Source organism: Oncorhynchus clarkii, chromosome 28 (genome assembly GCF_045791955.1).
Source record: "Oncorhynchus clarkii lewisi isolate Uvic-CL-2024 chromosome 28, UVic_Ocla_1.0, whole genome shotgun sequence".
In the NCBI taxonomy this organism is placed as follows: Eukaryota; Metazoa; Chordata; class Actinopteri; order Salmoniformes; family Salmonidae; genus Oncorhynchus; species Oncorhynchus clarkii.
The window spans coordinates 10,986,943-11,131,121 of NC_092174.1; the positions used below are offsets into that span (position 1 = coordinate 10,986,943).

Below are 144,179 nucleotides of genomic sequence, written 5' to 3' on the forward strand. Positions count from 1 at the left end.
CCTATAACTTTTCTTAGACAAGCTGTGTGTGAAAGTTAAATCGCCAGGAGTAAGGTTGGGTTTATGTAGGCTACATTGACGTCTGATTTGCCCAAAGGACATCATTTTAACGTGAAGCTAGGTATACTATCCTTTGTCTATGGTTGATTAGCTCTTTGGAAGTTTAGAAGTAGTTGCCATTAGCTTTATAAATAAGATTCCAACCAGCCATTAGTGCTTAAAAAAGATGCTATTGCTCTCTAAAGCCTTAGTAAACACTGTCGGTGTAAGAAACGCTATTGCACAGACAGAGGGCGCCTAGGAGGCGGCAATAAATAAAGGAGCAGAGACCGCAAAACATAACATTCTCAAACATCCGCTATGTTCCTTCCCACTATTCTGTGAATCTCCATTTCTCCACCCCTCACGGTTCGTTTGTTTTCCTCGCGACGCGGAGGAGAGCGTATTCATACGCGCAAGTAGGTGGAGAAAATAAAAAGTGAACGATATTGACTATAAGCGACAGCCAACACAGTGTGAAAGTGGCACCAGTTGGCATTCCCAAAGACCGTCGTTTGATCTGCTTTTCATACATGTCCCCATAGAGGGCTGTTACTGAGGGAGGTGTCCTCCTAGTTGGTGACGGTTACAGTAGGCGACACGGAGCCTGTACGTTGTCCTGGCCAGGTAAGTGTGTCGTGTCAGTCTACCTTGGAAGTCATAAGGGTTTATCAATAGGCCTATAACATTCACAGTTTTACGCGCTACAAAACGTTCAGAAAGATAACTGTTGCCATTCAAATGTTAGTCTTTATTTGTACTCCTGCGTCACCCATATTGACAACATAAAATATTGACATTGTTGCCAATTATGCGTGCATTCAGACATATTGTGTCACATTTCTAGCGTGCGTAATATGCGCATAAGTTATTGCCGCGAGAATGGCATGCTATGATTTTGGGCGTCGACAGTAATCGCACTTCTGACCAAGGACGAGTTGCAATAGTCTAATTGTGTAATAGACACTGTACATTGTGCGGTTCATCTTTCCAATTCGTCTATCGACAGACCATGCGGGGCGACTTGTTAACGAACCATTGTTAATCATATGCATACAGTAGATCATCAGATCTCTTGTGAAAAGGCAATACATAGCCTACTGTACTAAACCAGTTAGCCGAGCAACCATTACATGGCATTAGTCGACTAAATTCAACTCCAAGAGTTACGATGGAGTTGAGCAGCGGCTAGTCTGGGCGGACTGGAGCTCCGACATCACATACCATTTATTTTGATCGATTACTATGGATTTCAGCACCCAAAGAATAGCATGCAATATTGTCCAATTACAGTCCGCACACACTAGTTGCAGCTCAACAACATCATTAATCGTGGAGTTGAGGTTAGTCGCTAACATGGCACATGACAGCTCTATGACGAATTCCACATTTTTAACCTATTAAAAAAAAGTGTACGATTGCATGCTCTTGGCTTCCTAAGGTAAGTTTGACAGACCTGTGAGCTCAGTTCTGTCCAATGTGTGTCTTATCATCACAACAACAGCACTGACTTTGCAGCCTGGTCCCATAGACTAGGCGGAACATAGTAAAGGTAAATGCGTGCCTCTGAAATTAGTATGATATGTTACATTTTGTATGGTTACATAAGACAGATGGTTATTTATAGCAAAAAGGAAATAGGACAGCTGGTCGGGGTGGATGAGTGGGCGTATAACACAAACATGCAAGTTCAAATCTCATATGGACAACTTTAGCATTTTAGGTAATTAACAACCTTTCAGCTACTTTCTAATTTTTAGCTACTTTGCAACTACTTTCACTGTTAGCTAACCCTTCCCGGAACCTTAACCCTTTTAGCTAACCCTAACCGGTTAACCTAACTCCTAAACTCAACCTTAAGCCTAAACCCTAGCCTAGCTAATGTTAGCCACCTAGCTAGAATTCTTAACATACGTTTTTCAAATTCATAAAATATTATACGTTTGCACATTCTAAACATATAATATGAATTGTAATTTGTAAGATATCATACAAAATGGGTGATAGACATCCACAAATTAATACATACCATATGAAACGTAGCATATCATACTAAATGGAGTGTCTCAGATTTACATAGAGAATAATACGAAATGCTCTGAGACCAGTTTGGACTCTGAGATGGATGATGCAGCTGAAATATGGCCAGCACTGGAGCTCCTCTGCCAAGGCGTTTATACACAGACAATAACCCACTATGTGTTCTCTCGCCCATCAAAGAGTGAACACGGGCACGGCATTGATCAGTGTTTAAGTTGAGGATGTATAGGCCTACATTATATCCTCTCACTCTGTGCCAGAAGACCAATGAGACCAACACATCAGTGTCATCCGTAATCACGCCCGACAGATTATCTCTCTCAAGGACTACATGTGAAGAGTTTAATTCCAAAACGGTATTTATCAATTTTCAGAAATGTTAGTAAATTAGATTTTTTTCTTTCAAGAGTTTATGAAATAAACTGTTTTTTTTTCTTTCTCATCTAATCATGGCATTGGGTTGTTCAATGACAGGCATGTACAGTTGAAGTCGGAAGTTTACATACACCTTAGGCAAATACATTTAAACTCCGTTATTCACAATTCTTGACATTTAATCGGAGTAAAAATTTCCTGTTTTACGTCAGTTAGGATCACCATTTTATTTTAGGAATGTGAAATGTCAGAATAATAGTAGAGAAAATGATTTATTTCAGCTTTTATATCTTTCATCACATTCCCAGTGGGTCAGAAGTTTACATACACTCAATTAGTATTTGGTAGCATTGCCTTTCAATTGTTTAACTTGGGTCAAACGTTTCGGGTAGCCTTCCACAAGCTTCCCACAATATGTTGGGTGAATTTTGGCCCATTCCTCCTGACAGAGCTGGTGTAACTGAGTCAGGTCTGTAGTTCTCCTTGCTCACAAATGCTTTTTCAGTTCTGCCCACAAATTTTCTATAGGATTGAGGTCAGGGCTCTGTGATGGCCACTCCAATACCTTGACTTTGTTGTCCTTAAGCCATTTTGCCACAACTTTGGAAGTATGCTTGGGGTCATTGTCCATTTGGAAGATCCATTTGTGACCAAGCTTTAACTTCCTGACTGATGTCACGAGATGTTGCTTCAATATATCCACATCATTTTAATTCCTCATGGTGCCATCTATTTTTTGAATTGCACCAGTCTCTAGTGCAGAAAAGCACCCCCACAACATGATGCTGCCACCCCCGTGCTTCACGGTTGGGATGGTGTTCTTTTGCTTGCAAGCCTCCCCCTTTGTTCCTCCAAACATAACAATGGTCATTATGGCCAAACAGTTCTATTTTTGTTTCATCAGACCAGAGGACATTTCTCCAAAAAGTACGATCTTTGTCCCCATGTGCAGTTGCAAACCGTAGTCTGGCTTTTTTTATGCCGGTTTTGGAGCAGTGGTTTCTTCCTTGCTGAGCGGCTTTTCAGGTTATGTCGATATAGGACTCGTTTTACTGTGAATATAGATACTTTTGTACCGGTTTCCTCCAGAATCTTCACACGGTCCTCTGCTGTTGTTCTGGGATTGATTTGCACTTTTCACACCAAAGTACGTTAATCTCTAGGAGACAGAACGCGTCTCCTTCCTGAGCGAGATGACGGCTGCGTGGTCCCATGGTGTTTATACTTGCGTACTATTGTTTGTACAGACGAACGTGGTACCTTCAGGCATTTGGAAATTGCTCCCAAGGATGAACCAGACTTTTCTGAGGACTTGGCTGATTTCTTTTGATTTTCCCATGATGTCAAGGATAGAGGCACTGAGTTTGAAGGTAGGCCTTGAAATACATCCACAGGTACACCTCCAATTGACTCAAATTATGTCAATTAGCCTATCAGAAGCTTCTAAAGCCACGACATCGTTTTCTGGAATTTTCCAAGCTGTTTAAAGGCATTGTCAACTTAGTGTATGTAAACGTCTGACCCACTGGAATTGTGATACAGTTCTGCAAACAATTGTTGGAAAAATTACTTGTTTCATGCACAAAGTAGATGTCCTAACCGACTTGCCTAAACTATAGTTTGTTAACAAGACATTTGTGGAGTGGTTGAAAAATGAGTTTTAATGACTCCAACCTAAGTGTATGTACATTTCAGACTTCAACTGTATACATTTTTTATTTAACCTTTATTTAACTAGGCAAGTCAGTTAAGAACAAATTCTTATTTACAATGACGGCCTAGACCTGCCAAACCCGGATGGCGGTTAGTCAATTGTGGGACTCCCAATCATAGCCAGTTGTGATACAACCTGGATTCAAACCAGGGTGTCTGTAGTGACACTTCAAGCACTGAGATGCAGTGCCTTAGACCGCTGTGTCACTCTGGAGCCCTGAGTAAGCCTTGAGGTGGTACCACCCAGCACATCTAGAAGGGAGTGTATTTCATATCGAACCCCACCCTTGAGATGACATAGAGGCACCTGATTTGAACCGCTAGGGGAAAATGGACAGATTTACTAAAAAATACCAAAAAATACAACTTTTTCAACGAACTCTCAAAATGAAGACTAGAAATTCCGTTTCACTATAATATCTGGTTTTCGATAAATCCTTTTTAAAATATTTTTTTATATACAGGATAAGAACATTCCATTCAAGGTAAACAATGGATATATAGCATTTTGCATCAAAACACATTCATATTTTACACAGACATAAAGTAACCATAAATATTAATTTCTTGAAAATTGGTGGATATAGTGTTTTTGAAATAAACTCTTCATGTGCTCATCTGTGGCCAGAAAAAGTCCCACAAGATAAGATTATTTTATCTTGACCCTCAATCGGGAACAGACAGGCTGCCACTGTTGGCACTGCCACTGGCATAATTGTTTTTCTATGAATGAGGGCGCTCTTCAGGGAAGGCTGTCTAGTCAAACCATGGCTTGTCTGGTCATAAGGCTCCCCAGCCTGTTCTTGGAATATCGGTCCAGTTACTGATAAAACAATTATTCTAAGAATGCTCCATTGTCATTCTAAGAATTTCCTGTAACTTCCAATTTGAGGTATTTATGACTACATACAGTGGGGAGAACAAGTATTTGATACACTGCCGATTTTGCAAGTTTTCCTACTTACAAAGCATGTAGAGGTCTGTAATTTTTATCATAGGTACACTTCAACTGTGAGAGGCAGAATCTAAAACAAAAATCCAGAAAATCACATTGTATGATTTTTAAGTAATACATTTTCATTTTATTGCATGACATAAGTATTTGATACATCAGAAAAGCAAAACTTAATATTTGGTACAGAAACCTTTGTTTGCAATTATAGAGATCATACGTTTCCTGTAGTTCTTGACCAGGTTTGCACACACTGCAGCAGGGATTTTGGCCCACTCCTCCATACAGACCTTCTCCAGATCCTTCAGGTTTCGGGGCTGTCGCTGGGTAATACGGACTTTCAGCTCCCTCCAAAGATTTCTATTGGGTTCAGGTCTGGAGACTGGCTAGGCCACTCCAGGACCTTGAGATGCTTCTTACGGAGCCACTCCTTAGTTGCCCTGGCTGTGTTTCGGGTCGTTGTCATGCTGGAAGACCCAGCCACGACCCATCTTCAATGCTCTTACGGAGGGAAGGAGGTTGTTGGCCAAGATCTCGCGATACATGGCCCCATCCATCCTCCCCTCAATACGGTGCAGTCGTCCTGTCCCCTTTGCAGAAAAGCATCCCCAAAGAATGATGTTTCCACCTCCATGCTTCACGGTTGGGATGGTGTTCTTGGGGTTGTACTCATCCTTCTTTTCCTCCAAACACGGCGAGTGGAGTTTAGACCAAAACGCTCTATTTTTGTCTCATCAGACCACATGACCTTCTCCCATTCCTCCTCTGGATCATCCAGATGGTCATTGGCAAACTTCAGACAGGCCTGGGCATGCGCTGGCTTAAGCAGGGGGACCTTGCGTGCGCTGCAGGATTTTAATCCATGACGGCATAGTGTGTTACTAATGGTTTTCTTTGAGACTGTGGTCCCAGCTCTCTTCAGGTCATTGACCAGGGCCTGCCGTGTAGTTCTGGGCTGATCCCTCACCTTCCTAATGATCATTGATGCCCCACGAGGTGAGATCTTGCATGGAGCCCCAGACCAAGGGAGATTGACCGTCATCTTGAATTTCTTCCATTTTCTAATAATTGCGGCAACAGTTGTTGCCTTATCACCAAGCTGCTTGCCTATTGTCCTGTAGCCCATCCCAGTCTTGTGCAGGTCTACAATTTTTTATCCCTGATATCCTTACACAGCTATCTGGTCTTGACCATTGTTGGAGTCTGAGGTTGGAGTCTGTTTGATTGAGTGTGTGAACAGGTGTCTTTTATACAGGTAAAGAGTTCAAACAGGTGCAGTTAATACAGGTTAATGAGTGGAGAACAGGAGGGCTTCTTAAAGAAAAACTAACAGGTCTGTGAGAGCCGGAAGTCTTACTGGTCGGTAGGTGATCAAATACTTATGCCATGCAATAAAATGCAAATTAATTACTTAAAAATCATACAATGTGATTTTCTGGATTTTTGTTTTAGATTCCGTCTCTCACAGTTGAAGTGTACCTATGATAAAAATTACAGACCTCTACATGCTTTGTAAGTAGGAAAACCTGCAAAATCGGCAGTGTATCAAATACTTGTTCTCCCCACTGTACATAAGCTTTCATTGTAGCTTTAATTTTAAAAATACTAGTAGTAATTTAATTTTAAAACTAGTATTAGTAGTTTTATTTTAAAAGTAGTAATTTCATTTTGAAACTAGTGGGAGTCATTTCTTTGAAACTAGTAGTAGTAATTTCCCTTTGAAACTTGTAGTAGTAGTTTCACTTTGAAACTAGTAGTAGTAGTAAATTCTTTGAAACTAGTAGTAGTAATTTCTTTGAAACTAGTAGTAGTAATTTCATTTTGAAACTATTCTGTCTTCCTTCCTTCCCGTTTTGGGCTGAAACTCTCAGGTTTGTGTACGAGGAAGGCCGAGCTTAGAGAATTAAACATTGATTAGGGTTAGGCTATGTTTCTTCATACTGCAATGGATGCCATGCGATATTTGCTTGGTTGTTTGTGTATGTTCTGCTTGCGAGGCCTCAAGTTCTTGTTGATACAGTTTAATACTAACAGTCTTGCCAGTGATCCAAACGTGTGTGAACACACTCTCTCCAACTCACTTCCTCTCTTCCAGTCAGTCCACGTTTATGTGGGTGATTGATTAACCTTCTTTAGTATTTAAATCTCTCTACCACGTATCTAGTATTAGTCAGAGGAAATGACTGCTCACTCCACAGCCTAATGCAATCCGTCAACTGTTGTCCCCAAGACAATATCATAATGCTGTGAAACAGTGGAACATCAATAGCACCTTTTCAGTTGAGTTTAAAGTTTAAGTTTAATAAATCCGACAATAGATTATTCGCCTTTATTAGTGCTTGCAAATCCAGAGTCACATTTCGTCTCACCCAAAACAATAGATTTGCCTAAGGAAATCAGTCAATTCAAATACATTAAGTAGGGCCTTATCTATAGATTTCACATGACTGGGATACAGATATGCATCTGTCGGTCACAGATACAGTATCAATGCCTAAGGAATCAATGCACCAACAGGGTCATATTTTACAGACAAAATTGTGTTATAACAACCTTTGTGCCCTGAGAGTTGTTTCTTTTTAGCCCCCCCTCCCTCAATTTTATAAAGAACTACATATTACTTCACAGGAAATGACATATAATAGATAAACACATCTCCCTCTCTGCAGGATGCAGGAAGTGTGTCTGGACTGATATTTTAATCTGATTTAAATGAAGACCAAACGCGTGCTGCACTAACTGAGGGGTTGTCGTAGCAACTATCTGAGATGGGTAGAAGCCGACTTCATTTTTCCTCCTAATTTGTGTAGTCATCATCTCCGGCGTTTTGTAACATGTTGTGTTTCGTCCTTATAACCCCTGTGTGACACTGTCTAGTCTAATGTATTCTTCTTCCCTTCCTTTCTAACAATTTATTTAGCTATTTCCATCAGCTACATGGGTAATACTCAGTTTTGGTCATGTATTCTACACTGAACAAAAATATAAAAGCAACATGTAAATTGTTGGTTCCATGTTTCATAAAAATATAAAAGCAACATGTAAATTGTTGGTCCCATGTTTCATAAAAATATAAAAGCAACATGTAAATTGTTGGTTCCATGTTTCATGAGCTGAAATAAAATGTCCCAGAAATGTTCCATATGCGCAAAAAGCTTATTTTACTCAATTTTACTCTGTACATCCCTGTTAGTGAGCATTACTAATTTGCCAAGATAATTCACCCACCTGACAGGTGTGGCTTATCAAGCAGCTGATGAAACTGCATGATCATTACACAGGTGCACCTTGTGCTGGGGACAATAAAATGCCACTCTAAAATGTGCAGTTGTGTCACACAACGCAGTCTTGAAGAAGCGTCCACTAGAGCTGTTGCCAGAGAATTTAATGTCTCTACCATAAGCCGCCCAACGTCGTTTTAGAGAATTTGGCAGTACGTCCAACCGGCCTCACAATCGCAGACCACATGTAACCACGCCAGCCCAGGAATTCCACATCAGTCTGAGGGAGTGCTGAGGAGTATTTTTGTCTGTAATAAAGCCATTTTGTGGGGGAAAAACAAATTCTGATTGGCTGGTTCAAGTTCTGGCTGAGTTACAGTTCATATAAGAAAATCAGTTAAGCTTTTTGTGCGTATGTAAAATTCTGTAATCTTTTATTTCAGCTCATGAAACATGGGACCAACACTTCACATGTTGCGTTTCTATTTTTGTTCAGTGTAAAATACCCTTCAAAAGTAATTCTAAGATGTCCGTTAGAAGGGGGATGAGAGGATTGATGAGAAGACAACAAAGAACAGCGGGATATGAAAAGGGGTTATTTTTGGATGCATGCAGCATTGTGCCACGTGCCGTCGCCGTGACCACATGAGTGGTTGCCATGTAGGAGCTGTCCCATGCAGAGACATTTTCAGTGGACGAGCTTTGTCTTCCACCTGGTGCTCTCTCTCCCCCTCTCTTTCACGTACTGTACTTATGGTGAAGGAATGGCTCTCAATGAATTTACACATGCACTGACGCCACACACACACACACACACACACACACACACACACACACACACACACAGCTGTTATGAAACAATGCCATTTTCATTTAATTTAAGGCAGTCTATGGGAAGCTCAGAACAATCCCTGGGCACTCATAGCCTGGCCTTTTGAATGCATCCGAGTGAGGTGAGCAGCTGTGGATACTGAGGGTAACGCCAATGATAACTGATTGCTTGTCCAAACCCAGGGAGGATGTCTTATTAATCATTATTAACTGGGTGGTTTGAGCCATGAATGCTTATTGGCTGAAAGCCGTGGTATATGATCTGATATACCACGGCTTTCAGCCATTCAGCATTCAGGGTATGACAAAACATTTATTTATTTAAAATAAAAAATATATACAGTTGAAGTCGGAAGTTTACATACACTTATGTTGGAGTCATTAAAACTTGTTTTTCAACCACTCCACAAATGTCTTGTTAACAAACTATAGTTTTGACAAGTCGGTTAGGACATCTACTTTGTGCATGACAAGTAATTTTTCCATCAGTTGTTTAGAGACAGATTATTTCACTTATAATTCACTGTATCGCAATCCCAGTGGGTCAGAAGTTTACATACACTAAGTTGACTGTGCCTTTAAACAGCTTGGAAAATTCCAGAAAATGATGTCATGGCTTTAGAAGCCTCATAATTTGAGTCGATTGGAGGTGTACCTGTGGGTGTATTTCAAGGCCTACCTTCAAACTCAGTTCCTCTTTGCATGACATCATGGGAAAATCAAAAGAAATCAGCCAAGACCTCAGAAAAATAATTGTAGAATTGTAGTCTGGTTCATCCTTGGGAGCACTTTCCAAATGCCTGAAAGTACCACGTTCATCTGTACAAACAATGGTACACAAGTATAAACACCACGGGACCACGCAGCCATCATACCACTCAGGAAGGAGACGCGGTCTGTCTCCTAGAGATGAACGTACTTTGGTGTGAAAAGTGCAAATCAATCCCAGAACAACAGCAGAGGACCCTTTGAAGATGCTGGAGGAAACAGGTACAAAAGTTTCTATATCCACAGTAAAACGAGTCCTATATTGACATAACCTGAATGGCCGCTCAGAAAGGAAAAAGCCACTGCTCCAAAACCGCAAAAAATTGGGCACATGGGGACAAAGATCGTACTTTTTGGAGAAATGTCTTCTGGTCTGATGAAACAAAAATAGAACTGTTTGGCCATAATTACCATTGTTATATTTGGAGGATAAAGGGGGAGGCTTACAAGCTGAAGAACACCATCCCAACCGTGAAGCACGGGGGTGTCAGCATCATGTTGTGGGGGCGCTTTGCTGCAGGAGGGACTGGTGCAATTCACAAAATAGATGGCCATCATGAGAAGGAAAATTACGTGGATATATTGAAGCAACGTCTCAAATGGATCTGCCAAATGGACAATGACCCCAAGCATACTTCCAAAGTTGTGGCAAAATGACTTAAGGACAACAAAGTCAAGGTATTGGAGTGGCCATCACAGAGCCCTGACCTCAATACTATAGAAAATGTGTGGGCAGAACTGAAAAAGCATGTGCGAGCAAGGAGGCCTACAAACCTGACTCGGTTACACCAGCTCTGTCAGGAGGAATGGGCCAAAATTCACCCAACTTATTGTGGGAAGCTTGTGGAAGGCTACCTGAAACGTTTGACCCAAGTTAAACAATTGAAAGGCAATGCTACCAAATACTAATTGAGTATGTAAACTTCTGACCCACTGGGAATGTGATGAAAGAAATAAAAGCTGAAATAAATAATTCTCTCTACTATTATTCTGACATTTCATACTCTTAAAATAAAGTGGTGATCGTAACTGACCTAATACAGGGAATTTGTACTAAATTAAATGACAGGAATTGTGAAAAACTGAGTTTAAATGTACTTGGCTAAGGTGTATGTAATCTTCCGACTTCAACTGTACGTTGGTAACCAACTTAAATTAGCAATAAGGCACCTCTGGGGTTTGTGGTATGTGGAAATATATATATATATATATATATATATATATATATATATACCATATGTTGCGTCGTGCTGAAGAACAGCCCTTAGTCATGGTATATTGGCCATATACCATACCCCCTCGGGCCTTATTGCTTAAATATAATACTATACTATTGATCACATAGTTAGCCCATAGGTTGCTGTTATTCAATTCAAAGACACAGGTACAGTAAGCAGTGAAAACTCAGCCAAGATGCTCTATCCACTTAGACATATGGTTTATAAGGACTTATAAACTGGGTGGTTTGAGCCCTAGCTATTTCAGTGGATGTTGCACACATTTCTACCAGCAAATGTGTTCAATTATATCCATGGTATGAAAGGGATAATTAACAAGGGGCTATGCATTCTATGCAAACTTTTCCATAGGATGCATAGCCCCTCCTTGATTATCCCTTCTCTGACACCATTTTGTGGGATTGTGAGAAGACTAGTACTAGCTAAGAGAGTGAAGGGTGGCTGTTTGACATAGCACAATAAGGAAATGGACTGCAGGCTATCTGGCAGTGTTTGTATAGTGATTTAGAACCACTGAGGTTGATACAGTGGATCCAATCCAAACCAAGGATCTCAGGAAGTGTGATATTCATTCCCTAAAGGCAGATATGTTAAACCAGTCTGAGGGGGATACAATATTGCTTCTTAATTTGTGGCTCCTGTCATAACAGTTGAGTCTCTCGTCCGGTGAGCGGCTCAGACCACGTCAAGCTAACGTCAACATCCTTCTGTGGTTGATATGGAGCTCTGGGCTCAGACCACGACAAGTGTCCTCGTCACTGTTCTAATGCTTCTTCTTCATCATGTTGGAAGACTAGGGCCAGGATTCAATATAAGGCACGTTATAGAGCAACGCATTGCTCTCGACTTTGAAAGGTAATTTACGCTTGAGCTGAAATAAATGCGCAGCGTTTACCATGAATGCGATTTCGGAACCTCCTTGCTGTTCCGGCCTAGAAGTAGTGTTACAAGTTGCCAGGATAGGGCAGAGCCAATGTAGACTTTAACTGGGTACAAAGATAAATAAGTATAGCACAGCACATGGTAGATTTCTAGTGAATACACAGCATTCCGGTTAGGTTCAGTGGATACGCAGCAAACTAGCACAGCAAACGTGAGGATGCCACACAAAAGTTCAAGTTAATCGCAATTTATTTAAAGAAATGTATATCTAACTAGGCAAGTCAGTTAAGAATAAATTCTTACTTCCAATGATGGCCTACACCGGCCAAACCCGGACGACGCTGGGCTAATTGTGCACCGCCTTATGGGTCTCCCAATCACGGCCAGTTGGGATACAGACTGGATTCAAACCAGGTTGTCTGTAGTGTCGCCTCGAGCACTGAGATGCAGTGCCTTAAACTGCTGTACCACTCAGGAGCAATAAGTACAACTACAGTTGTGACCAAAAGTTTTGAGAATGACGCAAATATACATTTTCACAAAGTCTGCTGCCTCAGTGTCTTTAGATATTTTTGTTAGATGTTACTATGGAATACTGAAGTATAATTACAAGCATGTCAAGTGTCAAAGGCTTTTATTGACAATTACATGAAGTTGATGCAAAGAGTCAATATTGCAGTGTTGACCCTTCTTTTTCAAGACCTCTGCAATCCTCCCTGGCATGCTGTCAATTAACTCTGGGCCACATCCTGACTGATGGCAGCCCATTTTTGCATAATCAATGCTTGGAGTTAGTCAGAATTTGTGGGTTTTTGTTGGTCCACCCGCCTCTTGAGGATTGACCACAAGTTTTCAATGGGATTAAGGTCTGGGGAGTTTCCTGGCCATGGACCCAAAATATCGATGTTTTGTTTCTCGAGCTACTTAGTTATCACTTTTGCCTTATGGCAAGGTGCTCCATCATGCTGGAAAAGGCATTTTTCGTCATCAAACAGTTCCTGGATAGTTGGGAGAAGTTGCTCTCGGAGGATGTGTTGGTACCATTCTTTATTCATGGCTGTGTTCTTAGGCAAAATTATTAGTGAGCCCACTTCCTTGGCTGAGAAGCAACCCCACACATGAATGGTCTCAGGATGCTTTACTGTTGGCATGACACAGGACTGATGGTAGCGCTCACCTTGTCTTCTCCGGACAAGCTTTTTTCCGGATGCCCCAAACAATCGGAAAGGGGATTCATCAGAGAAAATGGCTTCACTCCAGTCCTCAGCAGTCCAATCCCTGTACCTTTTGCAGAATATTAGTCTGTCCCTAATGTTTTTCTTGGAGAGAAGTGGCTTCTTTGCTGCCCTTCTTGACACCAAGCCATCCTTCAAAAGTTTTCACCTCACTGTGCATGCAGATGCACTCACACCTGCCTGCTGCCATTCCTAAGCAAGCTCTGTACTGGTGGTGCCCCGATCCCGCAGCTGAATCAACTTTAGGAGACGATCCTGGCACTTGCCGGACTTTTTTGGGTGCCCAGAAGCCTTCTTCACAGCAATTGAGCTGCTCTCCTTGAAGTTCTTGATGATCCAATAAATGGTTGATTTAGGTGCAATATTACTGGCTGCAATATCCTTGCCTGTGAAGCCCTTTTTGTGCAAAGCAATGATAACAGCACCTGTTTACTTGCAGGTAACCATGGATGACAGAGGAAGAACAATGATTCCAAGCACCACCCTCCTTTTGAAGCTTCCAGTCTGTTATTCGAACTCAATCAGCATGACAGAGTGATCTCCAGCCTTGTCCTCGTCAACACTCACACCTGTGTTAACGAGAGAATCACTGACATGATGTCAGCTGGTCCTTTTGTGGCAGGGCTGAAATGAAGTGGAAATGTTTTTTGGGGATTCAGTTCATTTGGATGGCAAAGAGGGACTTTGCAATTAATTACAATTAATCTTATCACTCTTCATAACATTCTGGAGTATATGCAAATTCCCATCACACAAACTGAGGCAGCAGACTTTGTGAAAATTAATATTTGTGTCATTCTCAACTTTTGGCCTTGACTGTACTAAATATTATGGCTCTAGGCAAATGTAGAATGTTCACAGCATGAAATGCAATACAAATTCTGCACTTTACCTGGTTGTTCTCCAAGTTGCCAAGAAACAGCCAATATTCTTTCCCTTAATTTCACTTTAACAATGAAGCTCAATAAGAACACTAAAGATCGCCCTTGCGGGAGAGCGGCATGGCAGCTTGGATCCCGACCGCTGGCTTCGTCTCCCTATCTACCTATCAGCCCCCGGAGCACACCATGTGTTCCTCTTTTAAAGGGAGCTCAATTACGGTGCATTCGTAAAGTATTCAGACCCCTTGACTTTTTCCAGATTTTGTTATTTTATAACCTTGTTCTAAAATGTATTAAATAATACATTTCCCTCATAAATCTACACACAAACTCCACAATGACAAAGCGAAAACAGGTATTTAGAAATGTTTGCAAATGTATTACTAATAAAAAACAGAAATACCTTATTTACATAAGTAAAAAAAATGTATTTCACCTTTATTTAACCAGGTAGGATAGTTGAGAACAAGTTCTCATTTACAACTGCGACCTGGCCAAGATAAAGCAAAGCAGTGCGACACAAACAACAACACAGAGTTACACATGGAATAAACAAATGTACAGTCAATAACACAATAGAAAAAAGTATATATACAGTGTGTGCAAATGAGGTAAGATTAGGGAGGTAAGGCAATAAATAGGCCGTAGTGGCGAAGTAATTACAATTTAGCAATACACACTGGGGTGATAGTTGTGCAGAAGATGAATGTGCAAGGAGAGATACTGGGGTGCAAAGGACCAAAAATAAATAAATAAATAACAATATGGGGATGAGGTAGTTGGATTGGCTATTTACAGATGGGCTATGTACAGGTGCATTGATCTGTAAGCTGCTCTGACAGCTGATGCTTAAAGTTAGTGAGGGGGATATGAGTCTCCAGCTTCAGTGATTTTTGCAATTCGTTCCAGTCATTGGCAGCAGAGAACTGGAAGGAAAGGCGGCCAAAGGAGAAATTGGCTTTGGGGGTGACCAGTGAAGTATACCTGCTGGAGCGCGTGCTACGGGTGGGTGCTGCTATGTTGACCAGTGATGGTGGTGACAGTGTTTCCTAGCCTCAGTGCAGGAGGCACCTGGGAGGAGATGCTCTTTTTCTCCATGGACTTAAGTGTCCCAGAACATTTGAGTTTGTGCCACAGGATGCAAATTTCTGTTTGCTTTCCTAACTGCCTGAGTATATTGGTTCCTAACTTCCCTGAAAGGTTGCATATCACGGGGGCTATTCGATGCTAATGCAGTTTGCCACAGGATGTTTTTGTGCTGGTCAAGGGCAGTCAGGTCTGGAGTGAACCAAGGGCTATATCTGTTCCTGGTTCTACATTGTTTGAATGGAGTATGCTTATTTAAGATGGTTAGAAATAAAGAATAACCAGGCATCCTCTACTGGCAGAATGAGGTCAATATCCTTCCAGGATACCCGGGCCAGGTCAATTAGAAAGGCCTGCTCGCTGAAGTGATTTAGGGAGTGTTTGACAGTGATGAGGGGTGTTCATTTGACCGCAGACCCATTACGGACGCAGGCAATGAGGCAGTGATCGCTGACATCCTGGTTGAACACAGCAGAGGTGTATTTAGAGGGCAGGTTAGTCAGGATGATATCTAGGAATGTGCCCGTGTTTACGGATTTGGTGTTGTACCTGGTAGGTTCATTGATCATTTGTGTGAGATTGAGGGCATTTAAGCATGTCCCAGTTTAGGTCACCAAACTGTATGAGCTCTGAAAATAGATGGGGGGAAATCAATTCACATATGGTGTCCAGGACACAGCTGGGGGCAACGGTGATAGACTTGTTTCTGGAAAGTTGAATTTTTAAAAGTAGAAACTTGATTTATTTGGGCACAGACCTGGATAGTATGACAGAACTCTGCAGGCTATCTCTGCAGTAGATTGCAACTCCACCTCCTTTGGCAGTTATATCTTGTCGGAAAATGTTATAGTTAGGGATGGACATTTCAGGATTTTTGGTAGCCTTCCTAAGCCAAAATTCAGACATGGCTAGGACATCCGGGTTGGCAGAGTGTGCTAAAGCAGTGAATAAAGCAAACTTAGGAAGGAGGCTTCTCATGTTAACATGCATGAAACCAAGGCTTTTACGGCTACAGAAGTCAACAAATGAGATCGCCTGGGGAATGGGAGTAGAGCTAGACTCTGCGGAGCCTGGATTGACCTCTACAGGGTAATGCTAAAGGCTATAAGAACTGGTCGTCTGGTGCAATCGAAACCGAGAGTAAAATGAGCAGGTTTCTGGGCGCGGAAGAATAGATTCAAGGCATAATGTACAAACAAGGGTATGGTAGCATGTGAATAGGGTGGAGGTAAACCTAGGCATTGAATGACAATGAGAGAGGTTTTGAGGTGGAACAAAAGGACTAGCTAAGGCATATTAAGCAGGGCTAGAGGCTCTGCAGTGAAATAAGACAATAATCACTGACCAAAACAGCCATGGACAAGGCATATTGACATTAGGGAGAGGCATGCGTAGCCGAGTGATCATAGGGTCCAGAGAGTAGCTAGGTGAGCCGGAGACACGGCGATTCAGACCGCTAGCAGGCCGGGGCTAGTATTCAGACCTTTTGCTATGAGACTCCAAATTTAGCTCAGGTGCATCCAGTTTCCATTGACCATCATTGAGGTGTTTCTTTTTTTTCTTTTTCTTTTTTTTCTTTTTACCCCTTTTTTCTCCCCAATTTCCGTGGTATCCAATTGTTGTAGTAGCTACCATTGAGGTGTTTCTACAACTTGGAGTCCACCTGTGGTAAATTCAATTGATTGGACATGATTTGGAAAGGGCAACTGTCTATATAAGGTCCAACATTTGAAAGTGCATGTCAGAGGAAAAACCAAGCCATGAGGTTGAAGGAATTCCAAGACAGGATTGTGTCGAGGCACAGATCTGTGGAAGGGTACCAAAATATTTGTCTGCAGCATTGAAGGTCCCCAAGAACACAGGGGCCTCCATCATTCTTAACTAGAAGAAGTTTTGAAACCACCAATACTCTTCCTAGAGCTTGCCGCCGGGCCAAACTGAGCAATCGGGGCAGCAGGGCCTTGGTCAGGGAGGTGAACAAGAACTCGATGGTCACTCTGACAGAGCTATAGAGTTTCTATGTGGAGATGGGAGAACCTTAAGGAAGGACAACCATCACCACAGCACTCCACCAATCAGGACTTTATGGTAGAATGGCCAGACGGGAGCCACTCCTGAGTAAAAGGCACTCAGGACGATGATGGCCCCTGACAGAGGGCTGCCTTGCTTCTAGTCCTTAGGAAATTTAGCAGTATTTCGTTTTTTTTATTGTATTATTTCTTACATTGTTAGCACAGAAAATCTTAAGTGTTATTACATACAGCCGGGAAGAACTATTGGATATCAGAGCGACGTCAGCTTATCAGCACTACGACCAGGAATACGACTTTCCTGAAGCGGATCCTTTGTCCGCAGCACCCAGGCCGACCCAAAACTACGCCGCCAGAGAAGAGGAAGATATATTATCTCCCAAGAAAATGATCTTCAGTTATTGTCACAGCCGTGTATATCCCCCTCAAGCTGATACCACGATGGCCCTCAAGGAACTTCACTGGACTTTATGCAAACTGGAAACCATATATCCTGAGGCTGCATTTATTGTAGCTGGGGACTTTAACAAAGCTAATTTGAGAACAAGGCAACCTAAATTCTATCAGCATATTGATTGTAGCACTCGTGAAGGCAATACACTGGATCACTGCTACTCTAACTTTTGCGATGCATACAAGGCCCTCTCCCGCCCTCCTTTCTGCAAATCTGACCATGACTCCATTTTGCTCCTCCTTTCCTATAGGCAGAAACTCAAACAGGAAGTACCCGTGCTAAGGACTATTCAACGCTGGTCTGACTAATTGGAATCCACGCTTCAAGATTGTTTTGATCACGTGGACTGGGATATGTTCCGGGTAGACTCAGAGAATAATGTAGATGTATACGCTGATTCGGTGAGTGAGTTTATAACAAAGTGTATAGGAAATGTTTTACCCACTTTGACTATTAAAACCTACCCTAACCAGAAACCGAGGATAGATGGCGGCATTCGTGCGAAAACTGAAAGCGTGACCCACCACATTTAACCATGGAAAGGCGACTGGGAATATGGCCAAATACAAACAGTGTAGTTATTCCCTCCGTAAGGCAATCAAACAAGCAAAATGTGAGAATAGAGAGACAAAGTGGAGTCGCAATTCAATGGCTCAGACACAAGACATATGTGGCAGGGTCTACAGATTCTCACGGACTACAAAAGGAAAACCAGCCACGCCACGGTGTCTTGCTTCCAGACAAATTAAACACCTTCTTTGCCCGCTTTGAGGATAATACAGTGCCACCGACGCGGCCCGCTACCAAGGACTGTGGGCTCTCCTTTTCTTTTTTTTCTTTTTTTTTTTTTTTTGAATTTTACCCCTTTTTCTCCCCAATTTCGTAGTATCCAATTGTTGTATCTTGTCTCATCGCTACAACTCCCGTACGGGCTCGGGAGAGACGAAGGTTGAAAGTCATGCGTCCTCCGATACACAACCAACCAAGCCGCTGCTTCTTTAACACAGCGCACATCCAACCCGGAAGCCAGCCGCACCAATGCGCCAGAGGAAACACCGTGCACCTGGCCACCTTGGCTAGCGTACACTGCGCCCAGCCCGCCACAGGAGTCGCTGGTGCGCGATGAGACAAGGACACCCCTACCGACCAAGCCCTCCCTAACCCGGGCGACGCTAGGCCAATTGTGCGTCGCCCCACGGACCTCCCGGTCGCGGCCGGTTACGACAGAGCCTGGGCGCGAACCCAGGACTCTGATGGCACAGCTGGCGCTGCAGTACAGCGCCCTTAACCACTGCGCCACCCGGGAGGCCCTGGCTCTCCTTTTCTGTGGCCGACGTGACTAAGACATTTTAAACGTGTTAACCCTCGCAAAGCTGCTGGCCCAGACGGCATCCCTATCCGTGTCCTCAGAGCATGCGCAGGCCAGTCAACTCTCACTATCCCAGTCTGTTGTCCCCACATGCTTCAATATGGTCACCATTGTTCCTATACCCAATAATGCAAAGGTAACTGAACTAAATGACTATCGCCCCGTAGCGCTCACTTCTGTCATCATGAAGTGCTTTGAGAGGCTAGTTAAGGTTCATATCACCTCCACCTTACCTGTCACCTTAGACCCACTTCAATTTGCTTACCGCCCCAATAGGTCCATAGACGATGCAGTCACCATCACACTCCACACTGCCCTATCCCATCTGGACAAGAGGAATACCTATGTAAGAATGTTGTTCATTGACTACAGCTCAGCATTCAACACCATTGTACCCTCCAAGCTCATCATTAAGCTTGAGGCTCTGGGTCTCAACCCCGCCCTGTGCAATTGGGTCCTGGACTTCCTGATGGGCCGCCCCCCAGGTCGTGAAGGTAGGAAACAACATCTCCACTTTGCTGATCCTCAACACTGGGGTGCATGCTCAGCCCCCTCCTGTACTTCCTGTTCACCCATGACTGTGTGGCCCTGCACGCCTCCAACTCGATCATCAAGTTTGCAGACGACACAACAGTAGTAAGCTTGATTACCAACAATGACTAGACAGCCTGCAGGGAGGAGGTGAGGGCTTTCGAAGTGTGGTGTCAGGAAAACAACCTCTCACTCAACGCCAACAAAACAAAGGAGATGATCGTGGACTACAGGAAACAGCAGAGCGAGCACCCCCCTATCCACATCAACGGGACAGCAGTGGAGGTGGAAAGTTTTAAGTTCCCCGGCGTACGCATCACGGACAAACTGAAATGGTCCACCCACATAGACAGTGTGGTGAAGAAGGCCGGGGCGAAGGTTCAACTTCCAACAGGACACCCACTCTAAGCACACAGCCAAGACAACTCAGGAGTTGCTCCGGGAGAAGTCTCCGAGTGTCCTTGAGTGGCCCAGTCACAGCCCAGACTTGAACCCGATTGAACATCTCTAGAGAGACCTGACGGAGCTTGAGAGGATCTGCAGAGAAGAATAGGAGAAACTCCCCAAATACAGGTGTGCCAAGAAGACTTGAGGTTGTAATCGCTGCCAAAGGTGCTTCAACAGAGTACTGAGTAAAGGGTCTGAAATACTTATGTAAACATAATATTTCCCCACAAAAAAAACGAAACTGTTTTTTGCTGCGTCATTATGGAGTATTTTGTTTAGATTGATGAGGGAGAAAAACATTTTAATACATTTCAGAATAAGGCTGTAACATAACAAAATGTAGAAAAAATCAAGGGGTCTGAATACTTTCTGAATGCACTGTACCTTTAAAACCTGTAAGCAGGAAGACCAACATAGTCAATCACAGAGCACATTCAAAACAAATGCTAAACTGTATGTGTATTTTGCAAAATATGTGTGCAATACAATGTGTTAGTCATTGTATTAAATGATGTAATTAATATGTTGGTGGTGGCGTCTATAAATAATTCCTTTCCCTGGTCAAAGGCACTTGTGTAGATCTGAAAAGATAGGATAGGTATAATTAATATGTCAGAAGTTCCACTTGGTGGGCAAAATGGGGGTAAAATGTAGCGTTTACCGTTATTGCTTCAAAGCCATCAACACGATTGTCGGGGCTAGCTAGGGGTTGTTTCTGTCTCTGCTCCTCATGGGAAAAAGTGATCATTTTACTGTGGAACTTTGTTGCTGAAACTTGTTTTATGTTATAGCGTCTCAGATTATGAAAGGATGTTTGGTTGCCATTGTTTTTGTCAGTGACATTTCATCCCTGTATTACAGCCCTCGAAAGGGCCACTTTCTCAAAGTATGACTTCTTTAAAACATTGTCCTAACATTACATGTACTTGAGAGAAACATAGGTAATAATTAAATGAACACTTTGTTTTCTTGAAGGTCCATTGCAGCCATTTATATCTCGATATCAAATCATTTCTGGGTAAAAATGAAGTACTGTGATTGTGTTGAGGGGAAAGTTTGTGACGTCACCAGGCAGGCCAAAACGCCATCCCACCAAAACAGGCAGAGATTTCAGACAGTGTTTTCAAACAGCTTACACTAAAATGGCATTATCATAAATTTCACAATTCCACTATATTATTCCAACCTCAGTGTGGAAATATATATAAAACATACAACTTCATGTTTTTGACTGCACTGGGCCTTTACAATCAGCCGGAATTAGCATGTTTTAGGTTAGTGTTGGCATGGCTCATATGTGGCAATTCCTCTTTATGGCCACTTAATGGCGCAGTAGACCACATTCCCACCCGTCTCACATTATCTGTGCAATCAGGCAGTATAAAACTTTCCTGCTGCAGTGCATTGTACCTTGCTTATAGTGAGATAATATTTGGATAATCCATACATCACTGATGTTGTGCTTATGTGAGGATTTGCTGCCTTAGATAACTGTCTTGTGTGCGTAAATGTGGATTAAAGAATGTAAATACACTAAAGTCACAACCTTAGACTAAATAAATACCAGAGTTAGGACCAGGTCCCTATTATTCGACTCACAAGCAAGTCACAAGATCCGACTATCAATTCGAGTCCCAACTAAAATGGGGTCGAGTCTCAAGTCAAGGACAAGTCGAACTCGACCTAAACAATGGAATTGCCATGGAAATACAAGGAGGAAAGGGCTGTCCAAAGTCTCCTCATTGCCCTTAGCAAAATTAGCCTACATTTAGGCTATTGTTTATATGTGAATTTCACACTGATGTTGAGGTAAAAATCTGAGTATAACGCTTGTATCGATGTCGACCCCGATACATGTTCAAGTCATCATCACCAATCAACTGCATTACAGTTAAAAACAACTTTGACTTCCACCACTGATTTATGTATGCTAGCTATGCTAACCAGTTTATATGAACATGAGTTAGCATTTAGCAGTCACTTCTAGACCTGAAAAGGGACAACTTCTTCATGTTATGCAGCGAAAACAGCCAAATAAACTCAGCAAAAAAATAAACGTCCCTTTCTCAGGACCCTGTCTTTCAAAGATCATTCGTAAAAATCTAAATAACCTCACAGATCTTCATTGTAAAGGGTTCAAACACTGTCTCACATGCTTGTTCAATGTACCATAAACAATTAATGAACATGCACCTGTGGAACGGTCGTTAAGACACTAACAACTTACAGACGGTAGGCAATTAAGGTCACTGTTATGAAAACTTAGGACACTAAAGAGGCCTTTCTACTGACTCTGAAAAACACCAAAAGAAAGATGCCCAGGGTCCCTGCTCATCTGTGTGAACGTGCCTTAGGTATGCTGCAAGGAGGCATGAGGACTGCAGATGTGGCGAGGGCAATAAATTGCAATGTCCGTACTGAGACGCCTAAGACAGCTATACAGGGAGACAGGACGGACAGCAGATCGTCTTCCACGTGTAACAACACCTGCACAGGATCGGTACATCCGAACACCACACCTGCGGGACAGGTACAGGATGGCAACAACAACAGCCCGAGTTACACCAGAAACGCACAATCCCTGCATCAGTGCTCAGACTGTTACAGGGAAGACATCCTCCTCCCTCAGGTGGTACCCTTCCTGCAGGCTTATCCTGACATGACCCTCCAGCATGACAATGCCACCAGCCACACTGCTCGTTCTGTGCGTGATTAGCTGCAAGACAGAAATGTCAGTGTTGTGGCATGGCTAAGAAAAGAGCCTGGATCTCAATCCCATAGAGCACGTCTGGGACCTGTTGGATCGGAGGGTGAGGGCTAGGGCCATTCCACACAGAAATGTCAGAGAACTTGCAGGTGCCTTGGTGGAAGAGTGGGGTAACATCTCACAGCAATAACTGGCAAATCAGGTGCAGTCCATGAGGAGGAGATGCACTGCAGTACTTAATGCAGCTGGTGGCCTCACCAGATACTGACTGTTACTTTTGAAATATTCACTTTGTTACATCAGATTTGTTGAATGTGAGACAATATGGTCAATGGAATGTCTGCTTTCCATTGACTCCTTTACCACATCTATAGGACACATGTCGCTTTCAAATCTCTAATCTCTGATTAAGTGCATTCAAAACAACTGGGAACACGTGACAACATGAGTTATGACTGGGAAAAATTGTTTTGAACGGTCATCCAATGTGGAATTCCAAGTCAGAAACTTGGGTATCTTCCAAAACTAGAGCTTCTACTTCCCGACCTGAAGATCACTGATGTCATCATTTGACCTTGTTTTTTCCCCGAGTTCCCAGTTGTCTTGAAAGCGCTAAAAGACACAAACCAGGATTATTCTCCTTCTTAATTTAACTAGGCAAGTCAGTTAAGAACAAATCCTTATTTACAATGACAGCCAAACCCAGACAACACTGGACCAATTGCGCACCGACCTATGGGACTCCTAAACACAGTCGGATGTGATACAGCCTGGATTTGACCCAGGGACACTTCTTGCACTGAGATTTCATTTACCATTTCATACCCTCAGTAGGCCTTAGACCACTGCGCCAATCTGGAGCAATATGGACAAAAGTTCTACCTCGAGTCTTGAGAATATTTATGTGAACAATAAACATCACGCCCACTGAGGGTAAGAAATGGTAAATTAAATTGTATCATATCAAACATGAAACAGAAATGTCTAAGTATTGCGGTAAATGGTACGGGAATGATGAAACGCTAGCAATTATTGTAGGATTAGATGGAATATAGATTTCCCAAATATGCATTTAAACGTGTGAATGCAACAGCAGGCGTTTCAACAAGAGAACAACGGGGTCTCCACAGGGGAGAGTTTCGAGAGCATAAGTGGAGACGCGTCAAGCTTCATAAGTAAATGATCAATTGCAAGCAATTTTGACATACCAAAAGACCAGTAGGCCAAAGGTAGTAATTATTGGTTGACGCCCCTATGCTGGTGAGTTTGCAAAGTAAACAGTTAATATTCTGGATCACTAACATTTTTTGGAGCTGCATAGTTATTTATTGCAATCCTCTCTCCCTACAATTTGACATTTGCGCTGCACCCAATCAGTTAGCTGTACAGCAAATCAGTAATCCGTTTGCTAACTCACCCGACCTGTGTGGATTGACTGGTCCAATCAGATGGCCGAGTGTGCTTTTCACTAGCCAATCTGGTCGCCGAGTGTGCTTTTCACTAGCCAAGGCGCTGCTGCAGCTACTGTCGCTGGCTGCGTGGAGAGTAATCCAGAGAGAATCTGTGCCACAAAATGAGTAACAAAACCTCGCCAGATCATTTGAAATCGTCAAATACGAGTCTTGAAGCGCCATGTCAAGTCTCTCAAGTTATTTTATTTTCTGTCAAGTCAAATTTGTGACTCAAATCCATGTCATTGTAATTCGAGTCCACAACTCTGCTAAATTTCCTATTCTTGAAACTAGGTTGCTTTGTTTGGTAGAGGACAACGTTATGTTAATGTGCGTTAAGTTCAATGCACTTAGTCAGTAGGGTAATAGGGTCCTCATTTGCAGGTGCATAGTTCCCTGTTAGTTAACGATGCAGTCAGAATGGGAAGTTATGCATTGTGGATTTCGTTAACCCCACGTCACGTGTTACTATGGAAACAGGGAGGAGGGGCTTTACTACATGGTCCAGGTGTCCTGACAATCCTTCTCTCCCTCCCTCCTCCTTCTGCCAATTTGGCATTGCCAGGTGGGCTAACTTCAACCTTTACTGAGTAGACTCATCTACTGCCCTTTCATACTGTTTTCTCTCCTATCCTCTCGCAAACACACACACACGGTAGAGTTGTGTGTTATACAAACGACAGTTGGGTCACTGAGGTAAAGTTTACGCTGTCTGGATATCCGGGCGGCCTGGCGCCATTGAAGTAGCCTCTAGCAGCCCTGTGGAGTGTGTATGTGTCTCTCGTTTATTGATCCCACTATGCTGTCACCAGCTCTGATAACACTGTGGGTTGCTGGTGGATCAAACAGTGTTTCGTTTACTCTAAGAAAACATGTGTACACTGTATAGCAAGCCTATTGCTTGGTGGTTTGCTTGATAAAACACTGGCAGGTGTTATTTTCTATTCTAGAACTCAGACTGCCAATGATAACTTTCTCATGAAATGTGTTAGGCTACTGTCATTTTCCATTTTCTCTTTGTGATTTTAGATGTTTTGCGAGTGTTAAATTTAGCAGACCCAATTGCATTTACCTGCGATTACCACTAGCACATTTCCTGTCAGTTTGCAAATTGCCCTTTTTTTTATCCATATATTTTGATGGTTTATAGGTCTCCTTTGTGTAGGCTGTGTCAGAGTTGCATAAAAGGCTTCCTGTGAGTGTATCTTTGGGCCAAGAGTTATGTAGACTCCTGTCAGGGCGACACAGGAAGACACACCTTTCATAAAGACATCAACTCTCTCTAACATGCACAAATATTAGTATTGACACTGGCCTGTACACTACAGTATTTCTTAACCCGGTTTTCCTTATATGGGCATTTCCCCTAAGGGGCGGAGCCTTTAGTGGGCCACATCAACTTCCTGCCAGAAAGGTAAATGTCATAGAGTAGATATGTCTTCATCTGGGATGGGCCGATAAGGAGGAAGTGGTATAAATAATGCATTTTTATTGATGACATTCAAATACAGGAAGTTCAAGAGTACATAGGGTGGCAGGTAGCCTAGCAGTTAAGAGTGTTTGGTCAGTAACCAAAAGGTTGCTGGTTTGAATCCCTGATCCCACTAGGTGAAAAATCTGTTTTTGTGTCCTTGAGATAGGCATTTAACCCTACTTGCTCTGGATAAGGGGGTCGACTGAAGTGACTCAAATGCACATGACAGGCAGTCAAGTTGATAAAAGCATGGGCAATGAAAGTGATACAATAATGTGCTGAAATTGAAGTGTTTCTTGTGTTGCCAATCTGCAGCGCCATCTTCTGTAAACTATTCTCTTTGTGGAGCTCAGGCTTCAGAATGCTCAGAATTTGTTTGATGAATTATTTAATTTCTTCAGCGTCTTTAAGGAAGTTGACTGACAACCCAAGCACGTGGAAGGATTGTGGGTAATTTGTGGGTCCTTGTTCAGGCCTACTCAGTGGCCTTGTGGGTATGGCACCTGCCCTGAGTTTTATTTTTTTATTTTTATTTTTATTTTTTGAATTTTTACCCCTTTTTCTCCCCAATTTCGTAGTATCCAATTGTTGTAGTAGCTACTATCTTGTCTCATCGCTACAACTCCCGTACGGGCTCGGGAGAGACGAAGGTTGAAAGTCATGCGTCCTCCGATACACAACCAACCAAGCCGCTGCTTCTTTAACACAGCGCACATCCAACCCGGAAGCCAGCCGCACCAATGCGCCGGAGGAAACACCGTGCACCTGGCCACCTTGGCTAGCGTACACTGCGCCCAGCCCGCCACAGGAGTCGCTGGTGCGCGATGAGACAAGGACACCCCTACCGACCAAGCCCTCCCTAACCCGGGCGACGCTAGGCCAATTGTGCGTCGCCCCACGGACCTCCCGGTCGCGGCCGGTTACGACAGAGCCTGGGCGCGAACCCAGGACTCTGATGGCACAGCTGGCGCTGCAGTACAGCGCCCTTAACCACTGCGCCACCCGGGAGGCCCACCTGCCCTGAGTTTGGAAGGTTGTGAGTTCAATCCCTGGCAGAGTCATATTAAAGATGTTAAAAAAAATGGGCCCTGAGGAGTCTTTGCTTGACACTGAGCATTAAGGAGACTCCTCCTCCTTTTTAACATCACAGGCCCTGTGCTAGCATACTGTCCAGAGAGTGTACTTGTACATCAAGCTCCTGGCTTATGAGCTGTTTCAGCTCGTGCAAGGCTGCTTATGTTCAGGCCTGGGATGGTTTTCAGCATTCTGTGTCTAAGGTAAGAACTGAAATGGAGGTTTGTGTGAGAGAAGTGACACTACCCTTTGTGCTCATTGGGCCCCAAAGTTGTCTCTTGTTCTGTGTTTGAGGCACAGAGGTGTCAGAGATGCAGACACTGATGTCCATCTCATCCTACACAAGTCAGGCTCAGCATTGACATTCAGCCACATTCAGAGTGCACAAAACTTTATTTGCAACTCATTAACAGCCTAATAGAGTCCACTCTGCTGCCTTTGAGTGTGCTAGTACACCTTATATTGGCCCAGTGTTAGTAAGTAGACACTCACTTTCTGTGAAGGTGACCATCTTTAAACAAAACTTGCTCCATCTTTTTGGTAGTGTGAAAGGTGCAGCCTTGACCACAGCCTCATGTAGTGGTGCAGAGAACAGACAAGAGCAAAGGGTTAGGGGATGTAAAGGGCATCATTGTGACAGATATCAGGGTGGTCTCTCCAGGAAGTGACCTCAGTTTGACCCCATGTTGTCCACCCCCACTCCCTTGAATCCCTGGCATCACCACAACAGGAGGGGGGGGGGCGTTAGGAGTTTAGGTAAGGCCTTTAGGTTGGATAGGAAGGATGTGGTGGTCTGGAAGGGCGATACAAAAGGGAAACATTAGGTACACATTAAAAAACAACGATGCATGAAATCCTAGTAGTGCCAGGTGAATATGGGCTTAACATGAACTATAAACTGAGGAATACCAACATAATTAGAACAAAGGAGCCATAGCATTTAGCGTTAATAGCAAACTGAGGGCATGGCATGTCGCCAGGTGCACAGTGTTTCCTCCGCCTTGTTAAGAAGCAGTGCGGCTTGGTTGGGTTGTGTTTCGGAGGACGCATGGCTTTCATCTCTCCCGAGCCCGTACGGGAGTTGTAGCGATGAGACAAGATACAAATTTCATTGGATACCATGAAATTGGGGAGAAAAGGGGGTAAAAAAAAACTTGAAACATTGTGTTGCATGACAAAACTGCAGTGGCCTGTCAGTGTCCCCTTTCTCTTTCTTCCCCCTCGCTCATGTCTGAAAAGCAAATCCAAAAGGGTTGTTGAAGCCTTCCTCTGTGTCTCTTGTCCTCCATCTCAATGTCGGAAAAGCAAAATCTAAAGCTTGTTTTCTATAATTCTGTAATATCTGTGTGATTTTGAGCAGGTGATGGATGATACATTGTTGGAAACGTCATGTGAAATCCACTTGAAAATGTCTTGAAGTCTTGACACATTGGTTGGCATTCCTAGGCCTACATTCTTGTTCTGTTACATTCTTCTCCTTTCACTCTCTGTTTTCCCTTAGTCAGATGTTACTGGGTTGAACTCTCATGACCTGGCCCTGCCCATTCCCGCTCTTAGATTCAAACAGTCCCTGACCTTTCCTTGAACCTGTCATAAAATCATAAAATCAGAAACATGCCTTTAGCGTAGTATCATATGAATACAAATGCAATGACGACATGATATTGCAGCAAATGCAATAGGGCTGCTCTTATATTACATTTCTACCTTTTCTTCATTGTGTTGACTTTGTCAGTGTTTCGCCTAGACGTTTGCATAGAGGCAAAGGCCCCTGAAGCAACTTTCATGGCTGCCATGCCAATAACCCAATTGTATATTTTTTTTATTAGGTGGGGGAAACTGTAATGGTAGGGGAAACACTTCTTGGAGTGACACTGTTTTCATGTTACACTAATAACTGGGGATTTACATTGATTAGGTCACAGTACACGCATGTCCAACAGTAACTCTTGAGTTATGACTGACTCTTTCCTTTCATGGGATCCTCCTTGAACAATCCCTTTGCCAGTTAGAGCATGGCGCTACAATGTATATTGTTACGGGCTCCTGACCTATTTAAAAATAATAATAATTTGCGCTGCTCTTCATGATACACTATGCAGAAATCGCGCCGCCATTTCTTGGCTGCTACAATTCTAATAATTTACCTAATTTCAGTTTGTGTGACAACTAGCAAGTATAGTGTAGAGAATCATTGTACCATTTACACCGTTGTGAAATATATTTTCCATAACCATGAAATATTGTATTTTCAACTGTTTGAAGCTGGTGTACAAACCCGAATGTATAAGAAAATAAAACTTAAGAACGGGAAGCATAGAAATAGAGCACATAGAACAGATCTACCGCTTCTTAGACTTAAGTCACATTTCTATGTGAATTTGGTTGTGTTTTGCCCAATAAGTTACATATTGCAGCTTAAACTTTTTTTGTACGTAATGTTGCCGCCATCGTTTCCTGTGACTAAAAAAACAGCGATCACTTACCTTGATTTGGATGAAGATTTCTACCTCATTGAGTCGGAGGCTCAGGACATACTGCTCAACCTGGATAAGGCCCTAATCCCCGAGACTCGAAAAAGAAAAAGGCGGCGTAATAGAGGCCGACGCGCGGGCACCCTGACGAAACTACGTCGGCGATAACATAAGCCGCCTCTACCCTCCGTTCTATTGGCAAAAGTACAATCACCGAAGAACATACTGGACGAGCTCCGTTCAAGACTATCCTCTCGACGGGACCCGAAGAAGTGTAATATCCTATGTTTCTCGGAGTCATCGCTGACCAAGGACATGGATAATAATAATACAGTACATTTAGCTGGTTTTCTATGCACCAGCAGGACAGAATGGCAGTTTCGGGTAAGCTCAAAGGAGGAGGTGTGTGTCTTTTTGTTAACAACAGCTGCTGCATGATCTTTATTATTAAGGAAAGCACGAGGTCCTGCTAACTTGAGTTAGAATACCTCATTATAAACTGAAGACCATACTATTTACCAAGAGAGTTTATCTATATTTTTCGTAGCTGTCTATTTACCACCACAAACCCATGCTGGCACTAAGACCACAAAAATATCCAGAAGCGGCATTCCTAGTGGCCGGTGATTTTAATACAGGAAAAACAAAATTAATTTTACCTAATTTCTACTAGCATGTCACCTGTGCAACTAGAGGCAAAATAAAATCTAGAACACACACACACACATACACACATACATACATACATACATACATACATACACACACAGAAATGCATACAAAACTCTCCCTTGCCCTCTATTTGGGAAATCTGACCATAACTCTATCCTACTGATTCTCGCTTACAAGCAAAAACTCAAACAGGAAGTACCAGTGACGTGCTCAATACGGAAGTGGTCCAATGAAGTGGATGCTAAGCTACAGGACTGTTTTGCTAGAACAGATTGGAATATGTTCCGGGATTCATCCGATTAATCCGCATTAATGAGTTTAATCAGTCACCTGCTTCATTAATAAGTGCATTGACGATGATGTCCCCACAGTGATTGCATGTACATATCCCAACCAGAAGCCATGGATTACAGGTAACATCCGCACTGAGCTAAAGGCAAGAGCTGCCACTTTCAAAGAGCGGGACACTAATCCGGATGCTAATCCGGATTCCGCCACGCTTTTCGACGAACCATCAAACAGACAAAGGGTCAATACAGGACTAAGATCGAATCCTACTGCACCGGCTCTGACGCTCGTCGGGTGTGTTAGAGCCTGCAAACTTTCACAGATTACAAAGGGAAACCCAGCCACGAGCAGCCCAGTGATTGGAATTTACGAGACGAGCTAAATGCCTTCTATGCTCACTTTTCGAGGCAAGCAACACTGAACCATGCATGAGAGCACCAGATTTTCTGGAAGACTGTGTGATCACTCTCTCCGTAGCCAATGTGAGTGAGACCTTAAAAACAGGTTAGCATTCACAAGGCCTCAGGGCCAGACGGATTACCAGGGCGCATACTCAGAGCATGCGCTGACCAGCTGGCAAGCTTCTTCACTGATATTTTCAACCTCTCCCTGACCCAGTCTGTAATACATATGTTTTAAGTAGACCACCATAGTATCTGTGCCCAAGAACGCAAAGATAACCTGTCTAAATGATGATCACCCGGTAGCACTCACATTTGTAGCCATGAAATGCTTTAAAAGGCTGGTTTTGGCTCACTTCAACACCATCCTCCTAGACACCTTGGACCCACTCCAATTCGCTTACCGCCCCAACAGATCCACAGAGGACGCAATCTCTATTGCACAAGAGGAACACCTATGTAAGAATGCTGTTCATTGACTCCAACTCAGCGTTTAACACCATAGTGCCCTCCAAGCTCCTTACTAAACTATGGACCCTGGGACTGAACACCTTCTGCAACTGGATCCTGGACTTCCTGATGGGCCGCCCCCGAGTTGATGAGGGTAGGCAATAACACATCTTCCACGCTGACCCTCAACACCGGGGCCCCTCAGGGGTGCGTGCTTCATCCCCTCCTGTACTCCCTGTTCCCCCATGACTGTGTGGCCGACAAGATTTGGCATGGGCCCTCAGATTCTCAGAAGGTTATACAGCTGCACCGTTGAGAGCATCTTGACTGGCTGCATTCCGCATTCTGGTATGGCAAATGCTTGGCATCCTAAAACAATGCACTACGGAGGGTAATGCGTACGCCCCAGTACATCACTGGGGCCGAGCTCCCTGCCATCCTGGACCTGACACCAGGCGGTGTCAGAGGAAGGCCCTAAAAATTGTCATGGCAAGCGGTACCGATGCACGAAGTATGGAACCAACCGTACCCTGAAAAGCTTCTGCCCCCAAGCCATAAGACTGGTAAATAATAAATAGCTACCCAGACTGTCTGCATTGAATGTTTTTGCACCAACTTTTTTGACACATTACATACACTGTTACTACTTTTGATTATTTGTCACTTTATTCCTAGTCATACAGTGCCTTGCGAAAGTATTCGGCCCCCTTGAACTTTGCGACCTTTTGCCACATTTCAGGCTTCAAACATAAAGATATAAAACTGTATTTTTTTGTGAAGAATCAACAAGTGGGACACAATCATGAAGTGGAACGACATTTATTGGATATTTTGAACTTTTTTAACAAATCAAAAACTGAAAAATTGGGCGTGCAAAATTATTCAGCCCCCTTAAGTTAATACTTTGTAGTGCCACCTTTTGCTGCGATTACAGCTGTAAGTCGCTTGGGGTATGTCTCTATCAGTTTTGCACATCGAGAGACTGACGTTTTTTACCATTCCTCCTTGCATACAGCTCGAGCTCAGTGAGGTTGGATGGAGAGCATTTGTGAACAGCAGTTTTCAGTTCTTTCCACAGATTCTCGATTGGATTCAGGTCTGGACTTTGACTTGGCCATTCTAACACCTGGATATGTTTATTTTTGAACCATTCCATTGTAGATTTTGCTTTATGTTTTGGATCATTGTCTTGTTGGAAGACAAATCTCCGTCCCAGTCTCAGGTCTTTTGCAGACTCCATCAGGTTTTCTTCCAGAATGGTCCTGTATTTGGCTCCATCCATCTTCCCATCAATTTGAACCATCTTCCCTGTCCCTGCTGAAGAAAAGCAGGCCCAAACCATGATGCTGCCACCACCATGTTTGACAGTGGGGATGGTGTGTTCAGTTGTGTTGCTTTTACGCCAAACATAACGTTTTGCATTGTTGCCAAAAAGTTCAATTTTGGTTTCATCTGACCAGAGCACCTTCTTCCACATGTTTGGTGTGTCTCCCAGGTGGCTTGTGACAAACTTTAAACAACACTTTTTATGGATATCTTTAAGAAATGGCTTTCTTCTTGCCACTCTTCCATAAAGGCCAGATTTGTGCAATATACGACTGATTGTTGTCCTATGGACAGAGTCTCCCACCTCAGCTGTAGATCTCTGCAGTTCATCCAGAGTGATCATGGGCCTCTTGGCTGCATCTCTGATCAGTCTTCTCCTTGTATGAGCTGAAAGTTTAGAGGGACGGCCAGGTCTTGGTAGATTTGCAGTGGTCTGATACTCTTTCCATTTCAATATTATCGCTTGCACAGTGCTCCTTGGGATGTTTAAAGCTTGGGAAATCTTTTTGTATCCAAATCCGGCTTTAAACTTCTTCACAACAGTATCTCGGACCTGCCTGGTGTGTTCCTTGTTCTTCATGATGCTCTCTGCGCTTTTAACGGACCTCTGAGACTATCACAGTGCAGGTGCATTTATACGGAGACTTGATTACACACAGGTGGATTGTATTTATCATCATTAGTCATTTAGGTCAACATTGGATCATTCAGAGATCCACACTGAACTTCTGGAGAGAGTTTGCTGCACTGAAAGTAAAGGGGCTGAATAATTTTGCACGCCCAATTTTTCAGTTTTTGATTTGTTAAAAAAGTTTGAAATATCCAATAAATGTCGTTCCAGTTCATGATTGTGTCCCACTGGTTGTTGATTCTTCACAAAAAAATACAGTTTTATATCTTTATGTTTGAAGCCTGAAATGTGGCAAAAGGTCGCAAAGTTCAAGGGGGCCGAATACTTTCGCAAGGCACTGTAACAGTCTAACGTTCTGTTAGTGTCAGTTCGTTGAGTGTCTCTTCTGCTTTGATCCTTGCCACTTCCAGTGGTTTCAGAACATGACAGGTGGCATAAAACAGATATCTAGTCTGCCTACAGAGTTGAACTCTGAGCTGCAGGGGCAAAGGTCAACATACTATTGACACAGATGTAGGATGTGCATGTTCTCAAACGTTCCTTGATTTAACGATGCCATTAACTCGTGGTGGCAGTGCTGTAGTTTGAAGCATGACACACGTGCACTCTCTCACACATGCATAATGCTCACGTGCACACACGTTACTCGTATGAACATGATCATATGCACACACACATACTTACACAGCACACACACATTCTGCAAATTTGTAAATAGGTAAATTCATTTGCTTCTTGCAGAGGAAATGGTGCCAACATGGAAATGTGTGCTTTTTGTTTTTGACCACCATTTGCCCTTTCATAGAGTGATGTTTGTTACTTTATCACTTTTCATTGTGAGTTTAGTGGCCCAGTGGTGTGCTTAGTGCATGTCTATTGATCTTATAATGATTGTTCTTGGCAGAGGCTGCAGCTGATGTTGTCTCATAAAAGGTGATGTGGACAGGCTACACTCTCTCTCTTTCGTGTCCATCTGTAGTGAATGGTTTAATGGTTCCTTTATAAACATGTGCTAAAATGATAATGCTTAAGAGGCTGTGGCATATCATGAATTTGGCAGGGGTTATGTTGTCAGGCAGAATGTTGTCACTAATTGAATGTTCCTGCTTGCTGATTGGCCAGGAGCAAAATATCAAAGACCCATATGGTGTGCTGATGTGCACTGAAGTCCTTTGTTGGCTAGCTCCTACTGTATTCCTGTCTGTCTTCTCCTCCCCTCTCAAACCTGTTCCAACTTTCTACTAAGCCAACTTCCTCTCAACATGGAAAATAAACCCGATTTTTATGACGCTCCCTTTGTTGTCCTCTGCTTGGTATGACGTGCGTATGCCATTATTCCTGTCCCTGCTCTCTCACCCCTAAACCTGCCCCGGATGGAGGGAGGAGGAGGGAGAGGGCGGAATGCAGGGTGCACCGTGGACCTTTAGCCTTGTAAAATGCCACCTACTCTCTTTGGAAACAGTAATGTAGTAATGTACATGAAGCTGGACCAGCTCTGGGAGTGGACAGAAAGAATACTTTGTTTATTGTTCCATACAGTCAGGGCTCTCTTGGGGCGAGCTATGGAGATTGGTGTTGAATTGTGAAGTATCACTCCGCCTGCATCATGAATAGCAGTATTCAGTAGAGGAGAGGCGAGAGCAAGAGGACACAATAGCTTTAAGTTTTATGGTGCTACTGTTGCTGGAGCAGATTTTGGCACAGAGCCTATGGCATCACACATACAGCTGCAGTGTTTGCTTTCCCCATCTGAACTCTATCTCTCTCTCTGCTCACTCTGTTTCAAACTCTCCCTCGCTCTTTCTCTGCTTCTCTCTTTCTGTCTTCACACTTATTCTATTTTTCACAGTCTCTACTTTGTTCTCTCTCACCTCCACCTCACACTTTCCTTTCCCTCCCCTCTTTCTATCACTTCATCTCCTCTTCTCTCAAATTCCTCAGGTGTTATTTCTCCAGTCCTCACAACTTTCCCTGTTTTCAGGCATTGCCTTTGCCACTTGGCCACCGTGGCTCCTGCATGTCACCCTCTTGCGTCTGTGGTGACGTCTTAGGGACATTATCTCCCATAAAGCCTCTGTTTGTTTTGGCTGCCTGGGACCTGATAATGGCCCCATTACTGGAGAATTAGGGCCCCTGTGCACTTCGCTGGAAGACCCACTGTCTGGAATCTGGATCCTACCCAGCTGGCAACTCCTCCTGTTCCCTGCTTACTCCACGGTCGCTAGCCAGTGTTCCACTGGCCAGGCTATTTTTAGCACTGCTGCATGAGGCTATTGGTGCTTATGTTGTCATCTCATTGGCTGGGTTCCCTTTCAGTCAGTCAACTTTGGTACAACATACTGTGGGGAAGTCACACTGTCGCGACTTCGGTTGAAGGATCTACAATCGCGCTCGACAAGACCAATGAAAACTACGCCTCGTTGGTAGCCCCACCTTTCACAGGTGATAAGCGTGAGGCTCGGATTCATTCGTTCAGTTATTTCCGCTCTTCACCTCAGTGTGAACAGGAATGATTCACGCTACTAAAACAAACAATTGGAAAACTCGATGGTCTTATATTGCGCCAATTAAACTATCCCATAGTGGTAGAGCGTGCTCACTCCCTGGATGTTGTGTGCTGAAGTTTGTATTTGCTCCCTTATCAAGAACAATTAGTTATTCTTCAATTTGCTGGAGGAATGAGTAAGCTGGCTAAGAAAACAACCGAGATGACGATGGCTAAGCCGGGTTCAGTGTCGAGAACATGCCCCCAGTTATGCTGTTATACTAGTTCTCTGAAAGATATCCACGATTCGTGTATAGTTTCTCTTACCTTGGAACACGCTTAGGCGGCCCTCACTCTAACCAGACCGTGGACGCATTGCCATGTACTGCGTGCAAACTCCCTGAAAAGACTAGCATTGTTGACGAAGCTTGGAGTTACCAATAGTGACTTTCCTTTTTCCGGATGTCTGTGCCTTGGCTGGGACCGAGGTGCAGGAAGCCACGAGGGACTTGGGGCAATGTTCAGAACAGGTGGAACTAGCATCCCAGCAGGGAGATAGTGACCCGGCTAGTTAAATACAGGGCCCGGGTTCGGGAGACGACTTGGTGTCTCTGGACAGCTCCGGGGGTTTCTCGGGTGATGAAGAGCTTAGTTCTGGGGCAGCCTCATCTTCACGCTACGGGATATGGAGGGGGCAGGGCTGGTGCACACGCCTCCGGTGTATGGCAAGCTATCTGGTTACCTAGCCCTCTACCTAGCCCATGGCAATGCATATTCTATGCTCCCTAACAAGCACTGTCACTTTTCGGCTGCTCAGCTGGATAAGGTGTATCGTGCAGAGGGGGTGGCTGCCCGATCACTGTCATCTGTCACTGTTCTGCAGGTTTACCAGACAGAATTGCTGGAGGAGCTGGGCACGGCTTTGGCCACAGGTAAGCCCCACACAGAGCTCCTGGATGAGATCCATTCTGCACATGTCCTAGTGCACCGCTCTGGCGCTCGGGAAGAGCATGGGCGCTACTGTGGTGGCACAGCATCATCATTTGCTGACACTTTCGGAGGTGCCATAGAGGGACAGACAGATGTAGCACGATTAGCCAATTGCTCCCAGTGGGTTGTTCGGCCCTGGAGGCTATGCAAGTAAAAAATAAGCAGTTAGAGGCGTTGCCCGCTTTTCTCCCTCGGTGGTCCTTTGGATGCCGGGGAGGGGCACCTTCCAGAAGGCCGACAGGCAGAGCTCCGCCGGCCAATCGGGATACATCACTGATGGTCGAAGCCCATGTATCCAGAGTGGATGAGGCTTCAGGCAAACGTTTGCATCTAAATTGTTTCAACCCAATTGTTTTCGAGTTCAACATGTGAGTTCAATAAAACATTACCCCAGACACAAGGTTATAGAGAATGGTGCCGATTTTTAAATAAATATACATTTAAATGATTTCTCACAGTCCACGAGTGGGCATCATGCCCCCTCAGATTTCACTTTATGGGAGACTCACTGCCTGCTCCGACCAATGGTGCGCATGTGTAGTGTCGCCCTGGGTAATGCAAACAATGATGTCGGGTTGGAGGCTACAATTCAGGATGGCTGGTACAGTCTGTATTTCCTGGTTCCCAAAAGGGACGGGGTTTTGCGCCCCATTCTAGATATGCATGCCCTGAACAAGCATCTCAGAGTTTGTAAGTTTAAAATGCGCACAAACCGAAGGCTGTTACGGTCCATGTGTCCCGGCGATTGGTTCACCACCTTCGACCTAAAGGATGCGTACATTCCTGTACCCCAGTCACATAAAGTTCCTGAGGTTCCATTACGAAGTGATAGCTTGTCCCTATCGCCTCGTGTCTTTTCAAAGGTGGTGGAGGAGGCTCTGGCACCTATGAAGGGCCAGGGGCTGAGTGTGTCTGGATGATTGGCTGAGAGCAGCAGAGTCAAGGGAACAAGCAGTGTTACACACATCCAGGCTGGTGTTCCATGTTCAGTCTCTAGGTATTATTGTAAACCAGCTGTCTAACCCCATTGCAGCGCATTCCATTCCTGCGTCTCAAGAAAGACTTATGCGTAAACCACGCTTTTCTATGAACGAACAGTGTGTCCGGTTTCCAGCTCTGCTTGGCCCAATTTTGGTTGGGGCGCACAGTAAGTTTTTGCAGGTTCCTGCCTCTACTGGGGATGATGGCTTTCCCCTGGGACTGTTATTGATGTGGCTGTTCCAGTGTTGGGGTGTTAACAACATGCTTGGATGCATCTCACCACCTAAACCGGTTGATTTCAGGTGTCCCCGACATGTCTTCGGTAATGGCCTAGTGGAGGGATCCCTGGCTACTGTCTCAAGGGGTTCTCATTGGCCAGGTGTTGTCCTGCAAGGTGGTCATGACAGATGTGTCCCCCTAAGGCTGAGGTATGCTGTTCGAGGGTTACTCAATTCGGGGAGTATGGACGTACCATCAACAAGCAGGATGGGACTCGGTCCCTCCCCCTTCTCACCTTGGCTCACTTCCCATTGCTGTTGCTGTGGAGCAGTGTGCATTTCCTCTCAATTCGAGCAATGCATATTCCTGGTTGGCTCTTCTTGGGTATGGATCTGCTATCTGCGGGGGGTTGGTATCTTTCTCAGCAGTGGAGGCTACACCCCTGAGTAGATGCCCAGATATGGAGAAGGTTCGGCAGGGCCGACATAGATCTTTACGCATAGCGAGAAGACATGCAGTGTCATCTATTTTCCTCAATGAAGGACCCGAGTGCCCGGTTGGGAAAGTACACTCTGGTTCACCAGTTGCCTCGGACCCTCTACTCATTTATGCCAATGGTTCTTATTCAGCCCACATTGTAAAGGGTGCACCGGGAGGGCTTGTCATTGATTCTTGCAGCTTCCTGTTCAGAGATCATTTGCATTTTAGATGGGGACCCGTGGCAACTTCAATTGTGCAGGGACCTGTTGCCCCAGGCGCACTGGCAGGTTTGGCACGCAAGGCCAGAGATTTGGTTCCTATGGGCCCCGAGAGCGCCAATCTGATGGCTAGAAGTTTACCTCACAATGTTATGCTACCATTCAGTCTGCAAAGGCACCCTCCAGAAGAGGGCTGTCTCCAAATAAGTGGCACGCGTTTGAACTCTCGTGACAAGATAAAGGATTTGAACCTTGAGTTCAGTGCTCTGAGAGGGGCATCCTATGTTCCTACAGGAGCTTTTCGAGCAGGGTGGGAATTCTCCACACTAAAAGTGTACATGGCCTCTATCTCATCCTTTCATGTGGGAGTTTACAGAGTCTCACCGGGGGCTCACACCCTGGTTGTGTGATTCCTGAAAGGTGTACAACGTTTCAGACCGGTCTTTAAACCTATTGCGCCCACAAGGGACTTGGCACTGGTTTTGGAGGCACTGTGTGCAGGTCCCTTTGAGCCTCTGGAGTTGGTTGCATCTGACGATCCTCCCCTACAAAACCTCCATGCTCATGGCTTTGGCCTCGGCTAAACGTGTTGGGGACATCCACGCGTTGTCCGTACACCCTTCCTGTACTCAGTTCGCCCCGGGCCACTCTAAGGTGATGTTGCGTCCAAATGCGGCCTTTGCACCGAAAGTCATGGCTATGTCCTACACGTCCTTCGTTTTTGAACTATTTCCCTTTTCACCTCCTCCTTTTTCTTCAGAAGAGCAACAAAGGTTACATGCCTTGTGTCCGGTGCGAGCCTTACGCACGTACGTTGAACAGACACAGGATATCCGGTTGTGTGACCAGCCTTTTGTCTGTTTTGCTAATCCAGCTGCTCTCTAAGCAGCATCTCCCCCACTGGATTGTGGCCGCTTGCTGCTATCTCCCTGGCATATAGCAGCAAGCGGCAAGTGTTACCTAGTGGTGTACGCACCCATTCCACCAGGGGTCTGGGACACCGCCAGTGATGCGGAGACTCACTTTTTCACTTTAAAATGTATGCCAAGCAAAAACCATTGAATGCAAAGTTTAACAAATCATACACCTATATGCAGAAGTCTACTTTCAACAATTGCAGTTAAGTACAATGAAATGCCTTCCTTGCAAGCTCAAAACCCAACACTGCAGTAATAATAACAATATAATGTAAAAAATAACAAGGTAGAACAAAAACACAAGAAATAGAAATAAGAAGAACACAAGAAAGTATGTAAGCATACCACAGGGCATTCGAAAGTATTCAGACCCCTTCACTTTTCCAAATGTTACATTACAGCCTTATTCTAAAATGTATTCAATTGTTTTTATTCCTCATCAATCTACACACAATACCCCATAATGACAAAGCAAAAACAGGTTGTTAGAAAGGTTTGCAAAAACTCAAATGGAAATATGACATTTACATAAGTATTCAGACCCTTGAGTCTTCTTGTGTATGACGCTACAAGCTTGGCACACCTGTATTTGTGGAGTTTCTCTCATTGTTCTCTGCAGATTCTCTCAAGCTCTGTCAGGTTGGATGGGGAGCGTCGCTGCACAGCTATTTTCAGATCTCTCCAGAGATGTTCGATCAGGTTCATGTCCGGATTCTGCCTGGGCCACTCAAGGACATTCAGAGACTTGTCCCAAAGCTACTCCTGCGTTGTCTTGGCTGTGGGCTTAGGGTCGTTGTCCTATTGGAAGGTGAACCTTCGCCCCAGTCTGAGGTCCTGATCACTCTGGAGCAGATTTCATCAAGGATCTCTCTCTACTTTGCGACGTTCATCTTATCGATCCTGACTAGTCTGCCAGTCCCTGCAGCTGAAAAATCACCACAGCATGATGCTACCATCACCATGCTTCACCGTAGGGATAGTATTGGCCAGGTGATGAGTGGTGTCAGGTTTCCTCTAGATGTGACGTTTTGCATTCAGGCCAGTTCAATCTTGGTTTCATTAGACCAGATAATCTTGTTTCTCATAGTCTGAGAGTCCTTTAGGTGCCGTTTGGCAAACTCCAAGCGGGCTGTCATGTGCCTTTTACCAAGGAGTGGCTTCCATCTGGCCACTCTACCATAAAGGCCTTATTGGTGTACTGCTACAGAGATGTGAGAGGTGGCCACTTCTAGGAAGTGGTGGTTCCAAACTTCTATTTAAGAATGATGGCAGCCATTGTGTTCTTGGGGACCTTCAATGATGCAGAAATGTTTTGGTACCGTTCCCCAGATCTGTGCCTCAACACAATCCTGTCCCGGAGCTCTATGGACAATTCCTTCGACCTCATGACTTGGCTTTTGGTTTTTGCTCTGACATGTACTGTCAACTATGGGGCCTTATATAGACAGGTATGTGCCTTTTCAAATAATTTCTAACCAATTGAATTTACCACATGTGGACTCCAATCAAGTTGTAGAAACATCTCTTGGATGATTAATGGAAACACAGCCAAGGGTCTGTATACTTATGTAAATAAGGTATTTCAGTTTTTTACATTTGCAAACATTTCTAACAACCTGTTTTCGCTTCGTCATTATGGGGTATTGTGTGTAGATTGATGATTTATTTATTTTTTAAATCAATTTGAGAATAAGGCTGTAATGTAACAAAATGTGGGAAAGGCGAAGGGGTCTGAATACTTTCCAAATGCAGGGTCAGTCAGTTCCAATACCATATTTACAATGTGCAGGGATACTGGAGTAATGGAGGTATAGGGGTAAGGTGAATAGGCATCAGGATATATAATAAACATTCTGTCCTTTCCTCCTTGTGATTATGGTCTTGTGATGTGGGGCAGGTGCCTGCATTCCCCTTCACTGAGGTCATGGAGAAGAAACTGTCAGTTGACACAAGCTATTTATAACTCAATTCCGTGCATGGTTGGGGAAATTCCATTAGGTTTACCATTAGGTTTACCCCCAACACTGAAGCAGAATTCTAGTGCAATGATTCAATGGCCTTAAAGACCCCTTCTCCACACCCTGGGAAAAATGATTCTGCACGTAAATGTAGTTCTTGTGGAAGACCATGACAACAGTGTGTGTATGGTCTCTAGTGCCCTGTTAAAATATTAAACAATGCACTTCCGTTCTTGAAGAAATCACTGGCTGGAATGATGAAAGGTCAGAACTGTTTGCATTTATAAGATGCTTAGGCCTACATCAAGTAAAGGGTGAACAAGGATACATTTTTTACAAGTGGGTAGTGCTGAGCAATTCACCGTGTATGTCAATTATTTGTTGTTTTTTAGACAACTAATTGAATTCAATTTCATTATGGTTTTTTTTCTGTGAGCTCAATGCGCACATGAGCTGCAGTTTATCCTGAGATAAATCAGATCATGCCAGTACTGTGCGATGTAGTAGGGAGATAGTAGTTTCCAACAGGCCAATGTTCTACTGTGTTTCTTTTACGCCCGCTACATAAGAGACAGAAGATTGCTTGATCAAGATGGGATACATCAAGAGCAGTTGCTTCGCGATGTATTAGTATTCAACAGCCATAAAAGTACATTATAAGTTGGCGATTCCACGATTCCAATATTTTTGGTATCTCAGATTGTTCTGGCAATTCTAACATTAGGAACTTCATTGGGTGGAAGGACATTTAAAATGCTGAAATTGGAAAATGTAGCCCCCTTTTAGAACTACAGTTGAAGTTGGAAGTTTACATATACCTTAGCCAAATACATTTAAACTCAGTTTTTCACAATTCCTGACATTTAATCCTAGTAACAATTCCCTGTATTAGGTCAGTTAGGATCACCACTTTATTTTAAGAATGTGAAATGTCAGAATAATAGTAGTGATTTATTTCAGCTTTTATTTCTTTCATCACATTCCCAGTGGGTGAGAAGTTTACATACACTCAATTAGTATTTGGTAGCATTGCCTTTAAATTGTTTAACTTGGGTCAAACGTTTCGGGTAGCCTTCCACAAGCTTCCCATAATAAGTTGGGTGAATTTTGGCCCATTCCTCCTGACAGAGCTGGTGTGACTGAGTCAGGTTTGTAGTTCTCCTTGCTCGCACACGCTTTTTCAGTTCTGCCCACAGATCTTCTATAGGATTGAGGTCAGGAATTTGTGATGGCCACTCCAATACCATTACTTTGTTGTCCTTACGCCATTTTGCCACAACTTTGGAAGTATGCTTGGGGTCATTGTCCATTTGGAAGACCCATTTGCGACAAAGCTTTAACTTCCTGACTGATGTCTTGAGATGTTGCTACAATATATCCACATCATTTTCCATCCTCTTGATGCCATCTATTTTGTGAAGTGCACCAGTCCCTCCTGCAGCAAAGCACCCCCACAACATGATGCTGCCACCCCTGTGCTTGACGTTTGGGATGGTGTTCTTCGGCTTGCAAGCCTCCCCCTTTTTCCTCCAAACATAACGATGGTCATTATGGCCAAACAGTTCTATTTTTGTTTCATCAGACCAGAGGACATTTCTCCAAAAAGTACGATCTTTGTCCCCATGTGCAGTTGCAAACCGTAGTCTGGCTTTTTTTGGCGGTTTTGGAGCAGTGGCTTCCTTGCTGAGCGGCCTTTCAGGTTATGTTGATATAGGACTTGTTTTACTGTGGATATAGATACTTTTGTACCTGTTTTCTCCAGCATCTTCACAAGGTCCTTTGCTGTTGTTCTGGGATTGATTTGCACTTTTCGCACCAAAGTACGTTCATCTCTAGGAGGCAGAACGTGTCTCCTTCCTGAGCGGTATGACGGCTGCGTGGTCCCATGGTGTTCATGTTTGCATACGATTGTTTGTACAGATGAACGTGCTACCGTCAGGCGTTTGGAAATTGCACCCAAGGATGAACCAGACTTGTGGAGGTCTACAATTATTTATTTTTTTGGAGGTATTGGCTGATTTCTTTTGATTTTCCCATGATGTCAAGCAAAGAGGCACTGAGTTTGAAGGTAGGCCTTGAAATACATCCACAGGTACACCTCCAATTCACTCAAATGCTGTCAATTAGCCTATCAGAGGCTTCTAAAACCATGACATTTCCTGGAATTTTCCAAGCAGTTTAAAGGCACAGTATGTAAACTTCTGACCCACTGGAATTGTGATACATTGAATTATAAGTGAAAAATTCTGTCTGTTAACAATTGTTGGAAAAATTGCTTATGTCATGCACAAAGTAGATGCCCTAAAATACTTGCTAAAACTATAGTTTGTTAACAAGAAATTTGTGGAGTGGTTGAAAAATGGGTTTAAATGACTCCAGCCTAAGGGTATGTAAACTTCCGACTTCAACAGTATAATGTGCATGTCTCCTGTAAGACCATGTGATCTGTGAACCGTACATGATGCAGATAACATCTTGGTGTCATTATACTCGTTATAGTTTTCTCTCAATTATGAAGTATGATTCTAGATTCTGGAATAAAAAAACATGTTCATTTATTCAACATGCAAAATATAAATATCTCAAAAGTACTCTTTTTGATTATGCTCATTTTAGACATCTTATTTGTAGAATATACTCTTCTTCAAACACCGCAAATGTCCAGAGTGGGCTCTCAATCATGGGTTGTTGGTATCATTGCATACGAGAACATTATATTTTCTCAAATGCGTATATTTTTTAGGATCATAGTTGTAGATTTTATAAACAGAGTTCACAAGGATCAGAGCTCTGTGGCCATTTGCAAACAGTAAATGTGTTTTTTAAAAGTAGTTGCCTTCCTAAAACATAAATACATTCATCATAATTATGTTTTACAGTCAAAATTGCAAATAGATTTGTCAAAAGAACACGACTGCCTGCCAAACGATTTGTCTGCTTGAGTCCAAGCAGACAAAACAAAAAGTTAAGTCTGGCTTTTAATAATCCCAGTCGATTATACATTTTCTTTGCAGTCAGTAGATCATGCTGATCAAACTTGGAATTACAAACAATTTCATACACATCAAATGAAATATATATTTTTAAAGCACATTGTGTGCAGGATTATTTCCTCAGTATCATAACAGTCCAATGACATGTATTCAATACAAAGGCTGGTTTGCTCATTGTTTTGAAGACTTTCCAATGGTGCACAGAAACACAATCCACAATAGCAATAAGGGAAGGTGAATACAATGGAGAAAAACAACTGATATGAATGTATAGGCTTCAATCTACACCAAAACAAAGCTCTGTAATGGCTAGGTTTCCATCCAATTGGTGACATATTTTCGTGCAAATGTTCTTAAATCCGCGTAAAGAAAATAAATTATGCACATTTTCTCACCAGTGGTGTGTATCCACCAAACGGACTTGTTGAAGATAAAAAATCAGTGCCTGATGACGTAGTGCACACAAAATTTTGTTTTTCGCTTGTTTTCATGTACCGAATAAAGATCTAAAGTCTCAATCATTGGTTGTTGGTATTATTGCATATGGGAACATTAAAGAGTTTCTCAAACACGTATATTTTTTTTGTAACAATGTTTTAGATTTTCTAAACAGAGTTCACAAGATCCCGCCATGTCGAGTTTCCATCACATTTTCAACTCTACTGTTTTGTCACAAAAGCTGTTGTGTTATTAGTAAATGTGCCCACTCTGGTCTTGACACCTGCGCTCTAGCCAACAGCTCACAGATACAGTACAGAAAAGCTGCGCGGGTAGGCTAGTCTACATAATGAGATTATTATGGATAATATGTTTATTTGTCAAATGACAGTCAAGCATCGATCATTATGTCACCAGAATCAGACTCTCAATATTTATTGGAAAGGAGCATCGAGATCAACGTTCACTTTCACCACCCTGTGAAGTTCATCGTCAGTTATTTAATTGTAGCCTAATAAACTGCATGATTTCCTGAGTCGTAGTGGGAGGACCACACACCAGCGTGACATATCAATATTTGCGCTGTTTCTTAACACACTGCTCGCTTAACCTGAAAGCCAGCCTGCACCAATGTGTCGGAGGAAACAAAGTTCGACTAACGACCGAAGTCAGCTTACAGGCGCCCGGCCCGCCACAAGGAGACGCTAGAGCTCCTAGAGCCCCCCCGGCCAAACCCGAACGGAGCTGGGACAATTGTGCTCCGCCCTATGGGTCTCCCAGGCACAGCCGGCTGAGATCGAACCCCAGGCTGTAGTGCCTTCGACCACTGCACCCGTGGGAGGTCACATTATACATTTTACCAACATAAAAAGATCCCACCATGTCGAACAAACAAATTATCTGTCAGCATTTGTAAAATTGTACAGAAGCTTCCTGTTTCCGTCATAGCTGTCCTGAATAATTTTTTTAGTCAGAATGACTTAACTGGCATAAAACTGTGGATGAAAACGTGGTTAGTATCGAGGATGATGTCTTATGAGTTACCTAAAGTTACTTAAAAGTACTGATTGCCGGAAACAGGGAACACAATTGCACACATTTCTCTTCTGAGGGAAACAACGTATTCAATTCTGTGAACAAAACACTTAACAGTGAATTTTGTATTTTGCAAAAGTTGTTATAAGATATGCAAGTCAGGTAATTAGGCAAGAAAATGATCAGAAGTTCTGTAAATGTATTTAAGCATTTGATCATCGCTGTTCTGCTATAGACATGTTTCCACACAGATCGAAAAATTGCTTGTACGCGACTGAGAAACTGTATTCAGCACATGTGAAAAAAGAACATTTGATTTGATTTATTCGCCTACGAGACATTGTCATGCCAAACATTCAACGACAGCGATGTTGAATGCAGAAATAGTCCAGCTAACAGGATAACATTTCTTCCCAGAGGCGGGCATTCTATCTCTAGAGGACACTTTTATGGCTGCTCTGTCAGTAAAGACTCAACATGGGTTGAAGAGTGCATGGGGCAGAAATGAGCCTAAAGCAATTACATGAGAATTTGGGATTTGTCGACTCTTCTAAAATGAGTTCAGTCTAGAGGCAGCTGTCTAGACAGAGCTGTGTTGTGCTGTTGGACCAGAGCTTGCTGAGCATTGGGTGAAACCTCTAAAAGCAACAGGACCGTTTTTTAATAAAGAGCGCCTGTGTGCATGTATGTCTGGAGGTATGTGTGGACAAGGGAATGACTATATGAGTACAGTACTGGACAAGTGTCTTTTGTGTGTGTGTGTGTGTGTGTGTGTGAAACAGAAATATATCAAGTAATCTTCCGTAGTCGGTGGAGGTAGTTCACTGGCATAGCTTTGCATGACGAGCCACCTGGTCTGAGACCTGAATACTTGTGGTGTGTTATGGTGGCTTCAGGCCCTTTACTTAATGATTACTTTTGACTCTCATTTGCCACCAATGCTAATACCAGACTGGGTGGGGTCACCCAAGCTAAGTTATCTCTGGAACCATGCCCTCTTCTTTGGGTGGTGCACTTTTTCCTCATCTTTTACCCCAGAACTGACGTCACCAATGTCTCACCCCTGCAGCTTTTTCTCTGTGAACCTACTAATGGTGCAGCTCAAATAACCACTAGGTTTATGAAGTTACTGAACTCTCACTGCACTACATTCTTCCAAACACTGGAACCTTGTGAGTTGTCTGCATGATCTAATCTTTCTATTTTTAACATCCACCGACTACTGTTCGAGTTGTCCGAGCTATTCGATTGGCCTAGGTGACAAAAGGTATCCAACAGAAAGACTGGACCAGTGCAGTCCCAACCAGTGTGCATGACAACAGTTGCTTGGCAAGCTAAAAGGCTGAACAACTCTGAGCAGTTTTTCTGGTAGGAATGGAATGATGTCATCCTCTCTAGCTCCTCAGTGCCTCGATGTTTCTCACACTTCAACAAACACAAGCTCCTACCATCAGCAGCTTTTCTGTTTCTCTCTCTCATCGACTCGTAAAACTCTCCTACTTTACTCAGCAAAACCAATGGTCTTTTATGGTGTTCGGTAAACTGGGTAACGAAGTGAACACAACGAAGTGTTTACTGTAAACAAGTGATTGCCAGCGGGGCTGCTCTTCTATGAACCACAATGATGGTGTTGTAGGAGAAAACTATTTTGTTTTATTCACAGACTGGAAAATGCTCATACTGGCAAAAGAGCACGGCTCGACTGGTCTGAACAGCTACTTTGAGCTTTTCCCCTGCAGACAAGGGAACTCCTGCAGCAAACATACAGCTGTAGGATCTTAATTTGAGACAAACTTGCTACAGCAGGAAAACAACACTGCAGCAACAGAAAATGTGAATTATTATGTGGATTAGCATTAATTAACCATTTTTTGTAGGGGTTGATACATTTTTAGTAAGGGAAAATCAAGTTTGAAATTTCAAATAGGAAATTATAAACTTCAGAGGCACTTTTAAACCTCAAGTACAGTACCTGTTTTAAATGTCCTGCATTGCAGGAAAATTCTCCTGCAACAGGGGGATCAAATTCAGATCTTACATCTGTGGAGTGAAACTGAAGGTGTTTCTCACCCTTTGCCTTGATGACAGCTTTGCACACTCTTGGCATTCTCTCAAGTGTGCCTTGTTAAAAGTGAATTTGTGGAATTTCTTTCCTCAATGTGTTTGAGCCAATCAGTTGTGTTGTGACAAGGTAGGGGTGGTATACAGAAGATAGCCCTATTTGGTAAAAGACCAAGTCCATACTATGGCAAGAACAGCTCAAATAAGCAAAGAGAAATGACAGTCCATCATTACTTTAAGACATGAAGGTCAGTCAATCTGTAAAATTGTGCAGTCAATCTGTAAAAAGTGCAGTTGGACTTTCAAATGCAGTCGCAAAAACCATCAAGAGCTATGATGACACTGGCTCTCATGAGGACCGCCACAGGAAAGGAAGACCTAGAGTTACCTCTGCTGCAGAGCATAAGTTCATTAGAGTTACCAGCCTCAGAAATCAGTAATTAACTGCACCTCAGATTGCACCTCGCAGAGTTCAAGTATCAGACATCTCAACATCAACTGTTCAGAGGAGACTTTGTGAATCAGGCCTTCATGGTTGAATTGCTGCAAAGAAACCACTACTGAAGGACACCAATAAGAAGAGGAAACTTGCTTGGGCCAAGAAACACGAGCAATGGACATTCGACTGGTGAAAATCTGTCCTTAGGTCTGATGAGTCCAAATTTGCGATTTTTGGTTCCAACTGCCGTGTCTTTGTGAGACGCAGAGTAGGTGAATAGCTGATCTCCGAATGTATGGTTCCCACCATGAAGCTTGGAGGAGGTGGTGTGATGTGTGGGGGTTCTTTGCTGGTGACACTGTATGTGATTTATTTAGAATTCAAGGCACACTTAACCAGCATGGCTACCACAGCATTCTGCAGCGATAAGCCATCCCATCTGGTTTACGCTTAGTGGGTCTATCTATTGTTTTTCAACAGGAAAATAACCCAAAACACACCTCCAGGATGTGTAAGGGCTATTTGACCAAGAACGAGAGTGACGGAGTGCTGCATCATATGACCTGGCCTCCACAATCACCTGACCTCAACCAATTGACATGGTTTGGGATGGGTTCGACCGCGGAGTGAAGGAAAAGCAGCCAACAAGTGCTCAGCATATGTGGGAACTCTTTCAAGACAGCATTCCTCATGAAGCTGGTTGAGAGAATACCAAGAGTGTGCAAAGCTGTCATCAAGGCAAATGGTTGCTACTTTGAAGAATCTAAAAACACTTTTTTGGTGACTACATGACTCAATATGTGTTATATCATAGTTTTGATGTCTTCGCTATTATTCTACAGTATAGGAAATTGTAAAAATAAAGAAAAACCCTTGAATTTATGTGTCTAAACTTTTGACTGGTACCGTATATAATTTTTTATATGCCAAGATGATTAAATCAAGAGTAGTCTGATGGGTGACAATATTAGCCTATCACTTGTGAATGATACCCAGCTTAAGGCAAGAAACAGTACATGCCTTTTTTTAGCGATAAAAAAAAATCATAGTCGCACAACTCATGTAGCCTAGCCCATAGGCCTATTTGTATTTGATAAGGTTTGTATCACAACTAAAGTGGCCAAATAACTTCGCAAAATGAAGCACATTAATCAGCACCGAGTGAGTTCCAAGTTTGGGGAAGATATATATTCACCATATAAACGCACCTTTTATAATAAAAGCATTACATGCATAATCGCATTTGCGGTCACTTTTGAGAAGGGTGTTGTCCTGCTAATGGAACATTCGCGGTTATACCCACAACTGTCCCAGACTATGCTTGGAATATTTATTTTTTGCACAGAATAGAATAGGTCAACCTTTGTACTATGGGGGATAGTAGGTTGACATAGGCTAGTGTTTTTGCTGTTTGTTAGGCCTACTCATCTTGTTGCTTGACGAAAAGTAAATGTGGACAGTTCTTCCAATAGCTTCATGCGCCTTGGAATAGGATAAGGAAGCTTGCAGTTGCATCCCTGATGTGTCTGTCTTCACTTGCAGCCTGTGAGAAAGACCCAATCACATGATGGATAGTCATGTGAGTGAGAGGGGCTTCGTAGCACGCAGCCAGGAGAAGGGAATTCTAATTATTATATTCAGCCCAAGGGCACAACGGCCGCTGGCCGCAAAAGGCATGTATTTATTTAGGGGGCATTACGGCCACACAAAGGGGATGCTGCTGGGAAATGCGATGCATTATCAAGTGCTTTTCAAATTGTGAATGAGATACTGATGAATCGTGTACAGCCTGCGCAAAATAACAAAGCAGAGATCACGCCGTTCATGCAACTTTTTTCAAATCATCATTAGTCGCATCATGCAGCCTTACAATGTATTATTAATTTAAGCATATAGCCCAATGTTTGTATCACAACTAAAGTTACATAAATAACTCTAAATTCAGCATATAGGAGTACCTGTTTCTTTGTTAAATACTCAACACAGAATAGCCACATGTGCACACTCCCTCAAATAATTTGGAGGAAATATAATTTGTATTTTACTCAGCTATGTTCATTTTACTCAGGTACGTTCAATTGTATTCTTCATACTATAAAATAATATGAAATAATGCCAAATAATGCCAAATGCCAAAAATGTCTGCTAAATGAACTAGTGTAGCCCATAGCCATATGGTATAGCCAGATCAGGATCTAACATAAGGACAACTCATAGTATGCTATTCTGTTCTTCTGAAATAGACCACATTTTACTGTCAATTAACAGTTATTTGCTTGACAATCACAGGCTGACAACATTTCATGACCGCCACAGCCCTATCTACTGCCAATGTTTGTCTGTCGATTTGCATGACTGTGTGCTCGACGTTATACACCTGTCAGCAACGGGTGTGGCTGAAATAGCCAAATCCACTAATTTGAAGGGGTGTCCACATACGTTTGCCATGTGTAGATAATCCTCTAAGAAAATGAACCTCATGTCTCTATCATAACCTGTTCAAAAGTTATTGGAGTTTTACCCTTGTATGATGGCCAAAATTTGTGTGACTAAATCAATGGAGGCCAGAGAAAAAAAGTGGTAAAAAAATAAGGAAAATTGCACAGCATCGCATCAGCTAGGCTGGATGCTGTGCGAGAATGAACTTCCTTAACAGGCTCGTATTCCCGTTCAACTCGTCATCCTTCTTCTCAAAGACTTCTCACAAAAACAAGCGTGTCTCTGTGAAATGTCAACGGAGCATTGAGCGTACCGCAAGCTTTTTATCTTCAAAGTTTTTGTAACGGTTCTCTAGTGGTGAAGGAGAGGCGGACCAAAATGCAGCGTGGTTTCTTTGATTCATGTTTAATAACAAAAAGATAAACACGAACACTACAAAACAATGAACGTGGAAAACCAAAAAACAGCCCTATCTGGTGCAAAACGCAGAGACAGGAACAATCACCCACAAACACACAGTGAAACGCAGGCTACCTAAATATGGTTCCCAATCAGAGACAATGACTAACACCTGCCTCTGATTGAGAACCATATCAGGCCAGACATAGAAATAGACAAACAAGGTGCGGACTCCGGCCGCAAAACCTGAACCTATTGGGGAGGGTCTGGGTGGGCATCTGTCTGCGGTGGCGGCTCTGGTGCTGGACGTGGCCCCCACTTCACCGTAGTCTTAGTCTCCCACCTTGTCCGCTTCCGTGGCCTCCTAGCCACGGCGACCCTACTTAATGACACTGGACTGAGGGGCAGCTCGGGACAGAGGGGCAGCTCTGGACAGAGGGGCGGCAGCTCTGGACAGAGGGGCGGCAGCTCGGGACAGAGGGGCGGCAGCTCGGGACAGAGGGGCGGCAGCTCGGGACAGAGGGGCGGCAGCTCGGGACAGAGGGGCGGAAGCTCGGGACAGAGGGGCGGAAGCTCGGGACAGAGGGGCGGAAGCTCGGGACAGAGGGGCAGGGGCTCTTGGCTGAGGGGCTCTGGCGCCTCTGGGCTGAGGGGCTCTGGCGCCTCTGGGCTGAGGGGCTCTGGCGCCTCTGGGCTGAGGGGCTCTGGCGGCCCCTGGCTGACTGGCGGCACTTAATGACACTGGACTGAGGGGCAGCTCGGGACAGAGGGGCAGCTCTGGACAGAGGGGCGGCAGCTCTGGACAGAGGGGCGGCACTGGCGGCCCCTGGCTGACTGGCGGCACTGGCGGCCCCTGGCTGACTGGCGGCACTGGCGGCCCCTGGCTGACTGGCGGCACTGGTGGCCCCTGGCTGACTGGCGGCACTGGCGGCCCCTGGCTGACTGGCGGCACTGGCGGCCCCTGGCTGACTGGCGGCACTGGCGGCCCCTGGCTGACTGGCGGCCCCTGGCTGACTGGCGGCCCCTGGCTGACTGGCGGCCCCTGGCTGACTGGCGGCACTGGCGGCCCCTGGCTGACTGGCGGCACTGGCGGCCCCTGGCTGACTGGCGGCACTGGCGGCCCCTGGCTGACTGGCGGCACTGACGGCCCCTGGCTGACTGGCGGCCCCTGGCTGACTGGCGGCCCCTGGCTGACTGGTGGCACTGGCGGCCCCTGGCGGACTGGCGGCACTGGCGGCCCCTGGCGGACTGGCGGCCCCTGGCTGACTGGCGGCCCCTGGCTGACTGGCGGCACTGGCGGCCCCTGGCTGACTGGCGGCCCCTGGCTGACTGGCGGCCCCTGGCTGACTGGCGGCCCCTGGCTGACTGGCGGCCCCTGGCTGACTGGCGGCACTGGCGGCCCCTGGCTGACTGGCGGCACTGGCGGCCCCTGGCTGACTGGCGGCACTGGCGGCCCCTGGCTGACTGGCGGCACTGGCGGCCCCTGGCTGACTGGCGGCACTGGCGGCCCCTGGCTGACTGGCGGCCCCTGGCAGACTGGCGGCTCCTGGCAGACTAGCGACACTGGCGGCTCCTTGCAAACTGGCGGCACTGGCGGCTCCTTGCAGACTGGCGGCACTGGCGGCGCTGGGCAGACGGGTGGCTCAGGCGGCGCTGGGCAGACGGGTGGCTCAGGCGGCGCTGGGCAGACGGGTGGCTCAGGCGGCGCTGGGCAGACGGGAAGCTCCGGCAACGCTGGAGAGGAAGGCTCTGGCAGCGCCGAACAGGCGGGAAACTCTGGCAGCGCCGGAGAGGCGGGAGACTCCGGCAGCGCCGGAGAGGCGGGAGACTCCGGCAGCGCCGGAGAGGCGGGAGACTCCGGCAGCGCTGGAGAGGCGGAAGGCTCCGGCAGCGCTGGAGAGGAGGAAGGCTCCGGCAGCGCTGGAGAGGCAGGAGCCCCTGTAAGGATGAGCCGGAGAGACAGCCTGGTGCGGGGGGCTTCACAGCATAACACGGTGCCTGCCCGGTCTCTCCAGCCCCCCGGTAAGCACAGGAAGTTGGCGCAGGTCTCCTACCTGGCTTTGCCACACTTCCTGTGTGCCTCCCCCCGAATACATTTTTGGGGCTGACTCTCGGGCTTCCATCCACGCCGCCGTGCTGCCTCCTCATACCAGCGCCTCTCCGCCTTCGCCGCCTCCAGTTCTTCTTTGGGGCGGCGATATTCTCCAGGCTGAGCCCAGGATCCTTTTCCGTCCAATTCGTCCTCCCATGTCCATTCCTCGCGCTGCTCCTGCTGCCGTTTCTCCTGCTGCACCTTGGGGCGGCGACACTCCCCTGGTTTTGCCCAGGGTCCTCTCCCGTCGAGGATTTCTTCCCAAGTCCAGAAGTTTTTATCGCGCTGCTCCTGCTGCTGCCCGTTACCACGCCGCTTGGTCCTGTTGTGGTGGGTGATTCTGTAACGGTTCTCTAGTGGTGAAGGAGAGGCGGACCAAAATGCAGCGTGGTTTCTTTGATTCATGTTTAATAACAAAAAGATAAACACGAACACTACAAAACAATGAACGTGGAAAACCAAAAAACAGCCCTATCTGGTGCAAAACACAGAGACAGAAACAATCACCCACAAACACACAGTGAAACCCAGGCTACCTAAATTTGGTTCCCAATCAGAGACAATGACTAACACCTGCCTCTGATTGAGAACCATATCAAGCCAGACATAGAAATAGACAAACAATAGACAAACAAGACATCCAACATAGAATGCCCACTCAGATCACACCCTGACCAACCAAAACATAGAAACATACAAAGCAAACTATGGTCAGGGTGTGACAGCTTTTTAGATTTAATTCAGCTCGTCATGCAAATGTTGCTTTTTGCGACCTGCAGGAATAACTTTGAAGACTCCCCTTACTTGCTCTGACTTTGCGGATATCTACTTTATTGAGAAAATGTGTACTTACTATGACTGTGATATGTGGTTGTCCCACTTAGCTATCTTCAGATGAATGCACTAGGTCGCTCTGGAGAGCGTCGGCTAAATTACAAAAATGTAATGTAAAAAAAAAAAGTGTTTTATAATGTAAGGAAGTGATATTTCATCACCAATGACAACCTAATATATGTGAATCGTAATAATCAAGCTAGCCAGCTAGTTTAACAGCAAAAAATCACCTAAAACTAATGTTATCAAGCTAGGTGACTAACTGTCAATTCTTCATGGATAGCTTGCTAGCTAGTTAGCCCTACTGACTTGATCTATGCACAAGCCCATAGTAAGAGAATTGTAGGCAGGTAAACATGCCAAAATTAACACAGTATATATTTATTAACGTATCAAATATTGTAGTAAGGCAACATATGAGCTGTGAGAGTTTATTTTATTTAGCTTAAGCAAAGATAATGGGTTTTGACTAGATGGGATACAGCTTTTGTCAGATTTGACTTTTTGAAGCAGTTTAGGAGAATTTACACAGCAGGATAGGTGCTCCGTTTCGGATAGTTTGATTTGGACTCCGACCCTCCTGTGCTCCAAATGTGCGTGTTCGGAGCACGGTAATATGCATATTGAAAAACACCCTGTGTGTGTGAGGGAGAGACCGATTTTGGCTCACAGCCCAGGGCTTTGAACTCCAAAAAAGTTCAAAGAGACAGACTTCTGTCTAGACTCCAAATATCGCGCCATTACACTGTTTCCATGCAAAAGAGGAAACTTTGGCGTCACCACTTGTTTGGCAGACACCCATAGCCTCACACGATGTCTATAGACAACTTAAATGAACACATTTCAATAAGCCATAGCCTTCTATAGATATAATCATGATGACGTTAAATGATTTAAAAAAAACTCCTGCAAAAATGTTTGTTTATAAGTGCTGGCGTCAGGCAAAGCTGTACAGCTGCACACATATTTTCAGAGGTGTCAAGTAATATGCTGAATATAATATAAGTAATTTAGCAGATGCTTTTATCCAAAGGGACTTACAGTCATGCATGCATTTTACATATGGGTGTTCCCGGGAATCAAACCCACTATTGTGGCGTTGCAAGTGACATGCTCTATCAACTGAGTTACAGAGCCTATTCAGAGCAAACTCTATTCCTTCTAGTGACTCACAAGGACTCCCAAGCATTGTGCTTGGAATGTAATGTTAATTAATAGCGTGTGTGTGGGTGAGTGTGTGTGTGTGTGTGTGTGTGTGTGTGTGTGTGTGTAAGGTACAGTAGAATAGTGGGCCTGCTCTATTCCGTGCTGTTGGTGGTCCTGTTGGGGTTTACATATGAGGGCTGGAGGGTGGTGTTGGGGGGACGATGGGGTGGGCTATGTTATGGGGTGGTCCTCTCTCTGATCCTAGGCGGTATAACTACTGTATGATGAAGCCTGTGTGGCCCCATGCCTTGGAGTTACTGCAGGGGGATGGGGGTGCCCTCCCAAAGTCAATTAGGATGGTGGTGGTGTTGGTTGGCGTCAGATTAGAGGCTTGCCAACCTGACTCACTTGGGCAGGTCTGAAAACTCCCTTTCACTACAGGCTGGTTGAACTGGTCTTTTGAAGCCACAGAAGAGTTTCTATGGTTCGGGGGCGACAGTTAATTCAGGTACCATCGCTGTACGAGGCTTCAGTATCCAAGACCAGCTTACCTCTGCTACACAGTCATTTGGTAAGCTGGTCCTGTATACCATATTCTGTTCTTTGTAAGCATGCACTGTGAACTTCTACGAATTTCAGGTTGAATTTAAATATTGCCAAGTGACAGCCAACATCAACTGACTGCAGCTCTATCAGAATCAGCAGAACCCTGTTCGACCTAGGTAATGCAAGCACTGTCTTCCTTTTAGGGACAACAGAACACAATTAGCTAAACTGCTCTGGCCTACATTTCCTTCTTTCCAAGAACAGGAAATAAATATCTGGTCGCTGTTTACTGCTTCCAGGAGGGGTCTTCACTTTCGCCAGTGATACCCTAACAGTGTTCTTTAACTTGTTGACTGTGAACAGGTTGCTCTTTTCATTGTGGCAGTATTTGCCCTGCTCTGAATATTACACAATGAGTCTCTCATCGTGGTTTCTAAGGAGACCAAGGATGCTTGAGTAATTTATTTTTTACAAGGAATAGCTAGTCATTTATTACCAGAATATGTCAAAAAATATGGTATCACGCTTTTGTCCGAGGAGGATGCAACATACTTTTCTCCTCTGGTCATTGACTGTTCAACTCTGTTAGCTTGGGTCATTTATGTCAGTTAAACACCAGGAAATGACCCAGCAAAAAACGATAGGTGGGAAAAGGGAGTTTTTACCCCTCAGAACTCTCGGCCAGAAGAGTCTCCCGGAAGAGTTAATAAGAAACAAAACTGCATAGTTTTTTTTTTTTGGTTTCAGATTGATTTATCTTCACTGGCATGCGGGGTTGGCAGAGATTGAACTTGTGGCACTGACTTTTTTTTTGACATTGGTTGTATTGTACACGGAAAGCTACATCAAGAAAGTAATTGAAAGTATCTGACATATTTATTGCAGCAACAAAGCTTTGAAGCTCTATCCTTATTGTCTCCCGCTTTTTCCAATGAGCTTTTTTTGCTCCGGAGCGTCATGCTTTAATCAGTCAGGCCAGGAAACAAGTGTCCTCCCTCCTTCCTGGACACTAAGAGAGATACAGTGGACTCCTGTTGTAGCATCAAAGCCCTCAGAAGGGACCACATCCTGTTGGGCACAGGGGTCAAACAAAACAACCCAATCACTCTTACCAATGGAGGAACAGGAGAGCTTGACTCCCAGCTCTGGCCCTGTGCACACTTTTGTATTTTGATTGTTACGTTGTGTGTATTTGCATTCAAATCCTTTACTTATTCTATGCATTTCTTTACAAACTCTCCTATGACATTCTGAAGACTGCACTGATTGCAGACGTTTAGTTCTTACATTTCAGTCTGCGGTAATTCCTCGACAGTGTGTTTGGAATAGGAACACACTGTAGGACTGTTTACGTTGGATGCTGATTGGCTTAGTTGAGAATTTGAGTAACACCAACGGTCTCAGCTTATAGAGCACTTGGAATGAGGCAGACCTTTTTTTAATGGAGGTAGTGCTCCATTTATGTGGGCCTCTTTATTGCACATGTGATGTTTCTGTTTATTACACAATATATTCTGCCGAAAGGTTTCCTGTCTCTGGCAGTAAAAGATAAAGTGTGTGTGTGTGTGTGGGAGGGAGGGAGGGAGGGAGGGAGGGAGGGAAAAAGACACTGAAACCAGAGATCCCAGGAAGCCGAGTAAAGGATGTGTCCAGGCATGTTCCCATAGTCCCTGTAAATGATTATCAGGAAGTGGAATTGTAGCTCAGAGAGAATGTCTCCTCCAAACCAACTGTGAACTTCACCCCACTGTTCATGACCACTCAGGACTATACTCTCTACTTTAGATCCGCTGCTCTACTTTGGTGCACTTAAACTACCTTCTCTTATGTAAAGGGTGCCAAACTGAGCAAAAATATATTTTGCTCAGTTTGGCAGTTTCCACCACCTTACTTTGGGGCAGCTGCTCTCGGCTTGTGTGTGTGTGTGTGTGTGTGTGTGTGTGTGTGTGTGTGTGTGTGTGTGTGTGTGTGTGTGTGTGTGTGTGTGTGTGTGTGTGTGTGTGTGTGTGTGTGTGTGTGTGTACTACCGACTCTGGCGTCGTGTGTCTCTGTGCACAATGAGGAAGCCCTTGTGATGTTATTTATGGGAAAAGCCTAAGAAGAGAAAGTGTGTGAGCAGAAGCCGTTAACCCTCATGTTTAGCCTTGTTGCAATCAGCTGCAGTGCCTCTTTAATGTCTCTCCTACCACTGAAACATGGTTATATCATGCAAAGACATAATGGAGAACTGATTGACATCACGCTTTGTTGACACAACAGTAACCCTCCTCCACAAAAGCCACCATCTCACTGTGCTCTTTCGTTCTATTATTTGTTTACTGTTATGGTCCCTTTGCCGACATATGATTGCTTTGTTATGACATGCTCTACCGTACGGTGATTTTTCAAGTGGCTGGCAAAGTGTCATAACTGCTTCTCATGTGTCAAAGATGTGTTGGTCTTTACCGTCCGATTTGTAGGATGTATGTGTAACGGATGTGAAACGGCTAGCTTAGTTAGCGGTGGTGCGCGCTAAATAGCGTTTCAATCGGTGACGTCACTTGCTCGGAGACCTTGAAGTAGTAGTTCCCCTTGCTCTGCAAGGGCCGCGGCTTTTGTGGAGCGATGGGTAACGATGCTTCGAGGGTGACTGTTGTTGATGTGTGCAGAGGGTCCCTGGTTCGCGCCCGGGTATGGGCGAGGGGACGGTATAAAGTTACACTGTTACATATGGAGGGGGGAAATGTTTTGTCCCAATGCTTGCTTTAAAGAGAGTGGTCATGCTTTTAATGCAATTATTGCAGGTTGATTTAGGGCCCTATTCAGTCCATATAGCAGAGGTCCAGCACTAAAGCCCAATTGCCTTTAAATTTCAATGTTCCCTCGTTCAGGGTAAACACTGCATATGTCGGTTCAAGCGGAAATTACCTTTACATTCCTATCACGCTATCTGTCATGCTTCAGCCATACAGATTGAAAAGAGCCCGTAATCAGTTTTCTTTTTTTTTTTTGCAGGTTTTTTTCCCAAGACTCAGTAAGGTTGGATTTCAAGTCTTTGACTAGGTAAGTGTTGTCCAATTTGTCTATATATTTGCTGTACTTGTATTTGTGTTTATTCATTATACGTTCTATTCTACGAGGCACTTTTGTTATACTTAATGCACGTAGTGGTGTGGAGGCCAAGATGTCATCGAAGATGCCAAGCTCTAACAACATAGCCCAAGCCAGGAGGACAGTACAACAGCTGAGGATAGAGGCCAGTATTGAGAGGATAAAGGTATGGTATGCTGAAAGTTAGACTGAGTAGAAAGCAGTGTTGAGTAACAATAAAGTACATTTTCTGGTCCTTACCTGTCTCTCTAAATGGACACCAACTTGCAGCAAAGGATGATCTGTTATCAGTGAGTGTCTACGCGTGCTTGTGGGATGGGTGTGTATGTGTGAGACTCCTGTGTCGGCAGAAACCCTCCCATTCACACTCTCATGTCTCTCTGTCCTGTAGGTATCCAAGGCCTCTGCGGACCTCATGCACTACTGTGGCGAACACGCCAAGTACGACCCTCTGCTCATGGGCATACCTGCCTCAGAGAACCCCTTCAAGGACAAAAAGCCCTGCACTATATTGTAGTGAAGCCTTTTTATTTATCTGTTTGCTTCTTAATGTTGCCTGTATTTTATTTTCCGGGGAGAATTGGGATCTAAAACCACTACTCATCCATCAATCTTGCCTTAAAGCCTGTAACATTTCCCTTTAATGAAAATGCTGTATTTTATCACTCAATTTGAACTTGCCATAGTTACATACATAACATACAGTAAACAGTTAGAATATACACTACCATTCAAAAGTTTGGGGTCACTCAGAAATGGTCCATTAAAATAACATCAAATTGATCTGAAATACAGTGGAGACATTGTTAATGTTGTAAATGACCATTGTAACTGGAAATGGCAGATTTTTTTATGGAATATCTACATTAGCGTACAGAGGCCCACTATCAGCAACCATCAGTCCTGTGTTGCAATGGCACGTTGTGTTAGTTAATCCAAGTTGATCATTTTAAAAGGCTAATTGATCATTAGAAAACCCTTTTGCAATTAGGTTAGCATAGCTGAAAACTGTTGTTTTGATTAAAGAAGCAAATAAACTGGAATTCTTTAGACTAGTTCAGTATCTGGAGCATCAGCATTTGTGGGATTGATTCCAGGCTCAAAATGGCCAGAAACAAAGAACTTTCTTCTGAAACTCGTCAGTCTATTCTTGTTCTGATAAATTAAGGCTATTCCATACGAGAAATTGCAAGGAAACTGAAGATCTCGAACAACGCTGTGTACTACTCCCTTCACAGAACAGAACAAACTAGCTCTAGAAAGAGGAGTGGGAGGCCCCGGTGCACAACATGGTGTTTATACTTGCTTACTATTGTTTGTACAGATGAACGTGGTACCTTCAGGCGATTTGGAAATTGCTCCCAAGAATGAACCAGACTTGTGGAGGTCTACAATTTCTTTTCTGAGGTTTTGGCTGATTTCTTTAGGTTTTCCCATGATGTCAAGCAAAGAGGCACTGGGTTTGAAGGTAGGCCTTGAAATACATCCACAGGTACATCTCCAATTGACTCTAGCCTATCAGAAGCTTCTAAAGCCATGACATAATTTTCTGGAATTTTCCAAGCTGTTTAAAGGCACAGTCAACTTAGTGTATGTAAACCTCTGATCCACTGGAATTGTGATACAGTGAATGATAAGTGAAATAATCTGTCTGTAAACAATTGTTGGAAAAACGACTTGTGTCATGCATAAAGTAGATGTCCTAACCGACTTGGCAAACTATAGTTTGTTAACAAGACATTTGTGGAGTGGTTGAAAAACGAGTTGTAACGACTCCAACCTAAGTGTATGTAAACTTCCAACTTCAACTGTAGATAGTCCTTTAAAAATCAGCCGTATCAGCCACAATAATCATTTACAACATTAACAATGTCTACACTGTATTTCTGATCAATTTGATGTTATTGTAATGGACAGAAAAATGCCTTTTCTTTCAAAAACAAGGCAATTTCTAAGTGACCCCAAACTTTTGAACGGCAGTGTACATTGGGACATTGACTGTCAGTTTCTGTCTGATTTAGCTCAGTGGATTTAGCCATGGTATCCATCCATCACTTTAACAAGTCTGTTATTTGTCTTCAATCGTATCTGCTGTCATGTGTGTTACAATGACCGTATATAATGTATTTTAGGCTTTGGAGTCTGGGTTGGGACATTTGACTGTATTATCTTCTCCCCATTGACTCATGCTGTTTATTAATAACTTCCTGGTTTAGCAGGGAGTCAGTCACCTGGGTTGTCAGTGACCAATGGAGGAAGTAGACATCATCAGAGCCTTCTATTAATGTAAAGAGCAGAAGTGTTTTGTTAGTGCAGAGCATATGTCAACTCAATGCCAATTGTCGGATAGGAAACTGCAATGTGTTGCTGAGGCAGGTCATTCACCTAGACAACCTTAGTATACAGCACTCCTCCCAGCCATTTAAACCAGGTGTTACATAACCTAACACTGTGAGCCAAGTCGCCTTACGTATTATTTAAGATAGAGATCATATAATTAATGTATAGTTTGGTATTTTAAAGAGGTACAAGTATTCCGTTGGAAGAGACCATAGAAGATGCATCCGCTGGGCGTGTGGGTTGGAATTAACAATGTAATAAATGATTTTCACTCCAACCATGTGCACTATATCATGTATTCAAGGCTGACCCCAAAGTCCAGAGATAAGTGTCCTGTTGAACAGTAAAGAATAGAATGTGCTGTATGACCCGTCGTTCAGCTGTTGGGAACATGTCCCCCCGTGACAAATCTAGATGAAACGAACCAGCTGTATCTGTGTGGTTAGCACTTACGGGCTGGAAAGTACAATTATCTTTTGGGAACAATGAATCTTTCTGTGCTGAATTGCAGTGATTTCTAACTGAATCGTGCCATCGTTATGTCTTACGCCTTGTCACTAGTAAAAGAGAAACAAAAACATGTCTGATTGTACTTCCTGGTGCTACTGTTTGTATTGTTGGTGTTAGCCTCCCTCCTCTAAAAGGTACCTCATTAGTCATAAAGGTCTTGAAATCAGAGACAAGGAAACCCAGTAATCCATTACGAATTCTTCAGCGATGACAATTGTATCTCGACTATGTTTCTCTCTTAACAATGGGTTTTAATTGCCACAAACTTAGTACGCTAAATCAGGCTACCGTTCATTTGTCTGCCATCACCAGATAATTCTGATTCAACCAGCATACCAGAAATGGCCTTAAAGTACCCTTTGGGAGACTCTTACGTGACCCTTGTGAATCTGGTGGATTAAAGACATCTCTGTATGTGGCTTTTGTTCTCTCTCTGCCGTAGTACAGTCGCTCCTACTGTTATTAAACATGCTTTTATCATTGCACCTTGTTTTGTCTGCCTCTTTGTTGCTTTCTCGCGTAACATGCTAGCTTCCCTCAGGGAAGTATTTTTTTTCATTACGAGTCTGACGATTTGTTGCTTTCTCGCGTAACATGCTAGCTTCCCTCAGGGAAGTCTTTTTTTCATTACGAGTCTGACGATTTGTACTACCTCATGTGCAAGAGTACATTGTGCCCATTACGTTAAGGTAATCTAACGATGAATCTCAGAAAGCGTCATATTTAAATGTAGCATCCAATGTCACTCAGATCAGAAGGGAATAACATGCAAATGAAAAGGGGATGCAGACCAAGCTCATCCATAGGACATCCATAGGACTCCCACCCACTCAGCAGTTTGGCTCAGCCCCAGTCATGTGGCCTAAAGAGAGCTACTGCAAGTTATCTATGACCTAGCCTTGCTTCCTCCCATTACGTGGGTTCTAGCGGACATGTATTTATACCTTACTATGGAGAGAATAGAATAGGCCTTGGCCCATGGCCATCTGGGACCAGTGAACAGGAGAGAGCTAAACATAGAATGTAACGAAACCCTTGTTTCCGCTTTCCGAGAGAGGAGGAACTATTTTGGGGATTTGTCAGCATAGCCTGAAGCTTGTTGCCCTTGATTTTCTGTCCTTATCTTTGGGCAGCTGGTGGGTAAACATGTTTTTTTCCACTATGAGGAAAATGGTGGATCGTAACCAAAAGAGTCATCTTAACTATGGTTCCCTCTTGCAGCTGGGAAAGCTAGGCACAGTTTTACCATCTCACAGTGGAAGCCTTATGGCACAGTGTTGTGCATAAGCCTGGCTGCACAGTAGCAGTGTATTGATATCAGCTCTAAGCAGACATATCAGCCATGAAGCACACAGTGTAATCCTGGTGAGCACAATATCATTGTGTTCCAGGGCGACCCTGGTGTGCACATTGCTTAGGCCTGGCAGGCCGACTGACCGCGGGCCTCCCTCTGTGAAAGCTTGGCAGTTACAGTGTCAGTGTGTTGGAATGTGCTGATGTGGGGGATGCGGGGAGATGTGGGGCAGTGTCGATCCAATCTCTGCACTGTTGGCAGTCCCCCCCCCCCCCCCCCCCCCCCCCACCTCAGTTAGACCGAGCCACTCACTCCCCTATTGAGCAGTGCAGTGGACCGTGCCAGCCATGGCATCTAATCTACTTGCTACTACCAACCAGTGCACCCTCATGGTATTATAACACTGTTGTTACACAAGTTATTCAACTTTTGTGTTTGGTTAGTTATTTCTCTATAGAGATCTACACTGTTATTATTGTATTAGTAGTGTTCTTTGTTGCGTAAGTGTAACACGTGTCCTGTAGATGTAAAACATTGTCTCAAGACCTCCCCCCCAGATACTTTGAGTGGAAAATATGAGTCTGATTAATATGAAATCTGTCATCACCTGAGTCTTTATTGCCTTATACAACCTTCTAAAATGTGTGTTGATTGTGATAACCTGAACAGGGGTACCCAAGGAGCAGGTTGGGTAGATACTAAAGTCTGGGGATTGTCAAATCCCTTGCTTGAACTCCTCCAGTACATCAACCCTACCCTAATTATATATAATAAAAAAATAACCTTTCCCCTACACCAACACAATACCACATGACATCAGTGTTAGAATTCTCCACCGGTCGGTCACAAATCTAAGTTACATCATGGTAACCTTCAACACAGTGCGGTCGGGAAGGTCTACCCAATCTGGTGTTATTACTATATAATATACAATATTATTAATAAAAATATAATAGAATCCATTTAAAACAACTTCTTTTTAGTTTGTGCTACAAAAATAAAACTATATAAAAAAAAAATACAAAATCATTGAGCTATGGAAATATCTTGAGTTTTTTTATATTTTTTAACAGTATTCCAAAAGGTTCTTAAAGCCAATTACAATGAACACACAACAGCGAAATATCCTTCTCATGTGGAAAGAAACTGGGTTTTGTTCTGCAAAGGTGACAAGCTCTTCTCGTGATCATAATGAAACAGGGGTAAGCCTGCCTTACATGAGCTCTGACATCATCCACACTCGACGCCAGCGTCACATGTGAGCATGTCACTCAATAGCAAGTGGAGGAAGGAGTGGGTGGTTTACACAATCTGCACCCACTGCATTCTCCCTTACAAAGCTTTACAAAGACTTCCAGTCATGTGTCCTCTAACACACCTTCCCTGTGAAAGACAAACCGGCTCAAAAAGCCTTGCTTTTGCATGAGTTTACACTATTACCTACCCCAGCAAGGGTTTTGTAATATGTTGCATTGTATGTAATATGTCACCACTGGCCATACACTATTAGTTGAAGCCGTGAACTTTGTTCCTTTTTCCATTCTACCTTTATTCACCTGAGCACTCACTATTGTCTAATTCAATAGCTAGTTTTGCATGCAAGTGAAAAATCAAAAGCATTTGTACCGAGCAGAAACCCGGATTGTCAAATGTGCTGCAAATGTGCGTGCAGTACTTTTCCTAGTGAGGCGGCAGGCAGACGTAATGCATTCAAAGAGGTATGCAGAAAGGGCACTCAGCTCAATCATGGGCTGAACTCAGGACGGGTGAAAACCGTTCGGATGAATGAGCTCGGCCTTGCTGACCCAAGCAGAACAAAGCGTGGAGTGGAGGGGGGCTATTGTCACCCAGGGATGAGGATGTCACAGAGTCCATAGAGGCCAGTGTGACCTCCATGATCCACACGTGATTCCCTATACAACTGTCAGAGGGGTCAAAGCTCAACTAGCTTAGTTACATTTCCAGAAATGAAGAAAAAAAATGAGGACCATCAAGTTCTGGCTCCAAAAATACTTTTTATTGACAACAATAATATACCTGTGTCTTTACAGACAATTGCAGAGAGATAATGGTATAAAAATTGTAAACATAAATACATTTAAATATCATAAGAAATAACTTAACTGTAAAAAAAGAACTATTCACTTGTGTAAAAAACTGTTGGCAATGGAAACACTGACTGAATGCATAGTATCTTCACTGTTCATTGGATATTTAGCCCTTCCCTTTTTAAATAATTATATAACAATAGTAAAGACAACATCAACATTGTGAATACAAAAATACAACAAGTCCAGTGTTTCTACAAGTGCTCTGTTTCGGCAAAAAGAGAGGCCTTGGTTGTCTTAACAACAGTGGCTACAAAAGAGCTCATCTTTTTGTTTCTCTCAATCTTTTAAGTCCCCACAAGGTGAAGTGCTCTGCCATACATGATTTTATCTTTCTGTACAGTGTGTCCATCTTCCGTTAAAAAGCACAGACGTCGGTTTCGGTCTGGTGACTGAACATAAAAAGTGCCTCGTCATCTCGCCCTGACTGCCATAGCTGATAGTTCAACTCCACCAGACCCGGTGGAAATCCACCCCCTTTTGTATCCCATCTAGATGGATGGATCTGATCTTCTTTTTTTCTTCTCAAAATGCTTTATTTTGTGGTTGTTTGTCTTCTTTTTCCTCCATCAGGAATTTTCCCAGGGTAGTGTGTCCATCAGGGATCACTCTACTCCCGTACAGAGAGAGTCCTTCACAGGTCTTGCTGTTGGGGGGACCCTTCATCGCTCAGGGAGGTTAATGATGGGTACCCACTGGTCCATGCACCGGCTCTCCCTGCAGAAGCGGTTCACTTTGCTCAGGGCTGGGTCTTTCCAGGAGGAGGAGTGTGGGCTCTGCAAAGACAAGAGAAAAAGAGCGAGAGAGTCAATCGTTGCAAAAATATCCTAATGCCTGATTTTATGGCCTGCAATAAAATAGATAGACACCTGGGAGTTTCAAGACGATGAGCAATTCAAGTTATTTCCCTCAATGAAAATTCCACAGGAGTCATTAATAGCAAGACTGAGTTGTTCGGTTACAGGACACAAGGAGTGAGTAATTAGTGGGAGTGGGAATGTTCTGGCATATCCAGAGAGAGTGTCTCATGTGCCCCAGTAAAATAAAATAACTTTTTAACCATTTTTAGCACCTGTTTGTGTTTGAAAGTTATGATTTTTGAGTGAATATAAGGTGAATAAAATGGAAATAGATACTTACAGTGACCAGGACACAGTGCAGATCCATGGGCTCTCCCCCCTGTGTCCCTCCGCCGAGGATCTCTGCCAGACGCCTGGTGTTGTTAACTCGCAGGATGCTGATGTCATTCTCACAGCAGAATGCCTGGATCAGGGTGAAGTGGATCTGAAGGGCCACGTCCTTTACATCCTCGTCATCTGTTGCCAGGATGCACAGAACCACATTATCTGGATCTCTAATGATGAAAGTAACAAATATGTGGTTAGTAACACAGTAACATAACATGAAATGCAGACATTCTAAACAAGCATGCATAGACAAAAACTACATCATTGGAACTTTGAACTCTCACTGGTTTTAAAGTATAGCCTACTTACACATTCAATGATTTTGCTGCTTCATAGACCCCTACTGTAATGCATCCTTGGGGTAATGCCAACGAGAGAACCTCTTCCAATGCTTTTGCCACTGTATCCATCCTAAAACAGAGAAAATAGTGTATTATTAAAACGGACATCAAACTCACATCAACTTTCACATATGCATGGGCAAAGCTCAACTTATTGAAAAGGAGGGTATGCCAGGGCTTGTCTATCTGACCTGGCAGACGAACGTTACTGCCAAGCGCAGGAGCTGGCTATCGTGTACTTACTAGGATTAACGTTAGCTAGCTAGCTAGCGTAGGTAGTTCTGTACCTTGACCTAGCTGCGAGGCCAACTGACTGATTTGCAAGTTCAAACTCTGACACCGCGTTTGTTTTTCGGTGCATGTCACTCCATAATTGACAAAACTCCTATTGTATGATGAGTACATAGATAGTCAATTACACTGAAGTTTTAAGTTCAGGTCAAAAGTGTTTCCCTAAAATTACCTGACACCGGCGTTACAGTGTTAGGCTAACTGCAGATTGGCTGGCCGGAACGCGTCTCGTGAGCTCAACAGAAAAGCTGGCGTTACATATTCGAATACTGCAAATACTTCAACCAAGCCAACTAACCAAGTCATAGCAACGTTGTCAAATGACTTAGACAACATTACAGAAGTTAAATATCTGAATAACAATACACTGACGTTTTCAGCATTATTTTTTAAATGTTAATGCATTGCATTGCTTGCCAAGTTCAAGTGAAAAGAGAGCCATTTGCAAGTTGCACTGGCATTGACGAAAGCGCTTTAAAGTAGTTTACCTTTCTGCAGAATAATCCCCACTTAGTTCCTCAAATGTCATTTTGCACATGAAATCAAAATCGAGACAATAATATTGCTTGCTGATATGTCACTGTTAGTGCTAGTGAAGTTGTGACACAGTAGCTACTCTGTTTATCGCTGTTGGAAATGAGACAACAACCGGTGTCCACAGATAATATCGCAAGAACAATGCAAGTGCATAGGATAATGTCAAATATTTGCATACTTAACATCATTGGCCACATGCTAATTTACCAAGATCCTTTCTGGGTGGGGAATGGCTGTAAATTGAGTGGCAACAGTAATGAGATAATCTGATTGGAAGACGATTTTAGAGAGGCGTGGTTTCTCTCCAGCTGTTGCAGCTACAATATGTGAGGTGCTGTGCCTCGTTAGGAAACCGGTCAAAATGTGTTATTCAAGGTCAATTTAGTTATTCAAGATAAAAAATATATATTTCAAAAGTTTGAAAGAAATGCTTTGACTGTATCGCTATCTGTCAGTGAATTTGTACATTTTGTAACAAGCACACAACACACACACATACACAAACGTATCCAAAGGGTCTTAAAGAACGATGACAAGTAAAGAGAGCGGTATCAAGTGGCAAGTGTTCCAAAGTTGCCCTGAACTACTAGGCTACTCTGTATGCTAAACCATCATAGAATGAGATACCATGTCTGTCAAGAAGTCAACTTCATAAACCAGAAAAAAAATACGTTTATCAATTGTATTGTCGAAAATGGAAATGGTCTACATATGATCACCTGTATTTTGCAAGGGAAATTATGCAACCTCACCTGTTATGAGAAAGAGCCGGGTATGGAGACAGAGCAACGAGACGCTACCAGTTTCTGATTGGACAGTCGGCAGAGCGTGCAAAACCGCTGCTCCTGGAGGGGAAAGTACAAACGCATGGCGCGAGAATGGTGACAAAGACTTTGCGAGGTAAGTAGGCTGGCCTTTGCATGCACGAAGAAAAATATGAGTCAAGGAATATGAGGCCTACATTTCAGAGGCCCATCTTCAAATAGGAAAGGTGAAAAAATTATATTATTAGGCCTATTTTATCTTTAACTAAGAAGAGCTGGGAATTTTGGTTGTCAATATTAATATATCGGTAATCTTTGGTATGATGACAATATAAATACAATTGACCTATAAGGATCAAATGCAGTGCTTCTTCTCATTGACTACTGTCTCCCTATGGGAGTGTTGGCTTACGGCCTCTGACGAGATGTTATGGCCTCTGACAAGAGGTCCATCCTTATGGCAGAGATGACAGTGCACACGTTCCATTACTACATAGTTGCTGGTTCCCTCCTCAATCACTATATAGGTGGCAACAGTCGGATAATGGCCAGTGCTCTCTCAGGCTTTTGTTTCTCAAGACACAGTGGAATAGTATTTCTTCTATGTATGTGGGTGTCCAGTCTAGACATCTGCTTGTAGGTCTGGACTGTTATGTCACAGGTAGTAGAATCCCGCTCTTTCCCTCTTCACAGCATCTTTACACATTTGTATCTACATTTGGCATAACCAGCTTATTTTATGCTTTTAAGACAAATGCATGCCTGGAAAAATTAGTTCCAGTGGTACCAGATGTAATTTCATTGCCCTCTGCTGAGTTTTCAGGGGTATTTCTCTCCTCCAAACTCGGTTCCTCTACCGAGCTGACAAGGTAAAAATCTGTCGTTCTGACCCTGAACAAGGCCCACTGTTCCAAGGCCGTCATTGAAAATAAGAATTTGTTCTTAATTAACTGACTTGCCTAGTTAAATAAAGATCAAATAAAATAAACATGGCGCCAAGGAAGCTCAGAGGGCTGAACAAAACTTGAAGGTGAGTTAAAACGCGATCTTAAAGGGGAATTAAAACGTGATCTTAAAGGGTCAATCTGCAGTTGCTATATACAGTAATTTTGATTTATAAATGAATTACATGTACCCGTTGATTCAATCTGTATCGCTGAATTTACATATTGTACGATATAAATGTAAAGGTATTTCAACGGTTACCGTGAATACAGTCTCCACTAACGTGGGAACGTTGCCTCTACATTTCAACCACGCTAGAACGCTGTATTTCTGCAATATGCATTGAATAGAGTCCTTGCAGAATATAACTTAGAAATGTCTCATGAATTTAGTTCAACTGTCGACTCGTACCGCATCAGAACCCAAAATATAAGCTTGTTTGTAAACAAAATAAATGCAAGCAATTATAGCCTCAAAATATGGTTAAAAATTAAATTTTGATATCATGGATTGATGGTCAGTTTCTCCACCCATCGCTGTCTATGAATTTGAGAGTGGTTACATTTATAGCCCCATCCCTCAGGTTCTTACCGGAACATGGCAGGGATTACGCTGTGTTATTTCTGTGTTATTTTTTAAACTGCTTTCATGGTTTTATGTTGGACTTTAGTATCTTGGTCACTTGGTGTACAAAGCAATATGATGGCAGTTTAGATTTTTTGTTTTAGAATGAAATGTATTTTCTTCTAGATCGACAAATGTATGGTCCTTGAAAGTTGGATCCTTTCATGTAATGTCCCTTTTTATACACCAGGGGGAGATAGAGCTTCATTGATCATAGAGCAGCATGGAGCTCAGTTCTAGAAAACAACTTTGATTTTGGCCTTTTGATGCCATCAGTTTGTCTCAGAGAATATTCAGCACTACTGCTTCAAGCCTATCTATACATTAATATCAGGTTGCATTTGGTTACACATTTACACATTACTGTTTTATCTACTATATCAAGAAGAAAAAAAAATTAAATTAAAAGTATGTTACCAGTAGACTGTGTAGATTAATAATATTATACCTATAATAGTATTTTTAATAAATATGAATTATTATCCTTTTTTTCTAATGCCGTCCCACTAGAAATGATCAAACATTTGATATTTTCCAAAAATTCATACCCTAGAGTCGTGTATACAGTCAGTGTTTATTTTGTGACTGCCATTGTGGGATATTGAGCTGCCCTTATTTTACATGTGAAATGCATACAATCAAAATATGACAGTACATCATATTAATGTAATTACTGAAGGGAGCCCATGCAAGCTATATCAAACTTAAAGCTTTTATGAGTCTAATGAAAAAAATAACCCCAGGGAGTGTTTTGTAATGGGCAAAAGCTCAAAGCTCCTCTCTCTAAGCAGGGAGCAGTAGTAGCTACAGTACCCTTGAGGAGCCAGCGGCCCCATTCTTACTTTATTCTCTCCTCCAGCCCGCAGCCTGGAACAAGGGCAAGGTTAACGCTGTGGCCTGGAGCCTACACCAGTCTACACCGGAGAGAGGGCGCCTAATGTACTTCCATACAGGACCATCAGATGATAAATCACTATTGTACAGCACAACCGCTTCCGCCTCAACTTGTGTTATATTAGTGGTCGGCTTAGACTACTCCTGAAATGGTGTTTTAAGGGCTTCGTAAAATTAGAGACAATCATTTAACGAAATCAAGTTAGGGAAACTTTAAAAACGATTAAATCAACTAATTCAGCCGAGAGAAAAAAAGAAAAGAAAAATACTTTTTTTTAAACTCTAAACAAAACACAAAAAACTATTTCTCCAATTAGAGCTGCTTGTACAAAACAAATGAAAGGTGACATGCTCAAGTGATACTGTATAAGCACATTATTAAATATACATACATCAAGAGAAACAAATAAAGATGGGTTTAGGCCTCAATCAAGAAAAATATAAGAAGAAACATTTATCTGTGAATTATGTGTCTAAAAATGACCTCAACATAATTTGATCAACTATGGCTTTAATACAAATCGAATTCAAACATTGTAACTCCATTCAGCAGTAATAAACGTCCTTTTTGTTGCATTAGTAAGATGGTGCCATACAGAGGAAAATGGAGCGCGGCGCGGAAGTTGTAGGGGATAGGTCTGGGTGACACCCATGATAAATGCATCAGGTGCTGACACCACTATCGAAAAGAAAAAAATATACCTTTGTCTTGTCACAATAATCCTAATCTGTTTGGTGATAGGGGTACATTAAAACGATAAGCGAGAGGAGGGGGGGAAAACACATAAAAGAATGGGACCGCCAGTCGAGGATGATAAATGTGGTCTCGGCGATAGAGAATCCGTGTACGACATTTCCTTCTAATGGCCTGATTGCTCAATTAATTCCATAGCTGGTTCTTTTGCAGCCCTCTTTAATGTGGAAACAGTCATATTTCCTCCCAGATTAGTATAGATACAGGCTGACAGTCTGCACTGCTCAAGGTATTTGGGAGGCATAATTCATTCATAATGCCACAATACGCCCCATCTATCATCTCAGGTTTTTCCTCCGCCACCTCGCTCCCTCTTCTCATTCCCAGCTCCTGGCTCTTTGGTAAGGAGGGGCCCGGCCTGGGCCCCGTGTGTGAGGTTGGAAAGTGGGGTGTGTGAAGTTGGAGTATGTGTGTGTGTGTGTGTGTGTGTGTGTGTGTGTGTGTGTGTGTGAGAGGTGGTGGTGTGTGTGAAGTAAGAGTGTGTGGGCGGTGGTGCGTGTGCGTTTTGTAGGGGGGGGGGGGGGGGGGGGGGGGGGGGGGGGGGGGGGGGGGGGGGGGGTGTAGAGAAGGTTGGGAGGTCGGCAGCTTCTCTCCCACTGATGTATTAGCTGGCATATGCAAGCGATGAATTACCAGGCGAAGGGAGTCAATTATCCACTGTAAAAGAACTAGTGACTGGTCGCCCCGGTGGCCCCAGGGCCCCTTTTCCAATTCAAGGAATGATTTCCCAAAGAGTGGGAGAGGAGAGGAAGGAGCATGTGAGGGGGAGGAAGAGGAGGAAGAAGGAGGGAAAAGAAACAACCCGCGTCCCCTACTCCACTTTCTTCACCCTTCGTTCTCTCCACTCAAATCCAGAACACGGGAAGCTGTGTGAAAATGCTATATGCTATTATCACCCCTTCGGAGTACATAAACCATCACTTATGATGGATGTGTATGGGATTTGGAATGGATTTAGTCAAACAGCAGCCATTACCCCCTCTTACCTATTTCTCTCTTCTTCGTTGTATTGAAATTGGGCCCCTAGTTGATCTGGCCTAGCTATTAAAGTAGAATATTTGAGTAGTCACACACACTGTCCCTCGTCACCTTACCATGTAATTTTTGGTTGGCCACTGATTTCTCTAACCTCTTTTTAGAGGCGAGAGGAATGGAGGGTAGGGAGCGTTATGGGGTACTCCATCCGGACCCTTTTTGGATGTACGCCAATGCAAGCGTCCCTGCCGCTGACTGACACAGGTGACACTTAGGGAAATGAGGTCATTAGCTGGATTTACAGGGGGTTTTGATAGCTGGGTAATGGGTTTTAATGATAGAATTGAACATACAGAGCCACCTGGGACAGACAGCGTGTACAGGCAGACAGGTCGTTTAATAAAGTGAGAGAGGAACCGAGTGTGGAGGAGAGAGAGGGGAGAGAGATCAGGATGGAGAGAAGAGAAAAGGAGAGAGAGAGAGAGAGACTGTTTGTGAGAGTATGCATAAGGAATGTGGAACAATCCTCAGCACTGAGCTCTGTATCAGAAGAAGAGGAATCGTGATCGACTTTCCAAGTCAGATAACCGCCTTCATTTTCAGATCCCCCATCTGTAAAATAAATTGACTTTGTACAGTATGTGTAATGGTCAAATGTGCACACCATCGGCAGTAGGCATATTCAAACACACAACAAACTGTGTGAAGTTTTACAAGTGGCATGAGTGTCTAAATTACAGTACAGAATATGCATTACTTTACCATACCGTTGAGGTACTCTTTACCAAAAATGAAACCACTTGTTGATAAGGATGGGTATGACTTCCTTTATCAATTGTATTATGAACAGTAGGGCATTCAAAGAAACTCAACTCATTCAAGAGAAAAGAACACAAGCCCAGAGTCTGCAAACGCAGCCAAGTCCTAGAGTTTTAAGTCTTAAAGTTAAAACATTTCAAATGGAAACAGATAATAACAAAAGATTCTTAAGTTATAAGAGAGGATGCGGCCATAAGCCTGACCAGAATTGCAAATGAGTTAAACAAACAAGTGGCAGATATAATACTAAAACAAAAGAGACTGGTATCCAGTATTTAAGCTGCATAAAAGCTGCCAGTTGGGGTGGGTATTAGTGCTGTAACACTTTATTTGAACTACATTATGCGTACAAAAGACAGCAGAGTTATATAACACACAACCGTGTAACTATCCATGAAGGTTAAAAACATTTACTTTCAATGCCATGAAGTATGTTTACTATCAAACAGAAAACTTGGGCACAAAGTTGTCCAACATACATTTGCATTAGATTTGGAAAAGAGGTCATGTCATTTTCATTTACATTAGCGTATAAAAGAGACTATTTTATACAGACCGCCGTTGGGATAAAAACAGTAGTGGAAGTGGAGGATCTACGTATACAACCTCTGACCTCTATCCCCTACAGAGGAGAGCCTTCTGATTGGCCAGACTGCCTCTCTCCTCAAAACCCCAGGATTCAAATCAGGGCCGAACAATCCAAATCCCGTCTTGGAGACCGAGAGCCACATTCATGCAGCCCACCGACCGTCGAGCGCCCGCTCTCTCGCCACGAGGCGAGAGGAGAAGGACCCGAGAGGATAGGTGGAGAGAGATGAAGCCAGTTTGCCCTGGGCTGTGGGCTGCTACCAAAAGAGGTTTTCTTTGTAAGAGAGAGAACAAGGACTGACCCTAGTCCACAGTGGATCTTTTCCTAAATTGTATCATACGTATGTGTATCAGCCGTACCACTAATCGCGAGGAAGTAGTCAAAGATTTTTGCAAGTGTTATCTGTTACAAGTCCAATTTAAGCGCTAAGATTCTGTGACAGAATGCTTGTATACCACCTGCTGAATACAATAGGCTATTACCTGGCTTCCCCCTAACTACCGCACCTGTGATATTTCTGTAAAGTAAATACCTGAGCATTACAGATCTGAGCAATCCAGCAACAACAGAAGCAATTCTGGTGGATTATCTGTGCTCAGGTAGTAGGAGGTGCATTGACAATGGGAGTTATGATTATTACTGAGGCTGTGGGAAATAGCTCTGCTACTAAAATAATTATGTTTATCAACATGTGTTCACTATTCACTCAGGGCCACATGGTAAGATGCCCTCTCACAATGCATTTACAGTATGTGTTTTTAAATGGAGCAATTTAGTAACACTTTATGTTGGGTTGATAAAGCAATGTGTTTTTCCCGCCTCTATCTGTACAAGCTTCTATTGGTATGCCGTTGGACTAGCATGCGCACGCGCGCGCGCGCACACACACACACACACACACACACACACACACACACAGTGTTTTCCTACCAGACCAGCGGAGGCAGTAATGGCTTGTTGAGCCGCTATTAGGTCAGGCCCGGGGGCCAACAGGAGCCATATCTCAGAGAGTATTGACCAGCTCGGTGGCCCCTCCCCAGCCCTTCCTCCCCCTGTCCCTGATCCTGTAAAGTAATACTCGTGTCAGGGAGGTAATTATCATTGATCTGCAGCAAAAGGTGACACATTTCACTGTTGCTCCGCTCGGTGATTCATCCTCTGTTGTGGTTCGCTGCCCTGTTGTTACAGTGGATCTAGGGTCTGGGTCTTCTTACTAGTGATTTGTTCAGTCAAAAGAACAAATGTTTCGACTCATTTAGTTCATTTGATTCAGTAATGCCCAGAGCATGCAGACGCAGGACCTCCCTACTTATACTTCAGCGTCCCCCTACCGGCAAACGATGAACTGAAAACTTGAAAGAGTCATGATTCTACGAGCCTCTCGTTCACATGTTGTTCACCATAGGGGGCTTATTGGAGCTGTAATTTGTGACTGAGACTTGTAAACGTGTGCTTTAAACAATGTACATTTGTTGATTGCTAGGCAAACAAATGCGATTATTTCTTAGTACATTTGAAACGAGGCCTAGGTGTGGCCACGGAAGGGACTAGATTGTGAACGACTCTTGGCGGAATGCTTTGCTTGACTGCCGTGAAGGTGATAGGTCCAGTCGTTCCCGAACTGCAGCCCCCCCCCCCCCAAACGATTTGTTCTCGAGTTTGAGTTTGTTGAGCAGAGGCTGTGTCCCTCATAACATTCAATTATTAATTAATTGCGGTCATTCTTGCACCATGCGATCAATTATCAGTTCTAGCCATGTATTTTTCTTCTCTATGCTCATGTTGTATTTTCCTGCGGCCAGCAGTAGCAGGGCAAATGAACGCAAGTCACTCAGAAAAACGAATCATGACTCTCGAGTTGGTAAAAAGAGTTGTTCAAAAAGAACGAATCGTTCGCGAACTGCACATCACTACTTCTCACATCCTGCCAGCTTTAACTTGACCTTTAACCCACGGGAGGAGAGGGAGGATTCTGATGGGCTTTTGGACTAGTTAGTCTACTCATACTAGACGAGTTGGTTGTTTAGCAACAAAACAGAGGCGTTGCGCACATGGGCAAAACGGGCAAAACAGTTGGCTGAGATTGTTGAGACGTGGGAGCTATATTTTGTCTCCAATGTTTACTGAAAACATAAATACTTTTGCACATTGAGCACTTGTTGTCTTTCAAATACATTGTTACAGTTGTTGGTTAGCTAGCTAACACATTTTTGCCATTTTAGCATATACTTGACATCAGTCAAAACACCTCAAAACAAGACATGGTATCAATAACAATATACTACGAGCTGAAAAGAGCCACCTACGATTCCCCACATGGTAGCTTCTTGTCATTGTTGCTAGTTATCTGCCCACCCAGAATCACAACAACACACAGACTTCTGCCCCACTGAAGTGCGTGCATTGTTTTTCTGAAGTTGTCAGCTAATATTCACATCCCTGGATTTATTCTGCTTTTGTTGTGTCACAGCCTGAATTTTAAATGAATTAAATTGAGATTTTGTGTCACTGGCCAACACACACAAATTGTGTTTTTACACATGTTTACAAATTAATAAAAATGAAAAATGGAAATGTCTTGAGTCAATAAGTATTCCACCCCTTTGTTATGGCAGGCATAATTAAGTTCAGGGGTAAAAAATTGCTTAACAAGTCAAAATAAAAAGTTGCATGGACTCACTCTGTGTGCAATAATAGTGTGCAACATGATTTTTGAATGACTACCTCATCTCTGTACCCCGCACATACAATGATCTGTGAGGTCCCTCAGTCGAGCAATGAATTTCAAACACAGATTCAACCAGGGAGGTTTTCCAATGCCTCGCAGAGAATTGGTAGATGGGTAAAAATATCACTTTGAGCATGGCGGAGCTATTCATTACAATTTTGGATGGTGTATTAATACATACACCCAGTCACTACAAAGATACAGGCGTCCTTCCTAAATCAGTTGCCAGAGAGGAAGGAAACCGCTTAGGGATTTCACCATGAGGCCAATGGTGACTTAAAAACAGTTACAGAGTTTAAACAACCCTGGGCCCATTCGGCTCCTGAGTTGCGCAGCAGTCTGAGGCACTGCATCTCAGTGCTTGAGGCATCACTACAGACACCCTGGTTCAATTCCAGGCTGTATCACAACAGGCTGTGATTAATGGCTGTGATAGGAGTAAACTGAGGATGGATCAACAACATTGTAGTTACTCCACAATACTAACCTAAATGACAGAGTGAAAAGACAGAAGCATGGACAGAAAAAAATATTCCAAAACCTGCATCCTATTTGCAATAAAGCACTAAAGTAAAACTGCAAAAATTGTGGCAAATAAATAACCTTTTTGTCCTGAATACAAATGTTTGGGGCAAATCCAATCATTGAGTACGTCTTCATATTTTCGAGCATGGTGGTGGCTGCATCATGTTATGGGTATGCTTGTAATCGGCAAGGACTAGCGTCTTTATTTAGGATAAAAATAAATGGAATAGAGCTAAACATAGGCAAAATCCTAGAGGAAAACCTGGTTCAGTCTGCTTTCCAACCAACACTGGGAGACAAATTCACTTTTCAGCAGGACAATAACCTAAAACACAATGCCAAATATACACTGGACATTGAATGTTCCTAAGTGGCCTAGTTACAGTTTTGACATAAATCGGCTTAAAACAATGGCAAGACTTGAAAATGGCAGTCTAGCAATGATCAACAACCAACTTGACAGAGCTTGAAGAATTTTTAAAATAATAATATACAAATATTGTACACTCCAGGTGTGCAAAGCTCTTAGAGACTTACCCAGAAAGACTCACAGCTGTAATCGCTGCCAAAAAGTGATTCTAACATTTACTGACTCAGGGGTGTGAGTACTTATGTAAATTAGATATTTCTGTATTTCATTTTCAATACATTTGCAAAACTTTCTAAAAACATGTTTTCGATTTGTCATTATGGGGTATTGTGTGTAGATGGGCGACAGAAAACAATCAATGCAATCCATTTTGAATTCAGGCTGTAACACAACAAAATATGGAATAAGTCAAGGGGTATGAATACTTTCTGAATGCATTATATGTCCCTCGGACAAAGGTCTTGGGTTTGCGGTCATGATTATGGCCATATTCAAAGGACAAATGACAGAGAATATTCCCAGTATGCTCCCAATACACGGTCTGTAATTTACATTTAAACCCCAAACTATTGTGGATTTAAAACTGCAATTAAATCCCGTTGAGTATGACGCCTACTAGCCTACTGCAAACCATAAATTGGACACCAGAACTAAACAAATCAAAGCAAGGAAACGTTTTGTCAGCCTCTTGGTCTTTTTGAAGTTCTCATCCCACTCAGCTGCTGGACCCTACTGGCAACAAGTCGACCAAGCCTCCACTGTGTCACATCATAACAAATTAGGCCGACAGTGCAACAGGGTGGGAGATTGCTACATTCATCATGGGAGAAATGGATCATGTCATCAACGTTGTGGAGCCCTCTCTGCTCCTGTGGGTCTATGGATGGAGCAGCTATATGGTAGAAAATCGAATACAGCTACAGGAAACTGCAGCAAGGTAAATTGTGTAGCAATATAGGAAACTAGAGAAAGCTGTTTGGCAAGGGACATTTTGTTGGGTTGTAAAACAAGACATGTTTAATTTTTGATATACCAGAGTTACAGTGACTTCGGAAAGTATTCAGACCCCTTGACTTTTTCCACATTTTTCTACGTTTCAGCCTTATTCTAAAATTGATTAAATAAATAAAAAATGTATCAATCTACATACAATAGCCCATAATGACAAAGCAAAAACAGGTTTTTAGAAATGTTTGTATTAAAAATAAAAAAAACAGATATTTACATAAGTATTCAGACCCTTTGCTATGAGACTCAAAATTGAGCTCAGTTGCATCCTGTTTCCGTTGATCATCCTTGAGATGTTTCTACAACTTGATTGAAGTCCACCTGTGGTAAATTCAATTGTTTGGACAAGATTTGGAAAGGCACATACCTGTCTATATAAGATCCCACAGTTGACAGTGCATGTCAGAGCAAAAACCAGGCCATGAGGTCGAAGGAATTGTCCGTAGAGCTCTGAGACAGGATTGTGTCAAGGCACAGATCTGGGAAAGGATACCAAAAAAATGTCTGCAGCATTGAAGGTCCCCAAGAACACAGGGGCCTCCATCATTCTTAAATGGAAGAAGTTTGGAACCACCAAGACCCTTCCTAGAACTGGCCTGCCTGGCAAAATTGAGCAATCGGGGGAGAAGGGCCTTGGTCAGGGAGGTCACCAATAACCTAAATGATCACTCTGACAGAGGGAAAGATGAATGGAGCAAATTACAGAGAGATCTTTGATGAAAACCTGCTCAAGAGCGCTCAGGACCTGTCACCCAAGCTTCACTTCAATTTGCTTAGGTCCCAATAGGTCCACAGACGATGCAATCGCCATCACACTACACACTGCCCTATCCCATCTGGACAAGAGGAATACCTATGTAAGAATGCTGTTCATTGACTATAGCTCAACATTCAACACCGTAGTACCCTCCAAGCTCATCATTAAGCTTAAAGCCCTGGGTCTCAACCGTGCCCTGTGCAACTGGGTCCTGGACTTCCTGACGGGCCGCCCCTAGGTGGTGAAGGTAGGAAACAACATCTCCACTTCGCTGATCCTCAACACTGGGGCCCCACAAGGGTGCGTGCTCAGCCCCATCCTGTACTCCCTTTTCACACATAACTTTGTGGCCATGCATGCCTCCAACTCAAGTTTTCAGACAACACAACAGTAGTTGGCTTGATTACCAACAACAACGAGACAGCCTACAGGGAGGAGGTGAGCTCTAGGAGTGTGGTGTCAGGAAAATAACCTTTCACTCAACGTCAACAATACAAGGGAGATGATTGTGGACTTCAGGAAACAGCAGAGGAAGCACCCCCTATCCACATCAACAGGACAGCAGTGCAGAAGGTGGAAAGGTTTAAGTTCCTCAACGTACATACAGTGGGGCAAAAAAGTATTTAGTCAGCCACCAATTGTGCAAGTTCTACCACTTAAAAAGATGAGAGAGGGCTGTAATTTTCATCATAGGTACACTTCAACTATGACAGACAAAATGAGAAAAAAAATCCATAAAATCACATTGTAGGATTTTTTATGAATTTATTTGCAAATTATGGTGGAAAATAAGTATTTTAATAAGAACTTGCACAATTGGTGGCTGACTAAATACGCTTTTGCCCCACTGTATCACTGACAAACTGAAATGGTCCAACCACAAAGACAGTGTGGTGAAGAAGACACAACAGCGCCTCTTCAACCTCAGGAAATTTGGCTTGTCACCTAAACCCCTCACAAACTTTTACAGATGCACAATTGAGAGCATCCTGGCGAGCTGTATCACCACCTGGTATGGCAACTGCACCGCCCACAACCGCAGGGCTCTCCAGAGGGTGGTGCGGTCTGCACAACGCATCACTTGGGAGCAAACTACCTGCCCTCCAGGACACCTACAGCACCTGATGTCACAGGAAGGCCCAAAAATATCATAAAGGACAACAATCACCCGAGCCACTGCCTGTTCACCACGTTACCATCCAGAAGGCGAGGTCAGTACAGGTGCATCAAAGCTGGAACCGATAGAAGCTGTTTTCCATCTATCTCAATTTCAGACCTCTACATGCTTTGTAAGTAGGAAAACCTGCAAAATCGGCAGTGTATCAAATACTTGTTCTCCCCACTGTATATTAGTAGTAGTAGTAGTAGTAAATCTGTTCACTTTACCGGAACATGTTGTGAATCTGGTAAAAATAATCTGCGATTGTGATTATTAGGCTATAGCAGTGTTTTATTAGTTAGCAAGGGTTTGAAGTTGGTGTATCTTATTTGTATTTGTTCATTGCCTACATTTATTTCATAAACTATATTGGATACATGCTGTAGGTTCGAATCAACCCAAGATGATGAACCCTGAAGATGGGACAAAGGTGGCCTTGGGGAAGCCAGGTATTTTCAACCCATACATTGCCCCATTCTTCCAAGAGCTGACTGAGTTTGAATGAAGACCTCTAGTGAGGTAAGTACACACACACACATCTCGGTCTCTTAGTCTATTCTTGATTTTTCTATGCTTGTCCTATTTAAGGGTGAGAAGAGCTAGCAAATCAGAACTGAGGAGGAATGTTACGGAGACCCATGAGGAACACCTACAGTAATGCTGCGCTGAGTTCTCTCCCCTGCCCAACCCGGCCCCGTTGTGTTTTTCCCCCTTACCCCGAATAGAGTTGCCCCTGATCATAGATCTAGGATTGTACACAATTTTTACCTCCATCTCCCTCTCTCCCTTTGCCTCTGCCCCCCCCCCCCCCCCCCCATACGCACAATAACGTTAGATTAGTGTTGTAATGAGGCTCTTATTTGGTTACATGTGTGTTAACTGTTGTTACTTCTATTGTCAATGACGTTGTTCATTTGTTGTTAACGTTGCTACCAATTTCAATAACTGTATTTTACATACAGATATATTGTTTTTCTTTTATTTAGATTTCAGGGACAATTGACTGTAAATGTACAGCATTATCCTGGCACCAGAGTTGCCAGTTTAATACTGTAATTTTGCTTTACACATTTTGCTTTACATCATTACATTTTGCTTTAATAGTACTAGTATGTAGTATTTAATGTACTATCTAAACATTACAGCATCCCTGTACATTTACAGCAGGGATGCTGTAATATGTTTTTTTACAGTAAGGAAAATATTACTGTAAAATATATGACAACTTTTAACAGAGGAAAGTTTTACAGTGTATAGCTCTACTCAGTAAGAGAGAGAGGGAGAAAGAAAGAAAGAAAGAAAGAAAGAAAAAGAAAGAAAGAATGAAAGAGAGAGGGAAGAGAGGGTGAAAACGAGAGGGAGAGGGACAGGCAATCATTTCTCTCTTTGCAGGCGGCAGAGCGGGGAGGCGTGCAGATGAAACCCCATTTTCCTCTGATTAAGTCCTCCGAAAATATTCCATTTGTCAGTGCCATCGTCGTGGCGACAGGCCCGGCCCGCGCAGCCAGCCGACTGTGTCTGTTGACTATGTAGCGCCGCGATTTACATCGGTCACTGACAACATCATCTCTCCCGCTAATGTCCTCCTTCACTCCTGTCTGCTAGGCTACCCCCCTCACCTCCCCACCTACTCAAACCTCCGCGCACCCGCCCCACCCCCCACTCCCCCCATTTCATCCCGTCCGTGGCGCTCAGTACCCCCCAACAGCCTATTTTTGTGTGATCTGCCCTCATTGCAAGGTTGACTGCTACCAAAGAGAGGAGCGTAAAGGGACCTGTCTCCGTCATAGTCATTTTCAATGTCATAAATTTCAATTTCCAATCTCTCTCCTTTTTCTCTCTCTCTCCCCCTCTCCAACCTTAGCCACTCTCCCCTGCTCTCTCCCCCTACCCCATCAGGGAATTTGTCGTTTCTCCCTCTCTCTCTCTGTATCTCTCTCTCACTCCCTCTCTTCTAGGCTACACACCTATTGCCCATTATCCAGTCTCGCTTTCCAAGGCTTTCGCCAAATAGAATGCAATTTCCCCCGGCCGCCTTTCTGATGATACCCAAATGAAATATCATTAATATTTTGTTTAAAAAAATTGAATTGCATTTCCTGATTTTTTTCATATTGTTTTTTTCTCCTTTCCTTGCTCGTCGCGAGGTGAAGTGTTCTATCACACCTTCGTGGCGTGCGGCGGTCGCATATATGAGGTCCTTCAATAATGACAAGACCTGCCACCCCGCCCGCACCCCCCTAAACAACCAGATTCTAATACAAACAGGTAACTCTCTCTTCTCATTCAGTCCTTTTAAAAGGTCTTTAAAGTCGAAATGGAGACAGTGGTTGAATGCGTCTCGCTCAATCTGTCTGACTGCAGAAGAGATCGTCATAGACACTGTCTCTCATGGCAAACACTCTACTCTGGTTTAGGTAGGCCAAGGCCATAGATAGGTAAATAGAATGGCTGAGATTCCAACACTTGGTAGCAAAGACTTGTTTTTTGTTACTAGCCCCTTATCATCAAATGAGAGCCTTTGCCCTTATTGGATTAAATGCACAATTTCATTATGCGTGAGGATGTCAGGTGTGCAGACTGTCCATAAGTTCCCATAATGGGATGATTGGAGAAAAAAAAAAAACTTCAAAACTCCAATCTCAAACTTGAATCTAAAACAGACTGTTTCAAAAAAATGCTTGCTATTTTGTTATAGAGGATGATTTCCTCCTGCTGAGGAGGATGAGCTGGCCAATCAGCGGTCTACTCACATGAATATTTTTAATGGCCGGTATTCACCCACACGATTCTGTTGTGGGGGTACGTACACACCATTCCAACACAGAAATGCTGCTTTTTAACATACTTTGTTACCCTTTTCTGGATGGAAAACTATTTCACTCACATTGCAATTAATTATAGGTCATATTTGAAAGAAACCTGAAAACACTGGACAGGTACTTTAAACCTGTTTTCTAGTCTGAGCCAAGGTAAGAGTTAGTTAGGCAGTTCCTCTTATTTCTACTCTGCTCATTAATCCTGTGTCTACAGGAGTCATAAAGACACTAAAGTGCAAGTTAACGAGACACAATAAAACAAAAACAAAGGATGGAAAAGAGAGTGAGAGGACGCGTGTGGAACGGTGAGAAAAGAACAGGAGCGAAGTTGTGAAATGTAATTTGGGAATGAATCAGCATCCATTAGGCTGCGGGGCCTTCTCTCGTCTGTTTCTTTCTCTTTCTCTCTCCATCTTTCTCTTTCTTTCTCTCTGTTGCTAAATGTTCCTTCTCTTAGCATGGCCGCGTGGGTACTCATTGCTCACCCAAGCAGCGCCCGTTCGCCCGCTGTCTCGCCAGCCCGCTCCCTAACCAAACTTTACCCCCTGCCTGCCCCCCTCCCTCCCTCACCCTGCTCATTAGCATTCTATTAGCATGTAATTTGCATGCCTTCAATCTCTGCTCTGATTCTCACATCCTTTTCTGTTCTTTTTCTTAGGAGAACTTCCCTCGTCTGCTTAAATTATGCCCTGGCACTTGAAGGAAAGGAGGGAAGAGGTGCTACAGTCCATATGCGTATGAGTGTGTGTGTGTGTTTGTGTGTGTATGTGCGTGTGTGTTTGTGTTAGATATAACATGAGTATCACCATTTTTTGTGTGGTCATTTCCTCCTCGTTATAGTCCAGACACTAAAAAACGGAAAAAAAAACAAGAGCAAAGTAAGTACAGTAATCTAATCTATAGGATTCTAGACCTCGACAACTAAATTCACAGCAAACCGATTGCCAGTCCTCTACCATAATTCAAAATACTGAAGGAAAGCTCCTGTACAAAGAGAGAATCATAATTTTCTTTTTGGCAGTGTCTGTCCACTCACTATTCATGCCAATAAAGCTCCTGGAATTTGAATGGAAGTGAATTGCGAGCCCTAAAGACAGACTAATTAGCCAGGTGAATGGAGGGGGCGGGGTCACAGCCAGGCAATTAGAACAGTGACAGCCCATCCAGCACAGTGACAGCTAGGCCTGGGAGGCGAGAGAGGAGCAGTCACACTATCGGCTGGGTGACCAACCTCTGGCTGCACAGCATGGGGGAGATACCTAACTGCCCGGTTAATGCAAGTACAACTGGAACATACAGTATCTCTCTTTCTCTTCACCCATTTCGTCATTCTCACTTTCCCTGTCTTTTTCTGTGTGTCCTTGCTCTGACATTAGATTTCAAAAGCATAATTTAATGCTTAGCTTGAGTAAAACAATGGCAAATTACAGTAGTGTAAAGTACTTAAGTGAAAATACTTTGAAGTACTACTTAAGTTGTTTTTGGGAGTATCTGTACTTTACTTTGCTATTTATATTTTTGACAACTTTTACTTCACTACATTCCTAAAGAAAATAATTTACACTTTACTCCATACATTCTCCCTGACACCCAAAAGTACTCGTTACATTTTGAATGCTTAGCAGGACAAGAAAATTGTCCAATTCACACACTTATCAAGAGAACATCCCTGGTCAACCCCACTGCCTCTGATCTGGCTGACTCACTAAACAAGAATGCTTTGTTTGTAAATTATATCTGCCATCTGTAAATTTAACAAACAAGAAAAGATTGTGCCGTCTGGTTTGCTTAATAAAATACATTTAAATGATTTATACTTTTACTTATGATACTTAAGTATATTTTATCAATTACATTTACATTTGAAACTAAAATATATTTAAAACCAAATACTTTTAGACTTTTACTCAAGTTGTATTTTACTAGGTGAATTTCACTTTTACCCGAGTCATTTTCTATTAAGGTATCTTTACTTTTACTCAAGTATGACAATTGGGTACTTTTTCCACCACTGGCAAATTGAATAGAGAGCATGATAGCAAATTGGAATAGTTCCTACTTTTTCCTACTCTACAAATATCTAATTCTTTTAAGTTTAGAAAAAACAGCAATTAAAAAGGTCATTGCTAAACAATGTATGTTTAGTGGTACGGTAAATATGGTTGACTTCTTTCAGTTCAAATCAAATGCTATTTGACACATGCAGCAAATAAAACTGGTGTAGATTGTACTGTGAAATTCTTGCTTGCGAGCCCTTCCGAACAATGCAGTTTAAAAATGACAAATATAATAGTAACACTAGAGGAATCAAATAAAATACACAACAATGGAGCTATATACAGGGAGTACCAGTACCAGATCAATGTGCAGAGGTACGGTGTATCTGAGGTAGATATGTACAAGAATGCAGGACAAAAGTTTCTAGAATATCATTAGTCAAAATCACAACATGTTTCATGCTTGCATGCCAAATCCCTTGTGTGTAAGAGAGAGAAAGAGGGAAGGTGAGAAAAGAGGTGAGTGAGAGAGGGAGCAAGACAGAGAGGCTTCAGAAGAGGGGAAGCAATCCATCTCTCTGACTGAGGGCTGAGCACCATGAGTGATGACATCGCTGTGTTGATATGATATTTGTGTTCTTTTATCAATTCAAATCACCCCCTCATTCCACATACACACACACATCTTCAGCCTCCACACACGCACCCCATAGAGTCATCTGTGTGACAGACAGACGAGCAGGCACGGGTGGGCCCACTCGATGGCTCGCCTCGATCACCTGTGACAGTTTTGATTTGATGTCACTCCTTGGGCGCCTTTGTGCGGCACCTGTCTGAGCGGTTAAGAGGTAATTGTATGACATTAGGAGAGGGGCGCTCTCGCTTTGTCTCGCCGCCGCCACCAATGCGCCAAACTGGGGGGGGGGTTGCAGGACGCAAGCGCCAGGCAGTTATAAATGGCCCCCATTTCCCCAACCTCTCCCTTCCCCATTGTGAAGTGTGTGTCGCCCTGGGGGGGGGGGGGGGGGGCAATGAGGGCCGTTAGTCCCAGAGGAGAGCTAGCTATGTGGTGACATGGAGTGAAGACAAGGAGATGCACCTATAGATAGTCTGGTTATCCGTCCTACTCACCGTCAGGGAACCCTGTCCTCCCCCATGTAATACTGTATGTGGGGGGGAGTTGTCTACGGGGTTAGCGAGTGGTCGTACGACGTCGTTTTCAATGAGCGTGTCACTGTGCTTGTGGAGAACACGGTAGCGTTTATCTTGTACTGAAGTTGACACTTTTTAGTCGAAGAAGTTCAGCGGGCACTTAACAAGTCTGTTTGTGTTTCTGTTCATATACCTCGAAATGTGGGGTTGGAACCCACCATTACCTTTCTTCACCACTTATACAGACCAAGTCCTCCTCTTCATGTTGTGGCCCCTCCATTAGTGTGCATAGCATATCTACATCTCGTCTCCCCACCACCATAGACCCTATTCTAAATATTGATGACTGTCAATAGGCTGATGTCTCCTCTCCCCTGAGGGCAAACTGGCTGGTGATCTAGGCCAGTCATTAAGCAAAACACGGCGTGTGAACAAACATCTCTAATCACAGCCTCTTAAAGACTCCTAATGAGTCTGAGCTAATTAGCCTGCCCAGAGTCAATCTTTTCTCTCCCCAATCTGTTTGCCTGCCTAATTTGGCTGGTATAGATTAGTGGATGAAGGGGGAAGCATGGCAGGAGGTGTTTTTGTGAAGGGGGTGTTTGTGTGTGTGTGCGTCACTGGTCATTTGTCTGCCATTGATCCGAAGGGAAAACAAACAGCGCTTTCCTTATGCCACATGCCTTAAACCTGTGGTCTCTCTTTTTCGATCACATTCCAAAATCCTCACCCACCATCTACTGCATTATCGCTCCAACTTTCTCTGGATAATGTTCAGTGCAAAGCTATGTATGCATCTATCCGCTGCCTCTGTTATCGATAAACGGCATTCCGAGCCACGACGCAATGTGACGAAATATCCCTCTTTCGACCTGTCTAGTTGATTACAGGCCCTACTCAGCCTCTCCTAGCAACCGGCTAAAACCCATTTCAATAATCACTGAATTCCCCCACCGTCTCAAAGTTTACCACTGAGAGAGCTCAGGCTCGGGCTGTAATCCCCAAATCTGTGACTTAAATCTGCTAAGAGTCCCGGCGCTATTGTGAGAAGATTTCCCCCTCGGAAGTCCAGCCATGATCCCACATTTTCCTGAGTCCTTCCACTATATTTCCCGACCGGTGTGGATTGCTGCAATAAACTCCAATCCTCCGTTGTTTTAAAAATTAATTTCAGCCTGCACTTCCTCCCCTGGCTAGCTGGTAGTGCTGCAGCAGTGCGGTGCTGAGGTACTTAGAGGCCAGCAATGAATGCTGCGTGAAAGACGAGTTGATCCATTTGTTTGTTATCTCAATCCGGGATTTGGAGAGATACAAAGCTGATTAGGCAACAAAAGCATATGGGGAAGAGAAAGAACACTTAGGTAATGGGTTTTGACAACCTATTTTGCATGGCAGAAAACGTATCCTCTTTCTCTCCTTTCTCTTCTCCCTGCTCTAAATATGTTTGTTATTCTTTTTCCTCCACCAGACACTTTTTAAGAAGGGAGGGAAGGAAGGGTTAGGACCAGGAGGATGGAAGCATCTTTAGGGAGCGCTGTTCAGAAGTCTATAAAAAAAACTGTCATAAAAAGTGCCACATCTCTGCTTGACGAATGCGTGGTGGTTTTGTGCCTTCGTTCAAACTTCTGCATTCCAGGGTGTGGGTATACTGCAGGCAAACAGATGTGTTTTTTTTGTCTTTGTTTTTTTAACCTGTATACAATTAATGTATACTAGCAGATAGCCTATTTGTAATTAATGTAATGACAATGCAATTGTCACGTCTTACCCAGGGGGCGTAGTAGTCAGGCGGTTGTGCATCAGCAGTTTCTATCTTGTTATGTCAGTCACTGACAGTCACTCACTCAATTAACCATGTCAGCTAACATTTTTTTAGATTGGTAAGTTAGTCTAGCCAGCTATCTAAACTTGTTGTAATCATGGTCGAATTACCGACCGGGGGCCAACATTTATTATGTTAGTCACTATCAGATATCATATTAAAAACTGCAAATTTCCCCCTCCGCCCAACGGCAAAATCTGTACAATTGCATGAAATTAGTGATTCAATTTCTAAATCTTCTCTCAGCCCAAGGCAAAATATGTAGAATTGCAGCAAACTTGATATAAAACTGCAATATTTTCTCTCCGCACCATGGCAAAATGTGTAGAATTGCAGGAAATAAGCTGTAAAACTGCTCAATCTTCCCCTGCCCCCATGGCAAAATGTATAGAATTGCAACAAACTTTATTTAAAACTAGGGGCCTCCCGGGTGGCACAGTGGTCCAAGGCTGTGCCACCAGAGACCCTGGGTTCGAGCCCAGGCTCTGTCGCGGCCGGCCGCAACCGGGAGGTCCATGGGGCGATGCACAATTGTCCTAGTGGGTTAGGGAGGGCTTGGCCAGTAGGGATATCCTTGTCTCATCGTGCAGTAGCAACTCCTGTGGCGGGCCGGGCGCAGTGCACGCTGACCAGGTCGCTAGGTGTACAGTGTTTCCTCCGACACATTGGTGCAGCTGGCTTCCGGGTTGGATGTGCGCTGTGTTAAGAAGCAGTGCGGCTTGGTTGGGTTGTGTTTCGGAGGACGCATGGCTCTCGACCTTCGTCTCTCGGGAGTTGTAGCGATGAGACAAGACAGTAAATACTAACAATTGGATACCACAAAAAGGGGGAATGTGTAGAGTATACACCCCCAGGAATATACAGTGCCTTGCGAAAGTATTCGGCCCCCTTGAACTTTGCGACCTTTTGCCACATTTCAGGCTTCAAACATAAAGATATAAAACTGTATTTTTTTGTGAAGAATCAACAACAAGTGGGACACAATCATGAAGTGGAACGACATTTATTGGATATTTCAAACTTTTTTAACAAATCAAAAACTGAAAAATTGGGCGTGCAAAATTATTCAGCCCCCTTAAGTTAATACTTTGTAGCGCCACCTTTTGCTGCGATTACAGCTGTAAGTCGCTTGGGGTATGTCTCTATCAGTTTTGCACATCGAGAGACTGAATTTTTTTCCCATTCCTCCTTGCAAAACAGCTCGAGCTCAGTGAGTTTGGATGGAGAGCATTTGTGAACAGCAGTTTTCAGTTCTTTCCACAGATTCTCGATTGGATTCAGGTCTGGACTTTGACTTGGCCATTCTAACACCTGGATATGTTTATTTTTGAACCATTCCATTGTAGATTTTGCTTTATGTTTTGGATCATTGTCTTGTTGGAAGACAACTCTCCGTCCCAGTCTCAGGTCTTTTGCAGACTCCATCAGGTTTTCTTCCAGAATGGTCCTGTATTTGGCTCCATCCATCTTCCCATCAATTTTAACCATCTTCCCTGTCCCTGCTGAAGAAAAGCAGGCCCAAACCATGATGCTGCCACCACCATGTTTGACAGTGGGGGTGGTGTGTTCAGCTGTGTTGCTTTTACGCCAAACATAACGTTTTGCATTGTTGCCAAAAAGTTCAATTTTGGTTTCATCTGACCAGAGCACCTTCTTCCACATGTTTGGTGTGTCTCCCAGGTGGCTTGTGACAAACTTTAAACAACACTTTTTATGGATATCTTTAAGAAATGGCTTTCTTCTTGCCACTCTTCCATAAAGGCCAGATTTGTGCAATATACGACTGATTGCTGTCCTATGGACAGAGTCTCCCACCTCAGCTTTAGATCTCTGCAGTTCATCCAGAGTGATCATGGGCCTCTTGGCTGCATCTCTGATCAGTCTTCTCCTTGTATGAGCTGAAAGTTTAGAGGGACGGCCAGGTCTTGGTAGATTTGCAGTGGTCTGATACTCCTTCCATTTCAATATTATCGCTTGCACAGTGCTCCTTGGGATGTTTAAAGCTTGGGAAATCTTTTTGTATCCAAATCCGGCTTTAAACTTCTTCACAACAGTATCTCGGACCTGCCTGGTGTGTTCCTTGTTCTTCATGATGCTCTCTGCGCTTTTAACGGACCTCTGAGACTATCACAGTGCAGGTGCATTTATACGGAGACTTGATTACCCACAGGTGTATTGTATTTATCATCATTAGTCATTTAGGTCAACATTGGATCATTCAGAGATCCTCACTGAACTTCTGGAGAGAGTTTGCTGCACTGAAAGTAAAGGTGCTGAATAATTTTGCACGCCCAATTTTTCAGTTTTAAAATTTTAAAAAAAAGTTTGAAATATCCAATAAATGTCGTTCCACTTCATGATTGTGTCCCACTTGTTGTTGATTCTTCACAAAAAATTGCAGTTTTATATCTTTATGTTTGAAGCCTGAAATGTGGCAAAAGGTTGCAAAGTTCAAGTGGGCCGAATACTTTCGCAAGGCACTGTATATATATTTTTTACATTTTCTGACAAGCAAGCACTTTAGATATGGTAATGTTCTTGTTTTCTTACTGTACTGTGAACGGCGTAGAGTAAGGCATTTCTGAAAATTCTATTGCAATATAGAGTGGGAAAGTGGCCGTGGATTAGTACACACTGCAGTAAATAAAACCTAATAAAAACATCTGTCTTTTCCTGGACCCAATTCTACATGGTATAGCCAATCAGTGCCTCTCAGCTTGTAGTTGGCCGCCACTGATACGGGAATAGCAGACTGTTCGCCCTTCTGCAGGCTGCCTGCCAATGCATGCTTGTTGCAACCCATGTTTTGACAACTCAATGGGAACTTGCCTGCCTGCCTGCCTGCCTGCCTGCCTGCCTGCCTGCCTGCCTGCCTGCCTGCCTGCCTGCCTGCCTGCCCGCCAATCTGAATGATGCCAAATACATTTGATTGACAACTAAGAGATATGCTAACTGTGGATAACAGTCATTCAAGTTCAGCATAGCTACCTAGCAAAGTGATTCACATTTCTTGTTAGGTAACCAAATGACACCTGCATCTCCAGCAGTAGAACCGAAAAAAGATATGGAGGTGAAAGGTCCTCTCACCCACTTGTACAATGACTGGACATCCTCCCAGCAGCTAGCTAACATTAGGTGCCGTGTTTAGCTTGCTAAATAAACAACTACATAAATAGGTAAGCTAGCCTATTAGCCCCATTTTGACTGACTTGCGATCATTGCCCTTGCTAGTTTGATTGTATTGATATTCCCAGCCTTCAGTAACATTTGTCAGTTTTTGTCCACAATATTGATTAATTGAAACTGAAACTGCATCCTGAATGGCTGGAGGCAGCAACGTACCAGACCAGCTGTGCTTTACAACCTTATAGCAATATTTGTTAGACTACTAAGAAATGTATTGGTGAATTGTATTAAACTGCATATCCATCTATTCTGCCAACAATGCCTTACTCTAAGTCATGGAATTTTGAATCAAATATAACCTATTTTTAAAACCCTGTTAAAAAGTTAGTTTTGTAGCATAATTACTGCACTTGGCCAAATCAGGGTCACACAGAGTGATTCTTGGTAGTCCTAAACAAATCTACTTAGAAACATAAGTATTGACCTCATACATAGTAATGGGCTTAAAAAAAAGAAGACACCTGTAGATGAAATGTATTAAATAACACTTTATATACATCACAGAAGACTGAAAAATATTTTTCAAACATTTGATAAAAAAAATAAAAAATAATGCTTATTCAGAAATTATGAAAAATATTAATAACATTCCACCCATGAGGCCACTAGGTCATTTGACTGAAGGAAAGGGCTACACGGGGGATTTCATATTTTTGACTGCTATTAAGATTGTCTGTTTGTTTCATATCTGCAAAGTAGTCCGTTCTACAGGGTGTATTGCATGTGGTAACGTCATGCAGGAGAGAGGCAGCCATGATGATATATATTTTTCAGAATTTTGTAGAGTGGAGATTGATTGATTTCAGTTTGGCCAAAAACATTTCATTGACATCTAAGAGATATGAAAAAAAATATATATATATCTAAGAGATATGCTAACTGGATAACAATCGTTCAGCATAGCTACCTTAAACAGTTTTTAACTGTTTATGTTGGTGATTATTATTACAGTGTAATAACTGTATTATAAGTTGTAAATATTACATTAAGTTTCAAACCATACAGTATCTAGAGCAGCGGTAGTAATAATCAGACATAGGGGAAGTGAGAAAAATACTAGGAAATTAATCATTCAGTATATATTGTAATGTTTACACATTCGAAAGTCTCTCAACCTATCACACAATGTTATGCAAATTAGTTGCTGTATGTGAGGATACGTGAGGCATGCTGAGAGAGAGTTTTTGGGAAGGCGTTTTGTGCGGCGGGTCAGTGCTGGTGTGCACTGTCTGTTCATCCAAATAAAATACAACTTGATTGTTTCATTGGAAATCAGTGTCCTAAACTGTTTACGCTAGTCAACAAACAACATGCGAGTTGCAAATTGGTGACAGCGGTGGGATCAGCTCGTCAACTAGCTAACCTTCAACTAGCAACTTGTGAGCTTGGCTAACTTTAGCTGGTTAGCTGCGTGGGGAAAATGGAGAGAAAAAGTCAAACAACCCGGGAACAGCAATCAAAAACCACCAACCGACCGACAGCCAGGTGGTGGATCAGCCGGATGCCATGGACAGGTGGATTGACCGGCCGGTGTTCATGCCAGAATCTTTCGAAGGGACAGAAGGTGAATGGACTGTTTGGATTTAACAATTTTAGTTAGCAGCGCAAGTGAATGGATGGTGCGCGGCAGATCGTTTGAACTTTCTCATGCTGTTGCTGAGTGGAAATGTGCTGAGATTTTGGAGTACTTTACCTCACGATACCACAAGTGATTATAACAGTGTGAAAGTTGTTTTGCAGAGGCCTTCTGAGCCAGTGGATTCGTGCATTTTTTCAGGAAAGAAAGCGTAAAGTGGGTGAGTGCATTTGTGACTCCGGGCATGATTTAAGCAGGCTAGCTTCCAAGGGTTATCCAGATTATAGTGCGAGCACACGTGATTTGCTGGCACGAGACCATTTTAATACACACATTGGGTGCAGTGAACTTCGTATGCACTGGCGCAAGGGGCTACCAAAAATGTTGGAAGAGGCAATTAGCATTGCCACAGAGCTTGATCAGCTAGATTTGCTGGAAAGCAAAGACACTGCACAATACGAAGTGCACGTATGGGACAGGCGAGATTACTCTGCCTCCAGTTGGAGGCAATGTCAGAGTTCCAAAAGAGATGTTCGAGCGTTGCGTAGTTGCGGACTGAGGTGCAGTATCTGGCAGCAAGGTGGCCACATCGGAGGAAGACATACCAAAGCAGCAGAGCGTTTCCAGGGTCTTCTACAGTAGCAACAGCGAACGCTGCGGAAGGATACAGACCGGACCAGGGGAGAGGGAGATCTAGGTTCCCCCGGAGCGACAGAGGACAACCTATGTCGACCAATAGCAGGGCCTGCTGGCACTGTGGTTGCACATTGCACATGAAAAGAAACTGTCCTTACATGCAAAATGACAGCGCAGCATGGGCACAGCGAGGATTACTTCAAGTGTTGTGGGGAGTGGAGTTTACATGGAGTGCAAATTTGCTGACTACAAGTGTGAGGTCATGTTGGACTCGGGGGCCCAGGTTTCAATGGTACACAAAAAGGTATGGCGAAATGCTATTGGAGCTAAGAGTGGTACACTGCAACCATACCACAGCACAATTAAAGTAGCAAAAGGACAGTTTATCTCAGTCCTGGGGAGCTGATCCACAGTCATGAACATTGACGGTTTGAATCTGACTTGCGATTTTGTAGTTGCTAGCGGTGCAAACCAGTGTGCACTGATAGGGACAGACTTCCTTGTAAAATACGAGGCTGTACTTGATTTGAGAAAGAAAACATGTTGTGTTTTGGTGAAGCAAATTTAGTTGATTTTCAGGGGAGGAGTGAAATGTTTATAATTGGTAAAATTGAGGGTATAGTAAACAATAACCAAAATGAGGGTCTTCTTGAGCCCTATGTTAAAATCACTGATACAAGTAACCCGTTGGCAGCATTTAGTGTTTGCAGCCCAGTGAAGGGGAAACTGCTAGTGTATTGAAGACACCTTCATTGTGTCACTCTGTTTCACCTGTCTTTGTGCTTATCGTCACCTCCCTCCAGGTGTCGCCCATCTTCCCCATTATCCCCAGTGTATTTATACCTGTGTTCTCTGTTTTTCAGTTGCCAGTTCATTTTGTTTCGAGAAACCTACCAGTGTTTCTCCCCTTGCTACTGTCTGTTTTTGTTCCTGTTTTCTAGTTTTTCCCGGTTTTGACCTTTCTGCCTGCCCTGACCCTGAGCATGCCTGCCATTCTATACCTTGCCACACCTCTCTGGATTATGGACCCCTGCCTGCCCTAACCCTGAGGAAGGAGAGGAGATTCGATTTCACTCGCCCGTCCAAGTATTCCACCTCTCCTCCGAGGCATTCCGGAAGTCCCCGACCGCTCCGTTGCCAAGAGAACCCGAGACTACCCGAGTTCCCCCGAAAGTCTCAGAGGAGTGCCGATTCACTTCTTCCCAAGCCTATGCAACTAGGCAGAGCTAGGCTGTCTCCAGCTGAACGGTTATACAGGCTTCACACTAGGAGTTGCCTGTATTTTGGGACTATGGGTAATTTTGTCTCCACCTGTCCACTAAAAGACCAGGCTCACTGGTTGGAGCGAGTACTGTGGTGGGCCATATGGATACATTTTCCTCTCCCCTTACTTGCACTCCTTTTCATGCCATGTTGCTGTGGGGGGACCTGTCAAAATCTCTCCGGGTATTCATCAACTCTGGGGCTGGTAAGAGCTTTATGGATGCTACCCTGGCTTTCGAGCTGTATATCCCCACTCAGCCCCTCTCCATTCCCATGAACGTTAGAGCACTGGATGGGTGCTCTATAGGCCGGGTCACCCACATTACCACCCCCATCAACCTACGTGTGTCAGAGAACCACAGGGAGACGATCCAGTTCCTGCTCATTAAGTCTCCTCGGGTTCTCCTTGGGATTCCCCTGGCTCCAGCGACACAATAACGTCATTAACTGGTCTGCTGGTGCCATCATAGGCTGGAGCCCATTCTGCCATGCCCATTGCCTGAAGTCAGTGCAGCTTGCCCCGGGACATCTTCCTGGAGGCTCGGAAGTTGGCCCGGACCTATCTGCCATTCTCGCAGAGTACCAGGACCTCCGGGAGGTGTTCAGTAAGGCCAGGGCCACTTCGCCGCTGCTGCACCAACGATATGAATGCGGGATTGACCTTCTCCCAGGAACCACTTCTCCCAGGGTCTCAACAACACCACGGTGAAGAACCGCTACCCGCTACCTCTCATCTCCCTGGCTTTCGAGCCGCTCCAGGGGGCCACTGTGTTCTCCAAGCTGGACCTATGGAATGCCTACCACCTGATGTGGATACAGGAAGGGGACGAGTGGAAGACTGCCTTCAACACGGCCAGCGGTCACTACAAGTATCTGGTCATGCCATTTGGTCTTACCAAGGCCCCTGCTGATGTTCTCCACGACATGTTGAACCGAATCATCTTCCTCTACCTCGATGATATCCTCATCTTCTTCCGCTCCAACCAAGAGCACGTGCTCCACATCCAACAGGTTCTACACCACTTCCTGGATAATCAGCTTTTTGTAAAAGCAGAGAAGAGTGAATTCCATCGCTCCACCATCCCCTTTCTGGGTTACATCATCGCTGCAGGGAGTGTACAGATGGATCCCGAGAAGGTGAGAGCAGTGGTGGATTGGCTGCAGCCTGCGTCCAGAGTACAGCTGCAACATTTCCTGGGATTCGCCCACTTTTATCGTCACCTTATCAGGTTGCTGGATTGAATCCCAGAGCTGACAAGGTAGAAATGTGTTGTTCTGCCCCCGAACATGGCAGTTAACTCACTATTCACTGACTTTCCTAGTTAAATAAAGGTTACATCACTGTGCCTTCTTCTCCTTCCGCCTCAATGCCATGGAGAGGAACTACGATGTGGGAAATCATGAGCTTCTTGTGGAGGCACTGGCTGGAGGGGGCAGATCAGCCGTTCATTGTGTGGACTGACCACAAGGACCTGGAATATCTCCGCACCGCCAAGTGCCTCAATTCCAGACAAGCTAGGTGGGCCCTACTGTTCACCCGGTTCAACTTCTCCCTCTCATACTGGCCGGCATTCAAGAATGTCAAGTCGGATGTGCTGTCATGCCGCTATAGCCCCACGGCTACTACCCTGGAACCTGAGACCATCCTTCCCATCTCGTACCTGGCGACAGCACTCAGCTGGAGAATAGGGAAGCAGGTTTCCTGGAGTAAGCCCACTCCTCCAGGCTTGCCTGCCACCCGGGCTCCCATTCGGACCCTGGCCTTTGTGCGACAATGCTTTTGGAGGCCTACCATGGTTCCTGACGTCTCTACGTTCATCGCAGCTTGAATGGTCTGTGCACAGAACAAGACCAGGTATCGACTTTTGTTACTTCGACACTGTCTCCATCTGGGTCATACCTGAAACCTGATACGTTGCTAGCCTACAGGATTCTAACCAGCCGCCATACTCTCCCACCACAGCAAAGTGGGACATAGAACTGTTAATGCAAGAGCTGGGCATAGATTGTAGCCAGCTAACTGAGGTACAGCTGAGAGCTGTGAAGGAAATGGTGGGAATGTATGTGGGAGTGTTTAGCACTGGTGATTTTGACTTGGGCTGCACAAAACTAGTCCAGCATATGATTGACATAGGGTACATCAGGCCTATCAAACAAGCGTTGAGGCGGGTGCCTGTTCATCTGCAAGCAGAGTTTGACAAGCATTTGCAGGACATGTTAGAAAGGGGAATAGTTAACCCATCCAGCAGTCCATGTGCAGCACCAGTGGTGTTAGTAAGAAAGAAGGGCTGTTCAATCAGGTTCTGTGTGGATTACAGAAAGTTAAATGAGAACACTGTTAAAGATGCTTATCCACTTCCTAGGATCGACGAGACCTTGGAGTCGCTTGCCGGTGCTCAGTGGTTTCCCACTTTAGACTTAGCCAGTGGGTACTGGCAAGTCGAGATGCACACCGAGGATCGTTGCAAAACTGCTTTGTGACAAAGAGAGGGCTTTTCCAGGTCATGGGGTTTAGGTTGACAAAAGCAGCTTCCAGCATCACATGGACCTGGTTTTGGCTGATTTACAGTGGACAACATGTTTGGTGTACTTAGACGACGTCATAGTGTTTGGTCTTACATTCTAAGAGCATGTGAAGTGTTTAGACAAGGTTTTCAGCAGATTGGAGAAGACTATCTGAGTGCCATTTGTTCAGGTCGCAGGTGAGCTACCTGGGACACATCATCTCGGGCTGAGGAAGTGTCCACTGACCCCATGAAAACAGAGGCAGTCAGGTCATGGCCTAGCCCCAAATCACTGACAGAGGCAAGAAGCATTTTAGGCCTGGCGTCATACTACAGGAGGTTCGTACCAGATTTTGCAGCTACGGTGGAGACATTGTACAGATTGACAGATAATGGGACGCAACGTTTGAAGTGGTCTTTCATGAATTAAAGTCCAAGCTTACGACATCCCCCATACTTGCTTTCCCAGACCCAAATCTAGATTTCATAATGGATACTGACGCATGTGACACAGGCATAGGGGCAGTCCTCTTCTAGAAACACGGGGGTAGAGAGAGAGTAATAGCATATGCCAGTCGGGCACTGTGAAAACAGGAGAGGAAGTATTCAACTACCAAGAAGGAGCTTCTTGCTGTGGTAGTGTTTCTTAAAAAACCTCAGACACTTTTTTGCTGGGGAGGACATTTCTACTGAGAACTGATCACAGCTCACTGAGGTGGCTGAGTAACTTCAAAGGCCAGGGAGACTGCACAGTAATGCAGATGATGTGTCACGTCGACACACACAGACAGAGAGTGTAGACACAGCCGTCTCACAGGAGGCCACTCAATCTGAGAGCCATCGTAAACAAGCCTCAGGATGTCACTACTGAGCCTGTAGTTAGAGCTCAAACAAGCCAGGCAGTACCCAAAAATGCAGCTTTCCTTTTGGAAGCACAGGATAGAGACCCAGTGGTCTCCCAGTTAAATAATTCAAAAAAAGATGGTAGAGCAGCTCCCTGTGGAGTTGCAATTGAAGCCAAAGTTTATGCCTTTCAAACAAGTGTGGGGGGCATTACATGTGAAGAATGAGGTGTTATGCCTTGAGAGTCAAAACTATGAGACAGATGACACCATCTGCAGAGGGGTTGTACCAGATGAGCTCATACATGAGATACTTACCTTTATCCACAATGGCAGAACAGGAGGCCATTTCGGAGTTGAAAAACTCGCCAGTAAAATCAGAGCAAGATTTTGTTGGCCAGGCTGGCAGAGAGCCATAAAGCAGTGGTGTAACGTCTGTGTGCGTTGCATACAAGTTACAGGGTCCAGCCCCCAGAGCACCCATATCCATAGCGACCAGGGGCGAAATTTTGAACCTACCCTTTTTAGAGAGATCTAAAAAGGGTATGGGCGCTCTTTTACAAGTGAACAAAACGCAAACCACTCCGTGCAACCCACAATCAAATGGTGTAGTGGAAAGAATAAACAATCTCTGATCAATATGCTGTCACTTTTTGTTGATGACAATCAAAGAAATTGGGATGAGATACTCCCATATGTGATGATGGCATGCATACAGGAGTAGTGTTCAATCTTCCACGGGTTTCGGTACTGAAATGACTTTACTGGTTGATGTGGTTATGGGAACACAACAAAATGAAAGGAAACAGTATGTCTCTCAGTGTGTACAAAAGGTGCAAGGGTATTTAAGCACTGTAAGGGAAGCTGTAAAGAGAAATCACCTAAAAGCCACAGGTTAACAAAAGCAATACTATGATCTAAAGGTGACACTCCAGAGGTATGAGGAAAATGAATATATGTGGCTTAGACTACCAGAGGAAAAAGGGGCTGTCACGCAAACTGAGAAAGAAATTCAAAGGTCCTTTCAAAATTGCAAAGAAACTGTCAGAGGTGCTGTATGAAGTACTACAGTGTAATGGACTGTATCATGCTTTGGTACACTAAAACCAGCTCAAATCTTACTTTGGGGTTGTCTCAGAGCATGAGGTCACTGGCACGGGACAAGAGACTGAGTTGAGCCCTGACTCATTTGTGCCTAGTCAGACCTACTACCCCTCAAGGAAACAGGGTGCTCCGGGGGGTAAGCAATCAATGTGTTCAGTTTAAGAAGTGGGTAATGTAACGTTCACACATTCAAAAGTCTCTCAGCCTATCACACAATGTTATGCAAATTAGTTGCTGTACGTGAGGATGCGGGAGGCATGCTGAGAGAGAGTTTTTGGGAAGGTGTTTTATGCTGTGGGTCAGTGCTGGGGTGCACTGTCTGTTCATCCAAATAAAATACAACTTGATTATTTCATGGGATATCAGTGTCCTAGACTGTTTACGCTAGTCAACAAGTAAATGTGCAACTTTCGGTGGCCTTTCCACATTATCATTCACAGTGGTATTCAGTACAGTAGGAATGGCCATGGCCCTAACACTGATTGGACTGTACCTATGGAACGCCGTTTGGGTCTTAGTGTGTTGAAAAAGATACACGTCAAATAACACTATTTGACAGGTCGAATAAGCTTGTTGGCCAATTAGGACCTGAGTATTACCGCACATCACATAATAATTTAACACCTTCATAAATTTTTTTACGTAGTTATTACACATTGATAACACTATGACTTGTAATTCATATATCTCAGCAATTCACCGATACGTATGCTAGCTATGATGCTGGTAAAGTTTTGTCATGAGCAGTTGCCGCTGTCGCACAACATAGACACACACACACTTCCCAAAGCGCTGGCACAGTGCTGGTCAGAAAAAAGCTAGCTAGCTGTTGAATGCAAACAATGTTCTCCCCCAAAAACAGCACATTGACATCATCTGTTTCAGCAGCTATAGTTAACTAGCTAACTATCTAGCTAGGCGTCATCATCTAAAATGTCCGGTCAAGCCACACTAGCCATGCTTATAAGGTTAGCTTGGGTAAACTAGGTAGCTGGCTAGCTTGTTTAGTTCATTATTTAGCTAGTTATTTTCATGAACTGAAAGGGAAAGGGGGATACCTAGTCAGTTATACAACTGAATGCCTTCAACTGAAATGTGTCTTCCGCATTTAACAAACTTAGTCACATGGATTCCTAAATCATTGTTAAGAATATTGAAAATGATTTCAGTTTCTGGTCATTGCTTTCAGGCTGGTTGCATTGGTGCAAGTTAGGTACCAAGCTACTCCAGAAGTTGCTTAACACATCTATATCAAATATATTTGTGACTTTTTCATACAACAAAATGAAGTCTAGGGAGACAGCCTAGCTCCAGTTTCCAAACTGTCATCAATGCTGACAAAATGCTTGATTATTAGTTTGTATTCTGACTAGCTAGGATGAATCAGGTGCAACTGCTTGGGATATGGCTAATGTTAGCTGGCTGACCATGCTTTCTCCGTGGGGTCTGGTCTGGTTTCATTCTATAATCAAATTTTGTAATCTGTTCGGTAAAATTAAAATTTTACATGCAAAGACCCAAACGGCGTTCCATATATACCAGCCACCCTTAGCCTTAGCCTTGTAAATGTGCTCATTAGTAAGTTAATATTCATCTGTATCCTTTTCTCAAACAGAATTAGCATTTAAAACCTGTTTTTCAACAAAAGAAATCTCCGGAACACTGTAGCAAAATGTGTCTCCTACAATGTCAGCTTAACTTCTATGCCCCTGCTCTTACCTCTCCCAAGAAACCATTCAAGTGAAAACAATATTCAACTCCATCCTTGTTCTATGTTCTAAATTCCAAACAAAGAGCAGTAGACACTTCTTGGGTGGCACGTGTCTAAATGAAGAGCTTAGCGGTGACTCCTGCAATAATAAAGATTGATGCACTGTGGCTTGGGATGAGGGCAAAGTGCAGAAAAACATACTTATTTGTCTTCTTATAGCTTTGGCATATCCTCCCCCATCCATCAGATATAACACTTGAGGTGCTTAGGCTACTTAAGATGTAGAGAAATCTGAACTGACATGGATTATAGAGGGGCAAGGGTGATTAGGACTGCAGCGGGTGTGTGCATGTTTGTTTGAGCGTATGCATATTTTTGCGTGAGAATGTGTATGTGTGTGTACGCTGATATGAGTGTGTGTGTGTGTGTAGACATGAACAATCCTAGGTGTGGTGGATGGTTGGATGCATGGAGGGATGGATGTGGAGAAAGAGAGAGAGAGTATCATTAATCCAGGCTTAGTGTGAGGAGGGAGGCCTTGGCCAGACGGCTCTACCGGGCTAGAGCTTAGGCAAGGCTGGGCCTCAGAGAAAGGCCTAAATGTTCACTTTAGCTCCCCGTCTTACTTCTTTCTCGTAAGCTCTTTTTCTAAAGGATCGCGCAAACAAATGAAGCACCCCCCCCCCCTGTCAACAACACATACACAAACTCTGCACATGCAAAAACACTAGCCCTTGTTAGCCTTGCACCCCTCTTTCTCATTCTCTCAATTTATGTCACTTTCTTTCTCTCGCTCTCTCTCTCTCCCTCTGTCTCTCACAAAAACATATATACCTACTTGCATACATATACTCACACCTCAGAAGGGATTTGGAGATAGAAATTGTATGTTATGATTTAACCATAGAAACAAGAGCAGAGTTTAGAGAGACATTAGTTTAGAGAATACAGACTTCTATTCCATGCTACTGTTGAAGAAACAGCTAAACTAAATTACATTTCATTAATGGTAACATCAACTCAAGTATTTGTTTACTTTTAGTATGATTGAGTTTAGATCTGAGTTTAAATAATGCTTGGGAAATGATCACAATTAATAGATTTTAGACAGAAGACATTATTTCATCAGGCTGTGGCACACATTTAGGCCTCGTAAATAACAAGTGAAATTACGACACAGCTTCAATAACCCAACTACTCAGAATGATCGCCCCATGCTAGTGGCTGTTTATGAATACAAATTGAATTTCCAAGGCGGCCTTGTAGCAGTCATGGCTCATTTCATTTATTCCTTAATGAATATTTCCCCTTTCAACTCCGAAGATGGGAAAACATTTCCCCACTAAATGAGACCCAGCTTTACAGCCAAATAGTTTTGTCCCAATGTTTGGCACAACAGCATTCTTACGGACGTGATATTGCATTGTTGTTTCGGATTCAACATAGCTTTCCACTGTTGCAAGGGATTGAAGACAACTTTGCATTCTAAAAAGGAGTGTAGAACAAACTGTTCTGTCTCCGTCTTAATACTTCGTTAGACTGACCAAATTAAATCGAACAGGTATAACTATGGGTGATGACATCATCAAAGGGGAAAGGGCACGGTCAAGGCCAAGGCCAATAATAACCATGAGCGCATGAATAGTAGTCATACTATACTGCAGGTAAGTACATTAAGATATTCAATGTAATTATTTATATGGTGTCCACTATAACATTTCTCCCTCCTTAATTTCAATCCCCCCTGTGAGAAGATAACATAAGATTAGCAAGTAAACCACATCAGTGTTTTCTTTTCAACACTTTAGAACTGTTGAATGATATAGAATCAGCTTGATCTGTCGAAGATGCTTGGACCTTCTTTTTTGATATTTTCAGTGGTATTGTTAACAAACACGCCCCTATAAAGAAAATGAGAATTAAAAACAGTTTCAGCCCCTGGTTCGACTGGGATCTTGCAGAGTTACTCCACCTCAAGAATTGCATTTGGCGAAAGGCTTGGCACACGCATACTCTGGTTCTCAGTCAGACAAATTAGAAATAAGTGCACTCAGGCTATCCGGACAGTCAAAGTTAGTTACTTTAAGGAGCAGTTCTCTCTCTGTGGGTCTAACCCCAAGAAGTTCTAGAAAACGTTTAAAGACCTGGAGAATAAACCCTCCTCCTCACAGCTGCCCATGTCCCTTAAAGTTAATGATGTGGTTGTTACTGACAAGAAGCGCATGCTGAGCTCTTTAGTCACCACTTCATTAAGTCAGGATTTCTATTTGACTCAGCCATGCCTCCCTGCCTGTCCAACATTTCCTCATCTCCCACCCCTTCTAATGTGACTATCCCCGATGGTTCTCCCTCTTTTTCCCCTGCCCTGCTACAAAGTATCTCCTTGCAGACAGTCACTGAGTTAGAGATGCTAAAGGAGCTCCTGAAACTCGACCCCCAAAAACCATCTGGGTCAGATGGTTTAGACCCTTTCTTCTTTAAGGTTGCTGCCCCTATCATCGCCAAACCTATCTCCAACCTTTTTAACCCATCTCTCCTTTCTAGGGAGGTTCCCATTGCTTGGAAGGCAGCCACGGTTCGTCCATTATTTAAAGGGGGAGATCAAGCTGATCCTAACTGTTACAGGCCTACTTCTATTTTGCCCTGTTTATCAAAAGTGTTGGAAAAACTTGTCAATAATCAACTGACTGGCTTTCTTGAAGTCTTATAGTATTCTCTCTGGTATGCAATCTGGTTTCCGCTCAGGTTATGGATGTGTCACAACCTTAAAGGTCCTCAATGATGTCACCATTGCCTTTGATTCTAAGCAGTATTGTGCTGCTATTTTTATTGACTTAGCCAAAGCTTTGATACGGTAGACCATTCCATTCTTGTGGGCCGGCTAAGGACTATTGGTGTCTCTCACGGGTCTTTGGCCTGGTTTGCTAACTATCTCTCTCAAAGAGTGCAGTGTTTAAAGTCAGAAAATCTGCTGTCTCAGCCACTGCCTGTCACCAAGGGAGTACCCCAAGGCTCAATCCTAGGCCCCATGGGCTTCTCAATTTACATCAACAACATATCTCAGGCAGTAGGAAGCTCTCTCATCCATTTATATGCAGATGATACAGTCTTATACTCAGCTGACCCCTCTCCAGATGTTAAATGCTCTACAACAATGCTTTCTTAGTGTCCAAAAAGCTTTCTCTGCCCTTAACCTTGTTCTGAACACCTCCAAAACAAAGGTCATGTGGTTTGGTGAGAATGCCTCTCTCCCCACAGGTGTGATTACTACCTCTGAGGGTTAAGAGCTTGAGCTAGTCACCTCATACAATTACTTGGGAGTATGGCTAGACAGTACACTGTCTTTCTCTCAGCACATATCAAATCTGCAGGCTAAAGTTAAATCTAGACTTGGTTTCCTCTATCGTAATCGCTCCTCTTTCCCCCCAGCTGCCAAACTAACCCTGATTTAGTTGACCATTCTACCCATGCTAGATTACTGAGACTTAATTTATAGATCGGTAGGTAAGGGTGCTCTCGAGCATCTAGATGTTCTTTACCATTCGGCCATCAGATTTGCCACCAATACTCCTTATAGGACACATCACTGCACTCTATACTCCTCTGTAAACTGGTCATCTCTGTATACCTGTTGCAAGACCCACTGGTTGACGCTTATTTATAAACCCCTCTTTGGCCTCAGTCCCCCCTGAGCAATCTACTGCAGCCCTCATCCTCCACATACAACACCCATTCTGCTCGTCGCATTCTGTTAAAGGTCTCCAAAGCACACACATCCCTGGGTTGCTCCTCTTTTCAGTTTGCTGCAGCTAGCGACTAGAACGAGCTGCAACAAACATTCAAACTGGACAGTTTTATCTCAATCTCTTCATTCAAAGACTCAATCTTGGACACTCTTAATTGACAGTTTGCGTGATGTATTGTTGTCTCTACCTTCTTGCCCTTTGTGCTGTTGTCTGTGCCCAATAATGTTTGTAGCATGTTTTGTTCTGCTACCATGTTGTGTTGCTACCATGCTGTGTTGTTATGTGTTGCTGCCTTGCTATGTTGTTGTCTCAGGTCTCTCTTTATGTAGTGTTGTGTTGTCTCTCTTGTCATGATGTGTGTTTTGTCCTATATTTATATATTTGAATTTGTTTTATTTTTAATCCCAGCCTCCGTCCCCGCAGGAGGCCTTTTTCCTTTTGGTAGGCCGTCATTGTAAATAAGAATTTGTTCTTAACTGACTTGCCTAGTTAAATATAAGTAAAAATATATAAATAAATAAATATTTTTAAAAAAATATAAAAAAATAAAAAAAACTTCTGCTAGTGTTACTGTAAATGTAAACAAACAAAAAATTACGGTCCTTATTTCAGATGGTGGAGGTGCTCCTCCTCCGTCTCCCCTGTAACCAGGATGTTATCCAGGGACACTGCTACATAAGGGATCCCCTGCAGCAGGTTGTCCATTGTCCTCTGGAAAATGGCTGGACTGGATGCCACTCCGAAAACCAAGCGGTTGTACCTGAACAAGCCTTTGTGCGTGTTGACTGTGACATACTCTTTTGAGTCCTCGTCCAGGAGGAGCTGTTGGTAGGCGTGACTCATGACAAGCTTTGAGAATGTCTTGCCTCCAGCAAGCGTCGCAAACAGGTCCTCCACCCGCGGCAGCGAGGAAATCCAGCTTAGAGGCCCTGTTGATGGTGAGCTTTTAGTCCCCACATATAAGCACCGTGCCATCACTTTTCAGAACGGGAACGATTGGAGCTGCCCAGCGGAATAACTAAATGGGAGTAATAATGTTTGTTTCCTGCAGCCGCTCCAACTCATCCTCAACTTCCTTTTTCATGGCGTATGGCACTGTTCTGGGCTTGAAAAAGCGAGGCTCTGTCTGAGGATCCACAAAAATCTCAGGGTACTTTTGAATGACATCCTCAGACACTCGTGTGTGTTTTATCTCACCACAGTTCAGTTGTATTTTGTTGAGCCAGTCACGCCCTAGTAGACTAGGCCCATTACCGTTTACTACCAGGAGCCGTGCTCTCGCTTAATGGCTGTTGTATGCAATGTCCACCTCCAGAGCTCCAGGCAATGGCATGGTCTCCACGTCCGCAGTCTGATTTTTACATTACTAACGGCCATCTCCATCCCTTGAGATAGTTTTAAATGCTCTCTTGAAAGTCAGTGTGGCTTCCCCCAGCAAACGGCGCTGTATGCTGTCCTCATTAATGCCACAGACTAATCTGTCACAGAGCATGTCCTCTTACATAGCCCCAAACTCACAATGTTCAGAAAGCTCAGGTAATTCAGCAACAAAGTTAGCGACAGACTGACCTGTTTTCCAAAAATGGCAGTTCAATTTGAACCTCTGGACAATCACTGAAGGCTTTGGATTGTGGTGAGTCTGAAGGAGAGCAACTAGATCCACAAAATAAATTTCTCCCGATCTCCGTCATGTTGCCAAATTCCTCATTAGCTTGTAGGTTTTAGCCCCACACACACTCAAGAGAATAGAGCGCTGTTTAGCCTCATCTGGTAATTCCATTTGCCAAGAAAAAGTGTCCCAACCTTTCCACATATTCCGTCCAGTCCTCGTTGTCTTCCACAAACTTAATGATAGTCCCAAACATTGCCATTCTAACGCCAACTTGTCCTTGATCCTTGTTAGTGATTTCCACGTTCTGCTGGTTGTCACTGTCGGTGTTGCCCTCCAGCGACGGGTGCTCTCCGTCGCTCATTAAGCTAGCTAGCTAACTGACTACATCCACTGTTTCTTAGCTAGCTAGCACATTGCCCTGTACATGCTGATCCAGTTTTATCCTTGTCGCCAAAAAGATGTAGTAACTTGACAAGGAATGCCGACATGCAATTCAATATTACTTTCCTTTACTTTCAACCTAATAAATAAAAGGTGTGGTTTTGCAAGAGGTTTAACTCTGGGTGATGACATCATCAAAGGGGAAAGGTCACGGTCAAGGCCAATGCCAATAATAACCATGAACACATGAATAGTAATCATACTATACTGCAAGTAAGTACAATACCATATTCAATGTAATTTTTTATATAGTGTCCACACAACAACACCCACAATACAATACATACAGTAGTGATGTCATACATTAAGGATGCTTACAGGTATCAAACCCAAACCCAGTACACGATATCCCTCCTTTTCTGGGAAATACATTTCCAGTTTACAAACATATATATATTTTTTGGACCAAATGTTTATTTGTTTTGTTCTTTTTTGTTCTGGGGTTACAGGTACATTATCCATTTCAAATTATACATGTATAAAATCTGTACCAATAGGCTGCCTTTCAGAAGTAAACAAAATAGTAAGAAATACATCCTGAGTTAATAATAAATAATAAATTCAGTATAAACATGAAGAAAAAAAAAACAGCCAACATGTCTCCATGTTTTTTTACTCACATCTGTCTCCCTGTGTTTCTGACCAAGTCGGAAGGTTAATGAAACAATAGTAAACATTTTTTACTTTTGGGTGTCAGGGAAAATGTATGGAGTAAAAAGTACATCATTTTCTTTAGGAATGTAGTGTAGTAATAGTAAAAGTTGTTGTCATGTTCTGACCTTAGTTCCTTTGTTTTCAGTCTGTGTGTCTGCACCAGACAGAACTGTTTCGGTTGTTTCTTTGTTGTTTTGTTATTCAGTGTTCAGTTTTGATTATTATAAAAAATCATGAACACTTACCACGCTGCACCTTGGTCCTCACCTTTTCCTTCATACGACGATCGTTACAGTTGTCAAAAATATAAATAGTAAAGTAAAGTACAGATACCCCAAACTACTTAAGTAGTACTTTAAAATATTTTTGCTTAAGTACTTTACACCACTGGGAATGAGTCCAGCTATCTCAAGTAAACAAGGGAATGAATTCCACTAGTGTTATACCGAATATATAATTGTTGAGGTATGCAGCATTCTAATTTGAAATGAAAATAGGGATTTTCAAATAAAGAATTGTAAATGCATTTTTTTTGCACAGTTTTGCATGCATGGTTGGTTAAGACGGGACCCACAAGTTCACTTTGATATTCTCTGCAAAAACTATTCAAGATACTGGTGATTTATTGGTTATTTGAGGTACACTACATTGTAAGTTGACAACAAAAGTATTATGATGAAGTTTGATGAAGAAATCTTGACAGCGTCACATCCATAACGGAGAAGGGCACATCCAGAAAGGTACATTTTCCTCTCTAAAGTATATATGACCATTTTTATATTTTCATCATTGTTGTTTTTGTGGGTGGCCAAACCTTACTTTCAAAGTGGCTATTCATATTTTACCCTAAGACTTTGAGATTCACAGACTTTTGCTGATGTGTCCATTCTCCCAAAATGCATTTCAATTTCAGTCACATCCATAACGCAAGTTTTGTTGTTCCATTAATTCAAAGTGATATTACTTAGAATGTTGTAATTTTGTGTCTACACTTCCCCTATAGGGTTCTACAAAGATACACATCAACATTTTCATTTTTGCTTGATAAGTCAATTCTGGCTTTTTTGTTGCTCATTGTGTGTGCAAATGTCACATGCATAACGCTGGAATTCACCATTACTGTCAATGACATCGGCAAAGGTGCGGATTCCACATTTGGACCATGTAATTTTTTTTTAGTGTTGAAATGCCTGGGCCAGGGGCTCCATAGACAATGAAAATAGCAGCGGTGAGATGGGATCACCTTGCCTACTACTTTTAGTTATTCTGAACGGAACAGAGCAGGTATTGCCTATTATTACCATGGCTGAGTGACTGGCATTTAGTATTCTAATCATATTAATGAAATTGGAGCCAAGTCCTATATGTTCCAAAACTGACCGAATATACAGTATGACCATACTAGTCTATCAACCGATTTTTTCTGCATCGAGAGATAGACCTGCCCATGGGGCTTTAGTTTCTGATAAAGCATGTAAGATATGTAATAGACAACGGAGGTTATCTGAGGATAATACTTTTTTAACAGACATACTTTGGTCCAGATGTACCAATTTGAGTAAGTAAGTTTCAGGACGACAGAAGTTTTGAAAATAGTTTAATATCTGTGTTTATCAAAGATAGAGGGTGACAGTGAGAACACTGGGTGGTGTTCTTACGTTTTTTTACTAAAAGCGAAAATAGTGGTGTATTTACATCCCTTCCAAATGAACCTTTGTGAACAGCGGTTTTAATAATTTCAAGTAACAGTGGACCAAATTGGTTCCAAAATTTGAAATAAACCTCAGGAGGAATACCATCCCAAGGTGATTTTCCTTTATTCATGTTATCCAATTAGTTCATGGAGAGAGATGTGGGCTCCCAGCAAGCCGGCTTCCTCAGTTGAGAGAAGAGGAGTTATTCTATATTTTAAAATGAGGTGTGGCTAGGTGTGGATTTACAATCAGAGGTGTACAATTCTTTTAAAAAACAGAGAATCTTTGGTTGATTATTTTTCATTCTGATAATAATTCACCCAATTCAGATTCAATCGTTGCAATATCCGCTAAATGATCATTACTGCGAAGCTTGTTAGCCAGTAAATGACTGGGTCGATTACCATGGAAGTAATGGTTGAGTCTAACTCGATGGATGTTGAATCTTGCTCTCTGTCTTATCAATAGATTTAGTTCCGTCTAAACTTTGAAAAGAGTAGTAGCTACCTGGTCTGAAAAAAAATAGTTTGTTGAGAATGCTCTAACGTCGTTAACAACTTTTCCAATTCTGATATCTTCTTTAATTGTGATTTATTCAGCCCAGGTGCAAATGCAGTTGCATTGTTCTTAATAAAACCCTTAATGGCGTCCCATAAAATCAGAGGATCGTCCATTTATTTTGTTGTTAATTCACCGAATGTTCCCCGAAAGTAGGATTTTCTAGTAAGGACATATTAAAGCGCCATCTTGTGTCTATTTTAGGAGATTCTGAAATGTGTTTAACACTTTTAAACGTGTGGCCTATTTTCTGAACACTTCTTGTTTTCCACCACATACATAACATTACAGTAACACTCAGTTACAATGTACTTCTTTTACAGACATCTTACAAACCTGTGTTATTTCTTTTCAAGTAAACACAACAGTATGTACACATTACCAGTACATTACTTGTACCCTTTTTACTTTATCACAGACATTTTCAGTGGTGCTCTTTTAACCCTGTGAGTTCTGAATGTCTATTGAATGTCTGGTGGCACGGGTCGGGAGCCTGGTCGGGAGCCTGAGTAACAGTGGGTTGTGTTTCAAAGCCTGTACTGTTCTCAACCCCCAGTGTTAAGTCCTGCTTAGTGAGTGTTTCACTTGTGTCACTGATTCTGTACCTTTTCACGCATGTCATGTTCCTTATGTAGCGTGCTCCCGTTAGAGACTCCGCGCTCAACCTGTTTCCTGTTTCGCTTACAACTTTGTGGGGTGTAGCTTTGAATGGCAATGTGAACTTGTTGACCTTTTCTTGTTGTACGAGTACAGTGTCTGTCACAGCCACTTTGGAGTAGAATGCTCGCCGGCGTTCGTCTGCATACAGCTTAGACTTTGGTTTTCTGCTTCGCATCTCAATCACTCACCTCCAGCTCTGTTTGTGACTCTCGGATGTTTAGCAGTTTCCCCCTCCTCTTTCGATTGAAGAGTAGCTCGGCGGGACTCTTTCCTGTGGTGGCATGGTCTATGCTTCTGTGCACAGTCACATACAGTGCCTTCCGAAAGTATTCGGCCCCCTTGAACTTTGCGACCTTTTGCCACATTTCAGGCTTCAAACATAAAGATATAAAACTGTATTTTTTTGTGAAGAATCAACAACAAGTGGGACACAATCATGAAGTGGAACGACATTTATTGGATATTTCAAACTTTTTTAACAAATCAAAAACTGAAAAATTGGGCGTGCAAAATTATTCAGCCCCCTTAAGTTAATACTTTGTAGCGCCACCTTTTGCTGCGATTACAGCTGTAAGTCGCTTGGGGTATGTCTCTATCAGTTTTGCACATCGAGAGACTGAAATTTTTTCCCATTCCTCCTTGCAAAACAGCTCGAGCTCAGTGAGGTTGGATGGAGAGCATTTGTGAACAGCAGTTTTCAGTTCTTTCCACAGATTCTCGATTGGATTCAGGCCTGGACTTTGACTTGGCCATTCTAACACCTGGATATGTTTATTTTTGAACCATTCCATTGTAGATTTTGCTTTATGTTTTGGATCATTGTCTTGTTGGAAGACAAATCTCCGTCCCAGTCTCAGGTCTTTTGCAGACTCCATCAGGTTTTCTTCCAGAATGGTCCTGTATTTGGCTCCATCCATCTTCCCATCAATTTTAACCATCTTCCCTGTCCCTGCTGAAGAAAAGCAGGCCCAAACCATGATGCTGCCACCACCATGTTTGACAGTGGGGATGGTGTGTTCAGGGTGATGGGCTGTGTTGCTTTTACGGCAAACATAACGTTTTGCATTGTTGCCAAAAAAGTTCAATTTTGGTTTCATCTGACCAGAGCACCTTCTTCCACATGTTTGGTGTGTCTCCCAGGTGGCTTGTGGCAAACTTTAAACAACACTTTTTATGGATATCTTTAAGAAATGGCTTTCTTCTTGCCACTCTTCCATAAAGGCCAGATTTGTGCAATATACGACTGATTGTTGTCCTATGGTGGTCTGATACTCCTTCCATTTCAATATTATCGCTTGCACAGTGCTCCTTGGGATGTTTAAAGCTTGGGAAATCTTTTTGTATCCAAATCCGGCTTTAAACTTCTTCACAACAGTATCTCGGACCTGCCTGGTGTGTTCCTTGTTCTTCATGATGCTCTCTGCGCTTTTATAAGACCTCTGAGACTATCACAGTGCAGGTGCATTTATACGGAGACTTGATTACACACAGGTGGATTGTATTTATCATCATTAGTCATTTAGGTCAACATTGGATCATTCAGAGATCCTCACTGAACTTCTGGAGAGAGTTTGCTGCACTGAAAGTAAAGGGGCTGAATAATTTTGCACGCCCAATTTTTCAGTTTTTGAATTGTTAAGAAAGTTTGAAATATCCAATAAATGTCGTTCCACTTCATGATTGTGTCCCACTTGTGGTTGATTCTTCACAAAAAAAATACAGTTTTATATCTTTATGTTTGAAGCCTGAAATGTGGCAAAAGGTCGCAAAGTTCAAGGGGGCCGAATACTTTCGCAAGGCACTGTACTTAGTTAGTGATTCCATTGCTTTCGCAATTTTTTTTTCCTTTCAGTAGATTTGAGTTGCGAGCCTCGGTCAGATTTACAGGTCACAGGCAGTCCATGTCTCCTGAATATTGCTTCACAGCTGTCCATCACCTTGTCTGTCGTTGGCGATTTCAGAATGTCATAGTAGCGACTAGAGTCTAGAGGGCCCTGTAGACAGGGGCCCTATTAAGTCCATGAAAACGTCCTGCCAGGGACCATCGGGTAATGGTGCAGTTCTCAGGGGTTCTGGTGCGTCAGGTCTGGTTACTGTCTGACAACCGTGGCAGGATTTTCAATGTCTCTCGGCTGCCCTTTCCATGCCAGGCCACCAAACCTTGGTTCTGAGATGTTTCTTTGTGCCCACTATGAAGTGTCCTTCATGAGCTAGTGTAAGTGCTTGTGCATGTCGCAGCGTGTTCCACGGAGAACTAGGTATCGAACTACACATAATACACACATTCATTCACTTGGGCCATAAGCTTTACAGTTCTCAAAATGTCCGCTCGCAATTGCGTTTATGTACCTCTCTCAGCTCTGGGCCTTTGGCTGAGGCTTCCATTACCTCTCTGGTAGTCAGTGCCTTTGGGTGTAGCGTTCACTTCTACAAACCTCACACACTCACCTGATACGTGTGAGTGTTTTTCCAGCTGTGCTGTCGCTCCCAGCAGGCATCTTCTCACCTCTGAGGCATTCTCTGGCTCCCTGGCCTCCGTCACAGCTCTCACTCTCTCTGCAGTCGGTCCGATATCTTTGGACTCATCTACTGTTGGGATAGGATAGTGTTCCAATAGCCTGTCCCATGTCTCAGCACGTTCTTATCTCATCCTTTGTATTTGGTACAATAATGACCGCGGTCTCTTTGCCAAGGAATGGTTTTTAATTTCCCTTGATTACAATGAACTCTTGCTTGCTCAGTTCTACTGCTGATTGTGATTTAACATTTGAATGCCCCCTTGACTGATAATTGTTAACTAGAACAATAAGAGTTCAGTTTTCTCTCTGTTTAAGGGACAACACATAATTTTAACAGTCTTTCCTATGTAATTCTCATCTATCACATTGTTAGTTGCACCAGAGTCAATCAACATTCAACTCCCCCCAGACAAAAGGTAAGTCTATCTGACCCGTCATTCTCATTAACAACAACTGCAAAGTCATATTGTTCCTCAATATTATTCACTCTCTGTCTCTTGGACCACTTTGTGCGACACGCCTTTGACAAACGCTCCTTCCCATTGCGCTTGTGACACGTCTGCCCCCGTGCGGGACACTTTGGGTCTCGCCCAATGTGATCTGTGTGACCACATCTAAAACACTGTCTTTTGTTATTTCCCTCCTCTTTCCACTTTGAAGTTTGCACGTTTCCCTCCTTTTTGTGCAACACGATTAACAGTCTCTGTCTCCGCCTTAACTGTCATTGACATGGCTAACATCTTCTCCTCGATTCTCTCACTCTGAAAGGCTAGTTCCAATGTGCAGGTAGCGTTAGCCTAGCACCTTCCTCCAGTAACTTTCTGCGAAGATGATGTACATTTGCTAGGAATAGCATCCCTGATCTGATTCTCAGTGTCACCAGCAAAATCACAGTCTCTTGCAGCCTGCCTAAAGTGAATGTTAAGTTGTTGTACAGTCTCACCTTCCTTTTGTGCAATTCTCCGAAACGTTTGGCGGGCAAATGCTGCATTGACTTGTGGAACGAAGTAGAGATTCAATGCTCTGATCTTGGCGCCATAATGTGTAGCCATCCCGGTCTCTGGTAGCGTTAAAAAATATCCTGAACATGATCCAGTGAGAAATAAAAGTAGAGATCTCTTCCTTTGATGAGTTGCATCCGTTGCTTCTTCGTCGAAAATTTGCCCTTTGCCATCGGTTTTGTATCCAGCTTTTCTCCATACTAACTAAACACACGTAAATTTGTCAATCCTTGCAGCCATTGTTCTGTTTCCGTGTTAATACTTAATTAGACTGGCTGAATTAAATCCTAAATGAATCAAATAAGACTCATACCACATGACTCTGCATGGATGTCCACTTTGCCGCATGGCACACACTTCCTCTTTTCCGTAATCCCCCAATACAATACATCCAGCAGTGATGTCATACCTTAACGATGCTCACAGGTGTCAGACCCAAACCCAGCACAAGACATAAGCTACTTTTTTTATTTGATTTCTTTAACCTTCATTTAACTAGGCAAGTCAGTTAAGAACAAATTCTTACAAATACAGCCTGCAATCTAACCAGGGTCTGTAGTGACACCCTTAGCACTGAGATGCAGTGCCTTAGACCCGCTGTGCCACTTGAGAGCCCCCCCAAAACTGTATGCCAACATGGGTTTCCAAACATAGGCTTTAGTCAAAGGTTACCTTTTGCTATCTAAACAACCGACTGTAGGGGCAACCCACATGATCTAACTTGTTTACAACACAACTTTTAGTAAGACACTTTTTCACTGTAATTCGTAAATACCCAGCTGTACATGAGCAGAGTTGGGAAGAGAGACAGGAGGAGAGATAGGGTTGATAGAGAGCTGAAGAGGTCTCATGCAACTAAAGCTACATCACTGACTGGCTAATAGAGACGCTAAGGCTACATCATTTACCAGCTCATTTTATACAGATAATGTGCAATTGACCAGAGGCCTTGTAAATAATGCAGACCCGGACTTGGGCCATGAAGAGTATTTAATAGTATTGATAGACTAATCTGCCAAGGTGTATAATGTATTCAGTCACAAAACCCTCTGCCGCTATTGATCAAAGAGTGGGCTTAAACTGGAGTAGCTCAGAGTTTGGAAAATAAGAAAATACACAATGAGACAGAAGAATGGTAGGTTGAGAGGGGAAGAGGGTGTGACTGGCGAAGGGGGTCGAGAGAAAGAGAGGAGAGAGCGTGAGATGAAGGGACGTGCTGTCCATCCATCCCCGGCTCCCCGTATCGCCGGGGACCACCGGAGGAGTAAAGACGTTAACGAGCTCATCGACAGCGCTGTCATACAGGGGAGAGGTCCATCAGGGGAATGAGACGCGGGCTTCTCTATGTCCTGAGGTGCATTGTGGGAGGACACAGAAACTTTGGGGAGACAGATTATGCGCCGAACACATCCATATCCACTCACAGGTGCCTGTGAAACGGAGAGGCATAGTTAAGAAGAAGAAAAGGTGTGTCTGCACACTATCACTCCTCAAAAAGAAAAGAGTTATAGGGCAACCAAAAAGGCCGTTAGCTCCAGACGATTTCCTGTGTGTACCATTTGGTCTGCAATTCTCCAGTTTGTGTGCGTTTTGTGTATAATGACTACTTTCCTTCGGTGTAATAACTGGAAAAGGCTACTTTCATATCAACTCCATAGGAATGCCATTACAATCGAATCTCTAAGCGAGACGTTCATAACACACGAGGCTGGTGTGATTTACACGCACTTTATACTTCTCTTCTGTGGACATGAATTGTGATAAGGATTGGTCGGTGGATTGGTGTCAGAGCGTCTACTGGCAATGGACCTCAACGTGATGAGACGAAACATATTTATTTCAAAGTCAACATTAGAAAAAGAGCAATGAAATAACAGGTCACGTCAATGCATTTTTCTTGTCCACATCTTATCAAATAACGAAAATCGATGTTGCTGAAGACATAATCCGGAATTATCAGGACTGAATGTCCACCAAAACAACTGACAAGATACCCATCTGACTTATTAAGGAGAGACTATACGAGTAAATCTGTTATGATCATGACGAGGATCAGTGTTAAATGAAGAAGAAAAACATGTTTCTCTCACCAGTAGTATGTATGTAGCCAGACCAAGGCCTCAGATGTTTAGTCTGGATTGTAGAGGGATTTTTTGTTGTTGTCTGGATTTAGAGGGATTTTAAGGCGGCGTGAGAAAAACCACTGTTGCCAGTCTAATGCTGACACAGAAGCCTCAGCATACGCACAACAACTTTGGAATAATACCGTAATGTGTCCAACTTGAATAACAGAATGATGCCAGAATAATATGTGACGAGACAATCAATGTGTTTGTACAATAAGGTGCCTAAACTCAACAAAACAATATACTTGAACAAAGATGTTTTATACCATTAGTAATTACCCAAATGATTTGGATACATTTCAAATGTAATGAGTTTCCTCTACCTTTCATCTCAGAATATACCGATGGATAATCGGTTTATATTTAATTTCCAATATTCTCATATCCATTTAAGCCCTCCCCTCTTAGCCTGTGATGTTCCCTTTTTGCATGAGAAAGGGTTTTCCAGTGCAAATATCAGCCTTAAGAATATTTATGTGGACCATATTTATTCATATGTGCAATATGTGAGAGCAGAAAATTCTAAGGTGGAAAAAATAAATTAATAAACTAACAGTGAAAAATAAATAGCTACAGTAATAAGGTTAACTATTTTGGCTTTTGATATTGATGTTTGCGGGAAGGCTGGCATGGCCCCAAATTAATAACAGTAGACCTAATGCCATTTGGGTACTTGGGAGTGTGTCCAATACTTTAAGTAATAGCATTAATGGCGAATTTGAAGGAGATTGATTTGAACATCAAACAGGACCTTAAAGGGAGCACTTCCTTCATGGCCGTGGGTTTTAGAAGTTCTGAAGTAACTTCCTCTCTGAAGGAAGGAAATCATCTTTGGCCAGCTCGGCTCAGCTCCAACCAGAACAGCCTATGCTGGGACTGGGGGAGTGACGCTTGTTAGGGAAAGGCCCAGAAGAGAGAGAGCGCCCAGTAAGTAAGGTTATTGGAAAATAATTAGCCTAGCCCTGGAATCAGCAGGGATATTAAGCCCACTGGGTCCAAATGTTGGCCCCTGGCCTCCTTTCTACAGCTAATTAAGTCTGAGAAGGACCCATTAATAAGGTTTCTTCATATAGTGACTAGTGCAAATGCAAGGGACACCATTTATTGAATTGCAGAAACGAAATATTCTTTGAGTGTACACGGTAAAAATGGAGCTAATGTAATAATGAGAAGCTAGCTACACCTTTGTTTAAATGCTCTAGTCTTTTGCATAGTGAAATAATATGGGACAAGATACAGATCTAAACCGTTGGAGATGTTTCCTGATTATTTTGTAGGTGCGTATGGAGCACATGGGGATGGGTGAAACTTACTCCTTAGTCTGAAGTGTCCCGACTTGCGCCAAAAATTAGCTCGCTTTTTGCGTGCTGCCGACTGGTAAGACACTTCAGGAAGGAGGTCACCTGTGCTATCAAGGCAGAGGCCAGATATGGGATGAATTGGGATGAAGTGGCACTCACAAAGCAAGCAGCGTGACGTCCTTTACACGTACATTGTTGGGAAAAGTAGGACTCTTTGTTGTGGTGTGACTCTGTTGGGTTTTCTCGTTTAGGCATAAGTCCATCCTCCGTCCTCTCTCCTCTGTGACCCGGAAACTGAGGAGTGTGTCAATTAGTTAATAGGCAAAAAGAAGACAGTCCTCGATAGCCTCCTTTTGTCAAGGAAGCACAAGTACATCCTACCTGAGTCCTTTGCAGAAGTGTTTTGAAATCTGGCACCCCCCCTTTAAATCACCTATTGTTCTCTCGAAGGAGAAAAGCATGCAAACATTTAGAAACGATATGCTACTTAACTTATCCTTTTATCTATAAAATGTCTTGCAAAAATGTGTTTTTATCACTTTATACATTGATTTTGGAATTAAATGTAATTTGCCTGATGATGCGCGATTGGAGAAAGAGAGTCTAATTTCATAAAAGTGCATTTTCGTCCACTTTGCCTCTCCTCGTTGCCTCTCTTCGATTACCTTTGACCTTTTTCAAAAGAAGGCCAGAGAGGACAGAGGAAAGAGGACGCAGGAGGTGAGCAAATCTAATTGATAAAAGGCCTGTGAGACTTTTAGGGCTCGATTCAATCAGATCCGCTTTAGCCGACATCTGCATGACAGTTGTTTTTTCCGGTGTCAGGGGTGGAACTACGTTAGAGCTGTCTATTCCACATGCGGCTCACAGCATTATACCTTAAGCATTGGCTTCACGGAGTTGCATTAAGAGAAATCCCATGCAACCTAGTTTACAAATTCAAACACTGGAATGTGAGATTTAATATATATCTTAATTAGGCTGATAGAAATCCTAATAATTTCAGTTTAATGATTTTAAATGGGTGTGACTCCGTGACAATGATCACAAGAGCAGCTGACTACCGACTTGACAGCTCCAATGCAGTTCCACCTCCGACACTGCAAAAACATCAGCTAAGCGGGCGATACTTAAGTTACTCACAACTGCAAACTCTGAAGAACTGAAAATGTCCCCTATATCGGCTACTATGGCAACTGTCCCTTAATCAAAAGCAGCTTGTGTTGAGCCTACTTTCAATGGCACAGAAAGGGGGGTGGGGAGGGACTTATCTCTATGGATATTGGATACTCAGTTTCCTGTCATCCCTCTCCTCCCCTCTCTCCATCTTTCTCCTTCTCCAGAACTCTGTACTGTTCAAATCCCCCCCAAAACCTTTTAGTTGTTCACAAACCCATAGAGATGAATATGTAACCTGGTCCCCACTCTCCCACTCAGTGAACGCCATCCCCAAGTGAAAAAACAACCCCTCACTTGTCAGCCCGGCAGCAGCTGCTACCTATACCCAGGTCTGGGGCTGCTCACGAAATCTAGCCCCAGGCTGTGAGGGAGCTGTGCAGGCCTCAGCGCCTAATCACCCCCTCCCAAGACAGCACTCATCAAGAGAGCAGCTCCAACAAATCAATCTTCCTCTGACAGTTCATTTAGACTGAATTAATTTGGAATTAGAGGCCATTACGGCAATTGGCAGGCGTGGATATTCCCCCAACGAGGGCTGTTATCCCTTCTTCTCGGAAAAGGAGAGAGAGAAGCCTTTTTTTTTTCAGATCGACTGGATAAGGTGTTTTCCAGCACTGCTCAGGGGCGCTGTGGGACAGATTGGATTTTCAGTTTAACAAAGTCATCACTGCTCTCAATCAACAGAGAAAGATATTTTTTTTCTGTCTTCTAAATGTGTGTTTAATTAGGGTCATTGGTCTATCGACTATCAAGAGCCAATGTTTGAGTTTTTCCACTCAAAATGTTTGTATGAGAGTTGAATGAGAGATAAAATCTGGACTTGAGGTGTGCAGAAATCAATAAGGCTCAATGAGGAAGTACGAAGTTCACAGGCTCAAAATGTGTATAATTTAAAGATCAATTCCATCTCTTATGACCGAAAATAACTTCTGGACATCAGGACTGCGATTACTCACCACGGACTGGCAGAATCCTTTTTTCCCTTTAACGAGTCTGACGAAGCCGATGCAAACGATGTACTGCTTTCTCGGGAACAGGCCCAGATCCATGTGATTTGCGTGAAGAAGAGGAGGAAAAAAAGGCGTCCGGAGTGCGGGCTGCCTTCTGAGAATTCGTAGGCGATCAAATAAACCCCTGCTTCCTTCTTATCTGCTAGCAAACAGGCAATCTTTGGACAATAAAATAGATGACCTATGCGGAGGATTAAACTACCAATGGGACATTCAAAACTGTAATAGCTTATGCTTCACGGAGACATGGCTGAACAAGGACACTGTCAACATACAGCTGGCTGGTTATACGCTGCACCGGCAGGATAGAACAGTGGCGTCTGGTAAGACAAGGGGCGGTGGACTATGTATTTTTGTAAATAACAGCTGGTGCACGATATCTAAGGAAGTCTCGAGCTATTGCTCGCCTGAGGTAGAGTCTGTCATGATAAACTGTAGACCATACTACCAACCTAGAGAGTCACCCAAAGGCGGCGCTCCTAGTAGCCGGGGACATTTAATGCAGGGAAACTTAAATCTGTTTTACCAAATTTCTATCAGCATGTTAAATGTGAAACCAGAGGGGAAAAAACTCTGGACCATCTTTACACCACAGACAGAGACGCATACAAACCTCTCCAGCGCCCTCCATTTGACAAATCTGACCATAATTCTATTCATCTGATTCCTGCTTATAAGCAAATATTAAAGCAGGAAGCACCCGTGACTAGATCAATAAAAAAGTGGTCAGTTAAAGCAGATGCTAAGCTACAGGACTGTTTTGCTAGCACAGACTAGAATATATTCTGGGATTCCTCCGATGGCATTGAGGAGTACACCACATCAGTCATTGGCTTCATCAATAAGTGCATCGATGAAGTCGTCCCCACAGCGACCGTACATACATACCCCAACCAGAAGCCATGGATTACAGGCAATATCTGCATCGAGCTAAAGGCTAGAGCTACTGCTTTCAAGGAGCGGGACTCTAACCCGGAAGCTTATAAGAAATTCCGCTATGCCCTCCAACGAACCATCAAACAGGCAAAGCGACCATACAGGACTAAGATCAAATCGTACTACACCGGCTCTGACGCTCGTCAGATGTAGCAGGGCTTGCAAACCATTATAGACTACAAAGGGAAGCACAGCCGAGAGCTGCCCAGTGACACAAGCCTACCAGACGAGCTAAACTATTTCTATGCTCGCTTTGAGGCAAATAACATTAAAACATACATGAGAGCACCAGCTGTTCTGGAAGACTGTGTGAAGACTGACGGTAGATCTCCAGGAAGAGAGTTGGGCAGCCCTGGCCTATAGGGAGGAGGTCAGAGACCTGATTTTGTAGTGCCATGACAACAACCTCTCCCTCAACGTGATCAAGACAAAGGAGATGATTGTGGACTACAGGAAAAAGAGGACCGAGCAGTACAGTAGATCTCCATTCTCATCGACAGGGTTGCAGTGGAGCCGGTTGAGAGCTTCTAGTTCCTTGGTGTCCACATCACCAACAAACTAACATGGTCCAAGCACACCAAGATAGTCGTGAAGAGGGCAAAACCTTTTCCCCCGCAGGAGACTGAAAAGACTTGGCATGGGTTCTCAGATCCTCAAAAGGTTCTACAACTGCACCATCAAGAGCACTGGTTTCATCACTGCCTGGTATGGCAACTGCTCAGCCTCAGACTGCAAGGCACTGCAGAGGGTAGTGCGAATGGCCCAGTACATCACTGTGGCCAAGCTTCCTGCCATACAGGACCTCTATTCCAGGCGGTGTCAGAGGAAGGCCCTAAAAATTGTCAAAGACTCCAGCCACCCTAGACATAGACTGTTCTCTCTGCTACCGCAAGCGGTACCGGAGCACCAAGTCTAGGTCCAAGAGGCTTCAAAACAGCTTCAACCCCCAAGCCATAAGAATCCTGAACCCCTAATCCAATGGCTACCCAGACTATTTGCATTGACCCCCCCCCCCCCCCGTCCCCTCTCTTACACCGCTGCTACTCTCTGTTGTTACCATCTGTGCATAGTCACTTTAATAACTCTACCTACATGTACATATTACCTCAGCTAACTGGTGCCACCGCACATTGACTCTGTATTGATACCCCCTGTATGTAGTCTCACTATTGTTATTTTACTGCTGCTCTTTAATGACTTCTTAATTTTATTTCTTATTCTTATCCATATTGTTGGTTAGGAGCTCGTAAGTAAGCATTTTACTGTAAGGTGTTGTATTCGGAGTATGTGACCAATACAATTTGATTTGATTTGAATACAATGTTCAAAATGAATACAATACAAGAATAGTTTTTTTTTGTGCTCCAGATTATTGACTAAATATAGCAAAAATGCTACCTTGGACTGGGCCGTTGCCATGTCACTCTATAGATTGGGGTAATGGGAGTTCTCCTGCTGAGTTTGCTTGGGGTTCACGACCTGTGACCTGGTGGTTTGATCCTTTACTGCCCAAGATAACTAAACTCCATGGAGACACCACTCTGAAAAGATAAACATCAGCCTCACGCTCAGGCTTTCAAACCACTTCACACACACACATATACAGTGCTTTCAGAAAGTATTCACACCCCTTAACTTTTCCACATTTTGTTGTGTCACAGCCTGAATTTTAGACTACATTTAGATATCTTGTCACTAGCCTACTCACGTAATGTCTTAGTAGAATTATGTTTTTACATATTTATATAAAATGAAAAGTTGAAATGTCTTGATTCAATAAGTATTCAATCCCATTGTTATGGCAAGCCTAAATACATTCAGGAGTGAAAATGTGCTTAACAAGTCACATAATAAGTTGCTTGCAATAATAGTGTTAAACATTATTTTTTTAATGACTACCTCATCTCTGTACACCATACACAATTATCTTTAAGGTCCCTCAGTCGAGCAGTGAATTCAAGCACAGATTCAACCACAAAGACCAGGGAGGTTTCCAAATACCTCGCAAAGAAGGGCATCTATTGTTAGATTTGTACAAATAAAAAAACAGCAGACATTGAATATTCCTTTGAGCACGGCGAAGTTATTAATTCAACTTTAGATGGTGTATCAATACACCCAGTCACTACAAAGATACAGGATTCCTCAGCCGGAGAGGAAGGAAACCTCTCGGGGATATCACAATGAGACTGATGGTGACTTTAGAACAGATACAGCGTTTAATGGCTGTGATAGCAGAAGACTGAGGATGGATCAACAACATTGTAGTTACTCCACACTACTAAAAAAATAATGGAGATTAAGACAGCTTGTCTGTCGAAATGTTGGACATAAACATTTTTACATCTGAGCTCCTAGAGGGTGCGGCTCTTCTTTATTTTGTTAAGTGTTCCACTCCGCTAGCCAGCACCTCACCTAAATAGGTGTGCGTTTCTTTCACCTCTAGATTACTCCACAATACTAACCTAATTGACAGAGTGAAAATAAATAAGTAAGTACATAATAAAAATATTCCAAAACATGCATCCTGTTTGCAACAAGACACTAAAGTAATACTGCAAAAAAATGTGGCAAAGCAAATAACGTTTTGTCCTAATTACAAAGTGTTATGTTTGTGGCAAATCCAATACAACACATTACTGAGTACCACTATCCATGCATTGTTGTGGCTGCATCATGTTATGAGTATGCTTGTAATCGTTAAGGACTGGGGACTATTTCAGGATAAAAAAGAAACGGAATGGCGCTAAGCACAGGCAAAATCCTAGAGGAAAACTTGGTTCAGTCTGCTTTCCAACAGACACTGGGATATTAATTATTCTTTCAGCAGGACAATAACCTAAAATACAAGGCCAAATCTACACTGACGTTGCAGTGAAGACAGTGAATGTTCCTGAGTGGCCTAATTAGAGTTTTTACATCCATTTTATGGCTAGACCTTAGAGGCACCTTTGGCAGTGATTACAGCTGTGAGTATTTCTGGGTAAGTCTCTAAGAGCTTTTCACACCTGGATTGTGCAACAATTAGCCCATTATTATATTTGTAATTCTTCAAGCACTGTTAAATTGTTTAAATTGTCTAGCAATGATCAACAACCAATTTAACAGCGCTTAAAGAATAAAAAATATAATAATGGGCTAATTGTTGCACAATCCAGGTGTGGAAAGCTCTTAGAGACTTACCCAGAAAGACTCACAGCTGTAATCACTGCCAGAGGTGTCTCTACAAAGTATTGACTCAGGGGTGTGAATACTTACGTAAATTGGAAATTTCTCTATTTCATTTTCAATACAGTTACCAACATTTCTAAAAAGATTGTTTTCACTTTGCCATTATGGGTTATTGTGTGAAGATGGGTGGGGGAAAAAAACAATTGAATCCATTTTGAATTCAGGCTGTAACGCGACAAAATGTGGAATAAGTCAAAGGGTATGAATGCTTTCTGAAGACTCTGTACATACACATGCATACACAGACGCACGCACGCACACACCCACCCGGTTACACACAAGCACACAAACACACGCACACACAGCGTAATCTTTCAGCCAGGCCGGTCCAGGGATTCCCCCATGCCTGTGAATGGAATGGGGTGGGGTTTGTCTGAATATCTCCTCTGCCATATTTCAGTCTGTGCCAAAAAGAAAAACCCCTGGATATCTGAGCAGTTAGGCCACTGTGGCTATTAGGGATCTGGCTAGCTGTTCCTAATCCATGCAGCCCCTCCTCTTCTCACACCCTATAGTCTGCTGCTACCTCCCCTTTCTCAGGTGAGCAATCTAGGGAAAGGGAACAGGACCATACTGAAACTCGTTCTAAATATAAAAATATAAAAAAAATAATGTAAAGGATTAGAATATGTATTTGAAAGAAAACTGTATTTATAGTGAATTTTGTCCACATTCTTTTCAGAAAAAAAGTAAAATTACAAATGTTGAATATTTTCTCTGAATCGGGAACATAACACACTGCTTCTAGTGACTGGCAAGATGGCCGAGAAGGTGAGTGAGAGTGTGAGAGCCCTTCTCCTGTTGAGCTGTGAGAGCAGGGTCAATATTAACACTGACACACTCCTGTAGAAATACCTCACAGACTTACAGGGGCAAGAGGAGGAGGAGGAGGGAAGGGAGGAGGAGTGGACACAGACAGTTTCATAAGGCAAGAGGTAAACGCTAGGCTACTCTCCCTACACACACCCATGGGCCCACTCCCACCCCCCTACACACTTGGATCCCAAAACACTTCCAACCCTTTGATGACATGCTCCATCAGCACCTACCCAATATTCCTACAGACTAATACAGCCAGCACTTCAGCTGACAGCTTGTCCTTTGCCCCCCCCCCCCCTAAACCTACGAACACATGCATACACTCACACAAGCACACACACACTGCATAAATGAGGTATGATGGTTAGAAGGACTGGCTTGGAACTCAACTGATGATATCCAACATGGACGTTCTTACCTCTGTTACACACACCATTCCGTTGTTACACCACGAAAATAACAACGGTCACATTATTGCATCAACCACATCAAAAAAATGCTCTGTATTTTCAATGTTGACTTGTTCTTATTCCTACTCCCATCTCTTACGCATAAGGCTCACTCTGCCAAACTATATCCCAGGGGGAAAAGACGTGAACATGTGAGTAGCTGATCATAGCACTGCTTATCGGTTGAGAATTATCATATTACAAATGACTGTTGAAGTTCAGAGTAGACAGAGCACGTCTCTATTTATTATGCTTTCAGGCCTAGGCAGAATGTTCCATCGACGTGAGAAATATGACAGGGATTTCACCGACACACTCTCGGGTTTCAGTGCAGGTCGGTAGGGGTGAGTGTGTCTGTGTGCACTAATGTGTGTCTTTGTGAACGTTAGAGGGCGAGAGGGCAAAAAGAGAGAGAGAGCCGGGGCTAAAGGAAGTTCATTCCACGTATTTATAGTCGGAGTGCAACATTTAAACACAGGCCTGATAATAGAGTCAACGTACACTACACAGGTTTCGGGTTTGAGTGATGTATACGAGGCATGTAGAATAGTATCAAATAAAAACCACAAACTGCACTTTACAATATTAATTCACCTTAATGTTTTTTTAAAAGCAGTACACAATCCTGTACTATGCAAGAAACAAAAGATATTGCACATAGATAAATTATTTGGCCTTCGGTGCCCCCTCAAAAATATGTTGGTGAGTGAGGGCAATAGTAACAGGACTTACAATGTTACCTGATCTAACAAACTATGTAATAATGTTTATTAGCAGTCTATAAGCCCTTCAAGTAAGGTGTAACCCACAACTCTCTCTCTCTCTCTCTCTCTCTCTCTCTCTCTCTCTCTCTCTCTCTCTCTCTCTCTCTCTCTCTCTCTCTCTCTCTCTCTCTCTCTCTCTCTCTCTCTCTCTCTCTCTCTCTCTCTCTCTCTCTCTCTCTCTCTCTCTCTCTCTCTCTCTCTCTCTCTCTCTCTCTCTCTCTCTCAGCTGCCCTGTTGACTTTGACAGTGTGCTGAATGCAGTGATGTTTTTCCTCCACGGAGCTTCTTAAAGGGGTCCCCTGCTGCCTGAACACTGCAGCAAGCAAACGCACACAGTGACGGCCTGAGAGTGGGTGTGGTCGAGAGCACTGGAGGGTCTTCGTGGATGAGAACAAAGCAAAGCGCAGACAAGCTCAACCAGCCATGACCAGATCACCAGATAGAGATAGATCAATGCTCCCGCACAGCAAGTGGTACCGGAGCGCCTAGTCTGGGACCAAAAGGATCCTAAACAGCTTCCTCCCCCCCAAGCCATAACACTGCTGAACAGTTAATCAAATGGCTACCCTGGCTATTTTAATTTACCCCCTTCAGACCAATGCTCCCATTCCACACGTCAATGCAGGGTGTCCAAATAACCATGAAGGCTGTGAGTTAGAGCCCTGAGTGGTTTTTATTTTTAATAAAAGGATGATACTGCCAGTGTCAGTGAGGGCATGCATGGCCAGTGTGGCTCCCACACAGGATTTGAGACTAAATCGTGGCTAAATTCCCAGCATTTCCCACGATAAATCCAACGATTAACCGGTAAACACCAACTCTATCGCTCTTAATCTTCAAAGTCTTGTTTGTCAAGAGAGGGTGACATCATGATGCCACTGGAAAGCCAGAGAGGCAATACTCTCCATCGGTTTATATCCAAGGGGGGTTCTATATTATAGTTTTTGATGGGTTTCTCAGTATATACACTCCAATATTTTTTTTTGCTGCCACACACACCCTTTACAAGCAAAGCAATGACGATACTTGGCTTGTTACACACAGGAAGGATGTTGGCTGAGTCACAACTTTTTCTGGCAAATAGAAATCATATTCTAGTGCAGGTGTTAAGGATTTTGTAGGTTGTAGAACTACCCCGAAACGGGTTTCCTTTCCATAACCACTACTCATAGAAACCACACTGTTTTCACCCATTCTAAGGTAGTGGAATTCCCGTCCAATTGAACCCTTGCTCACATGGCCTAGTCAAACTCCCAGGGTGACGCCTGTTGACTGCCGACTCTAGGGAAAGGTGGCAGGAGAAAAGGGGGAGGAGGTGAGGGAGGGATGGATGGAGGTGTTCTCCATTGAGAGAACAAAACATAAGAGTTAAACTCTCTGTGGGAACAGTGTGGAACCCAGTGGCCTCCAAACCGTTGAATAATATCAATTAACAAGGAACTGGGGGATTGGGGGTTAATCTGTCCCCAGAGAGAAAGAGAGAGAGAGTGAATCAGAGAAAAAAAAGAACGGGGGAGAGGGGAACTGGGGATTGGAGGGGTGGGGATGGTTGGATGGAGAGGATGTTAGGTGAAAAACATCACGTTATCATGTGCAGATCATTTCAGTTGACTTTTTCCACGTTGATGCCAGTTTGATGGACAGAGAGACCTGATTTAATTTAACAAATGACATGGTGGATCTGGAACTGACGCACAGTGTAATACTTAAAGTGGAACCGACAGCATTTGAACTACTTTGCAGATATGAAACAAACAGACAATCATAATATCAGTCAAAATGATAAAATTCCCAGTTTATGCTTCAAAACCAACTTTATAAGAGGGTTTTAAAAACAGGTTCTATTTGACTCAAACTTCCATGACGTACAGTAAGGCATTGTTGGCAGAATTGATGTAGTTCAGTGCATGATTCATATATTTCACCAATACATTAATTGGTAGTACAAAAAATATTGCTATCAGGTTGTAAATCACAGCTGGCGTAGTACATTGTTCGCTGCCTCCACCCTTTCGGGATGCACTGTTTCAGTTTAAATTACTCAATAGTTTGAACAACAACAAAAAAAAAGCGAATGACTGTAACTAATCAAATTAGCAAGGGAAAAGATCACAAGTCAGTCATAACACGGCTAATAGGCTGAGTGCACATGTGTCAAACACAAGGCCCGCAAATAAGACACACATTAAATCACATCACATTTTGTTGTTCACATTTTATTGGTCACATACACGTGTTTAGCAGATGTTATGGCGGGTGTAGCAAAACGCTTGTGTTTCTAGCTCTGACAGTGCAGCAATATCTAACAAGTAATATCTAACAATTTCACAACATATACCCAATACACACACATCTTAGTAAAGGAATGGAATTAAGAATATATCAATATATGTACGAGCAATGTCAGAGTGGCATAGACTAAGATACAGTAGAATAGTATTGAACACAGTATATATATATATATATATATATATATATATATATATATATATATATATATATATATATATATATATATGAGATAAGTAATGCAAGATATGTAAACATTATTAAAGTGACATTATTAAAGTGACTTGTGTTCCATTTATTTAAGTGGCCAGTGATTTCAAGTCTGTATATATAGGCAGTAGCCTCTCTGTGCTGGTGATGTCTATTTAACAGTCTGATGGCCTTGCGATAGCAGCTGTTTTTCAGTCTCTCGGTCCCAGCTTTGATTCACCTGTACTAACCTCGCCTTCTAGATGGTGGCAGGGTGAACAGGCAGTGGCTCGGGTGGTTGTTGTTCTTGATTATCTTTTTGGCCTTCCTGTGACATCGGGTGCTGTAGGTCAAATCAAATCAAATTTTATTTGTCACATACACATGGTTAGCAGATGTTAATGCGAGTGTAGCGAAATGCTTGTAGTGTAGCGAAATGCTTGTAGTGTAGCGAAATGCTTGTGTCCTGGAGAGCAGGTAGTTTGCCCCTGGTGATGCATTGTGCAGAACTCACCACCCTATGGAGTGCCCTGCATTTGTGGGTGGTGCAGTTGCCGTACCAGCCGGTGACACAGCCCGACAGGATGCTCTCAATTGTGTATCTTTAAAAGTTTGTGAGGGTTTTAGGTAACACGCCAACTTTCTTCAGCCTCCTGAGGTTTAAGTGGCGCTGTTGCTCCTTCTTCACCACACTATCTGTGTGGGTGGACCATTTCAGTTTGTCAGTGATGTGTACTTGAAGCTTTCCACCTTCTCCACTGTGGTACCATCGATGTGGATAGGGATGCTCCCTCTGCTGTTTCCTGAAGTCCATGATCATTTCCTTTGTTATGTTAATGTTGAGTGAGAGGTTATTTTCCTGGCACTACACTCCCAGAGCCCTCACCTCCTCCCTGTCTCTTGTCGTTGTTGGTAATCAAGCCTACTACTGTTGTGTCGTCTGCAAACTTGATGATTGCGTTGGAGGCGTGCTTGGCCACGCAGTCATGGGTGAACAAGGAGTACAGGAGGGGGCTGAGCATGCACCTTTGTGGGGCCCCTGTGTTGAGGATCAGTGAAGTGGAGGTGTTGTTTCTTACCTTCACCACCTGTGGGGCGGCCCAACAGGAAGTCCAGGACCCAATTGCACAGGGCAGGGTTCAGACCCAGTGCCTCAAACTTAATAATGAGCTTGGAGGGTGCTATGCTGAGCTATAGTCATTGAACAGCATTCTTGCAAATGTATTCCTCTTGTCCAGATAGTATAAGGCAGTGTGCAGTGTGATGGCGATTGCATCGTCTGTGGAACTATTGGGCCGGTAAGTAAATTTAAGTGGGTCTAGGGCGACAGGTACATAGAGGTGATGTGATCCTTGACTAGTCTCTCAAAGCACTTAATGATGACAGAAGTGAGTGCTATGTGGCGACAGTCATTTAGTTCAGTTACCTTTGCATTCTTGGGTACAGGAACAATGATGGCAATCTTGAAGCATGTGGGGACAGCAGACTGGGATAGGGAGAGTTTGAATATGTCCATAAACACACCAGCCAGCTGGTCTGCACATGCTCTGAGGACGGGTTAACACTTAAATGCCTTACTCACGTCAGCCATGGAGAAGGAGTGCTCACAGTCCTTGGTAGCGGGCTGCGTCGGTGCCAATGTGTTATCCTCAAAGCGGGCAAAGAAGGTGTTTAGCTGGTCTGGAAGCAGAACGTCGGTGTCCACGATGTGGCAGGTTTTCCTTTTGTAGTCCGCGATGGTCTGTAGACCCTGCCAAATACATCTCGTGTCTGAGACGTTAAATTGCAACTCCACGTTGTCTCTATACTGACGTTTTGCCTTGACAGATTGCCTTGCGGAAGGAATGACTACTCTGTTTGTAGTCGACCATATTCCCAGTCACCTTGCCATGGTTAAATGTGGTGGTTTGCGCTTTCAGTTTTGCGCGAATGCTGCCATCTATCCACGGTTTCTGGTTAGGGTAGGTTTGAATAGTCACAGTGGGTACAACATCTCCTATACACTTCCTAATGAACTCAGTCACATCTCAGTATATTCGTCAATCTTATTCTCGGAAGCTACCCGGGACATGCGAGTATAAATGAGTCACCAGTTGAGCCATGTAGTAATTACAGCCTGATACACTCACACCGGTGATTTCAACTTCAATTGTTCAATTGCGCTGCTTTCGTGCTTCACGTTTACATCGCGTAGCGGAGGGAGCCATAGTCCTAGCTAGGCTACTAAAATGTTGTAGTCTGGCTTCAGTTTTTAAAGCAATGAATAACCAAAAAACTAAACCTGCAGCAAAACACCATGTAAAGGAGAAACATGTACAGCTACAGCAACATTTGAGCAGTAGCCTATGCTCAACTACAATACGTTTTGAATGCACCATACAGCCACACTGCATTCAGCTGCACCGATGATCCATGAAGTGCAAATAAAATGACAAACATGTTGCGCGTTTAAATGTTACACCACCTATAGCTATGTTTTAAACTCTTTTTGATTAGTCGCAGTGTAACCGGTGTGAAATGGCCAGCTAGTTAGCGGGGTGAGCGCTAACAGTGTTTCAATCAGTGACATCACTCGCTCTGAGACCTTGAAGTAGTTGTTCCCCTCTGCAAGGGCCGCAGCTTTTGTGGAGCGATGGGTAGCGGTGCTTCGAGGGGGGCTGTTGTCGATGTGTGTAGAGGGTCCCTGGTTCGAGCCCAGGTAGGGGCGAGGCGAGGGACGGAACCTAAACTGTTACACCAGAATGTTATGCACATCTGCAAGCATCAAAGGCTGGACAAATATTATGTATCTCTTTTGTTTTAATGTGTTAAAAGGCTATATACAGCATCCTACGTACAGTGCATTCGGAAAGTATTCAGACCCCTTGACTTTTTCCACATTTTTTTATGTTCCAGTCTTATTCTAAAATGTATTAAATTAACATTTTCCCCATCAATCTAGACACAATACCCCATAATGACAAAGCAAAAACAGGTTTTTAGAAATGTTTGCTAATTTATTCAACATAAAAGTATTCAGACCCTTTACTCAGTACTTTTTACCTTTGGCAGCAATTACAGCCTTGAGTCTTCTTGGGTATGACGCTACAAGCTTGGTAAACAGGTATTTGGGGAGTTTCTCCCATTATTCTCTGCAGATCCTCTCAAGTTCTGTCAGGTTGCCTGGGGAGCATCGCTACACAGCTATAGTAAGGTCTCTCTACTCTCTAGAGATGTTTGATTGGGTTAAAGTCCAGGCTCTGACTGGGCCACTCAAGGACATTCAGAGACTCCTGCGTTGTCTTGGCTGTGTGCTCAGGGTCGTTGTCCTGTTGGAAGGTGAACCTTCGCCCCTGCAGGTTCATCAATGATCTCTCTGTACTCTGCTCTGTTAATGTTTGACTAGCCTCCCAGTCTCTGCCACTGAAAAACATCCCCACAGCATGATGCTGCCACCCCATGCTTCACCGTAGGGATGGTGCCAGGTTTCCTCCAGAGGTCATGCTTGGCATTCGGGCCAAAGTGTTCAGTCTTGGTTCCATCAGACCAGAGAACCTTGTTTCTCATGGTCTGAAAGTCCTTTAGGTGCCTTTTGGCAAACTCCAAGCGGGCTGTCATGTGCCTTTTACTGAGGAGTGGCTCCTGTCTGGCTCCACTCTACCATAAAGGCCTAATTGGTGAAAATCCTGCAGATATGGTTGTCCTTCTGGAAGGTTCTCCCATCTCCACAGAGGATCTCTGGAGCTCTGTCAGAGTGACCATCGGGTTCTTAGTCACCTCCCTGACCAAGGATGTCAAAGCTGTCATCAAGGCAAAGGGTGGCTACTTTGAAGAATCTAAATTATAAAATATATTTTGATTTGTTTAACACTTTCTTCGTTACTACATTATTCCATATGTGTTATTTCTTTTTTTCCTCACCCCCTTTTCTCCCCAATTTCGTGGTATCCAATTATTTTAGTAGCTACTATCTTGTCTCATCGCTACAACTCCTGTACGGGCTCGGGAGAGACGAAGGTTGAAAGTCATGCGTCCTCCGATACACAACCCAACCAAGCCGCACTGCTTCTTAACACAGCACGCATCCAACCCGGAGCCAGCCGCACAAATGTGTCGGAGGAAACACTGTGCACCTGGCAACCTTGGTTAGCGCGCACAGGAGTCGCTGGTGCGTGATGAGACAAGGATATCCTACCGGCCAAGCCCTCCCTAACCCGGACGATGCTAGGCCAATTGTGCATCGTCCCACGGACCTCCCGGTCGCGGCCGGTTGCGACGGGGCCTTGGCGCAAAACCAGGGTCTCTGGTGGCACAGGTTAACGCTGCAGTACAGCGCCCTTAACCACTGCGTCACCCGGGAGGCCCCCATATGTGTTATTTCATAGTGTTGATGTCTTCACTATTATTCTACTACGTAGAAAAAAAATAAAAACCCTTGAATGAGTAGGTGTGTCCAAAATGTTATTTTCAGTATACAAGCATTTGCCAGTGGCATAACCAAAAGGAACATCAAAGTACAACATGATGATAAGATACAGATTCCCCTCCAGCAATAATGTCAATGAGGAGGCAGGGATTAGAACAACACAAAATGGGAGATAATCCCACAATTTAGCCCTGCCTGGGGGGGTTTGATTGAAATGGAATACACATATAAAAAAAAATGGGAATATTCCTGACATTCTGAGGGGTTCCACAGGGCTGCATTGTACCCCCCCCCCCCCCCCCCCCCCATTTAAAGTCTATGGAGACTGCTGGGGAATAGGAGCAGAGAGGTAAGAGGATTGTGATCAGTATTGGGCTGGGGCTGATAGCGGCTAAAGGAAGAAGAGAGAGAGGGAGGGAGAGTATCCCTTCCTCCTTTCTCATCCCTCCTTCTCACTAGCAGGGCCCGTGGACTCAGGAGAGATCATTGGGATAGGCTAATCAGGGTTTGGGGGCTATCCCCTCTCACTCTTGCCCAGAGCCCTCGGCTCTGGATCACCCTAATAGGGAGCAGAGGGATGAGGGCCAGGCTGATACAGGGATAGGGCTGCCATGGGGAGCCAGCTGGGGCTCACTGACTCCATCTCCATCCCCCAGTGATGTGTTAGGTGGGGGATTGGGTGGGTAGTGAAGGGGGTCAAATCCTCAGCTCTGGGAGGGGAAAATTGGGGAATCCAAAGGTGATGGAGAGGGATTGAGAGAGGAGGGGTGGAGGTGGTGATAGAGTGGCTTATGGGACAGAAGGCCTCTTCAGTATGGTGAATGATTGAGGAGGCTAGTGTGGAGATCCATTGACATCCATAGACATTCAAGCATCTTGGTTTGGGTCTGGAGACCTTTAAACTCAGCTAGCAGTCTAGAGGAGCAGGTTAACTGGAGACTCAGGCCCAAACTTGAAAAGTAGATCAACCAATAATCTTTACTGAACCTCCTCCTCCAATAAACAGCCACCTTCAGGAACCAACCCCACCATGTCGTTGGCTCACAGAGATCATTTTCTTACCAAGGCACATTCCGTGAGCCAATTAACTGCTATCTCGGAATCAGGCTTGATTCTTATTCGTCAGCCAAAGGAGGCTCAACTTCTCGACCCCGGCGTCTTGAACCCACTCCCCTCGTCGCCCCATTTACCCAAGCCAACCAAATTCAGCACCCTAGTCTTTTCACCCCCCTTTAATTGAGTCGCTTTGAAGTACCCATGGCTGTGGCAAGGAAGGCACATAATCAATTACAAATAAAATAATCTCTTTATGATATTCCAAGGTTTTCTTTAAGTGGAGGCAAAATGCGGGGTGAGATTACTGAGCCCAAATCAGTTTTTAGCCACATCTAAAGTGACAGGAGGAGAATTAGTGGAGGCGATGCTGGGAAATTAAAATAAAATAAAAAGATTATGCCTAACTGTGTCACCGCAAAACCCCTAACCTGATCCGAGGCAAGAGAGGTGAAAATGGATTATTCCAAGCCCCATTGAAAAGGACCCAGGGTTATTTAAAGGCGTTAGCCTGCCAGAAGAGAAAACACACACACATAGAAAAACATCTGTTTAACCTATCTATGTGTGACATATCTGTGGAAATACACAGGGCAAAAACAAAAGGGGGCATCTTGTTATGGCTTTGAACCCAATGTTACTCAATGCACACACATGTCCTCTGTATCTCTCTTTCTCTCACTGTCACGCATACAGTACACTTACACACTCTATATCTCACACAGGCATAAACCCTCTCCAAACTTACTCAATCACACTCCTGTTATATGTGTCTCGCACGGACGTGCACACACACACACACACAAACACACGCACACCTATTCCTACACACAAACCAAAACTGAAGGCGGCAGGCCGTGCCCTCTGCAGCAGCGGGGTGTCTGTGGGCTCTAGAGAGGCAGTAAATAGGAGCTCAGGAAGAGCAGTATGACACTAATAAGCCTCCGTGCTGCATTTCCCACATTTCCCACCGAACCGCTCCGACTCAGATTCGGCTGCCTCGCCTCTCACTGAGAAGGGGAACGAGGAAGGGAGTGGAGAGGAGGGGCATGACCAACAACCGACGGATCGCACGACCAACCCATGCCATGTGACCGCGACAAGGAGCTGGTATTGCCGGAATTCAACAGGTGTGACAATACCGAAAGAGGCTACAGTGAAGTAGAGGTAGAGAGAGAGGTTGATACGAAGAGTGTTAGAGAGAAAGAGAGAAAAATAGTAAAAGAGAGGTAGACATAAAGAGAGAAAGAAGTGGTAGGCTAACTCAGTCTCGATTGTGTGATCTCGGTCTTGAGACAACATAAATGCAATCTGGGTCTGGGCCTTGGATTTTGGCATCAAATATCTTGGTCTGGGTCTTGTTTTCCAATAATACACAGTTTCTTGGTAGGTCTGGGTCTTGAGGGCTCCGGTCTTTCCTTCATCTCCTTCTTGGCGTAGAGTGATCAGAGAGATCATTAGTGACCTATCCAGTAAACCCAGCGCTGTCGGGCAGCCCTCATCACAAAACAAGCCATGGCCTCATCGGCATTGAGTCTCTCTGGTCTCTGGCCTCTCTAGCTTCCACTCAGGCACTATTAGTGTTCACCTCTCTGGCCTGAAGCCCTTATTTCCTCGTGACGGTTGTTTCTGCTGCTGCAAGCTCAACCATCACTCCACATTGATCGGCCCTTCATCCCCAAAGTCCCTTCTGTATACCTGGCTAATGCTGCCTCGCACCCTCTTCATCCAGATTGAGAGGGGCGAAGGGAGAAATCAATAATGGGGCCAAGTGGGTGGGGTCAGGGGTCGACGAGGTCCTTGACAAGTGTGTTGGGGGAGGGAGGTGTGTGTGTGTGTGAGAGGGAAAGGGATTGACCAAAGGCTCTTGGGCAAGCGACAGTCTTGTCAAGGAAAACCCGCTATGACCATTGATCGGGCTAAGGATGTGTGGGTGTGTATGTTGTAGGGGCTATCTGGTGAGGAATGAGTACGTGTTAGCATTTGAGGTCACACTTTATTTGGATAGTCCGTCCGTTTACTTTTTGTGTGACTGTCCTTGTCTGTCAGCGTACCAGTGTTTTGTAACTTGTTATGTTTTGTGTTTTTTTTTTTGTGGAGCCCTCTGCAAAAGCTAATGGGGATCCAGATAAGCAAATAAAAACAAAGACAAGCAAACATCTATAGATGCTCTATAGGCTATCTAACTGACAGCGTTTTAACTATTTTACAGGTATGAAACAAACAGGCAATCCTAATATCCGTTAAAAAAAGATCAAATTCCCAGTTTATGCTACGAAACCAAGTTCATAAGAGGATTTAAAAATAGGTTCTATTTGACTCAACGTTCAGTGACGTACACTAAGGCATTGTTGGCAGAGTAGATGGATGCAGTTCAATGCATGATTCATATAATTCACCAATACCTATCTTGGTAGTCCCAAAAACCTTGCTATCAGGTTGTAAATCACAATTTGGGACACACTGTTTCAGTTTCCAAGACTCAATATTTTGGACAAAAACTGATGAATGTAACTAAGGCTGGGAATGTCAATACAATCAAACTAGCATGGGCAACGATAATAAGTCCGTCATAACATGGCTAATAGGGTAGCGTATCTATATGTAGCAAGCTAAAAACACAGACCCTAACGTTAGCTAGCTAGCTGCTAGGAGGATGTCATGTCATTGGAGGAGTGGTGAGTGACTTACTTTGTTGCCTCTCTGGCTATACACAGCCAGAGATGCAGGTATCATTTGGTTAGCTAGCAAGAACATGAACGACTGTTATCGACTTAGCATGTCCCCGTGCAGAATAACTGATGAATTTAAAAACATGCAACACCGGCTGAATATGACCGGTGTCAGTAAACATATATATATATATATATATATATATATATATATATATATATATATATATATATTTTGTTTTATAGTTAGTCACAAATGCTCTAGATAACATGTAAACAGCCTAGTTAACCAGCTCTGCTATAGAGGGAGTAAAATGGTCAGAGTGAAGTGTTCTTTCATTTATGTCTGGAAGTAGCTAGCAAGCGAGCTAGCCAACTTTAGCCAGTTAGCTTGTGTTCTTGTTTGCAGGCAAGCTGCAGAAGGACGAGTAGGCTACAATTCCCCGTCGTTTATCAGTGCAATTTTGACGGCCAACTAGCTGAAACAGTTTGAGAGGGTTTATCTAATGTTCCTTCGTTAGCTCATCTGGCTCTGGCTAGCATTAGTTGTTGATCTGGCTGTTGTTGATGTGCATAACTGAGGGAGAGAGAGCCTACCTTTTCATGGTTGTGAATGAAAAGTTCCCAAATGTAAGAGGAATCCTGTAGTATTGACATAATTGAAGAAATCAATTCAGGTGTATTTTGTAGCTTTGGCAAATGTGTTCTAATGATCTAAAGTTGTGCTGTTGCTACTGCCTGTAAACACACAGTCCAGCTCAAAGTGAATGACGGCAGGCCTGTGTGGCAAATGGCTTGTTTGTGTAAAGGACTACTGTAGATCTGATTGGCTATTGTGCACCGGTCTGCGTAGACTCCGGTCCTGGAGGAGACAGATGTTTTTATTAGGTTTTATTTACCATTAATTGTCCAAATGCACGGCCGCTTTCCCACTCCATATTACTATATAATTTTCACAAATGCCTTAGTATACGTAATTCCAAAATATTCGAAGAATTTATGAAAACGTGAAAATCACCATATCTAAGTGCTCGCTTGTCAGATTTTTTTTTTCAAAGTGTCATATTCTTCCCAGGGTGGAAATGAACAGATTTTAAAATGATTTAATGTTGCTAAAATGCTGTCATTTCCACTATAACCATTATCCTAACCCAAAACTTAACCCTTATCCTCACCTTAACTTAACCTTTATTCTAAATCTAACCCTAACCGTAACCTTAGCAACCAGTTGCTTATCAACCGATAGTTTGATGATAATATGACCATCTGTAGAGCATCCAAATAAAGTGTGACCGTATGTGATTAAGTGATTAATAAGGGAATACTGGGTAGAAGTTGAGCAGTCATACAATTCTCTGAACATTTCACTCCATTCATCGTGCCCTTGATTTCCACTATATTCATCATGCCCTTGATTTCCACTATATTCATCATGCCCTTGATTTCCACTATATTCATTGTGCCCTTGATTTCCACTATATTCATCGTGCCCTTGATTTCCACTATATTCATCGTGCCCTTGATTTCCACTATATTCATCGTGCCCTTGATTTCCACTATATTCATCGTGGCCTTGATTTCCACTATATTCATCATGCCCTTGATTTCCACTATATTCATCATGCCCTTGATTTCCACTATATTCGTCATGCCCTTGATTTCCACTATATTCATCATGCCCTTGATTTCCACTATATTCATCATGCCCTTGATTTCCACTATATTCGTCATGCCCTTGATTTCCACTATATTCGTCATGCCCTTGATTTCCACTATATTCGTCATGCCCTTGACTTCTACTATATTCGTCAAGTAGCTAATCTGTCCAGCCATGCAACCATACAGTTCTCTCTGTAGTGATGTGAATATGCTCTCTGCGATAGCTCGTCTGAGATTGCGTCAATTAGTGCTTAGCTTAGCGATCTCCCGTTGCTGCCCAATTTGGCCGCTCTTTTCCGACTGTTTAACTCCAAATCAGTAATCGTTCTCTGTAATATCCCCAGTCTCGCTTAATCACCATGCTTTTCTATCCAGGAATCAGCTTGTTTTCCTCTCGGAGGACTGTTATGCTGTGTGTGTGTGTGTGTGTGTGTGTGTGTGTGTGTGTGTGTGTGTGTGTGTGTGTGTGTGTGTGTGTGTGTGTGTGTGTGTGTGTGTGTGTGTGTGTGTGTGTGTGTGTGTGTGTGTGTGTGTGTGTGTAAGGGGGAGTTTTAATGGCCACAGCTAAATGACTGACATCTTCATGATGCGGGTAATTATCACTGATGTACTCCCAGAGAGAGAGAGAGAGAGAGGAGGGAAGGTGAGGGAGGGGTTCTCCCCTCTTCACAAGATAATGGACTGGGGAAGCCTCCCCTATTCTGCCCTACACGTGTATCTCACTCATGAATGAACACGCAGACACAGGAGAGTGAAATTGAGAGAGAATTCCACCATCTAGGAATATGAATGTGGGAGACAAAAACATATTTACAAACAGTAGCTTCATGATAGTAAATAAATCATTCCATAATTCTTCATCATTAGGCAAAAAAAAATGGTCTTGCCAAAAGAAGCCAATATTTTATTTTCATGTTATTTAAATGTTTAAAGCAGGTGTGTGCATGTGCATACGTGTGTACGTGTGCACTGCATAGGTGGTGCATGCACTACGGTAACGACGGATGGGAGTGATGCTGGGGAGAAATCCATTTGCAATTTAAATGGAAATGTAATGACCCCATGGAGGCAGTGAATAAGCCTGGTAATCAATTGATCATGTCAAGGACAAATAGGTAAACAAACATGCCCATTAGCTCTGCACCTCCTCCTCCTTCCCCGATCTCTGGCGCTGGAGGATCACAAACAAGGGGGGTAATTGTAACAAGGCCCTGCCTCACTTCTAGTGGCTGAAAAAACACACACACACAGTCTCTCCCCACTCCCCACTGAGACGGACCTGCCCACCTCTTTATGCAGGCAGTTGGGCCCAGCAAGACTCCTTTGAGAGGCAGTGGAGAGGGATGGCAGAGGAGGGAGTGAGGGGGCTTCAGAGACACTAGAGAACAAGTGAGGAAGGTCCCAGAGCACAGCCGAGTGGAACCAGACCTGCTGCCTGGCCTCACCCAATCTGCCCCCCGAAACAGAGGCATCTGGGAGAGAATGAGGTGTGTGTGTGTGTGTGTGTCTTGGAGTGCCAGGGACCCCATGGGTATTGTTAACTGGTATAGAGGATGGGGTTGGTGCTCAGTAATTGTGGGCAACTGCCATGATGACATATGTCTTTCGGTTTGTTAAAAAGATGGACTCTGGGATTTATTGTGACAATTAATTATTGGACTAAATGTAAAAGTTACGCCCAATTCACATGTTTCACGGTTTTAAAAGGACAAGACAGCACTTGGATCGATTTAAATATTTCCTTAGCACTCCAGAACAAACTTCACTCCAGTCCTCCTCACCTGTCTTAAACAATGAAGCCCAGATTTAGCGCAAATCAAAATATCAAATTTAACACCATTGAAATACACAATTAACTATGAAATTAGTAGTTTAATACACATATTGTCTCCTATTAGTCACAGTTCCTAAGTTATATTGTCCTCTATATTTCCAGGTTCAGTAAAAACTCTTGGGCCGCTCAATATCTTAAAATAATTTCCCCTAATTGGGAAACAGATGAAGACTTTCTCTGACTTGATAGGGTTTTTAATTCATCTTGATTACCACAAAATGGCCAAAGTCTGCATCTGGGACATGCTCTAGGACAGGGATGTGCAACTTTAAATCAGGGTCGGGGTCCCAAAAAAATCTGAACTCACCATGAGGGGCCGCAGATTTAGAGTACATTTTTGTGCAATTCTACACATTTTACAATGGGGTGCGGAGACAATGTTGCAGTTTTAAAGCAAGCTTGCTGCAATGCTACACATTTTTACCAAGGGGTAGAGAGAACGAATTGTATATTAAATGTCATGCAAATTTCATGCAATTCATGCACTACTACTAAACAAACAATCAATGGGATGCAATTGGACTCAAAGGATAAGTTAAGGTTCTGAGGAACTTTCAACCTGTAGCTTTGAGAGTCGGCCCACCGAGTTCCTTATTTTGGGTTCTTGTGCTAAATCTCACGACCTCCAGGTAGCCTTTTTCAGGTACCTGCTCAGCGAATAATGTACTATATAATGTCATTTTACAGAGAGCCCACTTCTGAATAGTACCTCAGCCTTTGAGGGCAAGGACATATGGAACAGCATTTGAGAATTATAATAACTTGGATATTGACCTATTTTGGTTGCATTGCCAAGTTCTGAAGGCTAACTCTTCTGCTACCACTACACAAGTTCCTTTGGAATGGTGCTAAAACCTTGCAAAACTACAGAGCTAGTCTCTGAAGCTCACCTTCACAGTATCTAACCTGACCACTGTCATAACACACCTGTAACACTGCTACGACACCCTATGACATGGCGGCATATGGCGCAGCTACAACGTCTCTAAACCACAGTGAATGAAACAAGTAACAAAAGCTACACTCCAGAAAATTACGAGACAGTAGGTTAATACAGGATGAGATTCTTTTCACCCGATACAAAGCAAAAAAAAGCTTTTTAAAAGGGCCATTTGTAAAACAAGGAGTTTAAACCCAGATTATAGACCCACAATAACACAATCCCTTATGTTCAGTCCCGTAATACGCTGTGAAGAAGCAGATTTATACTTATTATGGCGATGCAGACCATCAGGCAGCCTCACTGGGAAACATTTGCTCCCAAAATAGGTATAATCCCTATGTGGGAAGACGTTGTACCTTGATGATACAAAATGTCTGAAGTAATAGCACTTACCACCAAGGGGCAAAAGTTGTTAAATCCACCAGTCTATCTGTGTTTGGGTGGTTCATGATGCTATTTTGACACTCATCAACATCCCCCTAAACATTGGATTGCATTGGATTGACTTAATTGACTCTAATGGATAAATCGTCCTCGCTACTCACTTCATTAGCTTAGCATTAGCTCTGTTAAAGTGGGAAGAACGCCAAAAGAAGATGGTAATTGTCTGAGTGTTAATGACCGAATCACACAAGGCAACCGTCCAAATGTAACTCTTCTATAAGCGGACGATGCTGCTAAGGACGGCAGCAAATCTCCAAGAGTCAAGTGTATTTTTACCTTGCAAGCTCTCCTCAGATGTATTCCTCAAGATCCTTTCAAACCTGACAGTTCGGCCAAATCAACTGCATGTGAGGTTATAACCAAATGGAGGCACCATGACTACCGGTATTTAGCTCATGACCAGTGATTAGTAGTGTGAACAACAGGTTCGGCTGAACAGTTTGAGCACAGGAGACCCAGACAAAACACCTAAGTGGATGTTTTGTCTGTGTGAGAAACGAGTCAAAACAATACCCATATCGCTACATAAAAAAGTTTAATCAAGTACATACAATACACAGCAATGGTCAATTCAGCACAACTACTAGTATTGTATATTTTCCATCTGACTTCTTGCTAGATTTCCTTTGCTAAATAGTGTTTTTAACCTCAAGGGATCTAACTTCCCTGGCTAAATAAAGGTTTAAAAACATAGCCTAAATTCTCAGAGCATAATTATCAGTCCCTTACCTAAATTGCCTCACTATCTAGTGCAGCAGGTAATACCAACTAGGCTACACCCTATCCTCAACAGCCCTCACTAAACCCCTCACCACATGAGTTTCCATTCTCTAACCCAGATTATGGGTTGATATTCCAAAGAGGAGCAGATACAAAGGGATTTGGGAAAGTAAAGACAGATGTTTTAGGCGATCGACAGGGAGGGATTTTACATCAGGGGAGCAGAGGGCTTTGCTGGGAATTGTCATCGCCAGGCAGATTGGCCCCTACCGAACCCATCCCGTTAATTGGGGGAGGAATTTGGGCAAATTAAGGGCACAGCCCTATCTGGCTACCCATATTAGCAGTGGGGAAGAGGGCAGACCTAGCATTAATTCCATATACAGGGTGGATATATGGTAGATCAGGGAGCTCATGAGGTAAATTCCTCCACTGTCTGTTATTGGGCTAAAGGTATGTAATAGGACGTGGTCTAGTTAGGCCGCCATATGGATACTTAAACCTCTTGCCTAATATCTACTGAGATGTAATAATCGGCTTAAAATCTCTGCACTGGTCAGATCACACAGTTTCGATAAAAATCCAGTAACATAAACCCTCAGTACTGCAGGTGGGTGCTCAAAATGGCTACATTTCACTGCATTGAATGCCACAAATCAATAGGTCATCTCTCTGGGGATGCTGGTGTCCCCACCCTGTGGCCCACCACCACCACTTCTCCTCCCTGCTGGCCTTTCCATCATAAGCTGCTGATTCAGTACTAATCACCCAGTCAGTAATGAGGTTGAGCCCTGAGCTCTCCAATCATTCCCCGTAATGAGCCCTCTCATCCTACAGGACTAACTGGGAGTATAAAGGCTACAGCCGCTGAAAGGACCCGAACAAGCCATTGTTATACATTGACTGGATATGCTGACATTTCCAACACTTTTGGTGACGCTGAAGTGAATAGTTCTAATACTTGTAGGCATGCCATTTTTGCTATGACAGTGCACAGGGACCCATTTAATTCAAACACATAACACCTCACACACTTTGGATCAGAAATAATGTTGACTCAAAATGACATACCCAGGCTGTGAGTACATACTGGACACATCTTTCTTAACCCTATAGGAGCACTTGGTTGAAGCGTGTAGACACAAACAGCAATATAAAACTGCCCCCCCTGAATGACTGTAAGTGAAGTTGATCATTTTCGAGCAGATTCTCATCTCACTGCCTCTAAAAACTGATTCAGCAACATGCAACCATCTCTCAAGAGAAATGCAAACTGTAAACTACAGAAAGCATGCAAGCTCAATGCTTTTTTGTGGTTACCAGGGGCAATCTTATAACTGATGACAAAAGCTTGTCAGTAATGGTTAGTTTCTCCAGGAAATTCACTCCTTTGGGTCTGAGCTCCCAGTTCAACCCAAGAGTTGTGTGAGATTTTTTTTTATACCCCTCTCAGTTTTTTTCCCCCCTTTCTTTTTTATTTTTTGAAGCGAAGGTGGATTAAGGCAGAGGGGCCTTTGTTTAGATAAAGCGAGGGATTAGGGAGAGATTTGCCCCCATAAAGTTGTGGGCTTGATGGGCCTTTTATCCCTCCATGTCGCTAAAGCTGTGTTGCCTCTGGATTAGGACTATACAATGGGGCCCCTTGTGCTGAGGGATCCGGGCCAGAGAGAGAGAGAGAGGGAGAAAGGGCGAGAATGGAGAAAGAGAAAAAAGAGAGGATGAGGGAAATAGAAGAGAGAGAGATAGAGAGAGAGAGGAGGAGAAGGGAACGGAAGAGAAAAGGGGGTGAGAGAGAGGGAAAGGAAGAAGTAGAGAAGGGAGATGGAAAGAGAAAGAGGGTTAGAGAAAAAAGTGAGAGAAAAAGATGAGAGTGCAAAACAAAATGAGAAAAAGAATGGGGTAAAAGGTACAAATTGAAAGAACAGAAAGGGTAGCAAAAGAGGTGAGAAGGATAGAGAGACAAGGGAGAAAAGTGGGGAGGGTGAGGAGAGAGAAAGAGGGGGAATTATACAGCTTTTAGAGAGAACTGACAGGTTGAAAACTTTTAGAGGGGGGATTTGTTGAGGAGATCCTGAGATCTTGTCACGAATAAAAGGATTTCAGGAGGATTCGGAGGCGTGGCGTTGACAATAAACCAAAAAAGTGTCACTGTCCCTTTAAAGCAGGTATCTAATTTGGAAAATACGGGAGTAAAAAACGGGTTTAAGCTAATAACGTGTCTAAGAGATGGCTCCTGGCAAATTGCTTTGTTATTCTTGTCAAAAAAAGGTCTCCTGAAAGAAGTCGATTTTAAACTACACATCAAAATGATTAATTGCCCTGGGATGAACAGATGCTGAA

At 43.4% G+C, this 144,179-nt stretch overlaps 2 protein-coding genes across 3 annotated transcripts; one reads left to right on the forward strand and one right to left on the reverse strand.

Annotated features, from left to right (window-relative positions):
- Positions 1-324: 324 nt before the first annotated feature.
- Positions 325-62,135, forward strand: LOC139387575 (guanine nucleotide binding protein (G protein), gamma 12a). 2 transcript variants are annotated; one of them, XM_071133905.1, is made up of 5 exons: positions 381-458; positions 585-666; positions 58,705-58,752; positions 58,830-58,966; positions 59,192-62,135. In XM_071133905.1, the coding sequence occupies exons 4-5, from the start codon at positions 58,874-58,876 to the stop codon at positions 59,315-59,317; spliced, it is 219 nt and encodes a 72-aa protein (XP_070990006.1). In that variant the 5' UTR covers positions 381-458; positions 585-666; positions 58,705-58,752; positions 58,830-58,873; the 3' UTR covers positions 59,318-62,135. The 2 variants fall into 2 exon arrangements, with proteins under 2 accessions (XP_070990007.1, XP_070990006.1); XM_071133906.1 differs by having other exon boundaries at positions 325-666; positions 58,858-58,966.
- A 2,804-nt stretch (positions 62,136-64,939) lies between these two features.
- On the reverse strand, positions 64,940-67,551 carry LOC139387574 (growth arrest and DNA damage-inducible protein GADD45 alpha-like). The gene is made up of 4 exons (XM_071133903.1): positions 67,360-67,551; positions 66,549-66,650; positions 66,193-66,406; positions 64,940-65,828 (listed from the first exon to the last, which is right to left on the reverse strand). Exons 1-4 carry the CDS (start codon positions 67,407-67,409, stop codon positions 65,715-65,717), a joined length of 480 nt encoding a protein of 159 aa, XP_070990004.1. The 5' UTR covers positions 67,410-67,551; the 3' UTR covers positions 64,940-65,714.
- Positions 67,552-144,179: the final 76,628 nt, after the last annotated feature.

Coding starts and splice junctions, on each gene's coding strand:
- LOC139387575 (XM_071133906.1), top strand. CDS start 58,874: ATGTCATCGAAGATGCCAAGCTCTAACAACATAGCCCAAGCCAGGAGG. Junction 58,967..59,191: donor CCAGTATTGAGAGGATAAAG/GTATGGTATGCT, acceptor TCTGTCCTGTAG/GTATCCAAGGCCTCTGCGGA.
- LOC139387574 (XM_071133903.1), bottom strand. CDS start 67,409: ATGTGCAAAATGACATTTGAGGAACTAAGTGGGGATTATTCTGCAGAA. Junction 66,651..67,359: donor GGGGATTATTCTGCAGAAAG/GTAAACTACTTT, acceptor TCTCTGTTTTAG/GATGGATACAGTGGCAAAAG. Junction 65,829..66,192: donor TGCACTGTGTCCTGGTCACT/GTAAGTATCTAT, acceptor TTGTCTTTGCAG/AGCCCACACTCCTCCTCCTG.